Source organism: Gopherus evgoodei, chromosome 7 (assembly GCF_007399415.2).
Source record: "Gopherus evgoodei ecotype Sinaloan lineage chromosome 7, rGopEvg1_v1.p, whole genome shotgun sequence".
NCBI lineage: Eukaryota > Metazoa > Chordata > Testudines > Testudinidae > Gopherus > Gopherus evgoodei.
Window position 1 is genome coordinate 65,655,112 of NC_044328.1, and position 129,570 is coordinate 65,784,681.

The following is a 129,570-nucleotide window of genomic DNA, read 5'->3' on the forward strand; positions in this document are numbered from 1 at the left end:
GTCAAGCTGACCTATCAAACCATTTTTTTTGGCTGGGTCTACCCAGTCAAACTCAATTTATAGATTTCAGTCCTTGATAGTTGTAGGTTGGTTTCAGAGGATCCATTTGTTTATTTTGCACTGGGAATTATTCTGGTTGGCTGTAGCTCTCTTCCCCCTCCTATACCTGCACATCCAAAGTGGAAACCAAGTCTTGTAATGAGATGGCATAAAGTACTCTCATATATTCAAAATGTTGGCCTCTAAACCTGTAATACCTGGAAATATGTAACCATATGTCAAAATGCTTCTAGCTGAAAACCATTTCTAAAGCATTCACAGTTTGCAAGTTTAATGGCTTAAAGCGTATGGGCTCATGAATCACCAGCTTTCTTAGCAAGCAACTTTTGAAATGTTGATACCTTAGCCTTGAAATGGATGTGAAAGTACAACACCCTTTACATGTTGTTAGGGAAAGAAAGACATATTTTAAAAGCTCCTCCAGAAGTGTGAATGCAAGGGAAGTGGCTGGACCAGGTGGAAGTAACAGAACCAGCTTAAGTTAGGTCATTGTTCACATCCAAGTTCTGTGTTAGGAATGACACTTTGTCTGGGTCAGGAAACATATTAAAGGAAGCACTGATACTTAGAGTTTGTCTGATAACTCCAGATGCCTTTGTGAGTGATGATAAGCATTTGAGGAAGCTATCAGGACTTAATTCAAATTAGTGAATTCTGCTATCAGATGAATACTCTCTCAGTAATTCTTTTCAGTACCGATTGGGAAGATCATAACACTCTTACCACTGTTAAGTATTCAGATGGCAAAATGTGGACCCTCCAATGAACAGCCATTGCTAAAAATTTACATGACAGAGAAAATGTGGAGTATTTAAGAGGAAGGTCATTGTATGTAGACACCAGTAAGTGGTACACACTGCATCACAAAGTAAAATACATGTGCACAGCAACCACCATTGATCCAGAAGAACTGTTGAGCGTACTTCATGTGGCAAATGATTGTGCAGCTGGAACTGTCAAATACTATGACAACACAAACTGGAATGGAAATATAATACAGGCTCTGTCATCGTAAGTCGTTTTTATGTTAAAAAATATAGACTTCATATACTGTCTTTTAACATACCCTGCTATCCCTAAACTCTTATCTAAGCTTTCCAGAGAAGTGTAAGAATTGTTATACTATACATGTATAGTAGTATACCAACAGTACTTGAATACTGATAAACACACAAACAATATTCAACCAACCAGATTCTTCTATGAAAATCCATCTTAGTAAAGATAACAGAACAGGTAACGTCTTCTAGCATATATATTGAGTTTTATTGATGCATTAGATTGTGTGTGAATTTATTATAATTTTCTGAAGGGAACAGGTATCTATCCTTGATCTCCTTCTCTTTTTCCTCTGCACCCACAAACACAATTCAACCACTATTTCTATGCTGACAACTCACAAATCTATTTCTTTACTCCAGGCCTGTCTCCCTCTGTCCAAACTAAAACCTTGTCCTGTCTCTCTGATATCTAAAATAGACTCCTAACCACCACCATCTCCCACCCCCGCCCTTGCCCCGTCCGATCACTGGGGACACCACTGCTACCCTACCTGTCACTAAGGCCTGTAAACTGGACACCATCTTTGGGTACATCCAGACTACACGCCATATCGGCGTGTAGCCATCGATTTATTGGGGATCTATATATTGCATGTCATCTAGACACGATATATCGATCCCCGAATGCGCTCCCTGTCGACTCCGGAACTCCACCAGAGCGAGCGGCGGTAGTGGAGTCGACAGGGGAGCTGCAACCGTCGATCCCACACCATGAGGACGGGAGGTAAGTCGGAATAAGATACACAACTTCAGCTATGGGAATACTGTAGCTGAAGTCGACGTATCTTACATCGACACCCCTCCCTCCCTCCAGTGTAGACCAGGCCTAAGACTGGGACTTCTCTCTAGGTTCTCACATCCAGGTTATTTTTTCTGCAGCACAGGTCCAGGATATGGCCTTTCCTATCTAGCCACACAGCTAAAATTCTTGTTCAGGCTCTCACCATCCTGTGTCTCAGTTACTGCAACATCCTTTTCTCTGGCCAGGGAAAATGCAATTTTGTCCCGTTCAGATCTATTTAGGATGCTGCTGCAAAGATCACTTCCGTAGCCCATCGTTTTGGCCACATCACCCTTCTCTGTGAACCCCTCCACTAGCTCTCCCTCTCGCTTCTCTATTGTGCCAAACATAAGCCATTAGCCTGCACTTTATCTCTGATTCACTACCATGACGCCAGCTCTCACATCCAACTGGAAGCTGGCCTCTGGCTACTGATTTTCAAACCAACACCTATCACGCCTGGGAGGAGCTTGTAAACATCCACAAAGCTACCTTCTTATCCTCCTACAAATCCCCAGTTAGAACTTTCCTCTTCCGTCATGCCTATGGAAAAGCTTGACCACACTTAGGCTGCTGGTTTGTTAGATCACTGCCTATCAAGCTGACAAATATTGTCTCATTGTCTCCTTGTGCTCCATCAGTCCTTCTGTATCCACCTATTGTCTCTAGTCTCATACTTAGCCGAGTTAGTCAGAAAACTTTTGCAGAAGCAGGTTTCTATTGGAAAATGATGTTTCAGCGATGTTTGTAAAATCTTGATTGCGATGACATGTCCTGGGGGGGGGGGGGGAATCCAAAATGATTTTTTATTTTTATTGGAAAAAATTCACAGTTTTGTTTCAGGATGAAATTTGTGCTTGTCATTTTTATAGTTTCTCCATTGTTTCATGACATGGAAGTAGTAATGGTGCATAATACAACATAAACTGACAAGTCCAGTCATGTTATGCACTACTGATATCATATCATGCTGGTTAAAACATTCTATATGTTTATTTTATTTTTAAAATCATTAAGGGCAGCTGCTACCTAGTACTGGTTGAGATCTCTTATTTTCTGGATTAGAAGGCCTTCTGTTTGTAATGACCACCCTAGAAAAATCATTCCAGGCTAACACAAGGATACTGAGCAGAGCTACTCCTCTGATCAGAACACTGCGTACTTATCTTTTCTTGTTCAAAATGCAAACTGTTTCACTACGACATAAATAGGAGACATTTGATTTAGAAAAGACAAGATGTTACAATCAGTACTAACTAGTAGGTCTCATTAATGATTTTTAAAATAAAACAAGTTAATAGGCTATTTCACTTCTATCATAATTTGACATGAGAGAGACAAGGTGGGTGAGGTAATATATTTTATTGGACCAAATTCTGTTGGTGGAAGGGACAAGCTTGCAAGCGTCACAGAAGTTTTCTTCAGGTCTGGAGAAGGAAACTAGAGTGTCCATGCTAAATAGAAGGTGGGATAGATTGTTAAGCATAAGGGGTTCACACATGGGACAAAATCGGACGGCCCAGACAATCTTCATCCAAGAATATTAAAGGAACTGGTGCATGAAATTGCAAGCTCGTTAGCGAGAATTTTTAATGAATCGGTAAACTCAGGGGTTGTACCGTACGACTGGAGAATTGCTAACATAGTTCCTATCTTTAAGAAAGGGAAAAAAGTGATCCAAGTAACTATAGGCCTGTTAGTTTGACATCTGTAGTATGTAAGGTCTTGGAAAAAATTTTGAAGGAGAAAGTAGTTAAGGACATTGAGGTCAATGGTAATTGGGACAAATTACAACATGGTTTTACTAAAGGTAGATCGTGCCAAACCAACCTGATCTCCTTCTTTGAGAAGGTGACAGATTATTTAGACAAAGGAAATGCAGTAGACCTAATTTATCTCGATTTCAGTAAGGCATTTGACACGGTTCCACATGGGGAATTATTAGTCAAATTGGAAAAGATGGGGATCAATATGAAAATTGAAAGGTGGATAAGGAACTGGTTAAAGGGGAGACTCCAACGGGTCGTACTGAAGGGTGAACTGTCAGGCTGGAAGGAGGTTACTAGTGGAGTTCCTCAAGGATCGGTTTTGGGACCAATCTTATTTAACTTTTTTATTACTGACCTTGGCACAAAAAGCGGGAATGTGCTAATAAAGTTTGCGGATGACACAAAGCTGGGGGATATTGCTAACACAGAGAAGGACTGGGATATCATACAGGAAGATCTCGATGACCTTGTAAATTGGAATAATAGTAATAGGATGAAATTTAATAGTGAAAAGTGCAAGGTCATGCACTTAGGGATTAATAATAAGAATTTTAGATATACAGTGGGGACACATCAGTTGGAAGCAACAGAGGAGGAGAAGGACCTTGGAGTATTGGTTGATCACAGGATGATTATGAGCCGCCAATGTGATATGGCCGTTAAAAAAGCTAATGTGGTTTTAGGATGCATCAGGTGAGGTATTTCCAGCAAAGATAAGGAGGTGTTAGTACCATTATATAAGGCGCTGGTGAGACCTCACCTGGAATACTGTGTGCAGTTCTGGTCTCCCATGTTTAAGAAGGATGAATTTAAACTGGAACAGGTTCAGAGACGGGCAACTAGGATGATCCGAGGAATGGAAAACTTGTCATATGAAAGGAGACTCAAAGAGCTTGGCTTGTTTAGTCTAGCCAAAAGAAGGCTGAGGGGGGATATGCTTGTTCTTTATAAATATATCAGAGGGATTAATATTAGGGAGGGAGAGGAATATTTTAAGCTTAGTACCAATGTAGACACAAGAACGAATGGGTATAAACTGGACACTAGAAAGTTTAGACTTGAAATTAGACGAAGGTTTCTAACCATTAGAGGAGTGAAGTTTTGGAACAGCCTTCCAAGGGGAGTAGTGGGGGCAAAAGACATATCTGGCTTTAAGATTAAGCTTGATAAGTTTATGGAAGGGATGGTATGATGGGATAGCTTAATTTTGGCAATTGATCTTTGATTACCAGCAGATAAGTATGCCCAGTGGTCGGAGATGGGATGGGATCTGAATTACTGCAGAGAAGTCTTTCCCAAGTGCTGGGTGGTGAGTCTTGCCCACATGCTCAGGTTTAGCTGAATGCCATATTTGGGGTCGGGAAGGAATTTTCCTCGGGGCAGATTGGCAGAGGCCCTGGAGGTTTTTCGCCTTCCTCTGCAGCGTGGGGCATGGGTCACTTGCTGGTGGATTCTCTGCAGCTTGAGGTCTTCAAACCACAATTTGAAGACTTCAATAACTCGGACATAGGTTAGAGGTTTGTTATAGAAGTGGATGGGTAGGGTTCTGTGGCCTGCTTTGTGCAGGAGGTCAGACTAGATGATCACATTGGTCCCTTCTGGCCCTAAAGTGTATGAGTCTATGAATCTATGTTGAAGGAAACCACTTAAAATTAAATGAGTAATTTACATTTCTACAGTCATAAGACAATGGAGTGTTAAAGCTCTGTGGAGCTCAGTAGATTGTCCCTTCCACCAACAGAAGTTGGTACAATAAAAGATATTACCTCACCCACCTTGTCTCTCTCCTATCCTGAGACCAACACAGCTACACCACCGCTGCAAATAGTGTGAAATTATGCACTACTACTACTGGCATAACAGGATGTAACAAATTTTTTAAAAGATTTTAAAAAATTGAAACAAATTGTTGTTGTTTGAAACAACAAATTGTTGGGAAAAACCAAAATGACAGACTTTTTAAAACAAAAATTCAGAGTTTCCATTTCATTGGAGATTTTGAAAATATTTGGTTTTGTTCTGATTCAGAATGAAAACAAATTTCACACATGCTAGCATCAAACACTATAGGTAGTCCCACTGGAATCTTTGCAGGATCAAGACCCTAGTTAGCCTTGAAGAGTGTGCACAAAGATTATTTTCTATGAGCCATGCTATCCGAGCTGTGCTACATAGGACCCCTCAAGGATGTCAATGGTATGTAATGATACTGAAATACAGTAACAATCCCATTCTCCGAAGAGTCATCCACACCCACCCTGGTCTGGGAAAACCATGCTAGCAACAACTATATTTAAAATATGATTGTTGCTGGCATGCTTTCAGTCATAGCATGGACTGGTCCTTACTGCGCAGACAACTAAGGTCTTGCATCTCTAAGCTACAGAAATAAGAGAACTGAGATGGTGACAATCTTACCCTTTAGCAACACCTAGAACAAGTGTATAAGTGTCTCAGAAAGGGCTGATTGCACTCTGGGATTCAGTTCATGCAACTGATACACGGAAGAATAATAAAATGAAAAAGAGCTGGAAGCGAATCCCATTGCACTCCTCTTAACATTCTCTGCTGGTGGCTCAGTGACCAAGTAACATTGCGTCATGCTGGAAATCCAGGTTAAGGGGCAGCCACAGGAATCCCATTGCTCAAGAGTGTGAAACCCCGGAAGATCAGATGTGATGCCTTGGATCTTTATCACTGGGCATATGCTTCCCCAATCCTAGCTGCAGGGGTGCATGGATGGTGGTCTCTGAAGTGGTCAAGCAGCCCACTCTTCCACACACATGGATTGTTGTATTCACTACAGGTGCAGGATTTCCTGTCTAACAAAGAAATGATCAGATATCCCAGACAAAGCAGTCCTATGGCTAACTAACAAGAGAAGCAAAAAAGACGTACAAACTCTACTACTGTCCCATGATTGGCCAGCCCTGAACTCAAACCCCACCTGCTCTCTATGCTCCAGGAATGTGGAATCTTCGTGGCTTCCAGTCTCCCCAGACTACCTTGTGCTTCAGGAACCGAGTCCCAGGGAAAAAGTCCTTCCTGGACAGCTGTTACATGCATTGAAATACTATATCCACTGAACTAAATACATGGGGGAACAACTTGCTTACAACCTGCGTAACCCTATGTCCCTCGTGGGGCAGTCAGTTGACTGCAGCAGTATTGCACGTAAACGAGGGCAGATTTTGCTTTCAAGTCTAGTTCAGACTAGCTAGTGTATTTATCTGAACATAACAACCAACCTTTGTTCAGTACCTACTTCCTACACTCTTTTCCTGCTAGACTTCTACCAAAACATTTTAGTGCTCAGATAATTGCAGGCACATTGCATGCCTGCATCTGAATTAATTCAGTGGACAGCCAGCATTTCCTGTTCAGTTAGCATATCACTGTGCTACGTAAAATGGAAATTATGTTGTCTCAGAAAAGTGGCTGGTTGCCTTCTATTCAGTTTAGAAACTAACTCTTTAGCAATTGCGCTATACCTCAAACTTCTATAATTCAGTGACTGCCAAGAATAGTTTAGATGCATGTAAGTTAGATACCTAAATCAAAGGAAAAACTACTATACCCAGTAGATTGGCAAATCACAATACTCTCCCACCTGGGGGAATAATTACTGCTTAGAACATTCAGGATCCAGTTCAGCAAGGTACTGAATCGCATGCCTAACTTAAAGCAGATAAGTAATCCCTTTCCATGTATAGTCCCTCTGACTTCAATAAAACTACTACCAAGCTTAAAGTTAGACACATGACTAAGTACCCTGCTGAAATGGGGCCTGAAAGCACAACGCAGTGTGCTCACATACAGAAAGTGTTGAAATTTACAGACTGTTCTATGTAAACACACGTATTTCCGGTAGTAAATCTCTCCCCCGAGTTATTCAGAATCACCACTAGGTGGAGCTACACAGTCACAAATCTGATTTATAGCCCATAGAGGAGTTTGTTGCACTGTGATTGCTTGCCTTGAAAATGATGTCTTCCAGCTGCTTCTTTGATAATGCCTTCAGTTCCAAAAGCAAATGAACACAGAGAAAGTGGTGAGATCCCAAATCAAATATGCACTCGTGTAGTCTTCGAAAATCAAGTACATTTTAAGAGTGAGCTGAAAGATATTTTGTTTGCCAGGACCTTAGATTACATTTCTCAAGTTACTCCTACAAGTGGTGAAGCAGAGCAGATTATGTTAAACACCTGAACAATCAGCTGTTGCAAGAGAAACACAGAGCTCTGAACTAAAGTCTTTGTCAAGTAAAGTCTAGTCTACGCTAGAAAACATTTACTATCCACATAGCTATACCAGCAAATGCTCCTAGTGACGACAGCTTCCACTGGCAAAAATGTGCTTTTGCTGGCATAGCTTATACTAGATCCTTGAATGAAATGAGCTGTACTAGCAAAAGCACTCTTTTGCCAGTATAAAAATCTCAAAAAAAAATCTCACATCCTTAACTGATACTATACTGCCAAAGTTTCTAGGCCAGGTCTACACTAAGGAACTGACTGAGTTATTTTGTTCCCATGAGGTAGGGATGTGCAAAAACTGAAACCTTTTACCAACTTCCATCCCATCCCATGCCATCCCTCCCCCACATTGTAGGGCCCCATCCTGCAGCAGGCTCTGTATGAGCAAACCCTTGTCCTGACTTGCCACAGACTTCAGCCTTTGCAGTGCTTATCTGGATAACATCACACACCCGAGCCGTCATTGCTTTGGGTTTCCAAATCCCAAAGCCTGGACTCCTGGGCCCATCTCTAATGTGCACTGCTGTGTGCCAGAAGCCTACGTGTGCATCCTACAATGAAATGGGAGCACAGTCAGGTTTTTTAATTATTTCCCCTTTAAAGAAAAATTCCATTCTCCTCTTGGGGGGCAAGGCATAATACAGGATTAGATTCATGCAGGCTCTTTCTTGTGCCAGTGAGGCCTACTGCACCCTGGTGGGAGCAACTCCCCCTAACAGGGAAGGGTAGGTAGCATTCCCCGTGTGGCTCTCTCTCAAGGGCTATGACAGGGAGGACTGGGAGGGGGAGGGAGAGGGGTGCATTGGGAGAGCACCTCCACAGAGCCAGCACCAGGCTACACTGAAAACAGCCACCACCCAAACCTGGTCAAAGCAAACCACTCCTCTGCACACCCAGGCCTCGCCCGGGGAGGGGATGAGAGAGAATGAACCACACGTGACAGAAGTTATTCATGACACTTTATGCACTAGCGGCAGGTGCTCGGGTAGCATCAGGGCCAGTGCTTCCATTTAGGTGACCTAGGCGGTCGCCTCGGGCATCAGGATTTGGGGGGGGGCGGCATTTTGTCACCCTCAGTGGCAATTCGGTGGTGGGGGGTCCTTCCGCGCGCCGGGTCTTTGGGGACAATTCTGCAGCAGGTCCTTCACTCGCTCCGGGACCTGCCGCCGAAGTGCCCGGAAGACCGGGAGCACGGAAGGATCCCCGCCTAGGGCACCAAAATCCCTGTCACCGCTCCTGGGTAGCATGGTGAAGCGGGTGGGTAAGAACCTGATCAGAACATTATCAGTGCATGTCTCTAGCACCGTGACCAACCCTGCCGCCTCCCCAGTCCTGGCCATTCCTCAGGTAGTGGGCAGCCCCGCCCTGAGGAAGGAAGCTGAGGTTGTCATACACCATTGTAACCTCTCCCAAGTGGCATACACCATAGCGTCTGCTAGCACAAACCAGGAGTGACTGTGGCCCTTGGGCACTCACTGACTCCTTTTCCTTCCCTTTCCGGTTTGGTCCCCTTCCCTGCTCCCGTTGATGTCTGCTCCCAGGAGCAGAACCCTGCATGCAGACCTGTGCTTTTGCTTATAAGGGGCAGTACCTTTGTTAAACAGTGGGATGGGACTAGCCTTTATCCTCCACTGCATGTCTCAGAGAGAAAGTCACCTCCCCTCTCTTTCTATGAGGGATAAGAACAGTTGGTCCCTTCCACCTCCCCCATCCCTTTATATATTATTATTTGCCTTCAGGTGATGGCACCTATAGCTCTATGCCCAGCAGGGCAGAAGACAGAGAACCTAACAGAACTAGGGGTTTTAAGATCACATTGGTCGGACTGGGAATCAGCAGACCCAAATGTCTGTTCCTGACTCAGGCTGACTCATCCTGTGACTTTGGACAAATCACACCACTTCTCTGTGTGTTAATTTCCCCACCTGTAAAATGGGATCAGAAGGATATGTAATAGGGGATACCTGCCCTGGAGCACCCCCTACTGGCCAATCATGACACTCCCTGCCTCAATTTCCCCTCACCGGGGTTTTCTGTCTTTCCAGGGGATTCATATGGGCTCTGGCTGGGTTACTCTGAGAGTTTAATCCCCTTCCAGGGGAACTGATGTCCCATACAAACAAAAGGTTCTTCCACCCTACTTGAGCTCATTTTCAGATTCAGTTCCCAGCCCCTCCTGGGTTACCTTTAAGTCTCCAGGATGAAGGCCCAGTTTCCAGGTTACCTCCCTGGAGCCTTCTCCCCCTTCACAGGCTCAGCCTCTCTGGGACAAAGCCCTGACTTGCAAGCTTCTTCCCTGGAGTCCTCCCAGACTCAACTTCCAGGCTTTCCACAAGAGCCTAACTTGTTTACTGTAGTGCTACAGACTCTTCTGTGCCCTTTTATGAAGACCCAGAGTTTCAGGCTGTCACCTGGCCCCAATTAGTCCAGCCCCCTTAGAATGGCAGGAAACTAAGAATAGCACAGGTTGGGCTGACTGAAGAGGGCTAGCCAGAACCTGGCCTCTTGGCCTTAACAAAGCAGGTCACCCTATTACGGAGTACTTCTTGATACAGTTGGGGTTCAGATGGAAGGTGCTGCATTATTTATTATTTGTATATATACTACAGTAGCACCTGCAGCTTCTGTCTGAGCCCCACTGGACTAGATGCAAGTAGCGTGAGACTCCCTGCCCCAAACAGCTTACAATCAAAGCAAAGGAGAAGCAAGGACAAAGAGAAATGTCCCTCGTGCAAGGTCACAAAGCAGGTCAGTGTAGAGCTGGAAATAAACCCAAATCTCCCAGTCCCATGCCCCGACTGCACTGCCCCTCATAGCTGCACGCTATCTTGCAGACCCTGAAAATATTTTACACCATCTTCTTTAATTTTGAGAACCTCCAGGTGCAAAGTTATGTATTCATCTTAACAGAAACAAACACCCTGCCTATAAAACAATAAATATTGCAGACCTTTATAGACCCACTGCTAACTATTTTTACACTTCCCAGAGCCTGAGGCTGTTGTAATCCAAAATAGAGATTTCCCAGTAATTAGATTCCACTATTGCAGCAGAGATTTCTTTGGATTCCCTTAGAACATTTAAATGCTAATTTTGCAAAACACTGACTTGTAACCTGAGTTTATGCCTCTTTCAGAGTGCCTGGCTTCTCCACTGTAAGATGCCACTGCTCATACATAAAACGAATGACAGCAAGCCCTGTTTGTTCTTGCCTGTAGATGTTGCTCTTCTCCCACGGTTGTTTGTGATCATCACGTGGCTGCAATGCTTGCTCAGGCTCTGCAAACACGTGATGCTCATTAGATAAGGAACCCTAGTGCCCTCCGTGAGTTAGTCATTATTTTTAAAGCTGCAGCACTCAAGAACATCCATTTTGAATCTTGCTGCTATTTCCTTCTTCTCTTCCGTTACCCCAAATGCCCTTTTTCAGTATAACTAAAGAAATGGTCATTGGGACCACAGTCCTTGGGGTTGCTTTTGCTACCGGAGTTTTAGCAGGTAAGCGCTGCTTTCTTCTCTGATCTATAAAATCCATACACCCTCCCACTTCCCAAGCCCGTGGCCAGAAGTGACCTCTCCTTGAGCAGAAGGAAGCAGCAGTCCGCTTCAAAGCACAGTCACCAACTGTGCTCAATCCACTTTACCACCCATTTAAAAAAAAGTGTCTGTGTGTAGGTTAGAAAGTAATTTACTAGATGTTGGGGGAAGCGGGGAAGGTGCTGGAATTAAAACTGCTGGCTTCTAGAATGTTAGCCAAGTGAAGGTGAAAAATAGTGTATAGGGAGTGAGCGAAGGGGGGAGAGAGAGAGAGCTTTCTATAGACTTAAAGGTTGTGGTTACATTTTTTAAAAGGCCTGGAGAATAACAATATTCTTTTTAATGAGGATAATGGAATCTTATGCTTCAGGTCACTTGCTGACGGCTCCCAGGTGGGGCATGGGCTCTGGAGGGAATTCCCCTTGCTCCTGACCCCAGGCACTGGTCAGGGGCATGCTAGCTGGTTCACCTTCCTGTGTCAGAAGCTGGCCACTGTCTGAGGTGGGAGACCAAATAAAATCCTGATCTTGCAATGGGAGTGGCTCTTGTGGACTCCTCTGCCTGTCTTAGAACTCTGCATGGGTTTGTACTAGCGGATCTCATTGTAGGATGAGCACTTATAGGAATCCATAGCAAACCCTGTGCACATTGGGCAAGATTGCATGCTGCACATTCTGCAGTATAGCTAGCCCCAAGCATTTGAAATTGTGAGATTTGGCTTACAAATCATGAGATTTGTAGAAAAATAACACTTGGCTTCTATTTGCCTTCTGAGTTCTGATCCTTTAGGAATTCTGTGTTCAAGTTTTTTTCTCTGCAAACATAAGGGCTAAATTTTTTTTTTTTTAAATGAAAGTTCAGATTCTCTTGGAATCATCTGATTGCAGCTCGGAATGAGACCAAATATTGTGAAACTCACAAGAGTTGTCAATAATTTGCAACTAGCGCCTATTTTCATCATAGTGCAAGCCAAAGTCCAGGCTCCAAACAGACCCAGTATAGGAAAATCAGGGTCTGGGCTTTAGCTTCGCCGTTTGTACTTCTGTCTGGTATACATGGTACCAAGTATCAGGGGTAGCTGTGTTCGTCTGTATCCACAGAAACAACAAGGAGTCCAGCAGCACCTTAAAGACTAACAGATTTATTTGGATATAAGCTTTTGTGGGTAAAAAACCCAGCTCTTCACCCACGAAAGCTTATGCCCAAATAAATCTGTTAGTCTTTAACATGCCACCGGACTCCTCGTTGTTTTTATGTATACATGGGAACCTACTCCGAGCGAATAGCAAAATGGAGTATCCTCTCCAAAAGACCATTTCTAGCAAGAACTGAACACAAGGAATGGGATATAGGCCAGGATTTGACTGGAGCTCTGGCAGTAAATATACAGCGCTGTTAAGGGCCCAGTCTGTCTGTATAATCCACTATGCCACTGTTCTGCAATAGGCTGGAAAGCACACTTACCAATAGCTCTGCTCAGGATTAAAAGGCCATGGTTTTAGCAAAGCTGCTGTGAGCTGTCTCAGCCCTCCCCTTGCAGGGTAACTGCAGACAGACATGTATCCTCCTAAGCACATTGGAAATTGCCATCTTAGTGTTCTGGTCATGGCTTTTTCTTCTGGTAAGAGGAGCAGGTGCTAGTTTTCTCCCATCAGCTGGGGCGAGAGCAAGCACAGTCTGAGCAGAGAAGCAGGGACTAGGATGCTCGCATTCTGTTCCTTGCCCTGTTACTGACTTGCGGGGTGATCTTGGCAAGTCACCAGACCTCTTTGTGCCTCAGTTTGCCCCTCTGTAAAGCAGGGATATTATTAGAAAAAAATTCTTTGAGATCCTTGAATTAAATATGCCGTCTCATGGCAAAATCAGCCACTGAACAACATCAGTGTCAATTTACAGTCACTGCAGACCTGGACTGGATTTGAACAGATGCTTTAGAGATGAAAAACTTCTAATCCCACTGCCAGTCCCCTGAGCTGTCTAGCCCCTTCACCATCTTTATTTGGGGTTTTGCAGAGCAAGGTGCCTTTAGCCTTTAGTGGCAGTTTTCTTGGTCTTTATTTGCTCAAGGCATAACTGGTCATTGCAAACTTTTTCCATTGAGACACAAAACCTTTTAATATCTTAATTTTTTTATAGGTAAAAAATATCAATTTTTAGCTTTTGGAATTCCCCGATCATCCAAGGCTCTACTTGGAAAAGGGAGCATGCTATGGCAATACATATTGGATCACTCTCTGCGGGAGCATCCAGTCCTAAAGAAGCTGCGACTGGTCAGTGTTTTTCTCAAGATATGTTTTGTGGAGCGTGGTGTGTATACAGTACTACTATTAATGTCCCATGATTCATAGAGTCCATAGCCAGAAGGCACCATTGTGATCACCTAGTCTGACCTCCTGTATAACACAGGCCATAGAACTTCTCCAAAATAATTCCTAGAGTGGCTCTTTTAGAAAAACATCCAATCTTAATTTAAAAATGATCAGTGATAGAAAATCCACCATGACCTGTGGTAAATTGTCCTGATCATTAATTACACTGTTAAAAATGCATGCTTTATTTCCAGTCTGAATTTGTCTAGCTTCAACTTCAAGCCACTGGATCACATTAGACCTTTCTCCCATTATTAAATATTTGTTCCCCACGTAGGTACTTACAGACTGTCAACAAGTAGCCCCTTAACCTTTTCTTTGTGAAGCTAAATAGATTGAGCTCCTTGAGTCCATCACTATAAGGCGTTTAAATATTGTCTGTGCCCATTACATAGATCTGCTAGTCCCTAAAGAATTGCCTTTTCTCTATCCACCTGTATGTTGATTTGTAGTGGTATCTAAGGCCCAGAGTCTCAAAGCTATTTAAGTACCAGATTCCCACTACTGAAGTGGCTTGCCCTATGGCACCCAGAAGGCCAGTGGCAGAATGCCAGACTAGGTAACCCAGTTCCCCTTTGGCAGGGCAGTGCCTTATCCACTGGGCCAAACTATCCCCTCCATAATCATTGCATTGCTCCCTATATAAAATATTTAAATAGAAAACAAATGTGTTGATTTTAAGGCTAGAAAGAACCATTATGATCTAATCATAGAAGGCCGTAGAATTCCAGCCAGCAATTCTGGCATCAAGCCCATAACTTCTTGCTGAGCTAGAACATGACCGGTAGAAAGACCGCAATCTTGATTTCAAGACTTCAAGTGACAGAGAATCCCCGCCCCCCGTAAGTTGCTCCTGTGATTACTTACTCTCACTGTTTAGTTTGCTCAAAACAATGGCAGCTGCTTATACATAGATCTTCTTTGGTGAATGAACAGAAATTGCTTCTTTGAGATCAACAGTAATAATAAACCCCAATGGTGTCCTCATCCTGAGGATCACATTGGGCTCTTGGGAGTCTGCCTGAAAGAACAAATTCAGGGTAATTTTTCTTTTCCTGTTTCCTTTCAATTTTGTACCATTTCCTTTTCTAGCTCACCTTGGACCATCCCTTGAGTGGAATGATGGTGTCTTGTGACCAGGCTCAGCTTATGGCAAACTTGGCCAAACTCATCAAAGCCAAGAAAGCTATTGAAATAGGTAAGAATGCACGTTTCTTAGGGCATGGCTCAACACCAATCATTTGGAAGCTGTCAACATAGTTCCCTGCTTCACCAAACCTACCAAAGAGCACCAAGGGCGATGGGAGGTGGTCAGAGCAGGACTCTTCAGTTAGCTTCTTGCCTCTGACCAAGTCAAATTTTCAATAGTGACCACTGATATTGGGTGCCCAACCTGAGACACCTGTTCCTGATTCTTAGAGGTGCTGCAAATCCCCAGCCCCCACTGACATGAACTTCAGTGGTGAGTGCTCAGCACTTCTGGAAATCAGGCCCCAAGGGTCACAGTTTTGGTACTTAATATCAGTGGCCATTCTGGAAAGTGTTGACCTCCCTGCCTGTTTCCTTATCTATACAATGGGGATAAGACCAACCTCTCAGGGGTGTGGTGAAGCCTAATTCAGGGCTGACGGTACAGCAGCAGGAGTGAATTACATGGAAAGCACCATGGGACAAAAGCAGAAGGAGAGAGCAAAGCCCAAGTGAAAGGGCTTGGCTTGGGTGGACCTAAGGGAAGGGTTCTCAACTTCCTGTTTTTCAGGGTTAGGGCATCCACAGTAGCTGCCAGCTACTGCAGGTGAAGAACAACAGACACGGCCCACAAGGATTCAGTGTGCTACGCTGGCCGTGGCTCCATCCCCTCCTCTTCTTTTTCCCTTAGAGACCTGCTAAAGTCAAATTCATGCCATACAAGTGGTACTCTGCGGCCAGAAGAACCTTGACAGACGTAAGCTATAATTTTAGCTAGAGAACTAACAAGAGTTCACAGCCACTATTCTGTTGGGCTTCAGCAGCTACAAAATGCTACCCTGGTAATGGGACAGATAGCATTAATTCATTAGTGATTTGGTAGCTCTTTTGGGGGGCTTTATTCTTTAACCAAAAAAAAAAAAAAGAAACCACAACCCTTGTCCACAGTTAAATCAGTTTTCATGGTCAAATGAGTCTTACTTCTTTCTCTCATGTCTTTTCTAGGTGTCTTTACAGGCTATAATACCTTAAACATGGCACTAGTCTTGCCAGATGATGGCAAAGTCGTTGCCTGCGATATAAATGAAGATTACGTCAGTATTGGAAAGCCACTGTGGAAAGAGGTAGATAGTCTCTGCCCGTCCCTAAATGCTGCATGCTTTGAATAGCAGTGCTCAGAATTGTAGGAGTATGTTCCAGGAGGGCTTAACTTTGTTTCCCTCCAAGTCTCAGGTGTGCATGTGTGGTAGTTGCAGGTAGTTAGAAGGTTATGCAACTTATCCACCCAAATCCAAGTGCCACAGAATGTGAGCATTCACTTTAGGCACTATAGTATAGGCTGGGTTGATGCAACTTCATAAACTTGGCCTGTTGTTTGACCAAATGTTATATGAATGCTGGAAGTAACAGGGAAAGTAGGTATGGGAGCCTCCAATTTTATGGTGACTTTTCTGAGTGCATCCCACTTTAAGATATTTCACAACTACTTCCATCAAATCCCTTTCCTCTTTTGTTTCAGGCAGGAGTGGAGCATAAAATAGACTTGCGGATTAAACCAGCAATTCAAACACTTGGTAGGTAACATAATAAATATGAAAAGTAGAGGCTGAAGACCTAGACTGGGGAGGAGTCCCTCATGTGAAGTCTGAGATTAGGAGTTGTATAGCAAAGATGAACATGCAGTTTCATCAGTCACAATGGACGGCTTCTCTGTTATATAAAGGAAATTTAGGAAGAGTTCAGCTGTTTCCAGATACTGGTAGAGAGAGGAGAGAGAAAGTGGATAACTGTTCATCCACCATCCATTGTTACATTGGTCACTTAAACACAGCAATGGGCTGCGTGGGTAATATTAAAAGAGGTATTGTCTTGCTGTTTCTATCACAGGGAAAGCTACTTAAGATGGATTTAAATTGGACAAAGCCCAATTTCTCTCCCATGAAGTGTCTATTCTAAGTGATTATATGTTTATTCTAGGCAAAGTCTTCTCTGAGGAGCGAAAGATGCAGAGGGAGTCGAGAAGCTAGTGTACAAGCATCAGAGTCAGAACATTTCTGACCTAGGGAAATGCAGTTTGGTATTCGTGGTCAGGAGGAAGCAAAGCCTTCCAAGACCACGGAAAAGGCAGGTGCAGAACAAGTTCATATAATAGGAAGCACTGTCTCACAGGGCAGCAGCATGAAGGAGGGAAAGTTGCTGTCAGAAAGACTGTTTATTCCCACTGCAAATGCCAGGGATCCATTCTACCAGCCGATGCTGCTTCTTTGCGCACACTCAACTTTTCAGAAGTGCCTTTAAGAGAAAAAACTGCCCAGAAGCAGCCTACCACAGTCACTGTAGTACCCAGGGGGCGGTGTCTCCTTAGTGTGACTGATGCTGCCGTCCTGCCTGGTAGCTAGACTAATGCAGCCTGCTGTCACCCACTCTCTTCTGTCACAAACATTAGCCTTGTCTGGGCTATGTTCTTCCCTACAATGTACCCATACAGACTCTGATAACAACAGGGCTGGCTGCTGACTAACCCCATGCAGAAAAGGCCTCACAAGTTGTTCTCCAAAACAAGAGGGTGCAGAGCAATTTGAGAAGGGCAGATAACTTGCATGAGCTCCTTGCTCCTTCATAGTAGGCCTCTCAAAACCTTACCTCTTTCTCCTTCTCTGTAGAGGTCACTGCTGAGACGGTGCAATGGGGAGTCAGATTCCAAATGGGGTCCGCTCCCAAAACACACACAGTAGTGGTGGGTGGGGCTATAAACAGCCAAGTATTTCTCTCTCACCTTCTAGTGCCCTGGGGAGGACCGGAGCCATTTCTCTGCAGCTGACAGTTCCAGTTTGGAGCTATCAGCCAGAGTGCAGCATAAGAAAGTTTAAGAAAGTTTTAACAGATCCCAGTTGCACTTGTTTTGGCCCAAAAAGGGGAAATGGAATGACAGACTCCTGAGAAAAGCCCAATGGGTGACAATCACTTAGGCCATCTGTGATTACAGAAAGGATGCACATGCTCAGGCAAAGTCCATCAAAGGGCCAAAGAATTCTGCATGACCCAAATTACAGCATTGTGGTCAGCAGTTGATTGATTAGTCAGAAAATTCATTTAACTTCTAGGGCCTTTCTACTGGGGGGGAATTTCTAACCATCTTTAAAACCAGTTTAGCTAACCTGATTTTAAAACTAATGGGAGAAGTAGTGTAAACCCAGTTTAAAGGATCCTGACCTACTCTTACTGAACTAAATTTAGGAGTATCATGTCTACAGTCTACACTATGGCTTTGGCTGCTTCTAAAATTGGATAGTAAGCTTCTCCAGACCCTTGTAGACTCTGAGCCTTGACATACATGGATTGTCTCATTCCTTTATTCAGTGTTAAACCAGGGCATCACAACATGCTTTGTTTCCTGTCTAGATGAACTACTGGCAGATGGTGAAGCTGGGACCTATGACTTTGCTTTCATAGATGCAGATAAACAGAGTTACAATGAGTACTATGAAAAATGTTTACGTCTCATAAGGAAAGGGGGAATCATAGCTATTGATAATGTAAGTATTAACCCACTGTTCTACCCCCACTTTAAATCATATTAAGGTTGTTACTGGAACTATCTAATTCTGACCCAGGGGACATAGATCCCAAACAGAGCATTCAGTTTCCAAGTTATATAAAGGTGATTAAAAAAAAAAGAGAACATGATTGTTCTGTTTACCTGTTAATGACGCACACAGATAATATCTACAGCAACTAAAATGACTTTGCATTAACCTGTATATATGTACACTTCAGCGTCTGCTGTGCCCACACACACACAAAGTGCAGAATACCAACATCTTATCAAGTTCTTCATGCATTACTCAAAAAAGGTTTTATGGGATATTGATATTTAAGAGTTATATCCTTCTATAGGGCATCTTCTACAATTGTAAACTGTTCATAATACCTAAAACTACATTTGCTTTATTCATCATCCTGTTACAAGTGACTTCCAAATATTTTAGAGAAACGATTGAAAAGTATTACTCAGAAAGAGAGGGATTTGTGTTAGTTGTTTTAGGAATGTCTACACATTTTCATATGTCTACCTATTTCTATTAGTTTAACTTACTTATAAGAGCTGGTCTGAGGCTTAATATTTGCAAACAGCTCTGAAATATGTTGCATTTCTATAGAGCCTTCTGCCCAAGGATGTCAAAGCACACTGTGAAAGTAGGTGGTATAGTTGTCTCCAATAAATAGATGTGAAAACTGAGAGAGGCCCAAATTAAGCAAAGTATTTATATATGTACTGGAGTTTGTCCCAATTCAACCTATCACTTAAGCTTAAGTTCCATTGATGCTAATGAGATTCAAGCACATGCCTAAAGTTAAGCATGCGCTTAAGTGATAGGCTGAATAGGGATGGACTGCTGAATCAGGACCAGAAAGATTAAGTGACTTGCCAAAAGTCAACAAGTCAGGGAATAGACTCTGGACTCCCAGCCCCACTGGAGTATGCTGCCTCTGAGTGGTGTGTTATTAGCATCAGTGCAAAATATTATAGTGCTCTTCAACCAGACTCCTGATATGTTAACTACTTTGAGATCAAGGGCTTTTCTACACTACCACAGCCTGGCCTGGGATAGCTCTGCCAGCCAAGCCTCCTAATGGAGACACAGAATATGGCAATAAAAGGAGTTCTGCCAGCATAGCTATACCAACTTCCTGCATAACATTTGTTAAGCCAACAGAAGCACTCTTCTGTTGGCATAGTTACGTCTACACTGGGAGTTTTGCCAGCCTAGTTATATTGGCTGGGGGTGTGCTTTTTCCCCCCACTCTCCTAGCCAACATAGCTATGCTAGCAAAACTTTTGTAGTGTAGACAAGGCCTAACAAAAGGAAGTTAAAGGGATTGTCTGCACATGCTTGTGGAAGGCTGTGTGGACAAACTTACATGAGTTTAAACCAGGCTTATATTAGTTTAGCTCCAACCTCTTTTGAATGGGTTTAAAATCAACTGAAATAAATATGGATTAAACTGCAGTGTATCCACACAACCTTTTGCACTATTCTAATTTAATCAGTTTTAAAATCACACCTTTAGTTAAACACTTACAACTCTGCATGTAGAGAAGCCCATAGTCTTGTAAACTCTAATAAAGTTCTATCTTGACCCTACACTTTCCTTTGGACTGTCAGTGCCATCAACAGCCTGGTCAGATGCAGTGTGTACCTTGCACATGAGGGTGATTTATGTGCATGTGATTCTTTTTTACACTAGGTTTTATGGCACGGGAAAGTATTGAAGCCAAGCAAGAACGATACAGAAACTCAAAGCATCCACCACTTCAATGAGAAGATCTTCCGAGATGTACGAGTCAATATCAGCATGCTCCCAATGGGGGATGGAGTGACACTAGCATTCAAGCTTTAGTGGGAGAAAAATGCTGAGCAATGACAGGGAGACAGAGAAGAACCAATTCATCAGGCCAAACTAAGATGGAACATGAGTAGCATCTGTATTGTGAACCTCTGTCTCAGCTGAATAGCATAAAGCTGGGAAAACAGCCCTTGAAATTACCAGAAAAACTACAGGTATCTAAATACAATGGTAGAAAAAAAGATTTATATTAAAATTTAGTATAATTTTATATCACAATAAAAAGAAGAACCTACAGTAAGTTGTCTTTGTAAGAGACAGTGATAGAGGGAAGGAATCTCCTTAATGACTCACTCCTTTAAGACACTGAATGACTTTATTATTATTTGTATTATGAGATACAGACATTCCTCATCCTAAAGTGCTTACATTTACACACGCAACACAGACAAAGGGTGAGCACTGAAAGATTAAGTGATTTATCCAAGATCCCATAGGGAATCTGTAGCATTGCCAGGAATGGAGCCCTGACGGCTCCAGGCCCAGTTCAGCGTGTTAACCAAAAGACCATCTTTCCTTGGCTTTCACTGCCTTGAAGGGGATTTAACAGTGCTCACCATCTCTTAGGAGTGGCCCTGTAAATCACTCTAGAAACGAAGCCACAAAGTAGCATGAGTAACCAAGAGAGGAAAGCAGCTGTAACCCAGCACAGTGAAACCTGTGCGTCACTGACAGAAGAGCAAAAGGGTCATCATGCTGGCAACAAAGCTGAGAATGAGAGGTAGCATAACGGTAGCGTTGCCAGGAGACTGGTGAGGTCGGAGGACACATAGTCGGGTTAGATGATTGCCAATGTACAGTTGTGTTAGTGTTGCTGATTTAATCCATGCAGAGGACATAGAAAGACGTGTGCTGCTGTTCCTCATTATCTTAGTTACTGAACAAGTGGTGGGGATGTAGTGGGTACAAAATGATATCTGCCAGTGACATTTAAGGTCATGAAGACTTAAGAAAACAAGAGACGGGCCTTGTGTAATCAGGCTATGAGCTCCCTGTAAGATAAATTTCTCAAACAGCAGGGAGCCTGTAGCATTGCTGTTCATGCCCAGCACTGGGTATAGTATCTCCTCGTACACTGCAGTTGTCACCAACCAATCGATTGCCATCTCCGCTGGTGCCACTAAGACAGGCTCCCTGCCTGCCCCAGCCCCGTGCCGCTCCCAGAAATGGCCAGTGTGGCCCCGGGGTGGGCAGGGGTCTCCTTCCATGTGCTGCCCTTCTCTGCAAGCACCGCCCCCACAGCTCCCATTGGCCAGGAATGGGGAACTCTCGCCAGTGAGAGCTGCGGTGACAGTGCTTGCAGAGAAAGACAGCGTGCAGAGCCACATGCCACCCCACCCCCCCAGGGGTCGCAGGGGCACATTGGCCCCTTCCAGGAGTGGCATGGGGCTGGGGTAAACAGGGAGCCTGCCTTAGCAGCAGCCACACTACACCAGAGACTGGGAGCTGTCGGAGGTAAGAGCTGCCCAGCAGGAGGCCACACACCAGCCCTGAGCCCTCTCTGAGCCAGCACCTCATACCCTTTCCTGCACCCTGAACTGCCTCCTGCACCCTGAATCCTAGCCCTGATCCTCCCAAAGCCAGCACCCTGTACCCCCTCTTGCACCCCAACCCAGATCCCCATCCTGCACCCAAACTCCCTCCCAGAGCCCACGCCCCCTCCTGCACCCCAACCCCCTGCCCCAGTCTGGTGAAAGTGCATGAGGATGGGGGAGAGTGGGTGGGGCTTTGGGGAAGGGGTGGGGGTAGATCCTGGGTTGCCCTTAAATTCAAAAAATGATCTTGGACGTAAAAAGGTTGGAGACCACTGTTGTATAGCTTGTGCTTTCTGGCCTTCTAAGAACTCAGGCAGGCAAGGGTGTTTGTATCATGCATATTGTGATAGAAACTATGTCCTCAGTACCCATCTGGTCCAGAACATCCAGAATATCACAACATTGTGACTATGGATACGGATAAGACTTTCCCCCCCTTTACTGTGAGGATCCTACATCTTTCGAGCAAAACTGGTCTAGTGACTTTCTAGCTATCTAGGTACTTATTGTTATTGGCTGCATCTGTCATTTGATTTTGTCACACACTACTCAAAAGAGACTTGTAGATGATGAACCTTCCTCAAGAGACTGTCTACTATTCCAGCAGAAAACAAAGCAAATACTGCTTGACAAGTATTGGGGTTTTGCAGTGTTGAAATTGAAGTCCTCCTCTAAAAGACATTACAAGCTGTTATAATTATTGCCAGGCAGTGTGAAGCACTTTACAGCTGCTTTGGATCTAGCCATGAATGACAGTTCAGAAAGGAAAACTGTACAGTTTCCAGTGCAATTAGAAAATAACTTACAGAAACTCACTCTGCTTATTCACAGCATTCAACAGGTTTAGGAGTCTGAGCTCTCAGAACCCACAACTCTGTGGCTGGTTCATCCCAGCTGTTGATCAGATGGCTTGTGTACTGTTCATTGGAACTCTCAATTCCACCTTTGTAAGAAGTGGAGGGGGGGAGGTGTTCTTTTACTGACCAGAAAAGAAAAAAAAAAACTGGATTTTTAGCAAGGTATTTGGACCAAGAAGGAGCTGCACATCTTCCCAGCAACAAGATTTTCAGAAGGGAGTTAGAAATTCCAGATGCTGACGTGAGAACCTTAACAGGGCCTGATTTTTCAGAAAGCATGGAGCACCTGCCCTCTGCAAAACAGGCCCCTTTAAGAAACAGAAAATCACTACGCACTGTTGAAAATCTTGGCTCAGGTTTCTTTCTGCTTTTCAGTGTGGCTGATGACCCAACTGGCAAGGACTCTATGATCTGAATCTATAAATATGTACATTTTGTGAAGGGGGACTATTTCATAGGTTTTACTATAGAATCATAGAAATGTAGGGCTGGAAGGAGCCTCAAGAAGTCATCTTGTCCAACCCCCTGCACTGAGGCAGGACCAAGTAAACTTAGACAAACACCTATCAGGGATGGGCTAACCTTTTCTGGAAAACCTCCAGAGATGGGGATTCAACAGCCTCCCCCCATGAATGCATATTCCAGAGTTTTACTACCTTAGAGTTAGAAAGCTTTTCCTAATATCTAACCTAAATCTCCCTTGCTGCAGATTACTTCTTGTCCTACCTTCAGTAGCCATGGAAAACAATTGATCCCCATCCTCTCTCTAACAGCCCTTACCATATTTATAGTTGTACATTTGATTTTCACATCATAAGTGCAGTACTTTGCACTTGTCTTTACTGAATTTCATCTCACTGAATTCAGACCAGTTCTCCAATTTGTCAAGATTGTTGTGAATTCTCATCCTGTCCTCCAAAGTCCTTGCAACAGTTGCCAGCTGAGTTTCATCCATAAACCTTATAAGCATTGTTAGAGAGCTTATTCCTTACTTTTACACTTCCCTGATCCATCTTGCATGAACAGAGAGCAACAATACCGGAAGTGCGAAGGTGCAAACAATTTGATGTTTATTGGGGTGAACTTTTAACAAGCTTAAATTTAAGTTCCTTTTCCTTGTTTTCGAATCCCAACTTACTTCCTGTTTGCCTCTAATTTATATAGTAATAGTTTAGCTATACCTTAACCAATCATTGTACTAAAATTTACCTAACCAATCCCAACATATTGTAACATGATTAGCTAACCAATTGTATCCCACCACCTTAATTAGTTTACACCCAGCAAAATTAATTATACAGGCGACAGAAACAATTACAGAACCAGACAGAGACTGTGCAAATAAACATACAAAACAATACAGAAGTGAGGATTTTACAACTACATTTATACAGACATAAGGGTTTCTCCAGCTGTGTCCTATTGATAAGTGAGTTCTTACCAGATAGAAAAAAGACGGTTACTCATCTTTGTAACTTGTTCTTCGAGATGTGTTGCTCATAACCATTCCAGTTAGGTGTGCGCGCCGTGCGTGCACGTTCGTCGGAAACTTTTACCCTAGCAACTCCAGTGGGCCGGCAGGTCACCCCCTAGAGTGGCGCCGCCATGGCGCCTGATATATACCCCTGCCAGCCCACCCGCTCCTCAGTTCCTTCTTGCTGGCTACTCCGACAGTGGGGAAGGAGGGCGGGTGTGGAATGGATATGAGCAACACATCTCGAAGAACAACAGTTATAAAGGTGAGTAACCGACTTTTCTTTTTTGAGTGATTGCTCATATCCATTCCAGTTAGGTGAATCCCAAGCCATACCTAGGCGGTGGGGTCGGAGTGAGAAGTAGCGGCATGGAGCACTGCAGACCAGAAGGCCGCGTCCTCTCTGGACTGCTGGACCAGGGTGTAGTGGGAAGCAAAGGTGTGGACCGATGACCAGGTTGCTGCCCAACAGATTTCCTGGATGGGCACACAGGCGAGGAAAGCCAGCGACGACGCCTGCGCCCTGGTAGAGTGCGCAGTCACGCAGCCCGTAGGAACGTGAGCCAAGTCATAGCAGGTCCTGATACAGGACGTTACCCACGAGGATAACATCTGCGAGGAAATGGGAAGCCCCTTAATGCGGTCCGCTATTGCCACGAAAAGCTGGGGGGATTTGCGGAACAGTTTGGTCCTCTCCACATAAAACGCGAGAGCCCGACGGACATCAAGCAAGTGGAGTTGTTGTTCCCTGCGTGAAGAATGAGATTTCGGGAAAAAAACTGGGAGGAAGATCTCCTGGTTGACGTGAAAGGCTGAGACCACCTTGGGGAGAAAAGCAGGGCGGTCTCAGCTGCACCTTATCTTTATGGAAGACCGTATACGGGGGATCTACCGTGAGAGCCCCGAGTTCCGACACCCATCTAGCTGAGGTAATAGCTACTAAAAAGGCAGTCTTCCAAGAAAGATAGAGCAGGGAGCAAGTTGCTAACGGCTCAAAGGGGGGCCCCATGAGCCGAGTCAAAACCAGGTTAAGATCCCAGGTAGGGGCAGGGGGTCGGACGTTAGGGTATAGACGTTCCAGCCCCTTAAGGAATCTAGTCACCGTCGGGTGAGAGAAAACGGAGCGGCCATCCCCACCCGGGTGAAAGGTGGAGATAGCCGCCAGGTGGACCCGAAGGGACGATATCGCCAGGCCCTGTTGCTTGAGGGACCAAATATAGTCCAAAATATTGGCTACCGAAACTTCCATCGGGAGGAAACCCCTCTCCGTGCACCAACAGGAGAAACACTTCCACTTGGCCGAGTACGTCGCTCTGGTGGAAGGCTTCCTGCTGCCCAAGAGAACCTCACGTACCGGGGTGGAGCAGCGTAACTCGGATCTGGTCAGCCACGCAGGAGCCATGCTGCTAGGTGCAGCGACTGGAGGTCCGGGTGACAGAGAGTACCATGGTCCTGGGTGATCAGGTCCGGTGTGAAGAGGCAGGGGAACTGGGTTGGCTATGGCCAGGTCCAGCAACATGGGGTACCAATGTTGCCTGGGCCAGCTGGGGCTACCATGATCACGCGGGCCCTGTCCCTGCGCACCTTCAGAAGGATCTTGTGGACCAGCAGGAACGGGGGTAACGCGTAGAACAAGTGGGTCGTCCACGGAATAAGGAAGGCGTCCGCTATAGACCCGGGTTCCCGGCCCTGAAAGGAGCAGAACACCTGGCATTTCCTGTTCCCTCTGGACGCGAAGAGGTCCACGCGGGGACAGCCCCACCTCTGGAAGATCGAGAGGGCGACGTCCGGGCAGAGGGACCACTCGTGCGCGAGGAAGGATCTGCTCAGGCGGTCCGCCAGCGTGTTCCGTACTCTGGGGAGGAAGGAAGCCGTGAGGTGAATGGAGTGGGCTATACAAAAGTCCCAGAGTTGCATCACCTCGTGACATAGGGGAGAGGATCTGGTGCCGCCCTGCTTGTTGATATAGTACATGGTTGTCGTGTTGTCGGTAAATACCGTGACACAACAACCTCGAAGCTGGTGACAGAACGTTTGACAAGCAAGGCGGACCGCTCTCAGCTCCCGCATGTTGATGTGTAGATCCACCTCCTGTGGGGACCACAGGCCCTGTATTCTCATGGTTCCCAGGTGGGCCCCCCAGCTGAGATCTGAGGCATCCGTTGTTAGGGACACCGAGGGCTGGGGTGGGTGGAATGGGAGCCCCGCACACACAACAGACCGGTCTAGCCACCAACCGAGGGAATCCAACACCCCCTGGGGGATTGTGACAAGCATGTCTAGTGACTGTCTGGCCGGCCGGTATTGTGCGATGAGCCAAGATTGGAGGGGCCTCATGCGGAGCCGTGCATACTCTGTCACAAAAGTGCAGGCCGCCATGTGGCCTAACAGGGTTAGGCATGTCCTTATCGAGGTCAGGGGGGCTGCCAGCAAGCGCTGAAGGATCGTCGACAGCGACTGGAACCTGGGCAACGGTAGAAGGGCCCTGGCCAAGGTGGAGTCCAGGACGGCCCCAATGAACTCCACCCTCTGCGAGGGGAGCAGAGTGGACTTGTCCACATTGATCATGAGGCCCAAGGTAGCAAACAGGCCAGTGATCCTGCGGACGTGGCTGCGGACCTGCAGCTCTGACGTGCCCCGAATTAGCCAATCGTCAAGGTAAGGGAACACGTGAATGCGACTGCGTCGAAGATGTGCCACAACGACAGCCATGCATTTGGTGAATACCCTCGGGGCCGTACAGAGGCCAAACGGGAGGACCGCGAATTGGTAGTGATGGCGGTTCGACACGAACGAAGGAAACGTCTGTGGTGTGGCCATATGGCAATATGAAAATAAGCGTCCTGCATGTCGAGGGCGGCATACCAGTCTCCAGGATCCAGGGATGGGATAATGGTCCCCAGGGATACCATGCGGAACTTCCACTTCACTAGATATTTGTTGAGCCCTCGCAGGTCGAGGATGGGTCTGAGGCCTCCCTTGGCCTTGGGGATCAGAAAGTAGCGGGAATAAAATCCCTTGCCCTTCTCGTTCTCCGGAACCGCCTCTATAGCTCCTTTGTCGAGGAGCGTCTGCACCTCCTGGCGGAGGAATTGCTCGTGAGAGGGGTCCCTGAAGAGGGACAAGGGTGGGGGGCGGGAAGGAGGAAAAGATATAAACTGCAGACGGTATCCCGTCTGCACCGTGCGTAAGACCCAGCGGTCGGATGTTATTTGGGTCCACGCCTGGAGGAAAAACGAAAGGCGGTTGGAAAACGGGGGAGAAGGATCCATGGGGGACACTGGTACTATGCCCTCGGGCGCACCTTGAAAACGAAGGTTTGGGTCCAGGTGGGGCTTTAGAGGAGCTTTGGTTCTGCCCCCCTTGATTCCCCGACTGCCTGCACCTGCCATTTCTGCCGTGGCGCCTATTAAGGACCTGCCACTGGCGGAACTGGGGGTACGGCCGGCGCTGCTGCTGTTGTTGCGGCCAGAAGGGTCTGCGTTGCATCCCGGGCGTGTGCATCCCAAGGGAGCGCATAATGACCCGATTGTCCTTCAGACTTTTTAGTCTGGGTTCTGTCTTCTCCGAGAACAGGCCTGGCCTTCGAACGGGAGGTCCCTGGATGATGTATTGGAGCTCTGGTGGAAGGCCAGAAACCTGAAGCCAGGGGATGCGGCGCATCATCACCCCCGAGGCGAGGGTACAGGCAGCCGAGTCCGCAGCGTCAAGGAGGCCTGCAACGAGGTTCTTGCGACCTTCTTGCCCTAGTCAAGAATTGCCGCAAATTCTTGACGCGCCTCCTGTGGCAACAGCTCTTTAAACTATCCGCTGCCACCCAAGAGTTAAAGGCGTAGCGGCTAAGAAGGGCTTGCTGGTTGGAAACCCTGAGCTGAAGGGCCCCGCCGAATAGACCTTGCGGCCGAGGAGGTCCATACGCCTGGCCTCCTTGGATTTGGGAGCTGGGCTTCTTGTCCTGACGCTCCTCTCATTCACCGACTGCACCACGAGGGAGACCGGTGTTGGGTGAACTTGGAGGTACTCATAGCCCTTGGAGGGGGCCATGTACTTCCTTTCGACGCCCGCGTCGTGCAGTAGGGGGGATGGAGGCCGGCAATGCCAGATCGTATTGGCGTTGGCCTGGATCGTCCGAATAAAGGGCAGGGCGACCCTAGTGGAGCATCAGAGGAGAGGATGCTGACGACGGGATCCTCAATCTCAGAGACCTCCTCAGCTTGCAGGCTCAATTCTGCGCTACGCGCCTGAGGAGGTCCTGATGTGCCCTGAGATCTAGCGGAGGAGGGCTATTGGAAGAGGTGCCTGCCACTGCCTCATCGAGAGAAGACGATGAGGAGACCCCTGGCAAGAGAGTGTCCAGCGGGGGGTCTGCCTGAGCCCTCGCCTCTGACTCCGGAGGGAGCTCAGGGTCTTGTTGTTTTGACCCGTCAGGGGAGGGGGGTGGCGCGAGACAACTACGCCTCTGGCGCCTGTGCTCCGTTGTCGCAGGCCTAGGAGGAAGCTGTTGGGCTTGGTCATACGCCCAGGGTGTCCAGAACCCCCCACTGCTGCGGTCCCTGGTCCTGTTGCGGAGGGTCTTGGAAAAGGGCCGCCTGCCTGTCTGTGCCCAGCGCATACACACTGTCCACCTGCGACGACACTGACGGCTGTCTGGAAGGCATGGAGGGGCCGACCGCAGCTGGTAAGAATCTACGCGTCCTGGTGCCGAAGATGTTCTCCGGTGCCAGGGACAGGTACCGGGAGTCATACCGGTGCCGGGATCGGGACCGGGGTCTGTCTTGGACTCGGTGCCGGGATCGGGACCAGTACCGGCCGCTGACTCGGTGCTTGGGATCGGGACTCGGGACTGCCACCAACGTGGTGCCGGGAGGTTCGACCGGGACCGGGACCTACCACCAGCTCGGTGCCGGGAGGTCAACCGGGGAGCCGATCGACGGCGGGAACAGCTCCTAGAGTCCGGTGCTGGTATCGGTGGCTGGAACCAGACTGGGACTGTCTGGAGGCCGATCGGTGCCGCGAGTTGCGACCGGTACCGCCGAGGGGGAGTGGTGCCGGGACTGCGAGCGGCGGCGGGATCTGGAGCGACCACGGTGCCGGGACCTCGACAGCGAGCGTGCGTCCGAGACGGCGCTCTCATCATCGGTTTGCCTCTGGACACAACCCGCACCAGAGGTACCGGGGGTGGAGGCTGAGTTGGCTCCGTCAGGGCAATTAGGTCCCGTGCCGAGGCAAAGGTCTCTGGCGTCGATGGGACCAATAGCTCAACACAGATCTTATGGGGGAGCTCGGTGGGACCGGACTCGACGGAACCTCCGGGCCGGAAGTCGACGGGATTCCATGTCAGGTAGCGCCGCGGCAGATGCAGGTGCCGGGCGCTACACTCGAGTCTGCCTGGAGGAGTTGCAGACTTGAGGGCCTTGCTTCTGGACCGGCGCCGGGGAAGGTCGGTGCCGGGGAGGTCTTCCGGTGCGGCGCGGTCCGGTGCCGGTGTCGAGGTGCCGGTCTGCGAAGCTGCCGGGTGCGAGTGCCTGCTCTCCATGAGGAGAGAGTCCTAAGTCTCTGGTCTCTCTCCTTCTTTTGTTCTAGGCTTAAAAGCCTACAACTGCGGCAATTGTCGAGATGTGTGATTCCCCCAGGCACTTTAGGCACGCGTCGTGGGGGTCGCTGGTCGGCATCGGCTTCTTACAGGCCGCACATTGCTTGAAGCCCGGTGAACCAGGCATGGGCCCGGTGCCGGGTGCTGGGAAGGGCTACGGCCCAAACCGGCCAGCAAATATTTACAACTATTATTTACACTATTTACTATAGTACTACTTAACTAACCACACGTAACTACTAACTACAACTATAAACAGTACAACAAGGAGAGCTAGGGACGTGGAGGACAGCTATGCCGCGCTCCACAGTTCCAACGACCGACACGGCGGTAAGAAGGAACTGAGGAGCGGGTGGGCCGGCAGGGGTATATATCAGGCGCCATGGCGGCGCCACTCTAGGGGGCGACCTGCCGGCCCATTGGAGTTGCTAGGGTAAAAAGTTTCCGACGAACATGCACGCGCGGCGCGCACACCTAACTGGAATGGATATAAGCAATCACTCGAAGAAGAACTATTAAATTAAATTTTCTTTTACATGTTCTAGGCTCTTTCCTTTCTCTGGAGGTGATAGATCGAATCACCTTCCTAACAGCCCCAGACTGCCTTATTTCAGTATGACTAGTTTGGGATGTGACCATACATTTCCCAGTTTATGGCTGGCCTCTGCTGCTTAGCTGAAGAACCAGGCCTCAGACTGTCACAGTAAGAGAAGGCCATTACACAGACAGACAGTGATTTTTTTATTCTTTCTTTTATACCTCTATAACTAGCAAAGTGATAAGAAGACACCTAAATTCTTAAAGTATAGGCCTTTGCAGACAGGCCTGAATATCTATATCCTAACACTCCACCCCTTTAATTCTCAACCTGTCCTCCAAAGTCCTTGCAACACTTCCCAGCCTTGTTTCATCCATTAACCTTATAAGCATCATCTTCACTTCCTTAGCCAAGTCATTAATGAAAATATTGAATAGTATCAGACCAAGGACAAACCCTGTCAGGATCTCACTAGAATATCGTACATCCTACGTGTTTGACAACAAACAATTGATAACTACTTTTAGTACATTTTTTAACTAGTTATGCACCCAGCTAATAATAAAGTCATCTAGGCCACAGTCCCCTCGTTTGTTTATAAGAATGTCACACGGGACTGTGTCAAAGACCCCACTAAAAATCAAGATATCTTACATCTATTGCTTCCCACCTATCTAGGCCAGTAAGCTTGTCAAAGAAGGAAATTAGTTTGGTTAGCATGATTTGTTCTTGACAAATCCACATTGGCTATTACATGTCACCCTGTTACCCTCTAGTTCAGTGGTCTCCAAACTGTGGGATACTCCCCTTAGGAGGGTGTGGAGGAACATCCAGGGGGCACAGCAGGGCTTTGGCCCACCCCCCCCATGGGGGGTAGGGAGGGAGCGCCACCCAGCCCTGCTCTGCCTCCAACTCCACTCCAGCCCAGCCCCCATGCTACAGTCCTGTTCTCGCCCATCTCGAGAGGTTCACAGAGAATGCCTGGCTTTGAGGAGTAAGGTGTACAGAAAGTGGGGGGAGAAGGGGAAACAAGATTTTCTTTGCTTTGGATTGCACTAACATCTCTGAAGTGTCACAATCCTTCTGACTGCCTTTTGCGATCCCCTGGGGGTTGTGACCTACTGACTGAGAAACTCTGATGTGAGGAACATCCTGTAACTGGGGCTTTAGGCGCTGGGGAGATAAACACTGTGGGAATTAGAATCCAGCTGTAGACAATTTACATAATGTTTAAGCGCATTTTGTAATTTTGCAGTACGAGTTACTTTTTTTTCTAATAATAGTGATACAGTAATAGCTTCTTTATACTGCTCTCTATTCCTGTCTAAAGGCCTTTGGAAGAGGTGGGGTGGAGGCAGAGCAGAGGTGGAGGAGTCGCAGCTTTCCTGGCCAGCTCACCCAGCCGCGGGATCAGGCTGGCCGGGGCCCCTTCTGACTCTGGGCCTAGTGCCATGGTAAATCCAGTACTGCACCCACCAACTGAACTACCAGGGTCACTAATACTTGACCCTCAGCTGGAAGGATGTCCCAGATGTTTATTGAGGGAGGCGGTCAATCCAGATGTGCAGACCCTCAGCAGAGAGGTCACATCAGTGCAACAGAATCTCAGTTCTACTGTGTGCTGAAATTTTCCCATGCACTCGAATCCTGGCGATAGCACTTTAAAAACAAACAAACAAAAACAATCAACTATTGAGTGACTGACGGTAGAAGTGCAAAAGTCAACAACACTGCTCTGATTGCCAAACTTTTAGAAGCAATTATGCGGTTGGGGCCTGAAAAGGGACAATTATTCAAAACATGGGTCTTCTCTTAGCCAGTTTCCCCAGTCCCTACTGTTTGCTCACAAGATAGTAAGTCTGTTTAAAGACCAGGAAGTATTGTCTGGTAATTGGAGCGTGGGCCTGTGAATCAGGAGGTCTGGGTTCTGTACCTCGCTGTGCTCTGAAAGCCCTGATTCAGCCAAGCACTCACGTAAGTGCTTTCCTGAATTGGGGACTGTTATGAGTGAAACTCAGGCCTGGAAGATAAGTTGTGACAAGATGTATACACAACTTAAGTGGGATGTAAATTGGGTATAGACTTAAGTCCTAGCCCTCTCCCATGTGTGTTCGTCACAAGGCCTTTCCGCATGCTATGCCACAGATTCCCCATCTGCATCCAGGAAATACTGATACTGTTACCACTTTCCTCACAGGTGTGTTGTGAGGATTAACTCCTTACTATCTGTAAAGCCCTTTAAAACTCCCATCTGGAAGATGCTAAATGAATGCCAACAATGATTATATAGCTGCATGCTGTTCTCTCCATACTCTGCATTATGGATTTTATTTATTTAAAAAATTAATCAAAGCAAAACATTTTTTAAAAGAGGAAGTTTGCAGCCGCCCACTTGAAACTGAGAGCCAGGACATGCTAGCACATAGCCTTGCTGCAAGTGACTGAAGGAAAAGCGCTTTAGGAGAAATTAATTATCTTGTTTTCTTGTGGACGATGCTTCACGGCCTGCTTACCCCGTGTATAGTTTATTTCAATGAAGGACGGCTGTTAGGTTTTTGACACTTCTGAGTCATATTGCTTTGTCTGGTGAAAATACCCATTCCTCTTCAGTGGGACTGTCAACATTAATGCCTCCAGGTCACCCCCTTGGGGGAGAAGCAGGCAGCCCGATTACCTTCCATGTCTCTCTCTCTGGGGTGTCGCAACCCTGTGGTCTGGTTTTGGGGTACATCCCTCCAGCTGTGCCTTTGTGAGTCCATCCCTTTCACAGGGAGAAAACAGTCCAAACCAGAGGAAATGTCTTCTCTGCCCATGTATGGAGAGAGAAGCAGCAGTCTCAGTTCCCACTCCTCAATGCGAATGAAGGTCTGGCCTTGATCTTGGGGGCATTTCAACAAAGAAAACCAGCCCAGCCCATCTTCTTCCTCAGAGAGCTCAAACTGGCAGGCAGCATTTGCAAGCTCTAGTGTCAGTTAATGCCATGGGCCCCAGAGTGGGAGCTCTGGCCCCCGGCTTTGCTCGCCTCTGGGTACCACCCCTATCGTAACAGGGCCAACTGCCTGGTAGCCAGAAGCCACTCTGTGGAGCCCATTGCTGCCAATTTCTCCCACCTTCACAGTCCCTTAGCGATTCTCAGTCCACAGGTAATTAAACCACTCTCCTCCCGGGGGGCCTATTTACTGAGTCCTTGCGCAGTGGCCCTCCAGGCCCCACTGCCAGAGCTATGTCCCAGTTGAAAGTCTCTAAGGGCTTGTCTACATCAGAAAGTTGCAGCGCTGGTGAGGGAGTTACAGCGCTGCAACTTTGAAGGTGTACACATCTGCAGGGCACCACCAGCGCTGCAACTCCCTGTTTGCAGCGCTGGCCGTACTCCCGTTTTGTCTCGGGTGTAGAGGATCCAGCGCTGGTGATCCAGCGCTGGTAATCCAATGTAGACAGTTACCAGCGCTTTTCTTGACCTCCGTGGAAGGAGGAAGCCTCTGGTAATCAAGCTGGTTTCCTTTCCCGGTTTGCTCTCTCGGTCCCGGAGCCACCCAGCAAACCGCAGGGAAGGAGACCTGCTTGCTCGGGGTTCCGGGACCGAGAGAGCAAACCGGGAAAGGAGACCAGCTTCGCCGCGGTTTGCTCTCGCGTTCCCGGAGCCACCCAGCAAACCGCAGGGAAGGAGACCTGCTTGCTCGGGGTTCCGGGACCGAGAGAGCAAACCGGGAACGCCGCGGTTTGCTCTCTCGGTCCCGGAGCCACCCAGCAAACCGCAGGGAAGGAGACCTGCTTGCTCGGGGTTCCGGGACCGAGAGAGCAAACCGGGAAAGGAAACCAGCTTCGCCGCGGTTTGCTCTCTCGGTCCCGGAACCCCGAGCAAGCAGGTCTCCTTCCCTGCGGTTTGCTGGGTGGCTCCGGGACCGAGAGAGCAAACCGCGGCGTTCCCGGTTTGCTCTCTCGGTCCCGGAACCCCGAGCAAGCAGGTCTCCTTCCCTGCGGTTTGCTGGCTGGCTCCGGGACCGAGAGAGCAAACCGCGGCGTTCCCGGTTTGCTCTCTCGGTCCGGAACCCCGAGCAAGCAGGTCTCCTTCCCTGCGGTTTGCTGGCTGGCTCCGGGACCGAGAGAGCAAACCGCGGCGTTCCCGGTTTGCTCTCTCGGTCCCGGAACCCCGAGCAAGCAGGTCTCCTTCCCTGCGGTTTGCTGGCTGGCTCCGGGACCGAGAGAGCAAACCGCGGGGAAGCTGGTTTCCTTTCCCGGTTTGCTCTCTCGTCCCGGAACCCCCCTTGAAGCCGCCCAACAGCGCTGCAGTGTGGCCACATCTAACACCACTTGCAGCGCTGGTTGCTGTAAGTGTGGCCACTCTGCAGCGCTGGCCCTATACAGCTGTACTAATACAGCTGTAACAACCAGCGCTGCAAAATTTTAGATGTAGACATGGCCTAAGGCTCTACGTGGCTGGCGTTCAACCTCCTTCAGTCGTCTGTCTTGTAGACGCCCAAACCCTTCCCTCAGTCAGGAGCCTCCAGCTCACTGCAGCTCCTCTTTGCCACAGCTCCCTCACTTTCCCGTAAAGTCCTTGTCTCTGACCAGTAACATTCATCGTCACATCTTCCTCTGTGTTCTCCCTTTACACTTGATCTTCAACTATAAATTCTGTTTTTCAATTGCTCGTGCGGTAGGGATTCGAAGTGTGAACAGTTAGAAACAAACTTTCAGATGAAGATTTTCTAAAGGAGCTAATGGTTTTGAATGACCAACCTGAGACACCTTAAAGAGGCCCAATTTTCATTCAGTGCAGAACACCCATGCTCGGAGAATCAGGAACTTTTAAGATGTCATGAGTTGGGCACCCAAAACACTAAATAATTGTGACAATCTTGACTCAAAACAGTTACACGACGTGGCCTTGACCAGCTATCGGACAAGTCAATTTCCCCAGACTGGAAGTAAGGTCTCAGATACAGCCTGTAGCCTTAGTATTACTAATGCTGATGATAATTCTAGTAATGCTTGCATGGTAAGCACTGTCAGTATACTTGTCTCTGTAGAAAATCCAAAGGATGGACGACTGCCTGCCTTAAGAAGCTTGCAACTTAAGGTCCCAAACATGCAATAGGGCCCGTGTGGCTGCAGCCCTGCTGCTGATAAAGCCCCAGTGACTTCATCTGGGCTCTGCATGGGTGAAGGCACTCCCACATGAGCCTCCTGGGGGCCTAAACAATTTGGGGCTTTTTTAATCTGCACATTCCCTGAATTGGGGCCTGTGCTAGTTGGAAGGCACATTATTGTGTGTTAATCACTTGCATTAGGGTAGCACCTCAAAGCCCAAACTGAGCCTGGGCAGCATTGTGCAAACATAGTGAGAGACAATCCCTGCCCCAAAGAGCCCACAGTCTAGACCAGGGGTGGACAAACTTTGTGACCCGAAGGCCACATTGGGTTTCTGAAATTGTATGGAGGGCCGGTTAGGGGAGGTTATGCCTCCCCAAACAGCCAGCATGGCCCAGGCCTTGCCCCTCACCCCCTGATGGCCCCCCCAGGACTCCTACCCCATTCAACCCCCTGTTCCCTGATGGTCCCCCTGGGATCCCTGCTCCATCCGTGCCCCCCTGGTCCCTGTCCCCTGATGGCCCCTGGACCCCCTGCTCCAGACTGCCCCCACCACCTCCCCATCCAACTTCCTCCTCCTTCCTGCCCCCTGGGACTCCTGCCCCCATTCAACCCCCCTGTTTCCCACCTTCTGACCACCCTGACCCTTACCCACACCCCCCCCCCCGACCACCACCCCGAACTCCCCTGCCCGCTATCCAACCCACCCTGCTCCCTGCCCCCTTACTGCACTGCCTGGAGCACCGACGGCATTACAGCTGCGCCCAGAGCACCAGGACAGGCAGCAGCGCTGCCCGATTGGAGCCAGCCACGCCACCACAAAGCACAGAGCACCAGGTCAGGCCGCAGCTTTGCAGCTGCACTGCTCGGCAAGAGCTCGCAGCCCAGAGCACTGAGCCGGCGGCATGGCGAGCTGAGGCTGCGGGGGAGGGGGGCCAGAAAGGACGGTCCCATGAGCCGAATGTGGCCCGCAGGCTGTAGTTTGCCCACCTCTGGGCTAGACTGATCCATCCTTTCTCTCAGGGTCTTTCTCCTTGTGTTACAGATAGGGGGAGCTAATGCACAGAAAGACTAAGGCCAAGATCCTCAAATAACCTTGGTCATGTAACCGAACCCAGATCTTCGGAGTCCCAGGCTAACTCCTTAGCCACAGAGCTGGCTTTCCTCCCAGAGATGATATGTTTCCTTCTCTTCCCTTCACACACTTGCATATCATTTGTGGAAAAAAAAAATTTTTGCTAACCAGCTATTTAAAAAAATAATTTCAAGTGAAATTTTTTCACTAGCTCTACTTTTCAGCAGTCCCCATAGTTCATCTTTAGAGACTAGGAACCACCTCATTTCACCCACAAAGGCCCCTCCCCCCGGTGCTAGAGACTCATTTTGCTCAGATGGGGTCTACTGAGTGAATGAGGCTAAATCTGCATGCACAAGGCCAGCGTATTGCCTCTGCTCTGGACGCTGCTCCATTTAAAATATGCAGAACATCATGCAAGTGTTTAATCAAACCTGTCTCCATCCTGATCACATAATTACCATTAGAAAGAACAGCGGTGTGTCCCTGAACTGTAGATTGATGAGCCATCTGTAAACTGAAACAAAGAGCAGAAGGAAGCTTAATTGAATCAAATATTTAGAATACATTACACTCTATCTTCCAGTTATTCAGAGCCTGGCCTTCTCTTCAGACTTCTGTCCTGTGTGTCTGGAATTCATCACAGTTAACTGCATTTAATCCTGCAACCTTACTATAAAGTGACTGCTGATAACATATAATTATAGTTTAATTCAAGTGGTAAATCAGCTTGGGGGAATTGTGGGAGCAATGGGGATTTACACTTGGATTAGGAGATAAAAAGCATAGTTCTTTTGTCCCCCTCCAGTGGGAGCATAGAGCCTGCTACTGCCTGTAAGGCAACAACCCCGATCCTCTAGCTCAGGCAGCTGAAGCACGTTTTGGGGTCACAACGTCCGGAGTTCACTTGACCAGGGGCATCATTGCACAAGCAAAGAGCCCAGTGCTGTCGAGGGAGTTATGTCTTTGGCATTGGTGGGGACAAGAGCAGACTGTGGTTTTAGCAGTGTGGCACCCAAGAGTAAAAAGTGATGCAAAAACAAAGCTGTGTCTGCAATCCTTACTCAGCTGAGTTGGGGCAGCAGGATATGCCCAAAGAAAGAGCCACAATGTCTATATTACTGCTCTTTATTACTTGTATTGCAGTAACCCCCAGAGGGCCCAACAGGGTCAGAGCCCCTCTGTGCTAGGTGCTGTACAAATGGAAAGAGAATGGCAAAGTCTTATCGATTTTACCTAATGAGCTAATGAATTAAGGTGAAGTAATCTGTCTCACCAGCACAGCTGTGGTCCCCTTTGTGGGACACTATGGCTCCCTCTGAAGTGCCCAGACACAGGACACTACGAACTCAATTATCTGCAGCTTGGAAAAGACAAAGAACTGAACCAACAGTTCCAAATCTTAGAGGAAAACTCTCCTCTCCAGACCACGCTGGGCATCTCTCATTCTCAGGACCCGTTCCTAAGCCAGTCACAATCCAGCCCATGCACTGATATCCTTGAACCAAGTGCAGCATACAGGACAGAGAATAATGGTGCATATCAGAGGTGGAATTTGCTCTTTGGGTAGAGATCTTAGAAGCAATATAGTTCTCATTTGCTTGCGGTTGCTAGGTTAGGGTAGGGTAGGGCAGGGCAGGTTGCTGTGTTCTCTTTATTCAATTAACCCCTGCCATGTTCTTCTCCCGTCTGATGGCTGCACATGTTTATCATGTGACTTTCCACTTTGTTGTATTTGGGCTACTGCTCATAGAAGCTGATAGAGTGGGAAAGCTTATAATGAGAGAGCCCCTAATGATGCAGTGAATGGAGTACTGTCTAATAGAAACCTGCTGCTGGAGTCCCTAGTCATCAAGATCCTCCAGGGCAGGGAGAGAGGAGATACACAGGGGGGTAGTCTTTACTGCTAGGCTAAAAGGAGCTTGACTGCTGGTCATAATATCCATAGGAATGAGTTAATGGCCCATGCCAAGCTAACCAGCAGTTTGCTCCAGCTTGGGGATATGACATGTAGGTCAGGACATTGCTAGCTGGGGGTGCCTCTTGCATTCTCTCCAGTGCTGGGAAGAAATCCAGCCCTATTGCCTGCAGCAGCAATGGGCGGGTGGGGTAATCCAGGGTGTATTTTAGAACACCACTCCCTTCTTAATCTAGACAAACCCAGTACAAGTCTCATCCAATGCCCCAAACTCACATTGACTTCCCTGGCTCTTGACTCTGGCTCTAGGTTCCTCATGTTCTCTTCCATAACACCCGAGTCACAGAGGGCAGGGTTGGACCCTTACTATTGTACAATTTAAGGAAGCAGCCTCAGCATGACTGAAGTAAAAACCTCAACTAATATGAAGACCCCCTACATGTCCCAAGCTCAGAACTCCAGGCGTGGGCCCCCAAAATAAATGCTTTTCTTTACCCTGCATGCTCTTCACCCCAACACTCTAGCTACATAAATAAACAGCAGCATCCGGGTTAGATTAGATGAAGTTAGAACTCGCACCCCAAAGCACTAACCCAGTCTCAGAAAGATTCAGTGGACTTTGCTTTCACTGTTTTTCATTCTCTTTGTGGCTGCTGTGGGAGGACTGGCCTGCTACCAGTTCCTCTGATTTTTATGAGATTTCCAAGCAGGAAGGATCAGAGAGTAGCTGACAAAGTCTGTGCTCACTGGATTTTCAGACACAAGAGCAGTGGACATGGCTGAGATTCCCATCAGGGAGCCGTGGATTTTGATGGAATTAGTCATGCTGACGTAAATCTGAGATCGCAACCTGGACCATGTTAATAAAACAGGGAGATGGGGAATAGATCAAAGCACTGGTGGAAAGATTTATTCTGTCTTGTCTCTGAGCAATCAGACAACATCAAATACGCAGTGAATTCACTTCCATCAAATGCTATGCTGGATTTGTTCCAGATCATCTAATTCTCAGCAGGTTAAATGCAGGAGTTAGGGTAAAATATTATCTGCTGCATTTTCACATTATCCATGGCACAGTATCTTGCTTATGTCATAAGTACAAGAAGGTGCATCCCTGACACTGTAAAAACACACACTTCTGTAGAGCTGTTTGGCTGATTTCCACTACAACAGTATAGGAACTAAAGGTGGAAATTCCCTTTCTTTTCTTGTTGTGCATAGCTGTTCCCTAGCCTGCTGTGTGCCACCCTAGAGGTAGCTGCATTTAGTAGTGCTGTTCTACACTTTACATTCTTTGTGATATGACTCAGGATGAAAGTTGCTGTATAACTACAAAGCATTCCCCCTGAATAACTCCAGTCACACAGAAATTGGTCCCATGCATTTGCAGCTACTCATGGGTTCTAAATAACCTGTTTTATCATAATAATTTTAAAGGTGTCACTTTGAAAGAGGAAATGAACAAACATATAACATGTAAAAGATGGAAATTAATGCATGATTTCAAACAAGTTATTTATCTACCTCTTTGCCTCAGCACAATACTGTAGGGAAAAGCACATAACTAGCCACTTTAATATTTATTCCTATTATATGAAAAGTAAACATTGCTGATAAGTCACTGCTTTCCAGGCTAAGATTTCATATTGTAGACTGCTTTAAATTAATGCAGAAGCAAACATTATCTTTTCCTGTTATTCATCTAGTTCCCTAATGAGTTCCAAGTAAATTGTGCCTACTTATATTTTATGATTTTAAATAATTAAAACATTTTATGAAAACAACTAAAATTCTCCCCAGCGTTAGCAGAAAAATTATTAATTGAGCGGGTCTCAGGCTACATGAAAAAAACTTATTGTTTTTGTTTAAAGGCTCATAATTTTACTTCTACTTACCTATTAAATCAAAGAAACTCACTGCTTTTCTTACAGCAGTGTTATGTTGCGTAGGGATTTTTTTACCATCAGAAGAAAACTTGCAACATAGTTTGACATTGCAACATTAGATTTGCAGAAGACAGTTAATGTGTCTTTTCACCGATGTTACCAGTAAATAGTATGTCTAAGTGGAGCGTATACTTACAATAATGTGGTGTTCCTTAATCAGAATAACAACCTGCAACATGTTAAAAGTGTTAAGAGTTTGAATGAAATGCACAGGCAGAAAGATACCCACACAAGGAGCCCAGCTTTCAAATGGGAGCTCCTTTACCGGACACCAAAATCCTACCTCTTGGGTCTGAGTCTCTAGCCATTAAAATCGCCAGGCACATTGTCCGTGACATCAGTAGGAACAGCATTGGGCCCAAATATCAGCACTTAGGTATGTACATGCCTGACAGTGTGCTCCAATGGCTAGGGCACTGGGTTGGGAATCAGGAGACCTAGCTCTGTTCCCAGCTCTGTCACTGACTTGCTGGGTAACCTTGCGCAAGTCACTTCACCACTATTCCCTCTCCCACTTTTTTCTGTCTTATTTAGATTATAAGCTTTTAAGACTAGTGACTGTCCCTTACTAGGTCTCTATACAGCACATAACGTCCTGATCTCGGTGGGGCTTGGCCGAGGTGCCACTGTAATGCAAATAAATACATAGTAATAATAATACTGCATCATTTGTATTACAATAGCACCTAAAGGCCCCAGCAGCGATCAGGACCAAACAGTGTCAGGCGCTGGTGATCCCTGCTTCATAGAATTTACAGTATGGCTGAAATTCTCCTCTCCCAAACTCCCAGAAGTTTAGAGGCGAGACTCCTCCAAGCCCAACCGGGGAAGGCCACTGAGCTGCAGGAGACCCCAGTTTGAGGTCTCTGCCCTCCTCTCCTATGGAAAAGCCCAGTAGCGTTTGATTAGAATCTTTCTATAGGCCTTTGCTTTAACCACTTCCAGTCTGAATTTGTCTAGCTTCAGCCTCCAGCCACTGGATCATGCTATATCCTTGTCTGCTAGATTGATGAGCTCATTATCAAATATTGATATTTGTTCCCTGAATAGATACATATGGACTCTGATGGAGTCAGCCCTTAGCCTTCCTCTTTGTTAAGCTAAATAGATTGACCTCCTTGAGTCTATTGCTGTTAGGCAGGTTTTCTAATCCTTTAATTATTCTTGGGGCTCTTCCCTGAACTCTCTCCAGTTTATCAACATCCCTCTTGAACTATGAATGTCACAGCTGGACACAGCATTCCAGCAGCCAAATACAGAGGTAAAATAACCTCTCTGCTCCTATTCAAGATTCCTCCGTTTCTGCATCCCATTATTATTGGATCAGCTTGCCCTTTTGGCCACACTGTTGCACTGGGAGCTCATGTTCGGCTGACTATCCACCACAACCCCAGATCTTTTTTAGCGTCCCCCATCCTGGAGTGGGGTCCAGCAGAGAGCCTCCTTCCGTGGGATGTTTCCCTCCATGTCCACTTTGTCCATAATTCATTCCACAGAGGACATGGATTTTGAACACTTGTCCTGGAAAATACAGACAGGACCATCGGCCTTAACTTTCTCATTCTGGCTCGGGCATTGGAAAAGGGCTGTCTCCCCTACCTGTTGCCATCCAATGGCATCCCTTGTGGCAGGGACAGCCACTGCCTATATTAGGGAAGTGCATAACGTATGCTGAGTTTTCTTTTCATGCAATTTAGCAGCTCTGTGTAAGGAGAAGAAGCCAGTACCATGCAGCCACCCAGCTCTGCAGATCAGTGGTGATTCATGGCTTTGCATTGGACCAGACGTTAGGAAACAGTGGTCAAAGGTCCTGATCAAAAGCCCATTGAAGTCAATTTAAAGACTCCTAGTGACTTCAGTGGGCTTTAAACAATAGGACCACTGTTTTTCTGCTGTCTCCTGGAACCTGCTTGCCTCCGCAAAGACATCTTTTAATTCCTTACTCTCTAGCATCACAGAGCAGTGATGCCCCCAGGAGGTTGTCTGGAAAGGCTGGGGGAGAATTGCCCTGAGTCCTTGTCTCTAGGAAACTTTCTAGCTGGTTGAGAATCAACAGTTAGCTGGAGCAAAGGCTGGGCACAAATCTGCTCTCTGGTGTTCTCTAGTAAGTAAGAGCTCTACCGCTGCGCTTTACGACAGGCTTTGCACGATCAAACAGGCCACTTCTTTGCTGTAAAGATAACTAGGAATAGCCCCTAGGTTGAACCCCCAAACTATTCATCTGAAGCCTGGTGAAGGCTTTGTGCTTTGGTGAGAGGGCTTTGCGATCAAACATGGGCTGCTGCTGTCATGGATCTCCCACCTAGCTTTCACCTTAGCTTTATCATCCCTACTTTTGAATTGCATTGAGGTGGGAGGAATTAAGGTCTGTCCAAAGTGCTGGAATAAGAATTTAAAATGGATTTTTTTAGTGGCTCTGGGCTTCCATTTGGCTGACTTCTTGGTAAGTAATTAGTTCTTGGAATTAAGCCATTCCACTTTAAATGCTTCCTTGTTTGTGGAAAGGAAGACTTGGGCTTCCACTAGGGGGAGGAAGAAAACCAACCACATTCCAGACACAATGAAATCTCTTCCTTAGATACAAATCAGAGGCTCAAGTGTCTAAAAACCAGGGGGATCTTCTAAAAGCATTGAGTGGATATGTATATTTTAAGTGCTGTAACACTGTTTCCAATTGCATTTTTCTCTCTCGCACTTTTGAAACAGAAGAAGACCCATGACTCTGATAAACATGACCTCAGTTAGTTTCATCAGACTAAGATTGACATCTCTTAATATACCCAAGATTTATATGGCTGCTTCCTACAGGTCCTTAAATCAAAGCTTCCACTCCACAAGTGAGGTATGGAACTGCGCACTTGACTCATTTTATCCTTTGATTTTTAAAAAAATCAAATCCCAAACTCCCCCCTGCTCTACTAGAGCAGATGACATGAGTGGGTTCTGGACAGCACATACTGTGACAGTGATTTGAAAGGAAATCTTAAACATTAGCAGTGTGGCATCCAGAACGATTGTATTGTATCTGCTGGCTAAAGTGGATGATGTGCTGCATTTATGATCTCACTCAGATTCTGTGCTTGAAACAGAAATTCTGGCAGCATGAGCAGAGACCACAGTGGAAGGGGGGAGGGGGACAGGAGGGAAGAATGTTGGAAGAAAAATTACACTGGCTGCCCTCTGGTGGCTAAAATCTTAAATGGCACGTTTCATGTATGCTTTTAATAGGCCCGACTTTCCCTAGGACTCAGCATGCTCGTGGCATTTTTGCCAGACTTTCAAAATTTTCATCCAATGGCTTGGACTTCTTAGAAAACCTGGCCATGTGTTTTGGTGCCTCATTGGAGAGGAGCAATTCTGAGAATTCAGTCCTTACTGTGGGTTCAGAGCTCATTTGAAGATCTTGCCCCATATGGCAAACTTAGCGTTAGTATATGGAGAAGCTGTGTGACCCTCTGTCTTTCAGTGCAGCATGCTCACTTCTCATCTAGCATGCACTGCTTACAGTTAGCCAGAACGTGATACTTAGCTTGATACATACATTGGGGTATGAAGAGAAATTACAAGATCCCATCAACACCTTAGTGCACATCCCCATGTTATTCTGCCAGTCAGGCCAGGCTGTGATGCTAGTGCTCAAACCAGCACCACATTTAGAATTATCTGCCAAGGGAGAATGAGCTCACTCTTGCTTGAAATGTTTCCCTATGTAAAGGTCTAGCAGAAGAAGGCTGCATTAGGAGAAGATCTGAACCAGAATTGCCCCAGTGAGGGATGTGAGTTTGAGAAAGGGGATGCAATCGTTATGGCTGCAATGTAGCAATAGATAAGCCAGCTTAGTTCCCAAGACCCCAGGTGTTGAGCACTCCTATGAACTAGCACTAGGAAGAAGAATAAACGGGTAAGGATAAAACATACACACTCCAGCCAAACTATATGTAAAAACCAGGTGCAAACCAGTTGGAATGCAAAACTGGAGAGGACCTTGTGCTGCAAAAGCTTAAGCCTCACTTCAAAGTGAAAGGTACTGCACTTCTTGCAAGACAAAATGCTCCACCAGATTTCCCTTGGCCTCTCTCAAACACACAGAAAGGACCCAGTTGCAAATACTAGGTCAAGAGAATACAGCCAGTTAGAACCACAGCAGTACTGTGTTTATTGCTTGTTATTAGTTAAATACACTATCCTAAAAGCTTACTCAGTCACATTGGAAACACTAATGACCCATCTGGACACCCAGCACCCTTACCTGGTGTTGTCTTCTACCATGGAAGGATCAGTGACTTGCCACCTCCTATATGTACAGCCAACAGTCCAGCTCACTATTTTCATGGTGATAAGGCTGAACTACTACTCCCTAAAATACTGAATGTCCTTTATAGGGTACAATATTAAATTGTCCCCTCACAATCAATGGCCCAATGACCAGCCACAAGCTATTCCCTGCTGCAGACAGTTTTTGTCTGACACAAAGAAAACACAACCACTCCTGCTGAGAAAGAAAATCAGAATGGCTTCTGCTAAATTTAACTGCCCCTTGACCCCTGGGTAATCTCAGCCAACCAGAGATGACACCATGTGATTTTCATGGCCAATTGTAACCTACCTAATGTGCTCAAAATTCAAAAAAGCAATGCTAAAATGGTCAAATTTGAAAATTTGACCTTAACACCAAATAGGCTATGGGAAATTTTATTGCAAATTTTTGAAAACTTTGTGTAATCACTTCCATTTTATGAATGTAAAGAGTGGTTTTAATGACAATATTTATGCCTGTGGAGCTAGTTGCTATTACTAGCCCATTTCCCAAAGAAGTAGGCCCATGACATTTAAAACTCAAGACACATTTGAGTGATGGAGGAGTGAGCACACACTGCTACCTAATCAAAAATCCCAGTTTATGCAGGCAGACTCTTGCACCTCTGAGGAGCTGATTGCTGGATTAGGATGTAAACTGGTCACTGTTGAGAATTTTTCCAGACAAGGTACAGCTGTGTTGTGATGAAAGTCTGTTGCTATGCTGCAATGCCATGCCAGACCTGGATAATGCAACAGTAAAGTGCCATTGCAATGCCATCATGTTGTGATGCAAGGCCACACTTTTGAGGTAATGCCACCACCAGCTGCACTTAGATTGGAGCGTGAGAGAGCTTTCCATCATGAAGTAGTGCCAACCTCAAGCATTCAAAACTGAAGTGTCAGGCTGTACCCATCAGGAGATTGGCTTAAAAATCTTTTTAAAGCAATGAATGTTGCATTCTGGTTTCTGAGTCTTTCGGGTGCACTTGCTTCACATTTGCAAGTTTTTTCACTGCACCCCGGAGGACTAGCACTTCCTTTTTCTGAATGAAAGATGAGCTGCTTGTGCAATCTCTTGATTTCAGCATCTGGAGTGTAAAAAAAACCCCACCAAGTATCACAGAGCTCGCAATTAAATATAAGAGACAGCAACAAGGCTGCATGCTGCAATGCAGTGTCACAACAAGATGTCTTCACGGTGCCCAAGACATTTTAGCATACTCCAAACTAGAACCCTAGTTCTTCAATGAGCTCTGTGTGGGCAGGGTCCCCTTACGCACAGGGATCCAATCACATACATGGAGCTTCCTGCAAGAGCCAGACCTTATGTTTGCAGGGTGAAGTAACAGCATCAAGCCCAGAACTATTGGGTTGGATAGTGTCATTGAGCTCCATGGTCTCCTGCATTATCCAAGAAAGACTATGAGGTAATGTGAAAGCCTGGGGAAATGGGCACTGAAAGAAAACCTCCCCAGACTAAAGCTGCAGGAAGTGTTTGTTCGCTAGGGTAATATTTTTTCCCCTGCTGTATTAAAAACTGATGCCACTGGCTCAAGATCTGTCTTAACTGTGTTGAAAAATTTTGTTTAAAAATAACTCAAGAAGCTCACATACTATAGGCTGACCAGACAGCAAATGTAAACAATTGGGCTGGGGGGTAATAGGAGCCTATATAAGAAAAAGACCCAAAAATCGGGACTGTCCCTATAAAATTGAGACATCTGGTCACCCTAAGCGCCACAGAAAGAAAGAATCTGCTTTAGCATTTTAGCATATTCCTGAGAGTCAAAAGGGAAAACAGAACGCCCACCAGATGGCACAATTGCTCCATACAGCCAAGCTGGAAAGCTGTGTGTGCACCTTGTAGCAACCAGCTTTATTCCCCAAAAAAGAAGGGCCCGTTCCCAAGCCTTGAAAGTGTGTCACATTCCCAGGAGTGCACAGCTAGGCCCTGCACCTGCAATTGGTTCTGTGCAAGTGACAGCTCATGCCCACATCAGGTATGGCTACTCTGCAATTAAAAACACACAGCTGGCCCGTGCCAGCTGACTTGGGCTTGGCTAAGGGGACTTGACTAAGGGACTGTTTAATCACAGTGTAGATGTCTGAGGTGAAAGAGTCTCAGAGCTCGGGCTAAAGCTCTAGCACAGAAATCTACACTACAATTAAACAGCCCCTTAGCCTGAATCAGCTGGACAGACCAGCCATGAATGTCTAATTGTAGTGTAGACCTATCAACCGTTCCGGTATCACAACCCCAGGAGTGTGCAGTTGGGCTCAGTTCCTGCAATTGGATCTGTGCAAGTGCCCATTCATGCCCCCAGACACCTATCAACCTCAATGGGGGAGGGGGCTCCCAGCCATGGAGTCACTTGCAAGACACAGGCATCAGCAATCACTGACTAGTCCACTCAAAAAATGCTGCTTTAGCAGAGGCAGATGAAAGGTGTCTTAATGCCTTCACCAAAAACAACAACCCCCCCCCACCAATGTAATATCTATTCCTTAAGCACAGCATGTAGCCTTCAATATGATTCTGACAGCAAAAATACACATATCAAATAAAGATGTGATTATGGCTGGTTTTTAATAACACTACTATGGAAACCTGCAGCAGTAAAGTTCATTAGCTACTTGCAAGTTGCTGTCTTCACTCAACTCATGTGAACAGTCTTGGCTGCAGATGCAACATTTGTAAGCAGCAGAATGCCACATGCCTAGATTCCTTCAGTGAAACACACCCAGTCATGTCACTGAGCTTTTATAAGAGAATTGATATAGTACTGTATTGTTTTACAGGCTTGAATATACTCATTAGCTGTAAAATAATCACCCGATGGCAAACTACCACAGGAACTCAGCAATGAACCACCACCTGAGCCTGTTGGTCCTGCCCACAGATCCAGGGCTGGGTGCACCTTTTAAAACTGATGAATTCAGGGCTTTGGAGTATTTATGCTAGGATCATTAGCCCACAAATTTTTAGAGCAATGTTCTCTGTTGGTATCAGTGGAAAATTTTGCTTTTAAAAAAAATGGATGGGTAGATATGGTCCATAAAGAACAGTGGTGTTCAAATGTTTGATGGGGAGACAAATTCTAATGACATAGAATATCAGGGTTGGAAGGGACCTCAGGTCATTTAGTCCAAGCTCCTGCTCAAGGCAGGACTAATCCTCACAGATTTTTGCTCCAGATCCCTAAATGGCTCCCTCAAGGACTGAGCTCACAACCATGGGTTTAGTAGGCCAATGCTCAAACCACCGAGCTATCCCTCCCCCCAGCCCTTTTCATAAGGCAAACAGCTAAGGGGACAGGTGTAACCAAATTTTAATTTATGTAACTATATCCTGTCCACCTAATATTTCTTTATAGTTTTAATTGGGTTGTATTCTTCATCTCTTTATGCGCTGGGGACGGCCTTAGTGTGTGCAGTTCGTTTCCAGCGCAGACATGGCTGCATTTCAGTGATAAGTAGTATGAGTGTCTTAAACAGCAGGTGCAGTAATTGCTTTAGCCTCTAGAAAGCACTTTGGCACTTTTCAGGATGACAGCAATTCTCCAAAGTGCAATTCCCAGATCATGCAAGTCACACATCTGTGCCTAACTTTATGCCCTGTCGAGTAGGGCCATTGTTAGCTAACTGACATCAGTAGGGCCACCCATAGCACATGCAGTAAGGTTCTACTTCTGCAAAGCTTAAGTCAATATTTCTAGAACTGCCCCCCTTGTCCAAGATGAAATTGCAGCTGTATTGCAGCTGCAGTCTCTTGCCAGTAGTTTCACCCGCCGTGCTCCTTGAGTGGCTATTGACTGAAGCCCTGCACATCCTAGATCTCTAGCTCAGCATGATATAGTCATACAGACAAGACCATGAAACCTATTACTTTTCAATCCCTGGCGAGCCTGTGCCAAAGGGTTGCCAATCCTGCTCTAGATACATGTGCACAAATCCCATTCACAGCATGATGAGTTGCACCGGTACTCTTGAGGGTAGTATTGATCCTGGAGTGTCAGTGGATTTTGTATATTAAAACATAAAAAGAATAAGACCCTATCCAGCAGAGGACTGTACTCCCAAGAGCTAGTCTGTTTTCCCTAAGCCCATGTGTGGAGCAGGGAACCCAATGCACACTGAGGTGGGAAACTCTTCACTTCCTAGATATTAAGCTAGCTTTTTGAGAAGTGCCTCAGATTTGGGCATGGTACATTTTGGCATTTAGGTCTCTCTGTACACTGGTCTATACTAAAAGAATTACTGCAAAGTCAGTCTTTAAACCAGTTTAATGAAAATACAAGGCTTACGTGTATCAGCTTGAAGTCACCAAGGTAATTAGGGGAAGAGTGTAACAAGTCATATGCCTTAGTTCAGCTCTAATCTGATGTTTTATCATCTCCCCTTCCCACCTTTCATACCAGGTAATACTCAACGTAAAATACTCTTATCACAAGAGTAAACTTTGCCATTAAAAAAAAAAAAAAAAAGGAAGCCACCCTATTGACTATGGTGAATAGTAGGAAATGCTAGTAAATATTAAATAGCTTAGTCTACCACATTGCTCTTTAGTACCCCAGAACACATGCTGTCTTCCAGGCTGTTCCTCCCATCTAGTAGTGTAAACTCAGATGTACACCAATGTGACTATATAGTGCAAAACATGTAAAATGTATGCAAGGGGAAGAATTTCCCTGAGACAGCCCCCTGAATGGAGGAGGGCTCTTTAGCAGCATGTGACTGCATTTTCTAAATATATGTATATATAATTTACCTTATTTATAAGTTCCCAGATTCAGAACTAGAATTGTGGACCTTAAAGTCAGTCTTTGCATCTCCACATGAGGAGGATAACTGCACATGCATTCCAGTATCCTTTCTAGCAAGGTTCTCTTCCCACTGGAGCTTATTCTAATACCTAGGAAAATCTTTTAGCACTTGCATTACTGCAACAACTTCAGGACTTATCACATTTAATCACTGATACTTGCAAAGAACTGTAACATCAAGGAAAAATGCAAACTTTAATCCTTAGAGTAGAAATAGAAGAAAAGTAAATCACTATCTTTCACACATTCTAAACAGAAGCTTAGCATAGTCCCTGCTCACATGGCCTGTTGATTGTACTGAGTGGGCCTCCACTCTACAGCAAGACACTAGTGGGAGATGTAGGCAACATTTTTCCAAGTCAGACAGTGCAGTGAGTGTATTGTACTCTCCAGACCAGTAGGCACAGAGTACTGGACAAAATGCACTTTGTCCATGGAGAGACAGGAGAACTGGAGAATACGGAAAGGGGCCTTGTCATACCACAGCAATAGATCAGGGATGAGGTTCACTGGCTCCTAAAGGAGTTCCCATTCACATCGTCCTCAGCAGAAACCTGCTTGCTTCAACATGTGGTCAAAAGGACTGGGGCCATAACGGAAGCTCACGATCACTAATGTATGTGGCACTACAATGATTTTATAAGTAAACTAAAGCTCACTGAGCTCTAGCAATAGCTAAACTCTTAAAATATTTGGAGGCACAATGTGTGTGTGTATTATTTTATTCATAATTTGAGTTGTCTTGGGATACCAAAAGTATTTCTAGTTAAGGTGATTTAACAAAATTGCTGACCTCATTTCAAACATCCACTGATCCATTCTCATTCAATGGCATATCAAAATGTTAAAAGGAACATAAAAAACAAACATGCACACAATTGTACAGTTTTCATAAAGGTCTATTTCATTATTGTGTGGTAGCGCATTAAACAGTTAAATACATTTAAATAATGTATAAGTGACTGCACTAATGCAGAATTGATAACTAGATAGGTAACCAATTTAACTAGAAACCAGCTAACAAGTAACTGTCTAAAATACTTTGAATACAGCTCTTGTTCTAGGTCTCCCTCTGGGAAAAAAAGCCTGCTGATCACATTGGAAATACATTTTTAAGGCCAAATTCTTCTGATATCCCTTCCTTGCAGCAGTTTCTTCGGCTGTTTCAAGCTTCCAACTCCAGGACCAAGACCAAGTTTATGACCTCCAGAATTGATGCTCTTCCCATCTACCAGGGCGGAAAGTGTAAGCTTCACACCTGTAAGATTAAAACATCCCGTGTCAACAACATGGAATCTGAAAGTGCTAGCCATTGTATCAACCAACAAGTCTTCGTTTCATCACAAGTCCAAGTTAAATTATAATTATTTTCCAAGGTAGTAATTCAATAGTAAAGCAATATTCTAAAGCAATTTCTACTTACATACATCAACTCCATTTAGCTTTTAAAAGAAAAGTTGTACAAAACTAAGTTGAACAATTGTAGGTACCAAATAACGATCTAGGGGGCATATAAAATGCAACTGCTTCACACAGAACTAAAAAAAAAAACATGCAAATTCTATATAAGGTATCACAGTTTATATATTGGATTATGAGACTTATTTACTCAAACTAATATGGAAAAAGCAACAGAGTCCTGTGGCAACCTTATAGAACAACAAATGTATTGGAGCATAAGCTTTTGTGGGTGAATATTCACTTCGGTCAGACGCTGACGAAGTAGGTAGTCACCCACGAAAGCTTATGCTCCAATAAGGTGCCACAGGACTCTGTTGCTTTTTACAGATCCAGACTAACACGGCTACACCTCTGATACTTAATATGGAAATTAGCCCTTTCACGCATTATAGGTCACACAGAGGAAATATGTTAAGTATATGAGACAGCCGTTTGGGAAAAGTGTGATGATGGCTTCCCCCCATCCTTAGAGGGAAGATTAGAGATACTGCACAAGATGTATTTTTGCCAGACAGAACAACAACTTCCATAAACATGAGGAAAAAGAGTGCAATTTTGAGAATGAAGCTACCTTAATCCTAGGCTGTTTAGAGAGCTATCAGCAATTGGTAAAATCAGATATAAGTCCTTTGGAGGAAGAACAGTGAAGAATGAAAGAGACCATCTTATTTTCATTTGCATCTACTAAAAACTATCCCCCTAACAGAGAGAAAGAATCTAGAAGTATTCTTTTGTCTGAGCCCACAAGGATCTCAGCAGGGAGAGAGACTAGATTCAGTAAGCTACTGAGTCCATTCTGACTACCCTAATAAAATCAAATTAAGATCCTGTATACTGAAAGTTATTTAGATTCCACTCACCTGCCCAAAACCTTGATCAGAACAAAGGAATGCTAACACAAATGGGTGGATTTATAACTCTCACTAATCTGAGATCCAGAGAGCATTTGAAGCAACCAGAAAAAAAAAATACATTAAAACCAAAAACTTCTCAGGCCTTCTTAACGTATCAGAAAGCAGCACACAGGAAAAAAACAAAACAAAACTTCTTTTCCAGTTGATTGCAAGTCACCTGTAAGGTTAAAAATCTACAAGAAACCCAAATATTTGGAAATACAGAACAATTAAATACTAAGTTATGTCAACTCTGTCCCCCACTTAACAATTCCAACTTCCTTGGCATACTCCTTTTTTCCCCCAAGACATAGTGGTGTTTTGAATCACAGATTTAGAAAAAGATCCTCCAGCCCATGCATGCAGTACGAACAGCCAATGTACTTACAAAGCTTTCCATTTATAAGTGTGCCCTACACAGCCTTGGTTTATAATTGGTTTGAGGTCTCCATTGTACACATGCTGTATCTGTCACCTGGATCATGCACTTGCACATAGAGCTATAAGGATCCCTCCATATTAGACAGAATCAGGCCCTTACTTAGGAGCAGAGGAGTGACTACCAGTTCCTGATTAGGAAAACAGGACGAATGTAGTCAAATAGTTTGCTGAGTAAGAAAGCACAACCCGGAGGCAATTAGGAATAAGCATTCTATTTTTAGTAGTGTCTGATAACACAGTGTTTGTAATGGATAGATAAAAGCAGGCTGAGTTTCTCAGATATGGAGCAGACTAAGCAGTTCAGCTACCTTTAACTGCATGCATGAAGCATTTGGAATTTCTCATTAGTTTTTAACCTTAACTCTAAATTTTCTTGTGCGTTTTGCAACCGCAACCTTCCTGAAAGGATTTTTTATCTTAAGTTATGGATATAATTTTTTTTCTGGGAATTTCCTTAGTTTTTAACAACAGAAAGAGCCTCTTCCTCCTTCTGCCCATGTGCTTGTCTTAGGATTTCATCCTCCTCCCCCACAAAGCAGCAGCTGCAATCATCCAAGGTACGCAACGGAAATTTTGAGAGGCATTATCTCTTCTTGTCAACCACAAAGATGAGTCCCCATATGTTTTAATACACTAGCAGTTAACTGTCTTCTAAACCAGAAGTTGCTTCATTTCTGAAACAAAACTACGCTGAATGAGTTTGCTCCACAAGACAGCCCCATTGTGTATATGGTGTTAATGCTATTTGGACAGAACCCGTTCAACACAAGACCAAAAACAGGTCAGTTTTTTCTCACATAAGTCTGGTGTCTTAATGGTTTATTCACTATCATGTTTTATAACCAGAAGTGATTTAAACAAACAGCACAAATGGACAATCACTGAGGGCACTGTTACCAAGGTATTAACTGAACACAGATAAACTGTTAGCTGGTGATCAAAGGATGCGTATATTACTGCACTTGCTTAATATCTTCATAATAGTTTTAATGTGAATTAGGTATTCAAAAAACAAAACCAAACAGCAGTTCTTTCACTCTGCTGTAAGAAGCTGATTAATGGTTACCAGCCAGATGACAGCTGGACATTTTCTATGAATGATGGTTAGACCTTCCAGGATACTACCAACAAAAATGTTCTGGTTAAATTAAGATTATTAGACTTGCTTGTTGTCACTGCAGCATAACACTGCATTGAGTTTGGAACGCATTTGAAATCCATCCTACTGGAAAAAAAATGGAGGACATACTTAGCCCTAAATATTCAGAAATGCTATTGGATTTAGCTAAACAGAACTCAAACTCAGTAGGAGTTTTAGTTTATGGTATATGAAACTGTCCAAGTACGAGTTAGCCTCCAATATAGATTGAAAGGGAGAACGACTGCAGAGATAGTCATTCTGAAGAGAGGAAAGAGAAGCCATCTACTGTAACTGCCATGAGTGTATAGATAATAATTTCAACAGCAGTTCCATGCATAATACCAAGGAATGCATGATTGCAGTGAAGTGATTTATTTATAAAACAACATTTACCTGGCCTCAAGGTCTGGGTGTAACCCACTCCAACTAAACTAGAGTTGTTCACTTTTGCCTGCAACAAAATGAAAAGCGGAGTAAGAAACAGCAATTCAAAAGAAAATTATGAAAGAACGTTCTTTGCTATAACCCTGTAGTGACTATAACAGCTGTCACCAAGAACAGACATCACAAATTTAAAGTCAGTTTATATTTTGCAGTATCTTTGTATTTACTGGATACACTACTCCCCTCCCCTGCAAAAAAAACAAAAACAAAGACACACACACACACATACACACCAGTCTTATCCCAGAGGGAAAATATATAGTTTGAGTGGGCAGGAAGAAATTTACCTTTCAAACCACATTTCAACACAATCTCTGTTACCTGAAATGTTTGCTTAGGACTTCTCTAGGAAGAAAGCCAATTCACCCTTTTATTTTTAATGCTTCCGAGATTAACTCTATCAGAACAAGCCACAACGTCTAATAGTATTCGCTGAAGAAACACAATGTCATTGATTCACTCAAATCAAGGAATGGCCATTTAGTTTTACTGGGCTGGTACATTTCTATGCTAACCATCATTGTAATGCTCTCAATCAATAGTATGTGCATCAGCACTAGAAGTTCAGGCTTGCAAGACTTATTCTAGACTCAATGACATTTGTTGCACGGACACTACCCTCTTCAAAACGGAAGTTAAACTAGAGCAAGCCAAGCTCTATTGTAGATAGGGTGCTGACTGGTACAGAAGAGTTCTCAGCATGGGAACCCAGTGCAGTAATCTGAAAAAGTGTCTGAACCACCTCTCTAGAGTGACTGAATGTGTAAGGCACTGAATTGTGTTACTATAGGCACAGTAAGATGATTTCCTGTAGAAAAAGTAAATCAGTTACTTTGTTGTACGTAACTAAAGTCACATACTTTACAAGATTTAGTTGTTAACATCTGGGCTATCACAGACCTTTACATTAGAGATACAGAAGAGTAACTGGCATACTTCTTAACCATTCCATATCAATATAGAAATTTATACTACTATAAAATATATCCAGTTGTATATTTACACAGAGCGAGAGGAAGCTTAAAGCCATACTTACAGAGATGGAAGCAGTGGAATCCAGTTGGTATTTAGCTGCAATACCAAAACGAGTGCTGTTGCTGCCTGCTGTCCAAGCTAGATTTACAGCAGTATCAAGACTGTCACTCACTTTCTGGTAAATTGAGCCACCAAATTCTGACCCGTCATTGCTGCAAGATATTTGCAAGTGAAATTAAATTACAGGTTTATGTGTATAAAATATAAAGTCCTACACTTATATTTAGCTTTTAAAGTTTTACTCACCTGGGGATTTTTTTGTATTTTAAACATGACACTAATTTATTTTTCCATTATAAGACATTAAAAAGGAGAGCAGATAAATGTAGTTTGCAAGGAAGAATAAGCTATTTTAGCAGAGTCCATGAAGAAGCTTACTCCGATAATTATATTGCTAAGGGTGATACTAATGTGTCATTTGCACAATTAAGCTCATAAATACTCTAGGTAAAAATTCCTCCTTCATAGAATATCAGGATTGGAAGAGACCTCAGGAGGTCATCTAGTCCAACCTCCTGCTCAAAGCAGGACCAATTGCCAGGCAGATTTTTGCTCCAGATCCCTAAATGGCCCCCTCAAGGACTGAACTCACAAACCATGGGTTTAGCAAGCCAATGCTCAAACCACTAAGCTATCCCTCCCACAAAATCCTGGCTCCATTGAGTTCATGGCAAAAACCTCTGTTTAGTGCTGAAACTAAGGAAGAGTATGAAATGTTTGATAAAGACATGCAAGTTATAAATCAGAGGCAAATATTCAGAATAATCTTGTGGTTACTGGAACGATGTTTCTAAGTAGCATTATAGGATTACTGTTAAGAAAAAAAAGTCAAAGGACGTTTATTCTAGAAAAGCAATACCATTTTCAAATCTTTAATAAACTTTGAAAGCTGTTCACTGCAAGTCTGAACAATCCTGGTTAAAATTTATATTGTCTTAATTCCCCCTCTTCCCCTTCTTTTTTAGAAGGGGAGGTGCGCAAGTGTGTGATCTGACTCCAGTGAATACCAGTAAGTTGCTTCCTACCTTAACACCATGCAGATTTAAGTTAACATCACTGAGACATCAGTAACGCACTATTATCACAATCATTCAGCCTGAGAAGTCAGCAGGAAGGTGAGAAAACCCACAAAAACTATAATGCTTTGCCATGTATGGTTAGATTTCATAAACTTGAGGGCGTCCTATGTTAAAGTACCCTTTCAGGGCAAAAGGAAAGGGCCTAAGAATTAAAAGCACTGGCAAAGCATATTTATTTTAACTATATCATGCCAACTGTAACTGCTAATAACGATTTCCTGTAAGAGATCACAGGGAACAAGTGTATTATTGTAATGCAGGTCTTCCAATCGCAAGGAGGGGGACAGATACTTCAGTCTACTTTGTAAACATAACACCACTTTCAGTATTGCTTTCTATATTTTGCAGACTACAATGCATATATTACAGAAATTACTTCATGTACGTACAAAGTAGTTAGAAACAAGCTATAAACACTAAACTGAAAAAGAGGTACAGAAGTAATTACTGATCAGTAAAGAAAAATCTCATGTGTTACCCTAGTTAATTCTGTACGAGGCTCTCTCACACAGAGCATGTTTGACACTTTCACAAACAAGTGCTATTAATTCAGAATTTGAAGCTTATGAATACTCTTACTACAAGCTTCTCAAATACAGTTTGTTTGTTTTTTTTAATACTCACACGTTAGTGTGCAGTTGGAAGTCTCCAGTTTTGTAACCCACAGAGAAGTTATTCCTTGTCAGCTTCGATTTGGCACTATCAAAAGTCATCTGATAACCAGCAAGCCAGCCCTCATAACCAACGACTGCCGAGCCATGGATCGCAGGTCCAGCAAAATCAAAGTCAACATCACAACCAAGATTTACGCATTCACGTTTATAAGATGACTTATTTTGCCACTTTTCTTCCTGAAGCAAAGAAATTATTTTTAAAAAGGCTTCATCCTCTTCTATCAGTCTAATTTTTTACTACTTAACCTGCAGTAGGCACACAAAGGCCATTAGAGAATAGGTGTCAAGTTGGGGCAAGACATAACTGACCAGTCATGGAACCAAAATGCAACAGCCCATGAGAAAGTTTCAGGAAAACACAAGGATATACATTTGAAGACTAAGGAATGAAGAAACTCCTTTACTTCCTTATCCCGCCCAAAACTCCCATTAAAGTATCATCTTATATTTGTGCTAGCAGAGCCTTGAGTACTATTCTAACAAATCTAATACTCTCATTAGGGTGCCAACTATCCTGTTAAGGAGCAAAACATTTTCATCAGTGCCACAAGGAGCCACATTCAAATATAACAGCCTGGATTAACAGCAGTAGTTTTGAGCCACCAATTTCAAGCCATATACATACCTTCATTCATAGTTATATTAACCTATTAAATATTCATTTGACCTTTACATGCAAAGTTATTCCCCTTAACATGCCAAAAAATACTATCTTAACAAAACAAAACTCTTACCCCGTGTTTGGTGAGAAGGTGTGTCAAACGTTAGCTTCAAACCTTTGGCAATCTAATGAGGGGAACAAAAGCTATTAGCTCAGATCTGCTGGCTAAGTGAAAAAACTTAAATAAAAGTAGTTTGTCAATCTGTTACCTGATCTTCAATCGCAATTTCTGTTCCCAGAGTGTTATCTGTGTTCCATTTTTCTGTGAAGTCAGACCATACTCAGCCCATTTGTATTTGGTCTCCAAGCTTCCATTCACTTTCCCTGTATCTGTGTTTGATGAACCAGCTGTTGTGAATTCCTAGTAAGGCAGTATAGGTTATTCCTGAGTTGCACACATCCCAGAAAGTCTCACATGGTAAAGGTATCTTTTTTAAAACTTAAAAAACTAACCATGTAAACAGTAAGGTAGCATTGTCCTGGTCAACCAGTTTGAATTATACCCACCCCCTTCTTTAACAATTTGCTAAAAAGGATCTTCCAGATTTTCAAACTCAACCAGGAGATAGCAGTGTATATGCTGATACTACACAGTTCAAAAATGTAAACCCAATTCCAAAGCAAGGAAGTCCATTGTGCTATAAGCAATTGAACTATATTATTCAGTGTAGTTCATGCTTTACACTTCTTTCTGAAGCAATTTGTTCAAGTCATTGTTTCCTTAAAAAGCAGAAAAAATGTTATTACAAGTACAGAGGTGAGTTTGGCGCTCATATTATTGAAGGGACTAATATCACTGATCAGAGCCAGGCCCAGTGCAGACATCATCCCAGACAACTCTGCCAACATGCTGCAATCCTCATATAATACTACTGCTATTCCAATCTTTAGTGCCCAAAGAGAGACTATATCATGCTACAATTGTGAGATGGCCCTACATATACATTTTAAAATAAACATTCAGGGATTAGAAGAAATTTTACAGTTGCAATCGAAAAATGATTTAAACCTAAGTCTCTAGACTGAAGGGCAGCACTTTGGTTCTTAACTAGGGATTTTAAAATAGCCACACAAGTGAGTCAGGACTCCCAAGTAAAAATATAATTACATAGGGAGACTGTGACATTAACTGATAGTAAGTTTATTAACAGATTTCTATTCCTTACATAGAATTATAATTTTTTAGATTCAGGACTCTCAATGGATAACTGTTACGCTAAGTTATTTTAAAATAAACATTGCAGTTATTTATTACAAACAACACCTTAGTTATTAAAACTGAAAGTTATAACACTAGTTGCTTCTCGCTACTTATCATCTTTACTTTTTGCATCTCTTTTCTTAATGGAAAGACTAGTCAATATCTACCTAATATCTATCTAATTTTGAAAATCTAAAAATAAACATGGGCACAATGCTGAAGTGTTTGGCTAGCAAGTGCTGCAGGGGATACTTGTTAAACAGTCTTTCCATTCCATTTTATTAATGATATGGAAAAATTTCTGATGGTCTTTAAATAAATAAATATATATATAAGTAAATTTTAACCCAAGATATGCCTGGCTGTGGGTTTGTCTACATGGTGTAGCAGTGCACATTACATGGGTGTGAATTCAAAAGCACACCAACATGTTGCACACTAACTGGCCCAGGTAGATCGTGCTTGGGCATACGTATTAGGGAACTTTTATTTGATGCCAGCAGGGTCTATTTGGTCCAGTTAATATGCAACACATTGGTGTGCTTTAGAATTCACACCCCTTTGATGTGCACTGATGCACCATGTAGACAAGCCCTGTTTTCCCTTACGCCCAGCAGAATTAGCTACCTGCTCCTTAAGGTAGTATATGCATTTACTACTACTACTATGTGAAGAGTATGTTTAAACCAAACATTTCTGGAGTATTGTATCAATCTCACCATACACTGAAGGAATATCTAGATTTCCTGTAGACAAAAGAGGTATACGAATACCAGAATGTGTTGCTAAAGATTTACCTTAGTTAAGACAACAAACTTTAAATTTATTAAATGAGGTAGCTTTATATGAAAAAATAACTTTGACTAAGTGATGTTTACTTGCAGCATATTATTTAGCCACTAGATGTCTGTGCAAAATACAGCATTCCAGACATGGTAGCAGTCCCTAGTAAACAAGGGAAGAAAAAACTGGAACTCAAGTTGTGCAGAAGCCTGTTTGCCTGTAGCAGTCACCTTTTTCTTTAAGGAATACCTACTATTTAAGGCAGGCTGTGATTTCACAAATCAAGATAGCAACTAAAGGCTGAAAACTATTAGTGATAAATAGCTTATGCCTTATCTACACTAGAGCATTGGCCTGCTAAACCTAGGGTTGAGAGTTCAATCCTTGAGGGGCCACTTCGGGATCTGGGGCAAAATCAGTACTTGGTCCTGCTAGTGAAGGAAAGGGGCTGGACTCGATGACCCTTTGGGGTCCCTTCCAGCTCTATGAGATATATCTCCATATATTATTATTATTATTATAGATTATAAGAGGATTTGCCAATATAGCTATACCAGGAGAGCACTAGTGGAGAGAGAGCGAGAGCGCTTCTTTTTTTGGCACAGCTTGAACCTGTTCCCCCAGAAAGAATAATCTGTACCAGACAAAGGAAAGGACTTTTTCTGCTGATATAGCTATCTATCCTAAGGTTTTTGCCGCATAGCCATGTTAATCAAGAATGTGATTTTCCCACACATCGGCACACACCCCTAATCAACAAAGCTATGTCAGAAAAACTTTTTGGTGTAGATCAGGCTTTAGAAAGATGTTTAAAAGGTTAGACGTTTTCATGAAATATAATTAGTATGACACTACAATGGCCATCAACCTTCATTCTTCAGTTTGTAAACTATTCTGCCGATTCAGACAGAAATATCCCCCAGGGCAAAATACTGAACAATTTGTCTCCTGCTCAAGAATCCAGCACTGGTTAGTGTCAGGGGTCAAAGTGACTGGTGAAACTCTTGTTTCAGTGTTCAATAGCATGGAATCAGATTTATAGAAATGTAGGGCTGGAAGGGACCTCAGGAAGTCAACAAGTCCAGCCGCCTGGACTGTGGCAGGACCAAGTAATTACAGACTATCCCTGATAGGTGTTTGTGGAATCTCCATCACTGGAGATTTTGAAAATCTCCCTTGGAAGCCTATTCTAGAAGTCCAACTACCCTTATAATTAGAAAATTCTTCCTAATATCTAACCTAAATCTTTCTTGCTGCAGATTCAGCCCATTACTTCTTGTCCTACCTTCAGTGGACATGGAGAACAATTGATCGCCATCCTCTTTACAACAGTCATTAACATATTTGAAGATTTATCAGGTCTCCCAGATCCCACCCCAGCCTTCCTTTTCAAGACTTAACATATCCAGGTTTTTTAAAACCTTTCTTCATAGGTCAGGTTCTCTTAACCTTTTCATCATTTTTGTTGCTCTTTTCTGGACTCTCTCCAATTTGTCCGTATCTTTCTTAAAATGTGGCACCCAGAACTGAACACAATACTCCACTGATGTCTTGCCAATGACGAATAGAGGAGGACAGTTACTTGTATATTTTACATACAACACTGTTAATAGACCCCAGAATGGTATTAGCCTTTTTCACAGTTGCATCTCATTGTTGACTCAATTTGCAATCCACTACAACTCCCAGATCCTTTTCAGCAGTACTACAAGGGTCTTGAGAGATTTACACTGAGCACAAAACAGAACCAAGAATATTCAGAGAAAACTAAATTAAATTTCTATATATATAGTCCGATATCAGTTTTACCTTTAAAAATGGTTCTACTATTAATTCATTTTTACACACAAAATGAGTGACAGCCAAAATATACCCTGCTTAGCAACTTTACAAAGACAAAGAACAACTACTTCTGACTACTGCATGTGAGCATACATGGCAATGTGATTTATGTTTGGAGCTGCAGATCTCTATGGCCTGCTGAAATGTACTGTACAGCAAACACTTATCAAAGGATTCTGTCAACTAGCTAACTTTGTCCATAAAAAATTCCTTTGATAAGCAGGAAAATTAGAGCACATTAATCAAAAATACTGTGAATTTAAAACTCACCACCCCACTTGCAGACTTTGTTTTCACGTCCAGTTTCACCAGCCCAAAACCTTAAGATAAAAAGTACACTGTAATAAAACTTTAAAGTGTGCGCATTTTGTTAAGCAAAAAATTTAAAAAAAATACTTCAGCCATTGACGAGAGCAGTATAAATCCTATGACCATTGAAACATTTGTAGTCAGTGTTGAACTGAGTAGTGTTCTCTCAAACTTTAAAGTGAAAAAAAGGAATAGCGAAGGCCTGTTTATTGTACACCAATGACTACTAGGGGAGATTTTCTCAGTTAACTAAATGAAAGTTTTTTGTTTCTGTCTACTCCACAAATTCAACTCTGCCTCTCAAAGACAAGCTGTCTCCTTTCTGGCTTTTATGCTGCCACCAGTAAAAGATTCTGAAGTCTGAATTTAGCTTGAAGTTAGCTGATGTGGTGAACGAGAATAGAATACAGTTTATTCTACAGCACTACTGAGTCAACAGAGCTAACAAAGGTTAGGACTCAAACTAGGAAATACAGTTCCAAATACACAAAGGGAGTAAATTTAAGAAGGTGCCATTTTTATGTTGTCACCCTTCTGACAATTAGCTGTACTTCATATTATACTATGCAAATTATTAGATTTAGGGTTGTGGTTTTTTCCCCCAGAAATGTCACTCTTATATTGACAGGGTGAGATTTACACACTCTCACTCCCATGAAGCCTCCTGAAGGATGCTCAGTACAAAAGCCCACACCACACAAGTTGATTTATTCAGCTTTAAAATAATCAGAAGTTATACACACACAAGAATCAGTCATACCCTCTACTTCTTTGCCACTATAAGGTTGCTTCCTATCATAGTTATCTAGTCAAGTCCAATTACGTGTCCCAAGCAACAGGTTTCTAAGCTACAGTTTAACAGACCTCGAAGTTTTTATATTTGATATTACAGTAGCACCTAGAAGCCCTAGCCAGTTATATGTTGTCCAAATACACAGTAAAAGACAGTCTCTACCCTGAAGAAATCAGTTTAAATAAATAAGAGAGTGTGAGGAAAGAGAGATAGATGATATAAGCAGAAGATTGGGAACTGAAACACAGATTATGGCCCCAATCCTGCAATAAACTCTGGCAGACTACTGTGCTCTGCAGAGCCCCAGTAAAGTCCATGAGATTCCAGGGGTCTTGCCTAGCAGGAACTCATTGCAGGATTCTGACCTACAATGTGATCCCCAAGGCCACAGAGGCATTTTAATACCAGAAAGTCATGTTGCTTTAACTATACCTGCTTAAAGCAGCATAACCCCACAAGTGTGAATGCAGTTATACAAGTACAAAAAGAGCTTTGCACTGGTATAGCTATTCCAATACAGCACAGGAAACAACCACCAGCATATGGCACCTTTACGTCTAACAACTGTGTCCACTCTAGGGGGTTCATCAATATAATGTGGTTTTTTTTTTAAACAGATATAATTAAAGTCCCATACCTAACCAACAATTATTATACAATAACTTTCAAGTGTAGACCAGGCCATAGGAGCTGGGACTTGAAACTCAGTTCTTGATTGCTAGTCAGCTGTCTTAACTACAAGACCACACCTTCCTCCCTAGAGTACTACTATAAAACCCATTCCTTCCTCGTTGTTTACATCAGATATTTACATACTTCTTTCCCACCTATTAACTTCTAAATTAGCCAATGTGTGCATGTCTAATTTTTCTTCAAGTAAGTCCCACAAGGTCTCTAACCATTTTGCTGCTCTTGTATGAACTCCCTCCAATTTAATTAAATCCATGAGTTTATCCCAGTGTATACAAGCACACACAAATTAATATTCCAGAACATGTGCAAATTAAAAATGTTAACTTCATGTCGCTCAGCAAAGTGACATTTCTTTATATTGCATTTTTCTTAAAGTATTATTCCTACCATAGCCTTTGTTGAAGATATCTCTGGCAGATTTGCCAAGATCTGCATATGATGGAGGGATTGCCATTGGAGCTGGAAAGAGAGATAACAGGTATATTAATATTGAAACATATCATCTAAAGATAAACTATCTTTAGTTCTAAACCCACTGTGTCTTCCAACAAGAATGCATATACAGGACAATTAACAACAGATGGCTCAAACTAAAGCAGTACATGAAACACCTACAGATTTCATAGAATGAATACTGACTATTCAAAAGTGGCATGGGTTTACCAAAGTTCCTCCCCATGTAGATTCCAATATGGATTTCCCAATGTTTAGTTAAAAACGTAAAATGCTCCATATTTCAAGAAATTTCAACAGCTTTCAGAGGAGAAAGATGCCATTCCAAACTGGGGCACTGGAAAGTTGTAGGAAATTGTGATGAAATCAACAGACTCTATACTCATCAGGATTCCCATGAGATATTTTTGGGAAGACCCCACAGGATTTTTTCCCTTTTTTTTTTTTTTTTTTGTTGGAAAGGACACATGCAGGATTGTGTATCTAGTTTGCATCTATTTTTGGCCCTGTGTTTTAATACCAGATATCTAACTCAAGGAGAGAGATTCAAAAACACTAATAAGGTTATTAAATTCAACAACGGTTCTGATAAACTTTATAGAAACTCTACACACCCACCTGCTGTGAAGAAGCCAAATATTTTATAGCTAACACCATGTCACTAGTTTTAGTGACATTAGCAGATCTGTTATTTTAATATTTTAAAAAGTATTTAATGACCAATCTAGTTAGTCTAGTTAATGCATCCCCTTAATATAAGAGAGAGATGGATCTATTCTGTGGTCCAACCTCTTGCTTTCTCATGCTGGCAAGAGCTGGGAGCAGGGCAGAGGGAATGTGATCAGATCTTGCTGAAGAAGGAACACACCATGTTGCTCTGAAGCAACTTCTATAACAGAAGCTAGGTTGATGGGATCTAAGTGGAGATCCTCCAAACCAATGAGAGCTATCAGAAAAGTGAAAGAGTCAAATAAAGGCTTTTCTTGGGAAATGCAAGAAAGCTTAAGCCTTTATAAGCCAATGGAGGACAGACTAAGGTGAGGCCAAATGGGTGGAGAAGCACAAAGTTTTGGCAAGACTTCCCTCAGCATGGGGCCTTCGGCAGGTTAGGGGCACCTAGAACACTTTTTACTCTAATGTGATTACTACTCACCCCTTTCAAACACCCACCACCACCCAACTCCTCATGTTGGCCTTCAGGATTATCTATCACAGCTCATTCAACAACTCATCACAATGCAAGGCTGTTATCTCCTTCAGTGGGAGCTTTCCCATAGACTTCAACCGGAAAAGAACCAGGACCTTAAAAAGGGCCATTGTCAATTTGAACTCTGCGGTCACATTTTCATATGTGAAGTGTCTATATAACCCCATCTCCCACGTGAAAGCGCCAAAAATAAAAAAGGAATTATAAAGGGGAAACAGTGAAACTGACTAGACAAGGAGTGTTGTCAAAAGTACAAAGTATGCAAACAAAGAGAAAAGTTCTCTAATCTCCTTCAGCTGTAGTGATCTTGTGTTACAAGTTAATAGATAAAAGTTACATTTGTTTAAAATTTTACATTCATAGTGTCTCTAATGAGGAACTAACACACAGTTGCCTCCAATATGCCACCTGTTTGCCTCCTCATTGAAGGAAGTGTACAAAGGATTTACATTTTTACTAATCTGTATGTCAGAACATTCAATGCCTCCATTTTGTTTTGTAGAGGAGGCACTAAATTGTCATCCAATACGTTTCAAAAACTGACATCCTATTGAGATGAAAAGGGCAGCTCACACTTCATTTTTTTAAAAGGGGTAAATCAAGTCCTGCAGAAGACAATGGAAATTCCACAGTGCTGATTTTTGGAAATCTCTGTGAGCCTTAAAGCACACGGGATCAAAGCAAGGTTCAAGAACTCACACTTTTTCAGAATGTTTCTCTGTAATTTTTAAGTACCAGAAACAGCTATTGTAAAGAGAAAATTCAATATTCAGGAACAAGTAACAGTCACAATAATACTTTGTTCTGGGACTTAACATTACCTTTCTATGGTGCTAGTACATATGCCAAGTGTACCTGTGTAACTAAATCTCATTTTAATGGGTTCACATATAGTCCAGCTATCCCTTAGGTAAGTGTTCTAGGCTCTAGGCCAGCTCATTATTCTGAAAAATAGTTGTATGTCCTTAAGAGTGGAATAACCTCGGCATTACAATGAAGCAGTTTCTCCCTGCCCTTTTAAAAAGGGTGATTAATATTTATAGATTAAACAGAAGATTATATATATTACAGGTTTTAACAGCTTGTTTGTAACTTGTTAATCAAAGCAATTTTAAATTATAATACACAATTTAAATAATTTTAAAAATAATTTTAAGTTACCACCTTAAAGTGAGAAAATGTTTCAATTGTTTAGAAATGAACAGCTGTTTGGATTGAGCTAGACAAACAATAAAGGGAACTTTGCTATTTTCCATCCTACCGCCTACTGTGCAGTCAGACTTAAAACAACAGCTCTAACATTAGCATTTTAAAATAAAGTGTTAAGCCACATATTTTGAGGCTTTCTTCCAAACCACCACCAGCCCCCAAGAAAAAGCTATGTCTGATTTCGTTTTTATAGTAGTCTTCAGCATCACAAAATTTTGGCAGTGATAAAGTAAATAAGCCTTTTGTTTTTGTGTAGTAAAACAAATTCAAAAGGATAATCTCATACCATGGCATCAGATTAACGCTAAACAATGCAGATGCCATGAAAAGTTATTAGAGGAGGTAGCAAACAATTTATAATAAAATTGCAGATTAGAAAGATACTATGAAAATTATGCTAATTCAATTATAGTAACAAACATTTGGGCTGGTACATTTAAGTTGCTAAATATTTGTTACATGTCCTTCCTGCAAATAAATGGTGACTATAACTGCGTAAATATCACCATAAATATTGTCGTTATGTCTTAAAATGCAATCTAACCTGCAGGCCTGTAATTTTTAATCTTATGTTAGTATAGATTAAGTGAGGGACCAATGGTTAACATGTGTCCTTGATGCTTTTATAACGATCTTTCCTGTAATATAGGGTGACCAGATAGCAGGTGTGAAATATCGGCAACAAGGGGTGGTGGGTAATAGGAGCTCATATAAAAAAAGCTCCAAATCTCGGGAGTGTCCCTATAAAATCAGGACATCTAGTCACCCTACTGTAATGCTACATTCAATGAAAGAATAATGCTAAGCCCTGTCTGTCATCAACCCTGTACTTCCCCGCCCTCCATTTCAATTAACAAAACCAACCCAAGTGAAGTCAGATGCAGTTCTTTTTCAATCCAGTCTCAAATTTTCAGTTTCTTTTTCTAAAAATTAATATTAACCAGGTAGATTTTAAACGTTATACTTATAAATCCTAGACACTTATGAACTGTAAATTTATGAAGAAAAATCAACTATTTCAGCAATCTTGTTCCCGATTGTGACTGATGCAAATAGCAGCTCCACTTTTATCTGTGGCTTCAAGCTATCCCTTTTTCCTTGTGCATTCCTGGAAACATGGGGGTCACAATTGTTGCTCCCAAGAAGGCCAAATTAAGTTTTCCCCTTTACCAAAGAAGGAAGACAACTGGTGATTTAACCACAAGATAAGAAAATACTATTAACCTACCCTAAAGAAATACAATTAGTGTATAGTGTTACCACAGTACACCTTTCCCTCAAGGTATTCTGTCTAACTCCTTCACACCCTCATATTAAAGACACCTTGAGGAACTCTTGGAGGACTGATGTAAATTTTAAAACGTCAGAAGGTGGATCGCATTTTTAGGCAGATTGAAACTGTCTTGACACCAACTTTAGGAAGAAGCCTGTCGAGGATGGATGCCTTTCGGAGGAGAATGATGGGCTGATGTTAGCCCTCTGAGTTCAGTATTTATCGGTCCTTTCCGATCTTATACAGCTACTAATCTTACAACAATTATATTTAGCCATAGTCTTGCTTAAACTCCTTCCCTACTTACGTCTCGGAGGCGGAGGGGAACATGGTGGAGGATAAGTCATAGCTAGGCCAATCTAATGAATCTACAAAGAGGGGGGGAAAATCAACATTCAAGGATGAGTGAGTGAGTGAGTGAGGTCTCTCTAAGCATGGACCAGGGGCCAAGCCCGCCCCACTACGGCCCTGGCAGGGAACGGGCTCCCCGCGCAAAGGCCCAGCCAGACACGCCGCGGCTGCAAGGTGAACGCGGCCATCTTAGGACTCTGGCCGGCCGGGCTCTCTCGCCACTCTGCTCTGAGCGAGCAGGGCAGCCGCCCCCTCGCCCCACGTACCCAGCCGCGGCCCCAGCCCGAGCTCCCAGGACAGTGGCCCACTACCCAGCAGGGCAACGCGGGACGGGGCTCGATCCCGGGGAGGGGCGCGGGCTGCCCCACCTCCCCCCACTCACACAGCCCCGCGACCCCAGCCCCGAGGCGGGGCCGCCCCGTCACCTGGCCGGCGGGGCTGTCCGAGGGGAGCCGGGAGGGCCGCGCCGTGAGGAGGCCGCGCTGGCTGCGGCCACTCGAACTGGAGGACGAAGTGAAGGAGACACCGACTGACTAGTCGACCCGCCCGCCGCCGCCGCGCAGGACCCCAACGAGCCGGGGCCGCCCCACCAACCGCCTGCCCCGCCGCGGTCCCCGCCTCGGACAACACCTCGCCCTCAGCTGGCACACACCGACCTCACCCCGGGGGTAAAGCGGGAAGCCCGGCGGCGGCGGAGAGCTAAGGGACGAGGAGACTGACGCCGAGCAGGCGCTGCAGAGGGCAGCCCCAGGCGACAGAGGGGTCCTCTGAGCCCCGAGAGAGAAGGGAGGGGCATGCAGGAGCAGAGGAGAGAAGGAGGGGCGGGGCGAGACGAGGCTTTAGAGGGCAGGTGCTGGGGGCAAGCTGTGTGGGAGAGGCTGGGGCAGGAGGAGAAGGAGGGGGCTGTAGGTGAGAATGGATACTGAATACTGTGCGATCATATCCCCATCTTCTCTCTCACGCTCTTGAGATGGGGAAACTTTTTGGTAGAAATGAGAATTTGGGGGTGGAATGGGGGTAGTTGAACAACCCTTGCTAATGTGCATCACAGCTGCAAGGGTGAGGAGAAATAAGACACGGGCTTTTGAAAGCATGCATCTGCCCTGTTGTGTCCCCAGTATTTGATGTGGTGTTGGGAAGTGTTTTTTCTTTTTTAAATCCACGATGTTTCCTAAGGCTGTCTACACTACCACTTATGTTGCTCAGAGGTGTGAATATTCAACCCCGAGTGACATAAGTGCTAGCGTGTGCACAGTGCTTTCCCCCAACATAGCTACTGCTGCTCCTTGGTAGTGGATTAATTTTGTCGACGGGACAGCTCTCTCTAATCACCATAGATCTTACAGTGTCACATATGCATCAGTACAGCTGAGCTGCTGTAAGCTCTCTAGTTTATACATAGCCTTAGGCCTGGTCTAGACTACGCATTTAAACCGATTTTAGCAGCGTTAAACCGATTTAATGCCGCACCCATCCACACTACGAGGCCCTTTATATCGATATAAAGGATCTTTAAATCGGTTTCTGTACTCCTCCCCAACGAGAAGAGTAGCGCTAAAATCGGTATTACCATATCGGATTAGGGTTAGTGTGGCTGCAAATCGACAGTTTTGGCCTCTGGGCAGTATCACACAGTGCACCACTGTGACCGCTCTGGACAGCAATCTGAACTCAGATGCAGTGGCCAGGTAAACAGGAAAAGCCCTGTGAACTTTTGAATTACATTTCCTGTTTGCCCAGCATGGAGCTCTGATCAGCACAAGTGGCGATGCAGTCCCAAATCCAAAAAGAGCTCCAGCATGGGCCGTACGGGAGATACTGGATCTGATCGCTGTATAGGGAGACAAATCTGTTCTATCAGAGCTCCGTTACAGAAGACGAAATGCCAAAGCGCTTGAAAAAAAATCTCCAGGCTACACAGTGCTGCGTGACAAGCGTAACGGAAAGCCAAAGAATCAAATGGACGCTCATGGAGGGAGGAGGTACTGAGGACTCCAGCTATCCCAGAGTCCACAGCAGTCTCCGAAAACTATTTGCATTCTTGGCTGAGTTCCCAGTGCCTGTAGGTTCAAACACATTGTCCAGCATGGTTCAGGGTGTAGCTCGTCAATTTACTCCCTCCCCCCACCACATGAAAGAAAAGGGAAAAATCGTTTCTTGACTTTTTTCAATGTCACCCTATGTCTACTGAATGCTGGTGGTAGACGCGATGCTGCAGCAGTGAAGAGCAGTATCTGGTCCTCTCCCCTCCCCGGTGGCTGATGGTACAATATGACTGATATCTGTTGTCACCATCAGCCTATGAGTGCTCCTGGCTTACCTCAGGTGAGGTCGGCCGGGGGCGCCTGGGTAAAAATAGGAATGATTCCTGGTCATTCCCAGTAGATGGTACAGAATGGCTGGTAACTGTTCTCATCATAGCAACTAGGGGCTGAGCTCCATCAGCCCCCTCCCTTTCCTTTGTAAAGAAAAGATTCTGTCCTGCCTGGACTATCATAGCAGTGGGATGCTGGGCTCCTCTCCTCCGCACCACTTAATGTCCTACCTGGACTGTCATAGCAGCGGGAGGCTGCCTCCCCCTCATTTTATCTCACTAACAAGTCAGTGTTTCTTATTCCTGCATTCTTTATAACTTCATGACACAAATGGGGGGGACACTGCCACAGTAGCCCAGGAAGGTTGGGGGAGGAGGGAAGCAACGGGTGGGGTTGTTGCAGGGGCACCCCCCGTGAATGGCATGTAGCTCATCATTTCTGCGGGATCTGACACCGAGCAGCTGTGCTCTCTGATACACTGCTTCTCTAGCACACTTGCCCCGTATTCTAGGCAGGACTGACTATTTTTATAAACCATAAAGGAGGGATTGACTTGGGGAGTCATTCCCAGTTTTACCTTTGCGCCCCCGGCCGACCTCAGCCAGGGGTACCCATGATAGCAGCAGACAGTACAGAATGACAGATAACCATCATCTTACTGCCAATTTACAATGGCAGCAGACAGTTCAGAACAACTGATAACCATCTCTGCTATCATGCAAAAGCAAACAAATGCTGCTGTGTAGCGCTGCAGTAACGCCTCTGTTAGCGGCATCCAGTAGACATACGGTGACAGTAAAAAAAAAGCTGAATGGGCTCCATGGTTGCCATGCTATGGCATCTGCCAGGGCAATCAAGGGAAAAAGGGCGCGAAATGCTTGTCTGCCATTGTTTTCCCTGAGGAAGGAATGAGTGACGACATTTACCCAGAACCACCCGCGTCAATGATTTTTGCCCCATCAGGCACTGGGATCTCAACCCAGAATTCCAAGGTCCGGGGGAGACTGCGGGAACTATGGGATAGCTACAGAATAGCTACCCACAGTGAAACGCTCCAAAAATCGACGCTAGCCTCGGACCATGGACGCACACCGCCGAATTAATGTGCTTAGTGTGGCCGCACTCGACTTTATACAATCTGTTTTATAAAACCGGTTTATGTAAAATCGGAATAATCCCTTAGTGTAGTCGTACCCTTAGTCTCCAGTTCCTTTGTTTCTGATAAGTCAGTTTGCAGTAATGCAGCAGTAAAGACATAGCAGAAAACGTCATTTGGTGGAAAGAAAGTGTGGGTATAATGTGAGGGTTGTACTGATTCAGAGGTGATTGTATGCATGGTGGAGAAAACATCAGAGGGCACATGAAAAATGCAAGAGATGCCTGCCCACACTCAGCAAATATCTATATTGGGGAAATAATCCCCATTCAAAATTCTGTTATACACTAGAAATGGTGCAGCTGTGCTGCTGTAGTATAGACACTACGGAGATGGAAGAGGTTCTTTTATCACTGTAGTAAATTCATATCCAAGAGGCTAGGTCAATGGAAAAATTCTTCTGTCGATTAGTGCTGTCTATACTGGGGCTTAGGGCAACTTAACTAAGTTTCTCTAGAGTGAATTTTTTCTTTCCCCTGAGCTACATAGCCAGATCAACCTAACTTTGTAGTGTAGACCAGCCCTGAGTAGGGAATCTAAAGTCAGTTTTAACTAACCAAAACAAGAGGCCTTTGCTGTGTCTGGCATGCTACAGACCATAGGACCGTATGATGCAAGTTTAAGACATTCATGGTGACAAACATATTACTATTTAAATAAAGATTCAAATGAAGTCAGCATCCAGCCCCCTGCTATGCAGTTTGGGGGGATGGGAATAAAGGTAATTGTGCCATTATGGTGCTATTATTGGAAGGGTATATGATCAAATTGGCTACTTGTCTCTGAAAAAGAGGAAATTGTTGCACTTGGTTTCAGGGTCTGTCCTTGTTTCCAATTTACTACATACATAAAAAAGCCACTGCGTTTTATGCCGTTTTCCTAATTCCTGCATATGGTAGCAACATAAAGGTACCACCAGACAGCTAAGCAAATGAAACTGCCACATGCCTCAAGAATTGCACTACTCTCACCCCACACCTGGTGATTGCCACCCTTTTGTTTCCCCTGACCCTGGTGAACAAATTCTCCCCACCACAGTTTCCAAAGCCTTTTTGTGCACCTCTCCCTAACCCTGAACACCCCACCAAAACCATCCCATGCTGCCCTACTTCCCTGCTACTGTGGTCCTGGCTTTTCCACTTTGAAAATGTGGGCACCCTATACATAATGTGTGAACACAAAAATAACAAAGCAACTGTCCTTTAATTGTTTCTGGAATACATATTGACTAGGATTCCTCCCCTACAACTAGTGCTCCTGAATACTGTGGTCTAAGCTGCTAAAAAGCACCAGTCAGGTCACTGGCACTAATAGCCAGAAAACTTCCCTTTTTACAGTGCTCATCTGACCACAGAAGAGGTTCCTTTCTAAGAATGGAAAGCGAAGCTAGACTGAGTGTCACATGATTGTTCTGCAGCAGTCAGTCATGCCCTATGACAAACCCCACAGCAGAAATTGCTTAGTCACCAGTGCAATTTTTGTGCTGGGCCAAGGAACAATCTGTATGGCACAGCTGGTTCTAAAGTTCCTAGTCCCCTCTAATAGTATTGCCTTTTTAATTTTTTTGGGACACAAAATGAGATGCCACAAGAGAATATAATTAATTCACTATTATATGATAGAGTGGTTCATAATTTATCAGAATATATGGCACTAAAATAATATTATGGAAAAGAAAGCCGTTTAGGAGCCGGGTCCAATATATTCCTGTTTGGTATCCATAAACGATGTGCAGAGTTGAACAACTGAATACAGTTTTCAGGTCCCGCAGAAATACATTCATGCTGGAGGACCCAGTAAGCTAATACATTTAAATAAGAAGAGGAGCACATTACAGGAGACAATGTATTAGTGAGTGAATACCAAATACACAGATCAAAGGAGTGAACAACAATTGGAGAGAGAGATAGAGGGATGGGAGGAGGAAATCAACGTTTTGAAATATTCATTAGATATGAATAGATGTCTTGTTAAATACAAAATGGATTGTGGCATAAATTGTATAATAGTTCATTATTTACAACCATAAGTCCACTACTTAAAGAAACAATCACCCATTATGAACAAACCTAATCCACCTACCTGAAATCAGGCTTTAAAAAAAAAAAAGTTTTAGTTATGACTTGGTTTAATTTTTAGAAATTAGAGACTGCAAGAAATAACCGCCCCACCCATAGGAAATGGTGGTGAATCACTGCTCTTTCAGGAACAACATAAAGACCAAAGCTGAAGCAAGACTGCATCCTCTTCCCTTTTGTGTCAGCATTCTATTAAGGGTATAAAAACCATGCATCCATCCCTCAGTTCCTCTCTAGCTACAGACACATCCCTTATGCCTTCAAAGTATTGTGGCAGCAGGGTCAATGTGGATCTGCAGAGATGATGTATCTGGAAAACAAAGCTTACTTTGGTAGGTATCTTCCTATGCCTTCATAACATTGTCTCCTCGAGATTTTAGCTGTTGTCACAACCACCCCTCCCCATTCCCTTCTCTCTAAATTGGCTTTCCTCCACTGTCTGCACCATTCAGCCAGCTCCTCCAGCCATATTTCTAAACTAACGCCACTTTGTGGGGATCCAGGCACTAGTCTCTGTCAGAATGCACTTGTCTGTGTCAATGCATGGGGTTGGTTGAGAGTGATTGTAAAGTTGTTATGCAAATTTACCAGCTCTTGGAAAAACTGTATTGACCCGTTACTATGATGATCTAGAAAAATACTAAGTGAGGTACTTGCCCATTAAAAAAAAAGAAAGCAAGTGGGTAGAATTCATATGTATTTCCACCAAACAGCTTGGCTAAGCTGGAGATAGGGCTGAACACACATATCAATAATTTATGGCTAAAAAATGTAAGAACTTTGCCGATACCACTTACTGAGAGTTAGAAACCCAGGAAATGCAGACTTGAGGACAAACTAAAAAGAAAGCCAAGCATAACACTGCAGCTAGGGTACTCAAACTTCCAGAACTCTGCTAAGGACATGCTGAATTGTCCCAGTTTAACTAACTGTGATTTTAAACCAATTTCATGAAACTGGTGCAAAAAGTATCCATTCCTATTTCAGTTTAATCCAGGCTTCTTTCATTTTTTGTTTAAATCAATTAGGAACAGGATTAAATTAAACCAAAAAAAGTCACTCCTAAAACTAAAGCAGAATGTCCACCACACAGGGCATTGCACCAGTTTAAATAAACTTGCACCAATGCACATGTAGGGAAAGGTTGTACTCACAATAGCACCAGTGGGTGGTAATTGTGGGACCAGGAGAAAGATAGTTCAGGGATTCCAGCTGGGGAGCCAGAATGGCTGCAGGAGTCACCAGTGCTAAGGGAGCCCTGTAGCACTTTGAAATTGTATAGGAAACCTGAGCTGGAGGAAGCTTAGGTGCCCTTAGCACTGTAGGATCATTGGGGGCCGAAGGAAGCTGGACTCCCTCTGCTTATACTAGACTTTATAAAGGGCAGCATCACTTCTGGTGGTGGCTTCAGGATCCCAATTATTCACACATATAAAGTCAATCCCAAAGCTCCTTAGTCTTTCACAAACAATAAGAAAATAAAAGGGGGAGGGGGGGAAATTCCATTATGAGAGAGAGCTTCAGAACCTAAGGGAAGGGGACGGTAGCCAACCTAGGACACATGAGTGAGCTTGTACTTACTTTTACTTTTGTATTTTTCTTTGCTTGATGAATCCTTTCTCTTCTTTTTCCTTTTTGGTGGGGTTTCCATCTCCCTTGAGGTTTTTCTCTGTGCCTCAGGGAATAAGTCCTGGTCTAACATAGGTAAACACTGCTATGCTTTAACTCCTGCACCAGTCTGTTTTACTAAGGCTTTAGGGTGGCTAAATTGGTGGGACTTTATCCCTTGTAGGAGGAGCTACTGTAGAGCCTTTTATGGGGAGGGGTATTTTGCGTTTTCTGCTTTAAAAGGGAGTAAGAGGTTCTGATAAAAGCACAATCTAAAAACATTCAAATTACTGACTGTTAATAAAAATATAACTGCCCTTGCAAATCTAAGGCTCATAGGAAAGTTGGTTCAGATAAAGAGCCCAGTTTCCCTAATTCACTGAAATGAAGTAATGAAATCTGAGTGATGTAAAAAATGTGTATAGCAGTTTGCACCTGAAATGGCAGTCAGTAAACATGAATACAAGTATTAACTCCTGCTGTATTGTTGGTGTTTTTCTGTCTCTCATTTCTATTTGAATTCTATGCAGCTCTAATCGTACTCAGGGCTTTACAAACATTCACTAATTAATCCTCACATCACCCTCTTGAGATAATATATTCCCATTTTACAGACAGGGAAAACTGAAGAAGAGAGCTTAAGTAGCTTCCTTAAGGTTACAGAGAGGATTGTTATAAAAGGCAGGGCTGGAACTTGGGATTTCCAGACTTCCAGTCTTGTGTTTAGACCACATCTAATCATCTGTTACTATTTTTTCTATTATATTTTCGGATACTATTTATAAGGTATTTATTTTCAGTGCCAATGGATCCAAGTACACATAGGATAGCAGTTAGATTTATATCAGGTAGAGTTGCTAATGGCCTCTAATTGAGGTGTAACTAACATTTAAGAGCAAGGTACTAGAATATGTCCCCCAGTTAACAAATGAGGAAAAATGTGGCATGAGTACACTTTTGGGACTGAGACCACTGAAGGAGATATAGTCTTCTAGCCTACTGAGGCAAGGCCTTCATAAACTTCCTAGCATGTGAGGGAGGGCAGCATTTTCTGTTTGGTAGGATTACTGATTATGCTGGGAGGGTTAACACTTCCTTTTCCCTACTACATGCCTCTGCAGGGTGCTGCTTTAAAGGGATTGAAACTTCAGCAAGCCTTGCCCCTACTTTGTACTATGCTAAGGGCCTGTAAAGGGTTAATTCTGAGGTGGCTCCCCTACATGGAATAGTATTTGAATGAATGGCTTTCACTTAACTATATTCATCCCAGCTGCCCACCCAGTTACTACACTTATTCTCCTACTAGCCAGTGGTTTCCACCTGAAAGACTACTAGGGCACTTTGGCCCCAGCCAACAAACACTGAGGCATGTAATTGTACTCATGTGAGTTCTATTGGTTTTGATGAGACTCTTCCCACGAGTAGAGTTATATGTGTGCATCAGTGTTTGCAGGGTTGAGGCACTGGACTCTAAAGGGGTTAGGAAGGGCTCTCTCCAAATCCTATGGTATTCTGAGGAGAAAAATGAGGCTTTTCAGATCATCTCTTGCATTTTTATTTGATTCAGCTGTGTTGCTATGGATGTCTTTTACAACAGGGGGAAGTCTATACACAACCCCTAGACTAGAGACTCTAATGAAACCTGCAGACAGATCAGAGAAGGTGGCGATTATGATTCCAGTTCAAAACATTTCCTTTTAATCAATAGGGTTAAGTCCCTGGCATTGTGTGAAAAATAGGGGGTGTATAACAAAAATTAAAGGGAGACAGGTGACCTTTGAAGATTTACGTCCTGATCATGAAAACACTTACATATGCAGAGTTACACATGAGAGAGGCCCCACTGAATTGTGTGTTGCCAGATGAGTGCTGTTGATTGTAAGCTTCTGGGGGTGCCTTAAATACATCACCCTTAAATCAGGCTACCAAGTATTGTATCGAAACAAAGGATGCTGTGTCACAGCACTCCACGCAGGAGCCATTAAGTTGGTCTCAAAAGTTTCAGACTTTTCATGTCTAAAGTTTTTTCAGGAAGTTGTAAGAGGGTCACGTGCCTCAGACAAACTCCATGGGCTAAATGAATCTGTAATACAACTCCAATGAAATTCCACCATAGCTGAATAAGCCTCCACAGGTTTTACTTACTGTTTTACTTACTGAGGTGATCTGCATCATAGTAGCATACAATACGATTGTCCCTGCCAAATGGATTTCTAGTCCCTTGTCTTGGAGCTTGATCCTGCCAGATCAGTGGTCCTCAATCTTTTCATCCGACGGGCGCCAGACAAAGGACCGTGGCATTTTGGCAGATGCTCAACTGCCAGCCAGGATGTGGGTGCATTTAGATGCCCCCATAGGCACCATATTGGGGACCCCAGTGCCAGATGCATAGTCCTGCAAGATGTTGTATGTTCTTGTGATAAACACTCCCACTGAAATTAGGAGATGTTGAGGGTGCTTAGCACCTTGCGGAACTAAGATGAGGTTCCCCGGACCTACATCAGGGCTTGTCATGGCTGGAAATGCTGCAAGAAAGCTTTATGTGAGAAACTGCTTTAGCCAAGGATTTTAGCCTGTTAAACTCTAAGAAGCATGTTATACTTGTATTTATATGTAATAATTTGTTTCCATTGTTATCCTTACTCAGTAGCTCTTAAATCTTAATCTTCTACAGTAAATTTATGATTGTTTTCCTATAACTCCATAGTGGGGTGGTATAAAGGACCTGATTCTGAGTTGTACCAGTCAAACTGTGTGTATACTGGGATTAGCGAACCTGATAGTTACTGTGAGTGTGTAGTGACAGAGGCTGGACACTACAGGACGTCTGTTCAGAGTTGCTCAGGAACTGCAGGACACCAAATGTCAACCTGCAAGGCAAAGTAAAGGAAAGCAGAATGCTGAGGAGATTGTTTGGGTGGCTAAGAGACTGGGAGTTTCAGGGGGTTGACTCCTAGTTTAGCACCAGCAAGTCTTGGTCGTGCTGAGGCAGGAAGTAACACAGTCACTCACAGTCCTGGGCACTCCAAGAACGTGACCACTAGGACAATACAATTTATAAGTACAGGAAATCAAGGACCATCAGATAAGAATAAATAATGTTTTATTTCCAGAAAGGCAGGGCTGAAAGAGAGAGAGAGAGAGAGAGAGAGAGAGAAACTGGCAGAAAACAGGGACAAAAGTAAAAAAGCAGGGGAATCAGGGAACAAATTAAATGAGTAACTACCCAATAACCCAGCAATAGTTAAACACTTCCTCCCTTCATTACTCAAAATCCCACAACTCAGGAATGACAAGAATGGCCCCAGAGCATCTCACAAGCCGTAGCTGAAGAGTGGAGGTGTAGGTCAATGAGCTGGCTGGTGCTGTTACTTTGCTTTGTCCCAGGGTAAGGTTAGGGACTGCAGATGTTAGTGTGGATGCTGACCAAGGGGAGTTCCGGGTTCGATGACTGGAAGTGATGTTAGAGAGATCAGACACATGTCCAGGATGAAGAACAAACTAGTTATTATTGTTTACAGCTGTCTTATGCCTCTGGAAGGGTCCTGGAACCAGCTTCACAACAACAGAAACAACAACAACAAAAGCTCACCCACAGTTACAGCTGCCATCTGACTCTACCAAAACCTGTGGCCAGCCTCCTTGAGAGCCTTTCCCTCCTGGTTACCACTGCCAACCACCACCAGCTCCCTTCTGCCACCCTGCAGAGTCTTGGAGCTAGCAATTCAAAAACCCTTCAGTTCGGCCAACCAGGGCCATGGCTTCTGGAAGGGGAAACCCTCCCACTTTGATTGCTGAGTCCGCTCTGGGTCTTTTTACATATAAGCAGGAGACTTCCTGCAAAGTCCATCTCCATACCCCAGGAGTCAGGCTGTGCTTATTACTGCATGGGACTGGGACCTAGCTGTCCCCTTTCTCCCAAACAAAATTTTAGGTATCTGCACCCGGTTCCGATGCTAAGAATTATGCTGTACCAATCGGCACCTACAGCTAATATGCAGCTGCACATTTCCACAATGGTGTGTGGCTTGATCCAATTTAACTCCAGGTTTGAAGTGGGCTGTGTCAGTGTAACAGATGTCATGCGGTCTGGAATAAGGGTTTTTTAAACCTTCTAATGCACATACTACTGACTGAGGCTTAGTTTACACTACAACATTTTGCTGTCATAGCTATATTGAGTAGGAGTGTAAAAAAATCCCCACACCTGCTAGCCAACATAGGTATGCTGGCAAAACACCTGGTGTAGATGCAACTATGCTGACAAAAGGAGCGCGTCTGTTGGTTTAGTTAAGGTCATTCGAGGAGGCAGCATAACTATTCCAGCAGAACTCCTGTTGACTTATTCTGTCTCTCCACTGGGGGGCTCTGCCAGCATAGCTATACCAGCAAAGGCTGTGTAGTGTAGACCAGCGTTTTTCAAACTTTGGGTCGCAACCCAGTACTGGGTCGTGGCATGTCAGGCACTGGGTTGCTCTGGTCAGCACCGCTGACCGGGACGTTAAAAGTCCCATCAACAGTGCTGCCCAGCTAAGTCAGGCTAGTGCCTACCTGCTCCAACACCGCGCTGAGCCCCGGAAGCGGCCAGTAATGGGTCTAGCTTCTAGGCAGGGGGGCCACAGGCCTCCCTGTGCTGCCCCACGCCCTAAGCACTGGGAACTGGCCAATGGAAACAGGGAGAGTGGGGGGCAGTGCCTGCAGGCGAGAGTCACGTGCCGCTACCTAGGAGCCGGACCTGCTGCTGGCTGCTTCTGGGGCGCCGCATCGTCCGTGGTGCCAGGACAGGCGGGAAGCCCACCTCTGCACCCCGGCTGCACTGCTATCTGGGAGGCACAGGAGGTAAGTCTGTGCCCCAACCCCACGCCCCAATCCCCTGCCCCAGCCCTGAGCCCTCCCAAACCTAGAACTCCTTCCTGCACCCCAAACCCCTTATCCCCAGCCCCACCTCAGAGCCCACCTAGAGCCCTGACCCCCTCCCAGACCCCAGACCCCTGCCCAAGCCCTGAGTCCCCCTCCAAACCCAGAACACCTTCCTGCACCCCAAACCTCTCATCCCTGGCCCAGAGCCTGCACTCCAAGCCCAGAGCCCTGACCCCCCTGCACCCCAGCCCCTTACTCCAGCCCAGAACCCTCTCCCATACCCTGAACCCCTCATTCCTGGCCCCACCCCACAGCCCTCAACCCCATACTCCAACCCTCTGCCCCAGCCCTGAGCCCCTCTCCTGCCCAAACACTTCATACCCAGCTCCGTTGGGTCACAATCATCAACAATTTTATTTAACTGGATCCCCAGAAAAAAAGTTTTAAAACCACTGGTGTAGACAAGCCCTAGACTGTTATGATGGTGGTCAATATAGAAATGTAGATCCCAGTAACTGAAAATGGTTACTTCTCGATTGAAGGAATTGATAAATTACTGTTTCTTTAACAAATGCAGTTACATGTTGTGGCTTGTTCTGACAGTTCATCTCAGAAGTAGCAAAAATGTTGAATTGGCTGCCTTCCTAGAAAAGGCCAGAACAAACGCCTCAGGTAATGGGGATTAGGGTGGAATGCGGTTTGGAAGGAGAATTTCTACTCATCCACTCAAAAGGATATTCTTTTCCCTCTCACGTAAGAAGTGTGTTGTTGTAATGGTTGGGAAAGAAATGAAAGATGTACAAGTACAAAGATACTGAAACTAGCAAGTATAAACTTTGGCTTAAGTTTGTGATGGCTGTTCTCAGTGACTGCTAGTCTAGTCATTACAGGATTATAGCAAATAACATTGCTTGCTAGTTTTCTTTCAACTGCAGCTTTACTCAGCTTTTCACTTTGTTGTAGGCACAAGTGAACAACTCTTGTATAGTTGGAGTGGGCTACATCCTTTTTGACAATTGCACAGACTAGTAACCCTAAAACTCCTGCTGCATTTTAGAGTTTTGTTTGGTTAAATCCAGTGACACTTCTGGAATATCTACGGGTAAGTGCATCCTTAATTCATTTTCCAGTAGGATGGATTTCAAATCTGTGTTACAAACTTGCAGTGCAGTGTTGTGCTGCTATGACACACAGACAAGCTTAATGCTCTAGTAATTTTAATTTATCAAGAATATTTCTGTTGGCAGGATTCTGGAAGTTCTTGTCATCATTCATAGAAAACGCACACCTGTTGTCTAGCTGGAATCCATTAATCAGCTTCTAATAGCAGAGTAAAATATCTGTCTTTCAAACTTTAGTTCTTACATTTACCAATATTTTAAAGCATCCGAATGAATCATGGCAAAACATCAGGCTTATATTTTTGCACATAGCTACCATTTCGTACATCCAACATTTTGACCAGGGTTCATTCAGGGTAAATGGCAGAATACCAAAGAGTAATGCATATTCTACACCTCCTCTAGATCTTAAGATGCTCGTAGATTTTAAAGGCCAGAAGACCTGATTATGACCATCTAGTCTTACCTTCTGCATAACAGGACCTATGTCATCTGTCTGACCTGGGCACATAGGAGGAATTGTGGGACAGCAGTGGATGACTATCAACACTCAAGTGACCTAGGGTTTGGCTACACTTGCAGGTGTGCAGCGCTGGGAGTTAAAGCTGTCTTCATACAGCTGTGTACGGAAAGTGCTGCAGTGTGGCCACATTTGCAGCATTTGCAGTGGTGTTGGGAGTGGTGCATTATGGGCAGCTATCCCACAGAGCACCTCTTCCCATTCTGGCGCCGCGGGAAGGGGGTGGGTCATTCTGCTTCCTGTCCCAATGTCCCATAATGCATCGCTTCACATCCCAGCAATCCCTGTGTTTCTGTCCACGTTTGGCGCCATCTTGACTCTCTCAACGGTTTCTGTGCAGCACGATTTCTGTGAGAAATGGAGCCCGAACTGCCGAGGAGTATGCTGATGAGTGTCGCTAGCACATCACGTTTGGCAGTTGAGCTATTCCTTAAGATCCAAAGTGATGAGGAGTCCGACGATGATAGCGAGTCGTATGACGCGTACGACACGAAATTGCTTGTGGCATTCACGGAAATGCTCAGCACCATGGAACGCCGCTTTGGGGCTTGAGAAACAAGCACTGAGTGGTGGGAATCACATCGTCATGGAAGTCTGGGATGATGGGCAGTGGCTGCAGAACTTTCGGATGAGAAAAGCCACTTCCATGGGATTGTGTGAGGAGCTTGCCCCCACCCTGCGGCACAAGGACACGAGATTGAGAGCTGCCCTGCCGGTGGAGAAGTGAGTGGCTATTGCAGTCTGGAAGCTGGCAACTCCAGACAGCTACCGATCGGTCAGGAACCAGTTTGGAGTGGGAAAGTTGACCGTTGGAATCTTGTTGATGCAAGTTTGCAGGGCCATTAATCACATCCTGCTAAGAAGAACCATGACTCTGGGGAACCTGCAAGACATTGTGGATGGCTTTGCACAAATGGGTTTTCCAACTGTGGAGGGGCAATAGATGGGACGCATATTCCTATTCTGTCACCACCCCACCTAGCATCCGAGTACATTAATTGGAAGGGGTATTTCTCCATGGTTCTCCAGGCACTTGTGGGCGTTTCATTGACATTAACACAGGCTGGCCCAGAAAGGTGCATGATGCATGCATCTTTCTGAACACTGGCCTCTTCAGGAAGCTGCAGGCTGGGACTCTTTTCCCAGACCAGATCACAGCAGGGGATGTCGAAATGCCCATTGTGATCCTTGGAGACCCCCGCTTACCCGTTAATGCCGTGGCTCATAAAACCGTATACAGGGAACCTTGACAGGAGCAAGGACCGGTTCAACTACAGGCTGAGTCGGTGCCGAATGACCGTGGAGTGTGCTTTTGGCCATTTAAAGGGGCACTGGCAATCTCTGTATGGGAAGCTAGACTTGGGGGAAAGTAGCATCCCCATAGTTATATCCGCGTGCTGTACCCTCCATAATATTTGTGAAGGGAAGGGTGAAAGATTCAGTCAGGCATGGACCCCTGAGATTCAATGCCTAGAGGCTGAATTTGCACAGCCAGAGAGCAGGGCTACTAGAGAGGCCCAGCACAGGGCTGCAAGGAGGGAGGAATTTGAGGCTGAAAACCAACAGTAATGTTTGGTGCCTTGCACGGGAGTGAAGTGCAGTGGTTACAATGTTAGTAGGAATCTGTGTTTCCTAAGCTGATTTGCAGTGCCTGTTTCTTTCCTAGGCTAAGGTATCTTTGACTTTCTGTAATAGACTGTAAAGACTGTTTTCAAAGCCAAGAATTCATTCATTGAAAAGAAAATTACCTTATTGACAGACACAAAACTTTTTGGGAACCTAAAAGGGCAGGGGGGTGAGTGGGGAACTGTACAGTCACAGGTTTGAATATGTCCTGTCTGGAGTGCTGTGCAATGACTGCTGCACTTCAGGATGGCTATACTGCATGGTGACGGGGGTTCAGTGCAGAGGGTAAGGGTCGTAGTTCTCAGGGCTGGTTGGTGAACGTACAGGTGTTGGGGGCAGCTGGTGGTGGTAAGAACCTGGATGCTGTGGAAGGGGGTTTTGAGCTGACATTGGGGCACAAGGGAAAGAGCTTTGGGATGGCGGGTGCGGGTGCACGGCAGTGCTCTGCCTGCATGGCTACGAGCGCCTGGATAGAGTCCGCTTGGCGCGCCAGGATGCTTATCAGCTGCTTTGTGCTTTTCTTCCTGTCCGCTGCGTTTCTCTGGTGGACCCTGCTTTCCCTTTCCCTCCAGTCCTGCACTTTTTGATTCTCTGTGACAGAGTGATCCATAACTGCTTGCAGCATGTCTTCTTTGCTTTTTCGCAGCTTCTTCCGGAGGTTTTGTAGTCTTTGAGGCATTGATAACACGGGCAGCCAAGATCTCAAGGTTGCTTCTGTAAAGGCAAAAAATGCAACACTTGACAGAGGCAGCATTGTTTATACCAGACAGTTATTCCCACACAGTTAAGGAGTGTAACAGTCTTCACAATAGCATAATTTTCCCATCCCAAAGAGTGCACATAACCCACGGGAGCCCCAAAATGGTGAGTAAGGGGGGACTGATTGTTTCAGGGCTCTACTGTCCTCAGGGTTTCTGTGCGTTGGGGAAAGCAAACAGCTGCAGGGGGCACCTACACTGAATACTATCCCAACATTTTCCACAGGAGTTGATCCTGGAAGATATCTTGCTGCTGCGGGTCACCTGGGAAGGGGGAATGATTGGTTCAGGGCTGTACTGGGGTTTCTGTGCATTGGGGAAAGCAAACAGCTGCTGGGGGCACCTACACTGAACACTATCCCAAAATTTTTCACAGGAGTTGATCCTGGAAGATATCTCGCTGCTGCGGGTCACCTGGGAAGCACGGGTGGGTCTTCTACAGCAATGCGGATTCCGCCCAGGCCCCTATGCAGCTTGCCTGTGTGCAGCAATGGTCCCCCCACCCCTCGCGGCACAGTGGCGTGAATGTGTTAGCCTGACTGGGACAAGGACCACAGTGGCTCTCCCAATAAACTTGCGCAAGTGCATTGCCCACGCTCTGGCAGAAACTTTTGAAGAGATTACCGAGGCCAATTACCGCATCAATGGGCTATTCCACATCTAGGCATGCATGCATGCAGTCCTAACCCTCCCTTCTCTCCTAAAAATTTACATCATGAAAATAAAAGCCGCTTACCGGGAACCCGCTCCTCTGTTTGTCCTCCACCAAGTACTGGATGCTGCGACTGGCTACTTTCCTCTTGGCTTGAGAAGAGCTCCTGGCTGCATGCCTCCAGGGACTCCAGGGTGTCTCCCCCCAACACAGTACCCTCACTCTTGCTTTCCTCCTCCTCCTGCTCTAAAGTGTCCATTGTGGTCCTTGGAGTGGTGGTGGGGTCACCCCCAAGTATCGCGTCCAGCTCTTTGTAAAAATGGCAGGTCGTGGGGCAGTGCCAGAGTGGCAGTTTCCCTCGCGGGCTTTGCAATAGGCACTCTGCAACTCCTTCACTTTAACCCTGCACTGCAGCTCCTCCCGGTCATGGTCCCTTTCCAGCATGGCCCTTGATATCTGCCCATAGGTATCGTAATTCCTACGGCTGGAGCGCAGCTAGGACTGCACAGCTTCCTCCCCACAAACACTGATGAGGTCCAGCAACTTGCCATTGCTCCATGCTGGGGCTTGTTTGCCACATGGAGCCATGGTCACCTGGAAAGATTCACTGATTGCACTCCACACCTGGCTGAGCAAACAGGAAGCGGATTTTTAAAATTCTTGGGGCATTTAAAGGGCCAGTCACCTGAGGCCAGGGCAATAGAGTTCGAACTGATGAGCAGAGTGGCTGAACAGGTATTCTGGGATACCTCCGAATACCTCTGGAGGCCAACAACTGTCTACATATGGGAGTTATACTGGTATAGCTGTAGGGGAAAGTTAATTCACTATAACTATGCCAGTCATTTCCCTTTGTAGACAACCTAACTCTGCAGTGAAGACATGCCCTAAGAGAAGCAGAGTATGCCTACCCTGGAGTGGGAAGATATAATTTCCAGCTTGAATAGACATAATTTCCAGCTTGAATAGACATACTTGCATAGCTCTGATCCAGCTAGTGCACTAAAAATAACAGCAAGCTGCCCCAGCATCCAACATTGGATCTAAACACAGATATAAAGGTTTTATAGTTAGCAACTGAGATCAAGAGGGGCCAGCCCACATTCAAATGAATGAAAAATCTAGCAACGCAAAGTAATATTTTACTGCTTTTTTTATTCAAGATGAATGGCCAATGCATTCTTCTTTGAAAGAAGTCTATTCTGTATGCACAGTAACTGCATTTCAAAAGACTTCATAAGGATATTATATATAATGTCACCGCTTTTGGGGAGCCCCCCAGGTAAGCACTGCTCAGAGCCTGCCTCTCCCTGTCCTGCGCCCCAACCCCCTGCGCCCTCCCCCAACCAAACTCTGCTGCTGGGAGGTGGTGGTGGGGGGAAATGTGTACAAGAGACTGCAAAAGCTGGTAGAAATCATGCCATTCAATAGTATGATTTTTAAGCACCTCTGTATTTATAATATAGGCACTCCTAATTAGAGGTAGCTGATTGATTGGTGAAGATTTTACACAAGTCAAGATTAATACAAACTGTCCACTGAATATCCCAGAGGAGTTGCTGTTTCCAATCCAGCCTTATAAAGGAGGGAGAGGAGAGCAGAGACACCCCAAGCTCTCTGCTCCCTCTTCTCATCCAGCTTTGGCTCTTCCCTCCCCCACTGCTGTTTCCTACAGCGGTTCTGATTGGCTTCTCTTTCCCAGGAGGCAGGGAAGCAGGAGAAAGGGAGAGGGGAAGTCTGGAAACCCAGAGCCTTTCAGCAGTGGCCAAAATCCACCTTACTTGTGGTAAGTTCATGAGAGTGGGCAGTACTGGAGCAGATGTGTTCCCCTGCTAAGGGCCTAATGATTGCTGCATTTTAGTCACGGGTATTTTTAGTTAAAGTCACAGGCAGTAAACAAAAATTCATGGCCAGTGACCTGTCCATGACGTTTACTAAAAATACCAGTGAAGAAAAACCTGTGTGGGGTGCTGCCCAGGGGCCCCGCAGGTGCTAGGGGAGGGCAGCCCAGTTGCTTGGGGGCAGGGGTGGCAGGTGGCAGTGCATGGCCCAGGGCCCCCACTGGTCTGGGGGTGGTGGTGGCAGGGCTAGCTCCCTACCTGGCTCCTGCCCCCACCCCCCAAGCAGCAGAGTTTGGGTGTGGGAGGGTGCAGGGGGTTGGGGCGAGGCAGGCTCTGAGCAGCGCTTACCTAGGGGGCTCCCCAAAAGAGGTGACATCCCCCTCTCGGCTAGGCAGAGGCATGGCCACTCAGCTCTGCAGCTGACTTGCTGGATCAAGCGGTACCTGCTCAGTTTTATTTTCGACCAGACCTTACGCAGTGCACAACACATGGAGCCCAGTTACAGGGGGAGCTAAGAGCAACCATCTCATTGAGAAGCTCTAGTGCCATGCTACCATGCTTTGGCACATGGGCTTGAAATTTGGTGTCTGGGGAGGGGGCTCACCTGCCATGGATGTACCTTTTTCCTGACCCTGTGAAAATTCACCCAAATTTGACAAGTCATAACTCTGTAAAATCTGAGTTTGCTCATGCTCAGTAGAAACTTTTGCAGGTAAATTCTCCAAAGATTCTGTTTGCACCAAGCATGGTCCACCCTATGACTTCAGGAATGAGCAGGAATTACCTGGCAATTGCTCCTCTCTGCTACTACTAGGTGGGGGGCACTGTGGTAGCAGGTACAGGAAGTGAGGGCAGAGAGACTGGCTCTCCTGTGCTCTCAATGTCTACCCATCCCCACTTGTATCCAGGCAGCAAGTATTTGGTGGAAGCAGCTACACTGGAATGCAAAGGAATTAGGAATTGGGGGTAGGGATGAGGGAAAACAGAGGAAGAGGAGGTTGCAGGAGCCAGAGACGGGAGTAAGCAGAGGAGGATGGGAACAAAGTGTGTGTGTGTGTGTGTGGTTTGATATGAGTAAGTAGACAGAGGTCAAGTGACTCAAATGTCATAAAGGAAGTCTGACCGTAGTGGGGCTAGGTGTTGAGTCCTGACACCCAGGCCCCTGTTCTACCACTATTTTCCATGTTTACAAATGTAATGTACAGCTTTGGTGCCCCGTCACCAATACCTCACTAGATACTTGACCAGTCACTTAAATTTAAAATACAAAGCAGTCTTCAGCCGTCTTCTAAAGATTTTATTTTTAATGCTTTTAAATATTTGTTCTAATACAAGATAAAAAATATATTAATTAAATCTGGGTTTAATTTTAGAGTCAAAACAATATTTACTTATTTACATTACTGTGCTTCAAACTTCATGGCCACAGGAACTTTCAAACCTTCAAGTAACACTAGAGAGAGAGTGTGTGTGAATACTTAACTAAAAAGATCCATGTTTAGTGCAAAGAAACATTTTCCCCAAAAACCTTTAAGTACTAGTTTTTATACATCTTGTTACGCTAAGCACTATACATTAGTGTAGTCTGTAATTCCTCTGTATAAATAAGTCACTTACAGTTGAATGAAAGAGGACATTAAGTTTAAAGTAAAGTAACTATTTAAATCATGGGGTTAATACATGAATTCAATATGCTCCACTTTTAAAAAGTATTTTAAATTCTTACACAACTACCACAACTCTGTTCTGAAAATGTATATCACGTAGAACTATGTACATTCCATTTATTGTAGCACACTTGTGGCTCAATCTGTGAACATTACCAGAAACTACAAAATGGATGACTCAGAACAGATGTAATATAGTACTGTGCCTTTTACTGTTCAGAAAGACATTTACAATAAAGGAGAACTATTTTGTAGGTTAATTCCATGTCAACTTTGCCCACAACAAAAGACTGTTTCAGTCAAATCATAAAAATCAGACAATGTCTCAAAGGAAAACACCAGAAAAAGACATATATATATGGATTATTAGTGGTCTACCAATTAATCCTTGACACAAAAAGGCCTTTAGGCAGGCGAGGTAATTCACAGTTCACATTAGATCATTGCTGGGGTATCTACTAATTATAAACTGCCAACCCTACAAAGCCACATCGGCTTTATAATTACCATAGGTGAATTTTGTTTAAAGAAGCCTAAATTGTTTTGAATAAAGCAACATAAATTATGGCAAAATCCTTCTTCACAAAAATATCTTAATCTTCTCAAATAGAACAAACAATACAGAAAGGAAATAATAAAAATAATGAATTAGTCATGTGGTACTTGAAGTCTACAAAAGAACTTCCATTAAATTCAGACACTTCCAAGCAACTTGATTTTGTTGTACTAATAAGAAATTATGTAACTAGTAATGAAACAGTGTAGCACTGTAGTGTGTAAGTATCTAACACTGCTGTGCTAATAAAACGTTATGCAGACTTTAGGAATGCTGTTTTAAATATTGATTTTTGTTCCAAACACCACAGTAAATTTCACTGGGAAAACAGGTCAAGAATTGCTACATTGAACAATCTACACATTTATAAATTAGCCAAGTTTTGTGGCTTGTGGGGTTAGAAACTTGTAAAAAGGTTTTATTTACCATATTAGCACTGGCAGTTGGGATTTCCAGCTCATTTTCACTGAGCTCTGCATCTTGTAATATCAAAACACTAATACAAATCGTCCTAGATTTGATGTCATCTCTACAGAAGTGACTTTACTTCGAATATTCATTTATCTTAGATATTCTATTGGAACATGTTTTCCATATGGTGCATGGAGATTTAATGTGACCTAAAATAGAAAACAAAACCATGTGCCCACTTATTTATCATATAAGGGCTCAGTTCTACATGGTGCTGAACACACTGGCCCAGATCCAGAAAAGCACTTAAAGCACAAGTAATCTCACTGAAGCTAATGGGTCTACTCGTGTGCTTAAAGTTAAGCATATGCTTAACACCTTGCAAGATCTGGCTCTAAGTCAGTCTGAAAGTCTGAGGACTTGGGGGCCTATTGAAGTGTTTCTGCTTATTTGATTTTCTTAGAAATATCAGAACTATTGAGTTGTCCTGTTTTTGCTGGAAGACTCCATAAAAGAAATAGAGAAGTGGAGTGGAAGCTTTGAGTCCTCAGTTGAAAAGCAGAGGTGTTGAATCTTTGATAAAAAGGATTCTCTCCCAAGTCTTTGTCAGGAGTTTGCGTTAAATGGATTTTAAAAAGTACTTTTTATTCAGGTTCACTCTCTGGTAGTGTCAGTTAATTTTCCAGGCCTCAGAGGAATCCTCCAGCAAGGAGAATCAAGACCAGATATTTTGAACACAAAAAATTTGCATGTAGCTTTCAGTCTTCTTATGTCACGAGACCAAGAAAGGGCACTTTCCCCTTTCATCATCACTACAGACGCCAAAATCTAAGCCTGAATTTACACTTTTGCCTTAAGTATTGAGGTCCTGAGGGACTCTGTGGCTTAACTATTTCAGCCAAGTTAAAAGGGACATAATCAGGTTTTTTGTTTGGTTTTTTTTGGGGGGAGTGGAGGGGGAGGGGGAATCTGTAAATTTGACCCTACTGTTCCAATAATCTCAGGTATTCCTTGTAACTGAAAGATTAGAGAAATGTTTTTCTATTTTATTCAGTTTATTTACTTTGTGTGTTTGAAAGTCCATTTCTTGGGTTTGCTCATCATTTGCACTTCCTGTATAAAGCACTAACCTGATGACATCACACATGTCCCGTTTTGAGGGTGAACTCATGTATGGTTTTACCCCAGGCTTTGCAACAGGGCATCTGCCAGAAAGAGCTGCAGGTAAGATGGCATAGAGGAGGCAGCATGCAGGTGTGTGAGGTCATAAAAAGGGAGGCACAGCAAGATAGAGCACGTTTAGCATTATTCAGGCCCAACCTTTCTGCTGCAAAACAAACACCAAGACTTGTTAAAAGCAGCGGCAAAAAACCTGTATAAAAACATTTTAAAATTCTGTACCTTGCTTGACTTTGAAACAAATTGTGGGGGAAAAGTCTAATCAAGTTGCCAATATTGCTTTAAGGGCCAACCCTTGTTTTGAAACTCTGAATAAAAGAACCTGAAATATTTTGTTTTCTCTTTATAGTCAGAAAGTTGTTACGAGCTACTGGATTTGTGTCTATTGGCAGAGATGCCTAACCTCCAAGAAATAGAAGGATTGACAGTCTTAATACCCTGCCCAGTTCCCAGGAAATCAGTCCTGCATGTTACAAGTATCGGAAACAGATTCTTAGCAGCAAGAGGATCAGTGTGTGAATACATAAAGCAATTGTGTTGATAGCAAATATCCTATTTTCATAAAAATATTCAAAACAAACCACAATACTGACTTGACAATACTTTAGATGTAAACAGCACTTGAGAAATAAATAAAGCTGGAGGCAAAATAAAAACCCAAGAATGTTTATGCTTTCAAAAACAAAGATTTGAACTTTAAGTATTACACCTAAAAATCTTGAGATGTCGTTTTAGGTTATGTAAACACTTCTGTGATAAGTTATAGAACTTTTTGCTTTACTAGACACGAGTAAATAAGACTGAAAAAATTCTACAATTGAGACACAGCAAAGCTGGTCAGCAGTCTGGAGTTACAGTCAGAGTCAACAGCTTTGCAAATTTAGCTGCATTTTTTATTCCTGTTTTCCCTAAAGTATCAAAAACCTCAGAGAATATAAATCTTTAACACTTTAATGCGTGTCCAAAATGTGTAAAGAAATAACACTGTTAAACAATGGCCCAATTAATTACTGGGCACTACAGAAGCAAGTGTCCCCCCATAACTGGGAACTTTTTATTCCAGAGTACTAAGAGGAATGTTCAGACTGCCTGTTCGTATCAGGAAGACTGGGGTAGCAAACAAATATTTAATTATAAAAACATAAATCCTTGGAGATTAAAGATTCTGTTTTGCAAAGTGTCAGTGCATTTCCCTAGTTTAGGTGCTGGGAGCACTCAGCAGGTTTGGATGCTTTACCATTAGCAGCAGGTTTGTTAAAGAACAGGAATGTTACAGGTATCAAAGTGTGCAGAGCAATGCAACTTACACTAGGTGTGCTCCTGCATTTGGTACAGATGCTCTGGGATATGGAATTCGTCCCAGGAACAGGAACTAAATAAACTTCAGACTTTTAAAATAAACATTCTGAAGAGCTGGTAATATATTCTCTCCTTAATTACTGTTTCTAATTCCAAGTTTAAAGTATCTTTGTTATGGCCGATAAATGTAGAGATGGGAGACCATACTAGACTGAGCTTCAAATACCTAATTAAGTCTTGCAAAATTTTACTTGCCGGGGTAAATTTGTTGTTGTTGACAGGCAAGTACTGCATGTATTTCAGTTTTCCTATAGTCACTATAAAGTGGGAGTGAACAGTTTGTATCGGGATGGCAAACTGTCATGGAAATTTTTTTAAGGCTGACATTGCACTACCTCTTCTCACACATTAGTTATTCTGAAATTATGGGATAGTGAATTAACATGATAATAACCAACATTTATGTGTTTGTTGCTATTTGCAACTCAAATTGAACTACTATTCCCCATTAAATCTGAGTAACTATAGTTAAAGCTACCTTCCTGCACACAAAAAATATATGGATAACGGTTTGTAAGATCACTAACAAGTATGGGCCCTGCTTGCACGCACTACTTCAGGCTCCAGTTCTAACCACTAGTCTTTCACAAGCAAAATCAGGCTCTCTCAAAAAAAGTGATAAAAGTTAAACCGCTTAAGATACTGTAACTACTAGTGTCATAAACAAGCAGCTTATTTCTAACAACCAGTCTATTTTCATAATTTCTAAGACTAAGTATAAAGTATTTTACTGTATATACAATTCATCAAAAACCCTTACGCATTCAAATATGTTCAACATTTGCTGATACCAGATGGATTGGGACAAAAAAAAAATAAAATAAAGATCAACATTTTTGAAACTTGCTTTTAAAACTTTTCCTGAAGGGGATGGAGGGATATCACTACATGCATTTCCCCATCTATTTACGAGGCACTATGTTACTTCAAGATAAATTTAACTATTCTATTATTCTAGTGATTGAAGAGTTGCTCATAAAAAGCATGCATAGGTTTAGGTGAAGTATTTGATAAACCATACAGAAGAGAGAGTAACTATATGACTCTAAAGCACTTAAGCTACCTCATCTTCATTTTCAACAGATGTAGCTTTCCTTTCTAAACCAACAAGAAACTGTCAAAGCAGTAGGACAATGGCATAAACCGTTTACTCTGACCAAATAAGCCCTGTTCAAACATCATCTTAATAGCTGACAACTCCCAAATCAAAAAAGCAGGCAGTTTCATCTTTGGCCTTCTGTATATACACAACACGTATTGTCCATTATACCTTTTTCAGAATTCTTATTTAAGATTTCTGGGAAACCATTTAGTAAAGAGCTACACTACTTTCCTTATTGTGACAAGCTACTCTTCAGAATCTCATTTTCTAAGTGTACACGCCTCAACAGAAAAAGTTACTTTTAAAAATAATATTAAATATAAGTCAGTGGCTAACAAATTAGTATTTAGCTTTACTTGAACAGGTAAATATTCAAGTTACCAGAGATCATCTGGACTTCAAAACAGCAAGTCTGGTAAAGCATACATTAAAGGTGTAAGTTATTCTCTACCCTAAAGCATTTTTGTAGAATCATGCCAATGGTAATGACGACGTCTCTATTTCAGATTCATAATGATCTATGGGCAGCCTCTACCTATCCTCCTAGCGTTAGATTCTACTACTACCTTATGAAGTATGGAAATCCCAACTTTGTGACTGAGAATCTAAGAAGTGGGGCATGAGGAGACCACAGGGATGGAAACAGTTATCTTCTTTTTCCAGCTAGTTCTGTAGAGATTTGTTACGAATACTTCTTACTAACTTAGATTAAACTAGGTACTCTTCATCCAATTAACTCTCTCATTATTGTAGGTTTTGAAAAGGGCCAGCAATACTCATTAGGAACTGTACCATTAACGTTGCATTCAAAAAAAGAAAACATTGGAAACCAGATTCTCGCTCTCCTACTCTGCTGATATGCTCTGGTATTAGCCAATGTGTGGTAGTACAAAAAGAGTCTTGTGGTGATGTAGAAGGCAATGAAGACATCTATAGAGTAATGTTCATGTGCAGCCAAAATGAAGAAGATTCCAAAGAGATTCAGGACCCAGGATAAAGTATGCAAGAAGTTCCAGCTTCTTGGTGTATCTAGCAAACGACAAAGTATCAAGTTAAAAGATTCACCTAGAATGTTTCACAAACCAAGGTTCTTAGCAAGTTGACTACACCCACTCCCATCAGACACTTGACATGATCTTACATTTACACAGCAATCCAAAGGACTGAACAAATTAGGGGACTGATCCGGTATTCATATACACAGCCCAATTAACTTACTTCAGAATTCTTCATTAAGAAGTATGACTATGAATCACTTCACCCATCACTGAAGTGCAACAACCACATGGGCGAAAGGGAGCACTTAACAGTACTTAGAAATAATGCACAGTAGAGGCCCGTGCGGGACTATTCTTTACTCCTGGCTCCTGTCATTATGGCAGCGGGTCCTGCAGAATCCCAGTCCCGCTGCAGGGCTCTATTACACAACAACATATGGCATGACTACAAATAGAATACCTTCTCCAGTGGCAGCTATACAGATATAGGTAGGTCTAGCATTCTCTTTAAGAAAAAAAAAAAAAAAAAAGTAAGAAGTTTCCAGGTGTGCATGTATAACTGATTTTGAGGTAATTCAGTTCCTAGTCGAGCTAGCTCTCTTAATTTGCTGTTTAATGCATTAAAAAAAAGTCACATTTTGAATTACTAACAATAAGTGATGGATAATTAATATCAGCATCAAGTACCATGTAAAGACCAGTCAAAAAAACTTGTATCTTTGTAAAGTTTTATTTTCTAAGTACTAGACTCATGTTAAGAAGCTTATTGTATCCATTACATAACCACAGTTTAAGAATCTATTAATTTTAATACTAAATCGTGAATTACTGTGATATAGCTCTGCTATTCAGAACTACTACTCACTGAGGTATTTGTAAAATGCCTACCAAAGTGATAACTAAAGCACCATAGTAAATTTAGAGAGCTATACTCTCAGTCTCCCTTGAACAAGTAGCATGTGGGAGTTTCTTTAGTTGTAGACAAGGCTTAATACTTTTTACTCACCCTGAGGTATTGACATACCAAAGTATTTTTAACTACTTTGCATTTTCATGACAACTCACTTGGGTATATCTTTTATCAATCCTCTTTATAGGTCTTTAGCACTAATAATGTGCCTTTTACTTGTATATTACATGATTTTAATAGTCACATACAGGAAGTTTGATTAGCCTATTCTAAACTTTATTCTAATTTAAAGGTTTAATACAGATGCAACTAAACTGAAGAGAGTGAGAAAGATCATTTAAAGGGGTTCCACAGCACAAAGCAGTGTCATACAGCTAGATTACAGTGTACTCTTCCAAAATCATACGTTAAGAAAATCCCAAGAGATACTGGTCCACAGTTGGAGAGTTGCCATTCATACACATCTTGTAAGAATAGAATCAAAGCCATGTACCTGACATGCTGTTTCTCAATATGCTCTTATTCCTGTCTGGCTCTGAAGTTGCTCTCCACTGCCTTTCCGCTCAATCTGTGTGCCTTAGCAGCACAACAAATGTAACTAGAATCCCAATCACTGAGAGCATGCCACTGCTTTAAAGATCAGGATTCTAGTCGATTCCAATCTACTGCTGGTGCACACAGAGCAGGGATGCAAGAAAAGACAGTGCAGGAAAAAGGGATGAAACACAAAAAGAGTGGGGATCAGATAAGGATAACGCAATGTAAAGGCAACTTCTCAATTTTATTTGAGAACTGAGAAAAGTAATAGAGAAAGGGAAAATATGAGCATGGGTACGCACAGTTGAAGAAGAATGGAAGGCCACTGCTGTACAAGAAAGCAACTTGAACAGCATGATCACATCTCTGTTTAGTTTATTTAAGATTTAAAAAACATGGCAGTGACACTGTAGTTGAAACTGATATGGCACTTCCATTTTCCACACCCAATCTTCACTTGTTAAAATCTTTTTAGAAAGTTGCCTTTGGGGCTGGGGTTACCAAAACCCCATCCAAATGCTTCTGAGCCTGAAGGTGCTAAAAAAATCCATTTCATCAGCTTCTATATGGAATGTATGTCCTAGAACTGCTCAGGCTCCCCCCGTAAGCACTTTTACAAGGCAGGCAGGAAGTCTGGCAAGAAATCTGTTTTGGGGCCATGAAAAGTAGCTAGGTGCATTCTGAAAACCACTTACCCTTCACTTTCCAGTTATTACAGGTCGGATCTTCATTAACTATCAAACTGCAGTTTTTTCATTTATAGCACCCAAAATGTGCTAGGTACATTAGATGTTCGTGACTGTACGGAAAAAAGTCTAGGCAAATCTTATCAAGCACATGCCATGCTAATCTTTTAGGACACCCAGATTCTACAGTGATTGGCACATTAGAAATAGCTAAGATTGGTCAAAATACTCAGGGACTTTGTTCTTTTTAAGTAATTTCCATCTCCAGCTCAACACTAATCATGAAAGCTTTCAGTCATAAAAGGAGGAGATTTTGAGAATGGAAGAAATAAAAATAGGGAAGGAGTATGCCTCTTAATTACAATAATTGCAATATCTCCATAATACTTATACATGTTTCGACACTGGCATTGTGTACTTACATTCAGTGACAAAGAAGTTCAGCATAGTCAGTACAACAGTATGGCCACTGAACATGTAGTCTCCACATGTATGTACTCCAGTGAGTGTCATTCCAAAACCACTCCATATTGCAAATGCTCGCTGAAGTTTTGCCCACACATTGCCATACAACTAAAATTAAAAACAGGAGCATTAATATTTAAAACCATTGCTAAGAATACTTTTTACTATAGTCCAAACATGTCTAATAGAAATTTAGTTGCTGCCTAGCACCATGTATATTTAATTCACACACTCAGTTTCCATTTTTAACTTTTACTGCAAATACAGATTATCAGAACAGCCCATGGATTCTATTTTGGCATAACTAGGATCTATAACTATAATTATAGAGGTACACAAAGTACCTGTGATAAGTACTCTCTCTAAATTCTGTGGTTTATTTAATCCATAGCTATAAATGATTCACATAATGGAGCTTCCACACATTCTCTTGAGGATTTATTCCACAGCCTAGTGAGTCAGTCAAAAAAGTTTTTCCTGCTATTCAGCCTAATATTTTCATAATTTCATCCCTTTATTTTTAGTTATAGTCTTACACCTTATATAAGCCTTCTCTCTTCTTAGTGTTTCCATCCTCCAAATACCTGGCAGCTGTGTGTCATTTTAGCAGGCTAGATGAGGTATAAATATTTACTTTTCAGTCATTCCTCATAAATCATCCCCTTCAGTCACTCAAATGTGTTCCTCTGATGAATCCTCTCATTTGCATAGAGTACTACGCTGGAAGCCCCAATATGAATGCAATATTTTAAGAGCTTTCTATCAAAAATGCTGTAGAAGTGACTACCAAATTAATGATCCTTGATTTGCACGAGTCGGTATTTAACAAGCAGAAGTTTGCAGCTAATTACATATGTGCTTACACTATCACTATCCTTATCACAATAATTTTCATCTGAGAAGGTTAAACCAAAACCAGCAAACGTTTAAGAATATTCCTTTACCTTTCCGGAACACTGCAGATGCTGGCCTGGCACAGAGAGTGAGGTAACAAACATTGTAAAGCAACGCAACAAGAACACTGTCCCCATTAAGCTACACAATCTGCGTAAGAGTATAGACCTGGGAAAATAAAAAGGGATGCAAGAGTCGTGCAAGAATTCAAATACTTTTGCACATTTGATTATGAAAATTAAGAGAATGATGAGAGATTTACAGCATTCTTCTCTAACTTATCCCCATGACATGATTTTTAATGGGACAGGGATTTCTTGAACTACAACAATTTAGCTTAACACAGTATTAAATTTTATTTCTATTATCTTTCTTTCAAATAGTAACGCTGTTTTATGTACTGGCATCTTACTGAAATACTGACATTTTTGAATGAGCCGTGTGTCACGGTGAAAGTGACTGACATATTCAGATCACTGCATACAAGGATTCAGAAGCCAACATGTCTCTGAATACAGTATTTACACCCACAATTTCTCCATAATAAAGTGACAAAAGCCAAGTCTCAGGAATGCCAGCCCTCATTTCCCAAGCATATTTAAAAAAAAAAAAAAAAGTGATTCTTCATCCATGTCTGCTATGCTCTTGGGGTTTTCCCCTCAGACTGAGGTGACATACTATCTCCTATTCAGCAAAGGGACAATATGGATGCTGTATACAAGTGCGCTCTGAACAACAAATTCTTCTCCTCTGGAACTACAGTCTTAAATGAGGTCCTACACACAAACAGGTCCTTCAGCCACAAGCTGTCCAATGAACTCTTTAGTGTTGAGATGAAAATGTTTCAAAGCATTAACAGAAAATGCACCAATACTAAAATTAATCAGACCCTCCCAAATTTACAATCATTTAATATTGATCTTAAGATGGGCAAGTCAATGATTCCCTTGTTCGGCTCACGATACAAAAAGGAGTAAAGATGGTTTTTGTCTGCCTTGTCTCTTGGGCACTAGTTAATGTTATGCTTCTCTAGAAGAGAAAAAAAAAAATCAACTCAAATTGTCAGTTCTGACCCAACTACAAAGATATTGTTTATTCTAAGTGTAAGGTGTGTAAAACTATTTTTCTTGGTTCTCTCATTAGAACTAAGTTGCTAGTCATTCAGAGAAGTTTACAAGCTTCTGGAGAAAGCCCTGGAAGAGGACACACTGGAATCCCTGGACTAAAGAGAACAGAACAGTTGGAAGAAATGTTGTGGAACTAGTCATGACTGACACGTCACTCACCTCCCAGTCTGGGGACATACACACCCAGTTCCTATGAACAGACTGGTCATTTAGAAAGGATGGACATTCACAGGGTGGGACAGAGAGAGATATACACAAGACTGGTTTTCATGGATTCCCAATTCAACCAGCATTGCAAAACAAAGTGGCAACAACCACCCCGATGGAAGTAAAGTAGCACAAAATAGTGGTATCCCCCAGGAACAAATAAATGAAACAAAGGAATTCTTTATGGGAAGTGGAAGGAAGAATTGTACCATGGCCGCACTGTGCCATCTTAATGATGTAAATAACAATTGTGTTTAAAGGTAAGTCTTGGCTATAGTAATTATGATGGATTTGAGTCACATTCAATCTTTATTAGGTTGCCTACCTGTGTCTGTGAAGGAGGAGAACCAGGAGCCAAATGTAGCAGAGAATCACACCACACACTTCAGTCATGGCAAAGGCCCAAGGTATCCTAGGAACACTAAAGCAGAAGGAAAAAGTTAACCTACATAATAGAGCTAACTTTGATGAATACATGTGTGTTTTAAATTAGGCACCTGAATTAATGGCCTAATTCTCAAAAGGTGTTGAGCATCTGCAGCTCCCACTAAAGTATACGGAAGCTGCAGGTGCGCCGCATTTTTTGAAAAGAAGCCATGTACTTAGGTGACAAAATAAAGATTTAGATGCCTACCAGTGTACAAGTACCTTCACAGGGAGAAGATACCAGGTACTAAAGAGCTCTTTAACCTATCAGAGAAAGGTGTAATAAGAACTGATCACTGGAAATTAAAGGCAGAAATTCAAGATAGAAATTCAGCCGAAATGTATAATAGTGAGTGAAGGTGACTAACCACTGAAAGAAAATACCAACATAAGTGGTAAATTCTCCATTTTTTAAAATCTTCAAATCAAGATGGGATACCTTTCTGGAAGATATGCTTTAGTCAAACAAGTTATTGGGCTCAATGCAGGCATAATTGGGTAAAGTTCTATAGCATATAGGAGGTCTGCTTAGATAATCAAATGGTTCCTTCTGCTCTTAAATATATGAATCTACAGGCACTCAAGTTTGAACGTTTTGGCCATAGTTTCGTTGGTACTACTATCTTGTATTGCATTCTTCTGAAACTGGTAAAAACTAACACTGAAGATTTCCACAGCACAAAACTTTATTTTGACAGACTTAGTAATGCCTTAAGCTCTAGTTCATTTATTTACTCCCCTCGCAACCCATTTTAAAAATGTTTTAGAGGACATTTAAAATGAAATTGATCAAAGTCCAAAACCTATTGTAAAACTCAATGTTTTACATAGATTTCCTCCTGAATTTCCTTATTGCTCTTAAGGTTTTAGTAGTTTCTTTATAATGAATTTCCAAAACAATATCACTCATCTTGACACATTAACTTACATCATGCATCACTTATATTGTAACTGCAATAAAAAACTAGTCAGTACAAAGTTCTTAAAACACTTCCATTTCAAATTTAGTGTTTAAAGCATAATAAATCTCTTCAATGCAGGATGACAGGACCATCAAACTCATTCTGTGATAAAGGCTAAATTAAATTTGTAATTAGGGTTCATATGCCAGAACTGTAAGATTAGGACTTAATACACTAACCATGAGGAAAAATACCCATGCTACCTTCCTCTCAAAACAATGTCCTCTGTAATTTATAAAAGAGGATCTTGTACTGCTTATTGTGCACTCTACTATATTTAAGCACACTGTCAGCTTTTTATTTAATACATGCTACAAAGTCTCTGCTGCTTTCTTTATAACTTCTTTTTTTTAAAAGATCAGTGCTAATACTGTTATGCATTTTTACCTGCAGTATCATCAGTGTATTTCTGCTTTCGCCCTGACAGACTTTTTGGTATTTCCCCACACTGTTTTCTGCCTCATCCTCCCCTTCCCCATAATATCCACCCAATCTCCTATTTCTCCTGTTATTTATTTGCTTGATCTCTCCTCCAGTCCCCATATACTCAACCTATTAGCACCATTTGTGTTCCTCACTCCTTGCAACCCCCTTCTTTTTTAAAAGAAATGATGCAGCAGAGGTGACTAGGTTTTCACGCCCTGACTTGAGTAACAAAAGATCTTCATTGATGGTAATGGGAGTTTTGCTCAAAGATAGTAGGTTAAATATAGCTCTGATTAATTTAACAGTTTAGTTAAAGTTGAATGCTTTGAAAATAATGAACATTTATTAGTCGGGGTGGAGCATGGTGTTTGGTGCATAGTTAGAACCACTGCTCTTTCTGCTCTTCAATTCACCTCTTCCTCTCTTTCTAGTGTTAGGAAGTTCACATTTATAGCACTAATAGAATGTATTTGGTATAGTTTTCTGAGATCTAAGATTTAGATATATACTAGGATTTTCAGAGAAGCTTAAGTGAGTTAGGTGTCCAATTCCCACTGAATTTCAATAGGAATTAGGCAGCTAAATCCTTAAACGCCTTTGAAAATCCCAGTCAAGATGTATGCAGTGGGAGAGAAATATTAGAAAAAGTTCATTTTTGTCTTCATGCATTCTTACACAAGTCCTCACTCAGATGGCAGTCTTGAGTACGATGTTTATATACCTAGAGAAGATAGGAGGGACACACCTATTACTTGCAAAAATGTAATCCCTTGGAAAGGGTAGAGAAGCCTAAAATGCCTAGACATCTCAAAGCTATTCCAGAGTCCTTGCATGATCAAACTTTTTGGTATAGGTTTTAATTTAACATTTAGTAAATCATTACTTTGCACTTATAATACATTGTATATTTACATTAATGAAACATCACCCCCCCCCCACGAGATAGACAAACTGAAGCTTAGAAGCTAAGCAACTTTTTCAAAGTCACAATCAGTGAGCAGAGCATAAAATAAAACCAAAGAATACTACCAGTCCCCTGCTTCAGTAGAAAATATGCTTTTAAAATGTGGTATTTCCTTGTTATTTTACAAGCACTTAAAACATACTTAATGCTATATAACATAAAAGGACCACAGTCCTTTGCTGTAGTATGGTGTTGGAAAATGGGGAGGGTAGAACAGTTTGCATAGTTGGTAAACACCTACCACAATCCCATTTATGTCTCCACAGCGAAAGACTCCGGGCGCTAAAAAGAGCCATGTAGATATTCAAGACTCAGGCTCTGAAGGGCAGGAAAAGGAGTGGATTTCAGAGACTGACCCCAAACATCTACACAACTATTCTTAGTACCGTAATGTGAGCCCACATCTGCAGACCCAGATTCTAGGATGAACTGCCACGTTGTTAGGGGTTTGTTTAGGGATTTTTTTTTTTTGGAGGGGGGGTGAGGAGGCGGGTCATGTAGACATACCCCAAGAGTACTGATTGGAGAATCAGAAAAAAGAAAAATATAGAAAGCTAATGGTATTGCTGGTTGCAGAGAGGCCACTCAAACTTTCAGTTTCTGTCCTCTTAGTGCCTCATCTGTTGTATATATCAGTGAACTGCTGAGAAGCTACAAAGCATTTTTAAAAATTAAATTAGAATTATTGTGTATGAATGTCTTTAGCCTTGTTTGTCGAAGTTCCTTTCCCAGAAAGCTGATACTGCCAGTAATTTGCACTTTGCAATAACAGATTTCAGCTGAAACTGTTTCTCTGTCACATGTCCGCTTTGCTACACAAAAGGTAAACAAGCAATTACTCAGACACTGGCTCTGTTGTAATCCTATGACAATGATTTGGTTGTTTCTGCTAACATTCTCCACCAAAGCCCCTCCCAATGCTGATTACAGCACTTCTGTCCTGGGAACAGACTCTAGTATCCAGTCTTGTCATGACTGTCATTCTCCTTCTTCCATCACTCCCTTTGGTCGTCACTTGCTGAGTAATGTCTAAATTAATGACAGGCTGTGCAGCCTTTATTCACGTGATTAAACTTTGATGAGACGACCTGTAAAGTAGAGACTGCTTTAATGAATAAAGGCTGCAAGACTGAGCCTTTCCTGATACATGTCATGTCTTATTTCTGTGCACTTTATAGTAAGTCTGTAGTATAGTGTGAGAGAACTACTTGGAAGATAGCATTTATTCCACATTAAACTCACATGGTTGAGCAGAAACTAAGGGCTGGTCCACACTACGGGGGGGAAATCGATCTTAGATACACAACTTCAGCTACGTGAATAACGTAGCTGAAGTCGAATATCTAAGATCGGATTACTCACCCGTCCACACCGCGCGGGATCGATGTTCGTGGCTCTCCCTGTCGATTCCGAAACTCCGTTGGGGTTGATGGAGTTCCGGAATCGATATAAGCGCGCTCGGGGATCGATTTTAACCCGCCGATACAGCAGGTAGTCTGGACATGGCCTAAGTAGCTCTTGCAGTTGCTCTCTCTGGATTTAAAGTAAACATTTATAGTATGGCTGTCACTCCCCTATTATTAAGGCTGCGAGTTTGTCATGGAAGTCACGGATTCCGTGACTTTCCATGACCTTCACGACTTCTGCAGCATCCAGTGCGCCTGGTTCAGAGAGCCCTTGTGCCAGGGGCAGTGGCCACTGCTGGGGTAAGTCTCCGGCTACCACACCCCCATCCCCTGCAGCAGAGTTTGGGTGTGAGAGGGGCTCAGGGCACTAGACAGGGTGAGGCAGGCTCTGGGCGGTGCTTACTTGGAAGGGGCTCCCCAGAAGTGGCGGCACCCCCCTCACTCAGCTGCTAGGCAGAGGCGTGGCCAGGTAGCTCTGTGGGCTGCCTTTGCTGGAGTGCTGGCTATGCAGCTCCCATTGGCCAAGAATCTCGGCGAATGGGAGCTGCAGGAACAGTGCCTTCAGGCAGAGGCAGCGTGCAGAGCTGAGCAAGGGGCGTGTGTCGCCGCTTCCAGGGAGGCCCCCCAGGTAAGTGCCGCCCAGAGCCTGCCTCACCCTGTCACTGCGCCCCAACCCCTCCCACCACCACCAAGCACCAGTGAGGGTCCTGGGCTGTGCACTGCAGCCCCCTCCCCAAAGCAGCCAGGCCACTCTTCACCAGCACCTGCAGGCCCCCAGGCAATGCTCCCCCTCTCCCAATTTTATTCACTGGTATTTTTAATAAAAAGTCATGGGTTGTGAATTTGTGTGTACTGCCCATGACCTGTCTGTAACTTTTACTAAAAATACCCATGACTAAAACGTAGCCTTGTCTATAGTTAATGGCTCTCTCACTAGCACTCAGTCCACCAAGTATTACAGATAATCAACTATAACAAACCCCTCTATGCAGCATCTACTCCATACATTCAGCCATAATGGGGATGTTGGGGCTATTAGGAGTATTGAGAGAAATAAAAATTAATAAGCCTTCTCTAAAAACTTCCTATACTATTCAAAACAAGTGGGCTTTTTATGGTAGTATTCATGTTTAGGAAATGTGTGGGCTTACTTACCACAGCCATTTACCAAATGCAGACACATCCAGGCATAGAGCAATTATATCTCTTGGCTAAAGGTGGAAAATGTATGACAGCTGATTGCTACAGTATGTTAATGGAACTCCAGTTAGTGACTTCTACATCAGCAAATCTGACATTCCTCATTACATCTAGCTGAGCAGTTAGCCAAAAAAAAATTAATTTCCAATGTAAACAAATCTCTTTGGACTTCCCTCAGCTTCTTTCAAATTCCCAGCCTAATTGTATTATTATACACGTCTACCCCGATATAACGCGACACAATATAACACGAATTTGGATACAACACAGTAAAGCAGTGCTCCAGGGGGGTGGGGCTGCCCACTCCAGCAGATCAAAGGAAGTTCGATATAATGCGGTTTCATCTATAACCAAGAAAGATTTTTTGGCTCTTGAGGACAGCGTTATATTGGGGTAGAGGTGTACTTCATTATTCTGAAGTACCCCAGTCTCTACCTAGTGATAAAGGGGAGTAAAAACCATTTTGTTTAAACTGGTATAGGACCAAGGAAGTTGGAAAAATAAATTGTATATTAGCAACACAGTTTAAGCACTTTAGCTATCACAGCTCTCTATTTGGTCTTAACTGATGAAGAGATAGATTTCTCCACATTAAAGACTTACAGGCTGCAAGTCTCCAGTTTTAACTACAAACTTTATCCAGTTCAAAGGGTGACTGAGAATAAAATTATTATTTGGTTACAATAAAGCTTTTTCCACTACAGTTGCTCAGTTTCGCAGGAAGCAGTTCAGTTTTTTCATACCCAGGAAGAAAAAAGGGAGCTCTTAGTATCAAATACAAATAAACTGATCGTGGAATTAGCACTTATACTGTTTTATTTCTCCAGCATGCCGGTTCATCAGTTGTCAAGGGCTGTCACATCATTATTCAGCATGCTATACACATTGCATAGTTACTTCAAAGATTATCACAAAGTGACAGAAGATTGCATGGAAGAAAATATTTTAAAAGGCAAAGTGGTGCACTAAAGTAAATGGCAAAAAGTGGTTGTAATCTTGTTCAAGTGCCGCATGCCTCAAAGAACAAGATTCAAAGAGCAAATTCTGCAATTCTAAAAAATGAGTTGCACATATACTGAATGATATCAACTTGTTATCTGTGTCCCTAGAACACTGATAACATTTGGCCAAACCTATTAAAAGAGATTTAAAACAAAAACAAAAAACCTCATCAGGAAGGCTTGTCAGTCCATATCACTGTGTTCCAGTAACACCCACAATATGCTGATACTGTTCAAACACAAAGAAATATACAATTCCTATCTCACAGCACTTACAGTCTAAAATACAATCTCTTCTACTATCCCAGTTCAGTGCCTTGCTTCTTCTATAAACTCTTGCTCTGCTCCCAACTCTGCAACACGAATTTGTCATCAAATGCAATTTATTTACAGTCCTGTTTGGTGAAGCACCAGCACAAACTAAATTAAACGTTACAGCTAGTACACAGAATGGCAGAAAGGGCAGCACAGCAGTAAAAAGCAACACAATAAGTCACCTGAAAGTGAAGCATCCCAAAGGGAATAGGTTTTTAAAACATGACCAAAGCAGCACTCAGGTAGAAGGAGATCTTATACCTCATGTTAATGGAAGCACTATCTGCTATATAAATTACAACAACTAGTGTCACTTATGAGATTTCAATGAACATGTGAGAAGGGAGTTATGATTCTTTAAAATCAATTTACTTGGAGTGTGGGAGGAAGGGACAGTCAAGTCAGGTAGTGTACACACCTTTTAAGTAACCATTTAGCTAAAGAAGGAAAACTGCTGTGATTAGTTCTACTTTAAAAGCCAACTGTATAGTAGTAACAGCAGCACTTTAAGTCAACTGCTCAATTTCTTTCTTCACAAAAGTCTTCTAAAATTATATTTCTTTAATCTCTTGGGAATAGGAGTACATTACAATCTAGACCATGGGTGAACACATTCAGAAATGTGATATCCCAATGCCAGGTGTTAGATATTGAAAGATTATTATGAAATATATTGAAATTCACAATATCATCTATAAAGGTGTAAGAATTTTGTGATAACACCATCATTCTGTTTCTGAACAAGTACTTACCTGTCTAGAAATATGTCTGGTAGCGGAGGATATGTCTGCATGTCTGGTACGCGCTCATGTACTATAACCATGACAAAAGATGTAAAGCCAAACACTATGAAAACATATATACAACTTAAGACTGTTTTCCAGTACTCAGGGTCCAGTCTTCGCATAGGATGTTTGTTTTTCCCATTTGCGTATTGATACTGATCGGCATTCAGGTCAGTGACTGGTCCACAGTCCCGTGGTACTTCACCATTACAAAACCAATCCGTACCTTGAAGGGAGCCAACAGTAGGAGACATTGTGCCAATGGGACTATCGCTGTTGTAACCCAACTCTTCTAAAACCTCAATATGCTGTTTCTGCAATTTGCGTATCGACAACATTAGTCTTTTGATATCGCCCAGGACTTTGATTTCCAGAGGAGGAGATCGCAAATCAAATTCAGTCAGTGTCAATAATGTAATTCCATCCAGCCTGTGTCTATTGCACAAAATGTCCACATACTCGCAGAAGCCTTCTTCCTTTAGCCATTTGGCTACGTTCTTAGTAGTCCAACGTCGGATGCAAAGCTGGTTATTGCCTGCCATTGTCTTACTCTCTACCTGCCAATAAAACACATTAATTATATACTGCAGAGAGATAAGGCTCAAAATGTCCAAAAAAATATTCCCAAAGAATTAATGTACACACATTAACCACACTGTGTGCTCATAATGACTTGAATAAGAAAATATATTAAAATTATTTCCCCTTAGTATTAAGATGTAGATCCAGTATTAAATGAATAGTAAAAGTCTAACACTTATTTAAAATTACTTTATAATAGTCACTGATCCAATTTACTATTTTGGATTCTTAAGGATTTTTTAGATTCATTTCCTGAATCCTTGAGGTATTTTGTAGAATTCTAGCTATTCAAAAAAGTTAGCTAAAAATCACACACAGAATAGACTATACTGAGCTACTGCTAACCAGAACATAATTATTCTTTAATTATATTCCTTTATCCATTCTGTTTTCTAAAGCATAATTTAGTTCTCACGTAAGGGTATCAGTAGGTTTGGTTTGTTCTCCAATGACAAAAACTTTCCTGTTTAGATACAGATTTCATCACTGCACTCTTTTGCAGTGTGCAATTCGCAAGCCAGGTAAAAACATAGGCAGACACCATGAAAACTTCCCTATGCAACTTTACCATCGACTCTTCAGTCCTGACCTATAATACACTGCTATTTCAGACCTAATCTCTCCCCTTAAGACAGTGCTGTGTCTAGTCATGTTCTGCTTGTGATGTATAGAAATAGAAAATAGGATGAGATCAGCTGGTTTTAATGTATGCCCTTTTTAGAGTTCAACATAGATATCCTAAAATATATACTACCGTTAACCCACTGCACTATCTAAGCTACTTTCCTTTTTCATTGTCTGCTACCTACTCCCTATAACTCAGAGTTCCCCCAATGCCTGACATCACCGATTGAGACCCATTCCAGCTCAGTTTCCCCACAGGGATTCCAGAGCACTCCTATTCCACATTATTGTTCTTTGATATTTACTCCTCTCCCTTAAACCTGATTGAAAGAGCAGTCTCATTTCAACATTTTATGGATCAGGAATGGGTATTTTTCCCTGCTGGCAACACAACATCCTGTTCAGAAAACTATTTTCTGTCCAGCTATGAACTGTCATTTCCAAGAAAAAAAAAAACAATCCTTGGAGCCTCCTGTTGCAACAAAAGGAGAGCTTCTGCATCAACATATTTCATTGTTTCATGACAAGATATGTACTGTAATTATATACTATATAGGGCATAAGAGCAACAAGGAGAAGGCTAAATACCTATAATGCCTAAGATGCCTCATGCTAATATTCTGCATGTTCAGAGTGAAAGCATATTTTAATTTATCCATTTTAACTACAGTAACATCAAAGTGACAGATACTTCAAATTGTTTTACATTGCTGCCACAATCTTTTAACCTGTATTTTACTGTGAAACAAGCATTGCATCTAGCTCCAAAAGAATCCAAATCTTCTTTTAAAATATGACGTAATACTAGCATCAATGATATTACATAAAAGAAAAATAAGATTTATGCTGTTGGGAAAATTTCCAGTATTCCCAGACATCTTTTTGGACTGTGGAATATTACTCCAAGGAAGAGATAGATGTCCCAATACTTCAGCTAACAATTTAAAAAAAAAACAACAACACTACCACCAACACCACACACACGGGAAAAAAAAAGCTTATCAAAGACTTAAGAACTCTCAGAATTAGTACCATGCCCTTTTCACCTCAGAACACACTTATACAACCCCCTCCAATGCAAAGTATACACATACTACATAGTCCAATGCTGAACAAAACAGAAGTAACAGGTGCCATTAATGAGTAAGCAAGATCTGTAAAAGTGGGGAAATTAATTTGAATAACTCAGTCACGGAGAAACTTGAGATCTATATTAAGCTATATGAATATTACCATTAATACAACCATATGACCAGAATGACCATTCTTTGACCAAGTGTAGCATCTGAAATTACTCATGTGTTAGGTTACAAGTTGACAGTATCTCTAACACAAACATTTAATATCACAAATAAAACGCTGCATATAGAGCTAATACTTACACAAACCTTATTAAAAACATATTGATTCAAACAATGGCCAAGGCATCCATAATGCATTGCTAGAAGAGTTTTTGCCATGCAATTTGACTCCCTATATGCAGGGGTAGAACAATGGGATTTATGCACTGTATACCTTTTATATACCATTTTGAAGATTGGTATCACCGAATAATGAAGCTGATCTGCATATTGATTAATTCAAACAGGTGAGCTATGATTCTGCTTTCCTTTATCAGTGGTAGATGTGTTAGTTTATCTGATGTTCTTAAACCTACAATTTTTTACAGTAAGAGCTAACTTTACACAGCCTAATGTACATATAACTTTTTCAAATTTAAACTTGAGTAAAGTTATAATACAAAGGTCATTGTAAAAAGGAATCATTCCAGTTGCTGACAATTCCCTTACTGCCTTTGTTCAGTATAAAAAAGAGTTGTAATATTTTCCATTCAAAATAACCTTACTTTTTCTATTCAATACACGACTACTAGCAGTAGGCTGCATTATGCGGATCACTAATTCCAAATGAATTACTACAGGATTTTTTGTTTTGTACCAAAGCATCTTGCCTTAACGCCTACAAATTGTTTTTCTGTGCTTCTGATTTTTCCTGCTCAGAAATAGAGGAAACACAAGGAAGGGGGGGGGAAAAAAAAAAAAAAAAAAGACAAGTAGCTATTTCCTATACCTGTTGTAATGGATATTGTACACTGGCAAAGGCTTTGAGAAACAGTAAATTTAGATTCACCAAGAATTCACTCAAAAATCCACTGATTTTCCTTATCACAAAGCAATTCCTCAGGATGAACTCAGAAAATTTTGCAGAATCTCAGAGAACTCAGTTAACATTTTTTATCAAGAATTATAACACTAGACAGACCTTTCCCTCTGACATTGCAGGGCAAATATCACCCCTCAAACTCCATGTAATAAGAGTGATTTAATAATGCTGAGCAAGCACATACCAATACATCAAAGGTCAGTACTGGCAAGGTTGTGCTTCAGAAAGGTCTACATCTAAAGCACAATGCAACTGAGAGGAGCTGCTTACTAATTTCAAATGCATAGGAGGAGGAGGGAAACTGAGGTAGGGCATAGGTAGATTTAAAAAACGATAAGAGAAACAAATCCTTATATGATGTGCAATAATTCTTCCCCCCCCCTACAGCTTTTACCAGTTTCAACAGTTACAAGTTCATTTTAGTTCAGTTATCTTTCCCAGTTTGAACTAAAAAGGCTCCTTCCCCTCTTTATGTGTAATTCATATAAAGCCATTTTAACCTGAACAATAAAAATAATTCTGCTAATGTAATATAACCTGTGTATTAAACAAATTAAGTAATATGTGTAGTCAACGAAGTCAACTAGTTGAATTCATTAAGTAATTCACTGAAAGTTAATAAGCCGATTGCATGTTAAAAAGCAATCTCTTCCAATCTATGAATAAAAATTAGGTGCAAGAGAACGAGCTCTACTAGTTCTAAAGTCTTGAAGGAATGGCAACCAGAAAAAAAATCTATTCAATTCATTAATTACACATAGTACTTCATCTGTACAACACATTGATTTTAAATGCAAATCATGTATTGATAAACTCTTATATGCCCAGCACACTTACTTTTAGTTTAAAACTTTTATATTAGTTATTTCTGTAGATTTTAATTTAACTCCAAATTCCAAACACAGATTGACACAAATGATGAGTAAAAAAACACAAGAAACGCATCATACACCATTTTCTAACAAAAATGTAAAAAAAATCTGAATAAATTTAAAAGCAACTCTATTGCTTAAATAAATGTGTTGAGATATAGCCTATCCTCCTAGTTAGCATAAAGTACCAGCAAGTTTAGTGTAAAGGCTTTTTTAGTTGCAAATCAACATATTTTAATGGCTACCAAGCAATGAGACTATAAAAATACAAATGCAAGACAAGATTAATATCAGTGATTTAAATCAAGGTTTTCCAGTAGATGATTTAAAATCATTATTAAAATTGATTATTTAAATCTACCCTGTAAAGCTCAAACTCTATTTTAACCCACTCCCATTAATTTTCATAGTTTTACTCCTCTCAAAACAGCAGTTTCTTCATATTCTGATCCATCTGAGTGTTAAATTAACAAGTAACATTTTAAAGTTATTGCAAATATGGAATGATTGTATACGTAAGTATAGTGTAAAAATTAATCCAGGAAAAGCTCCTTGCCCTGATGGACATAGTACTAAAATGCAGTTAAAGTAAGGCAGACTTTCAACTTATGTCTACAGGAAAAGTTGGGAAGCAAACTTTTGAAACTGAAAATTTTAGGATTTTCTCTATTACTCATCACCATGTTATTTGTGTGCTTCCCCCTCCCTCCCCCCCCCCCCCCCCCCCCCCAAAAAAAAAAAAAGGTTTGCATGATGTAATTCTTGAAGGAATTAATGAGTCTTTTACTCTTCTCCCTTCACTGGTAGGAAACAGCTCTGACTGAGAATACACATGGAGGTGTTGGCTTTCCTTCTCTCATTATCCCTTCTTTCCTCCACTATAGTGGATAGTACTCTTCTAATTAAAAGGGAATCCTTCAAGGGAATTCCTTAACAGATTGGCTAGACCATAGGAGGCATCTAAAGAAATTTCTGTTTAACTGCACAGAATATGGATCTCCTCGGCAACTTTTATTCTGATCCTTCTAACTCTAATAAGTGAAATCTGTTTCACTCCAAGTAAATTTTATATTAACAGTGAAAATTCGCATATAAAAGTGACAAACTGGAAAGACTGAAGTCATTTAGATAACTAGACTTGTACTTTGTAGGAAATGGTGCAGAAAGAGCTATTTACTTTCCTTCTGCATTGCCTGATTTATCTCTGAAGCCAAATATCTAAGTCCACGATGAGTAATACCTGGCAAGCAAAGAACTTAAAATGTCAAAGGGTGGAATATGTTTTCCCCTGACATGAGCAACGTCTGCAACTAGCTTCTTAGTTGCTTATGGGCTACAGAAACCTTCCATTGCGTCAGATTATCAACAGTCGTTCTCTCCTTTTGCATGGCATTTCCCCCCTTTCCTCCCAATTAAGGACATGTACAACTGTTGAACTATGACGAAAGCTTAAGGTCTATGTGCAGAAAAACCCCGCCCAAAACAAAAAATGAATCTATTGAGTGTTACCATTATGTGAAAATACACAGTTGTCTTTCACTCCAATACTTTGACCCCTCAAACCACAAATATCCACGGTTCATTTAAAAAGCAAAGTTTCTGTATGAAACAGACCATAACCAGCTTTGTTAAACATAAGTTGTTTTGCTAAGTAAGTGCATATTTAAATATACAAAATTATAGTATCATTGATTATCCAAAGTTAGTAACATGACAGAAGCGCTGTGCTTTTGGAATTACCAGTAGTCAGCCATGAAAACAGACCTGTGCTCCTAACTTCCCAAATGTAAGCATTCATAGGACTTCATAATTCTCAAACTAAAGGTTCTGTGGAAAGATGAACAATAAAATCACTGGTGCCAGGTAACAAGCAGCATGGGTATTATAGGATCAAAGACTGTTGCTGACTGGAGCAGGATGGGCATTACTGTTTTAAATGCTGCCTGCATCCATTCTTTTCCCCCATCCCTCACTTCAAAAGTGAAACAACTATGTCTGGTTTCCCCCTTTGAACTTGGCTCTGAGTACACTGGTAGCTAAACACCCTTAGACAGCAACAGAAGTGGTGGTGTCTAATCCATGAACACATAATAGGGAACAATAGGAATGTGAACTTATCCTGACTGCAGTAGGAAGTCGACCTTCATACACCAGTTAGTAGTACCACACTTGAAGCATGGAGAGCTAGTTACATAGTACTGCCTTTATTTTAGAAGGACTTTTTCCCCCAAGGTGCTTTGCATCTAACTTGCAACACAGGTTGCTATTACAAGCTTTTCTTTAACAAAATAGTACTGTGAAGTTCTCAAACTATATAAAACAAATAAAGCTCTCATGATAATGCAGTATTTTGCTTTGAAGAATGTTCATTAATGCATTGTGCTGACCCTGACTTTGCTTTCAAAATATCACCACGTACGGTATATTGCAAAATCCAAAGTTATTGTGCTTGCACAGTCAATCGCTGATTTTAAGCTTTTCAAGCAATATGTGCGATTGTATGTATGAGTATGATCAAGAATATGGTGGTGGACACAAACTGGAAAGGGGAAATATTGCAAGTTAGACTCTTACTTTCTTAACAAAACCTTGGTTTTTATACAGCTGCTACAAAAACGCTGATCTGACAGCTAGTGGCATGGTCAGCAACACTACATCTTAGGTTACACTAAGCAGGCACTACTTTATGAAGAAAAGCTAAATGATCTTGTATTTAACATAGCACACCCTGTGCCCTAGATTTTGAACTGGAAAAGAAAAATTGCCTCTCTTGCACTCCTCTTCAAGTACTTGCAGTAATGAAAATAAATGAGTGTTCAATAGATTTTACTTCTTAAACTACATGATGTTTTATATAAGATTTATACTGCTAATTCCAAAGTTTAATTATGTTTAAAGTGAATTTAGTTTGTAATGTCTGCACATAAAATGGAGAAAGTATTAAAAAATTACTCAAAGCTATGTAAGTTGGCTTCGCAACCAGCAGAAAGTGATTATGTTTTGCAGTGAGCTGAACATTACACCAACTGCTATTTTATTCTTACACATTGTTAAATCTCATGGGCGACCAGGGCTCACTTGAACACTGAAATGCTCGACCTCTAGCCTAGTAACCAAAAATGCAAACACTTTTCATTCACAGTTATAACTTGAGGCACAAGAAGTGACAAAGGATTTTGAAACCAACTGATTAAGTACCCTACTTCCCATGCCACAGAGTGTAACTTACACGTTTGAATGTTATTGTACCATTCTATTAATATTTGTATAACACTTAGAAATCTGAAGCACTATGTAAGTGCCAAGTATTTATTTTCTTACTTAAATTTTTACATAGCAAATGGAGAAAAGTTACAGAAAGGTAGCTAACTGCTGTTCTTTGAGATGTCCATTCCACTGTAGGAGTTTGAGTGCCTCATGCACAATTGTTGGAGATTTTACCCTCAGCAGTACTGTGGAGACAGCATGGGCACCCTCCAGCAGAGGTGAAAGTAAGCCGGTAGTACGGTACGGCGTACTGGCAAGAGCCACTACACCGTGCTGGACCACACCGGCTTCTGCAGCTAGGATTAAAAGGGCTCTAGGCTCCCCGCAGTGGCGGGGAGCTCCAAGCCCTTTAAATCCTGCCTGCAGATCTGGCCGCAGGGCCGGGACCAGGATTTAAAGGGTGGGGAGCTCCGAGCCCTTTAAATCCCAGCCCCAGCCCAGCAAGGCTCCCGCAGCCTCCCAGTTAGAGCTATTACAAAGAGGATGGATCTAGACTGTTCTCAGTGGTAGCAGATAACAGAACATGGAGTAATGGTCTCAAGTTGCAGTGGGGGAGGTTTAGATTGGATATTAGGAAAAACTTTCACTAGGAGGGTGGTGAAGCACTGGAATGGGTCACCTGGAGAGGTGGTGGAATCTCCTTTTTTAGAGGTTTTTAAGGTCAGACTTGACAAAGCCCTGGCTGGGATGATTTCGTTAGGGATTGGTTCGACTTTGAGCAGGGGGCTGGACTAGATGACCTCGTGAGGTCCCTTCCAACCCTGATATTCTATGATTTAACTATTTTAACAAAAACAAACCTGATTTTAAAAAACTTGAATGTTTAACTAAATTCAAAAATTCATATGCTTATTTTGTTAAAATATTATGTTTGCTGCTGAAGAAAAAAATCCAGAATACGTAACACTGTTGTTTCAGTTAAATAAAAATTTAAATGCCTTTTGGTGATGTTCTCCTCCTAATACAGCATGGCAAGAAAATCCTCCAAATATTAACAATTAACCTGTTGAATTTGGAGATATTTCACCTCCCAATGACTTCATAAATATCTGCTTTAATTACCTTTGGTAAATGAAATAACCAATCATTCATTTTCTGATATAGCTGTAAATCTAATCTGAAAAGTTTTAAAAATAAATCAGTTTAAAAATGAATAGTGTGTACATTCTAAAAATGAATCCTCCATCCATCTCTGAGTTGTGAAGATTATGTATTAAGGTTATAACAACCAACAAAAATGCATATGACTATGCATATGACTTACAAGTAGTGTATTATTAAACACTGACATTGTGTAAGTGCCCAGAAACTTGGGAATCTGTTGCACTGGTTCTGTACACCACACACACACACACGACTGACACTTTAAAATTATACCAGAAAGATTAGAAATATTAGGTTTCCACATTTGTTTTATTATATTAAACCACTGAAAGGCTATCAAGAATAACAGGAAACCTTTCCCACACATAAGTACAAAATAAAGTATTGTCATAAACAGATAGGCATTAACCCTTAACTCTTTTACCTGTAAAGGGTTAAGAAGCTCAGTAAACCTGGCTGATACCTGACCAGAGGACCAATAAGGGGACAAGATACTTTCAAATCTTGGTGGGGTGAAGTCTTTTGTTTGTGCTCTTTGTTTTGGGGGTTGTTCGCTCTTGCGACTAAGAGGGACCAGACATCAATCCAGGCTCTCCAAATCTTTCTGAACCAGTCTCTCATGTTTCAAACTTGTAAGTAACAGCCAGGCAAGGCATGTTAGTCTTACTTTTATTTTCTCAACTTGTAAATGTTCCTTTTTGCCAAGAGGATTTTACCTCTGTTTGCTGTAACTTTGAACCTAAGGCTAGAGGGGATTCCTCTGGGCTATATGAATCTGATTACCCTGTAAAGTATTTTCCATCCTGATTTTACAGAGATGATTTTTACCTCTCTTTTCTTTAATTAAAAGCCTTTTTTTCTTAATATCTGATTGATTTTTCCTTGTTTTTAGATCCAAGGGGTTTGGATCTGGACTCACCAGCGACTGGTGGGGGGAAAAGAAGGGGGCTGGTTAATCTCTCCTTGTTTTAAGATCAAAGGGGTTTGGATCTGTGTTCACCAGGGAATTTAAGTCCCTCAAGGCTACCCAGAGAGGGGAAAGTTTTGGGGGGACAGGGAGTGATCCAGACAATGAAAATTCTGCATGGTGGCAGTGATACCAGATCTAAGCTAGTAATTAAGCTTAGAAGTGTCCATGCAGGTCCCCACATTTGTACCCTAAAGTTCAGAGTGGGGAAGGAACCTTGACAAGTATCTTTTAAGTTCCATATCCTATTAGTTTATCAAGTTTCCCATGGGCGCCTTTTCATTGTAGATAAAATAAATTTGGTCCCAATCTTGCCAGCTAGTCTGTATGAACAGACTTCTGTATGCTTACAGAGCTCTGTTAATATCAGTTGGGCTTTAAGGGATGCAAGGGACCACCTAAACAGATCAATTTGAATATTTTCACTTTTTCTAAACGAAAAAAGTCGCTTCTAGCAGAGCACTGCAACCTCATCATGTCAATTGTTTGGTACTAAGAATGTAAAAAAAACTAAACCAGTAGTCAAGAGTAAGACTATTTGCATTTATAGTATGCCTTGTTTTCAAAGCCCTTTATCAGTTGTGGCCCCAATCTTGAAAAGGTTTACATAACCAAGTCACATTGACATCCATGGAACTACTCAAGTGCATAAAATCAAACATGTGTGTAAATCTTTGCAGAACTGGGGCCTAATGATCAATCTTAATACCCTCATGAGATGAATAGGTCTACTAACAAAAATATTAGCATTAACCACCACCACCAGTATGCCTTCTAATAAAAACTTTTGCAGTTCACATATTTTTTAAATAAAAAACTTATCAGGTGGTAGGGCCACCATGTTCATCACTTATTTCACAATTTTGCTCATACTGCAAGGAAACAGAATGGGAAAAGGCAGAGTAACCTTCAAGATGAGAATGCCATAGGAAGTTTCATTCCTTGTTAAAAGAAAAAAAAACCCACAAAAACTAAGGACTTAATCTTGCAAAGTGATCCAGGGGGTGGGAGGAGCAGGAGACAGACTGCATAGGAATAGGGTCTGCATATGCACATCACTTTGTTGGACTGGGACCTAAATTATTAGGAGCTACAATTAAATACAGCAAAGCTATATTTAAATAAGTGTCAAGATTGTGACACAGAAGGACTTGCTGCTCTTAAGTCAAACCCCACTAAGTGATCCAACAATTTATATTAAGGATCATCAGTATTAACGGACTCCTCACTTCCATTGGTTTGTGTCAAATCCCCAGAAAAATAAAAACCATTAGAGTTACAATTTATGGATATTGACAACTATCTTTAGTTCCCAGAGAGACTATGAAGACTCCAAGCTAATCAAACACGGAGAACAGTTTAGGCAGTTTAAAAAAAACTAAACATATTCTATATTTAGTGGAACGAAGCAATTCCTCTAGAGTTGTTCCTGTTAGTAGGAAAATATATATATTGACTACCATAACTACTTGTGTATCCAAATTGCAGATTTTTAGGACTCAGTTATAACTGTATTTATTCCTGTAAATGTAACTTTGGTGCTTCACTGGGGCTAATTATTTTGTTACATATCATGGTTATCCGGTGCAGGTGCCACCTTGTTTCAGAGAAGTAGAACAGAGATCCTAACCACTTAATGCTAAGGCTAAGATTGTGTCATGGATATTTTAAGTAAAAATCATGAATAGGTCATGGGCAATAAAGAAAAATTCATGAAAGCCCTCCGTGGCCAGTTGGGAGCTCCAGGGCTCTCCCCAACAATAGGTGGTTGGAGCTTCTGGGTCCCCTCCACCCAGGCTGGGAGCTGCTGGGGTCCTCTTGCCACTGCTGGTGGCTGCGGGAAGCTGCTGGGTACCTCCGCCCCTCGTGGTGGCCAGGAGCTGCCAGGTATCCCCATCGCCACAGCTCCCAGGCACCGTGGGAGGCAGCAGGACTCTGCAGCTCCCAGCCACCGTGGGCTGAAGTCACGGAGGTCCAAAGATCACACGACACTTTTGCAAGAACAGAGGTGATTAGTCTCAATATGTGGAAAAAATTCTAGCTTTAGTAGTTACATTTTAGTCTATTTAACTCTCCTGTAAAGTTTAAGTATTTTTCACTTCCTACCCCCAAAAAGTTATGTCATGGAAAACGTGTGCTACCCCAGATTGTATGGCATTATCGTAGCAGGTGAAAGTGCAAGGGTTCTGATGCTCCACTAGCTAATCCAAGAACTAGTTTACAGCATCCATTGACTTTGGTGGGGCTCTATGCAGGTGCATGGGGTTCACTCATGCAGTCCTTACTGCAGGGTCACAGCCTACATACATAAAAGAATTTCAGGATCAGATTAAGATTTATGAATTTCACATAGTACTGTCAATAATAATTATGAATTGAGAAAGGACTGCACATGAAGGAACTCTGATATGAACGCTGGCACGTAAACAAATACACACTGGTCGGTATCAAATACAAAGGATCCTTTAAAAGGCTGGGAAAAAAGTAAATTCAACTGAGTGCATATAAAGGAAAGAACTTGATTAGAAGCCCAGGCAAATGTAGTATTCATTCCGCCAGGACCTAAATGGACAGGCCTAAGAGATTATATATGCTTGTAAGGGTAAATAAAAGATTTACCTGTAACCTAAGGACAAACAGGATCAGAAGTGTTTACATCCTGTTTCTAAATAGGTTTCAAGAAGTTGTCTGAAAGCCAGAAGACTGTTCACTATATATTCTGCGTCTGCATAAGAAAACAGAAATTTACGTTTTTCAGTTTAATTTCCTATGCTTTTTAAAAGAGAACATACACAGAATTCCACCATGTAGAACTACAGTGCGCCGCATGAGGATTATCAGAAGGGTTGGGATCTTTACATTCAGAGCACAAACTTCTAGTACTTGAACTCAAGGAGTAATGGGTACCAGGAACAGGCTGATATCCTCCATGTGAACCGGCCTCTGTAGGGTAATGAGTCTTTGCCAGTGTGTTTCACAGCTATTTGCTAGACCACTGAAGAAATTTTGAGACTCCAGAATCCTGGGTTTAATTTCAGGTTCTGGAAGGGAGTGTGCTCTAGTTACATAACCATGAATCCTCCTTCCCCAGCCCCACCTTCTGTTTCTAGCCTCCCTTTTCACCCTGGCTCCTGTTTCCAGATCATATCCCGAGTTCCTGTCCCCTTCCCTTCACTTCCTGCCTCCATCTCTCCTCTGCTCCTATTCCCCCTTCCCCCTGGGTCCTGCCTCTGTCTCCTCATCCTTTGTTCCTCCCTCCAGCTCTGTATGCTCTTCTCCCTGCTTTGCTCCTGCCCCCAGTACGCCCATCCTCATCTCCTTTCCATGTTCTTCTCCTTGAGTTCAGCTGCTTCCTCCTCTACATTTCTGGGATGGGGGAGAGGGGGAGAGAAGGAGAGAGTTGTATTAATGAAAGCACAGGAGGCGCCTTATTCTCAGTTCTTGTGCTTGGCAGTTCAGCAGGCCCAGGCTACTGTGAGGAACAAGGCTAGGAAAAGCTCTGCTCAGCCCCTGCCACTCTGAGGTGTCCATTGTGGGGTAGTACACATGCCATCCAGCAGTACAAAAGAGCTCTGTGGGGATGGAGTACACTCAGTGCAGATGGAATCATCCAAGATTTTAGTTGACAACCTTAAATAACTCTTGAGTGTGAGTGAACTGCTATTTTTCTGAAGTTTACAGGCAAGAGTCATGCAGAAAACCCTAAGAAAGTGACTTAACATAACTATTTGTAAAACCATATAACAGGGAGATGGAGCACATTAATGCTTCCTCTACCCATTGCCTTCTCTTCCATTTGTTTACAAAGCTGGGGGGTGGGAGGAATAGCCACTTCTAAGATACGATTTCAAGAGTTAGAAGTGAACAGATTAAGATGCTTGTATATTACTTCAAAGGAAAACCAAATCCTCCATTTAATCATCAAACCACAATAGCATAGGCAGCATTAGTGCAAGCTTCTCCAGCGTGCCTCTGCTATTCAAACATGATCTTCAAGTGGAATGAGCAAACTGTTTCAATTTTTGAATTTTCTCCTAAGTACATGAAATGGAACCACAATTGGTATCAACTACCATAGAGTTCTGAACAAAAACTGGAATGCCACGCTGTCACAATAATTATCCATGCTTGTGCAAATAGCGTCATCCTTATGTTACCAAAATTATACTTTATTTTCTTTAGAAATAATTTGATATAAAGAAATCTGGTGACAGAACAAAATCAAATTAAATCAGCTCTCCTTTTAGACTATAAGGGTCCTACTAAGCAGAGTGTCTTAACGGTCAAACATTAGCATAAGTTTGACTGCCTGTATTTAGGACATAGACCAGTTAATTAAAGATTTTGCCACTTCTACAGCATGTATCAAAATTTTCCAGGAAAGACTTTTCCTCTTTACCTTGGTTAATATAAAAAACTTGCACAAAATAATTTAAAATAAAATGAACATGACAAGTCACCAAAACATAGGAACATTTTAAGTTAAGACTGTCACAGCAACTTTCTCCTTGTACCCAGGCAGCATACATTAAAAATAACTTGTGCAAATTTCCTAGAGAGAAATTTAAAAAAAAATTAAAAACTTTAAAAAAGTTTGTGTCAAGACTTCAGTGTTACACCAATGGATAAACTGGCTGTAATTAGTATGCAACGAAATCCTGACCTGGAAACCAAATCTTTTGTGTATATAGCATCTCCTGTACCTTATTCACAATAGAGCAATTATCCATGTGGATCTGCTTGCAAAGGTAGCAACAAAAAGTACAATAGACTGACAAACCTCAACACAATTTTACAGCGTTTCCTAAAATCGGCACATTCCAAAACACAGGTTTCATATAAAAATGATGTGCCATTTTTAAGAAATATATAATATATAGCCATACATGGTAAACAGAGAAATTACTCTTTTTGTCTGAATTTTGTAATTATTTTCCAAGCGTCTCGTTCCCGGGGCCATAGTATTGGGCAATAAGAACTACAACATTACATCACCAAGTCTGTATCATCGCTGTGCTGCTGAGAGGGGAAGTACCAGATGTTAAACGGATACTCTACAATCTCAGCCAGAACAGCACCCAGCCAGCGAACAGTGACCAATCGCCCCCAGGGGTGCAGCTCACACCGAGACCAAGGGGCCAAGCGCAGCGCTGCTAGTGGGGAATGTGGCTTGTACAGACACCTCCCCCAGCACAAAGCGCTGCTGAGCGGCTGGCACCTACCGCACACCGGGCAGGAGATGGGGGGAGAGATCCGCCCCCAAGGGATGGGACAGCCGAGTGGAGAAAGGGGTCTGATACCCCGTTCCCTCCCCCTCCCCGAGCGGAGCACCCCTCCCAGCGGGGCCGCCCCTTGTAGACCGGACCGGACCTCACCTCCCCGCGGGACAGCGCACTACCCGGACACGTAGAGATGCCCCTTCCCTGGCGGCCGGTTGCCCCATCACGCAGGCGGAAGTGCCACCAGGGAAGACCCGACAGCCCCGCCCCCTTCCCGAGCGGAAGGGGCGGGATCTGGCGGGGGGCGGTGCTCGCGTTCTGTGAGAGGCAGGCGGAGCTGTGGTTTCCGCCCTATCAGCAGCGCCGGAGGCGGGGGCGGGGCCGTGCTGGCCTTTAGTCCTGCGTGGGCGGGGCTGTGCCGGGAAGCATCCCCAACGAGACGGAGGGGGCGGGACCGGCGGGGGCGAGCCGGCCCATTGCCCCGCCCCCCATTGCTGGTTACTCCGCAGAGGGTCTTGGGCAGTGCCCCCTCAGGTAGCCATGGCAGCCTGAGGCCCAGGACCCTTCGTGAGCCAGCCCATAGGCAACCCCACCACTGGCACTTACCCCTGGGCCAAGGCAAACCAGGGCACAGTCATACCCCATCCCTACAGACCCCACCCAACTCTGTGCTAGCAAGGCCTGGTCTAGTGCCAAGCTGTGTCCCTGCGCTCTGCCAAACAACTGCCCACAGTGCCCCCGGGTACCAGATTCTTCTTCACTTCCTGTCCTAATAAACCACCCGGTCACATGCCTTTGGACCCTGAGCAGCTCCCCCAGAGGTGGTTGCCTCTGCTGAGGGGGGTTTAGCTGCCTAGCAGTTTGGTATGAAAGGTGCGCTCTAGAAGGACACGTTTATTATTACTTGAAGCGACATCGGCCTGCATTAGAAACTGCTGCCTTATGCTATGGCACCAAAGCTAGGGCGCCAGACGGGAGTTAAAGTAATCCCCATTGGCCCTTTTGTTAAACTTACCCTAGAGGTCTACCTAAACAGAACAACCTTGAAATTAGAGTCCAGTAGTTCAAGAAGGCTGTGGTTCACTACTCATTGTAGAACTGGACCTGTCAAGTAACCCAGACTTCTTCACCCCTTTGATCTGTGAAAGGGCGTGCAAACCCCAGAGATGCAGTAGCAGTATCTTTTCTGCAGGTTGTATGAGGAGAAAGGGCTCTTACAAGTCCTGAACTAGTTCAATGGAAGGGCTAAGTGAGAAGTGTTGATTAGTTTCTCCCTTTCCTGAAGTGGAGGAGCATCAGCAGAGCAGGCCTGTACAGAAAGTGTATGTAAGTAGGGATAAGGGAGTAAAGGAAAAGGATCTGCAGGAAAACATGAAGGGTTTTCATCCTCTTTTACTGTTCAGATTTTCAGTTATAACTAAGTTATCTTAAAGTAGGTTTTAGCATTTAATTATAACAAATACAGCCATTCCAGTTTACTTTTGACAAATCAGTTTTGATAATCCAGTTTGATATTTTTGGCTCTTATACACATCATCTAAAATTGAAAAAAAAACAGACAATGAAAGTGCTGAAGATTTCTGACAAGCATTGAGCAGAATTTTCCTCAGTCCCACAAACCTGCACCTGAATAATCCTATTAAACTCTGTAATACATGCATAAAAAGGGAGAATTTGCTGAAAAGACCTGCTGTCTCATCTAACACTAATGTCTATTTTCATATCATGGAACTAGTACAAAATATTTCTTTATCTTTGAAGTGTGCCATTTTAGCTTCATTACTCTTCCTGGTACTTATATAAGAAAAAATGAGTAAACTGGCAGGTAGCCAAGAGCTTTCAGTCAGGTATTTATTTGAAATGGTTCAAAGAGCAGGGGTGTACAGCTCAGGTAACCTGTGAGACCATAATGAAGTACCAGAACTTTAGGTGCCTCCAGAGTTATAAATAATCTGATAAAGGGGAAACTGAGGCAGGATTACTTAAGGGGGCCAATTTTGGGGGGAGCAGAAGGTGTCCAAGAAAGAAATTACTTTTTCCCATCAGTCTTTTCATTAATATACAGTGTCTTTGCAACATCATAATGTGCTCTGAGGAACTTGCACAACTTACCTTTATTGGTTATATAGCCACCCCCGCACCTAACATAAGCTTAATACATTCTAGCTTCAGTAGTAATAACAAACGTTGGTGCTAATATAAATCCATCAAAGTTAATGGAATGCCACCAGCAGACATATTGGTCTGTATCTTTGTAGCCTTTGTTTTCTGAGACCTCTCATTTATAACAGTGAACCTGATTCTGCAATCCTTATATGTGCACAAATCCCAGTGAAATCAAAGGGAGTTTGGTATTCTGACCCATTTATTGTTCCATGCATAACTTACACCACTGGGTAAGTGTGATGCTCTGTACCTTGGGGGAACACCCTGCACCCCCATGTTCATCCTTATAATATGATTGTGTGGTATCCAATGCAAAGTTTGTCATGTCAGGTGTCTTCGGAAAGCTCAGGATCATAGGCACTGACTTCCTCTCTTTTCCATGGTTGCTCGACTCCCCCCCGGGCTGCCCCCAGCCCTGCCTCCACTCCACCCCTTCCATGAGGCCCCATCCCTGCCCCATCCACATTCCAACCCCTTCTCCAAAGTCCCACCCCACCTCCGCCCCCTCCCTGCCCCTATTCCGACTCCATCCCCAAATCCCCAGCCTGGCCCTGCCCCTTCCCCACCTCCTGCCCTAAGTGCACCGTGGTCCCGCTCCTCCTTCCACTCCCAGAGCATGCTAATGCTGCCAGCTGTTTGGCGGTGGCTGGGCGGGAAGCGCTGGGAGGTAGGTGGAGGAGTGGGAACAGGGCATGCTCAGAGAAGGAGGAAGAAGAAGTGGGGTGAGGGGAGCTTGGCTGCTAGTGGGTGCAGAGCACCCACTAATTTTTCCCCATTGGTGCTCCAAACCCAGAGCACCCACGGTGTCAGCGCCTATGTTCATGGTGCACTGAACATTATTGTTATAGTAATGTTATAGGTTAGAACTTCATATATATAGTTATGAGGCTGAAAATATGTCCTCATGGCTTAAAACAAGCCTGAACAAAAGCTCTCCAGGAGCCGAGGCCCAGGCAAAACTCTCCAAGAGCAGAGGGGCAGTTCACACTTCATCAGACCAGCCACACAGGAACAAAGGACACTGGCCTAGGCAGCAACAAAGGATCTGTTGGACTCGCCAGTAAGTCATCCCCCTTCCCTCAGTCAGTTTGGGACTACGATGAGGTAATGCTCATCTGAATCTGAAGGCAGGGAGCAAAGAAAGGACATGATAAAAGGGAGAGATGTTTGCCATGTTCTCTCTCTCTTTCACCTCCATCTACAGCCACCACAACCACCAAACGACTGAAACACTGATCAAAGGGGAAAGCCTGGCTGAAGGGCAACCAGCCAGCCTGTGGTGAGAAGCATCTATGTTTGTAAGGGCACTGAAAGTGTTAAGATCAGCCTAGAATGTATCTTGCTTTTATTTAATTTGACCAAATCTGGCATCTTGTGCTTTGACTTATAATCACTTAAAATCTATCTTTTGTAGTTAATAACTTTGTTTGTTTATTCTACCTGAAGCAGTGCGTTTGGTTTGAAGCATGTCAGAGACTCCCCTTGGGATAAAAAGCCTAGTACATATCAATCTATTTGTTAAATTGATGAACTCACATAAGCTTGCAGCATCCAGCGGGCATAACTGGACCCTGCAAGATGGCACTTCCTAGGGTTGTGTCTGGGACCGGAGATATTGGCTAGTATCATTCGGTTGCACACTCCAAGCAGCAGCTGGCCAAAAGTGCTCACTCATGTAGCTGGGAGCAGCTTACATGCTAGAGGCTATGCGTGAAAAGCCCGGGAGTGGGGATTCTCACAGCAGAGCTGCGTAAGTTAGGCTCCCAGAGTCAAGGATTAGAGTGATCTGGCAGATCACAGTCCAGATAACACCAGCGGAATGTCACAGTAAGACATCAATTTATTGGGTCTAGAGCCTTCCATAGCTGTTGAACCCACTTAAACCAGGTCTGAATTAGACCAAGTCTGAACTGGCCCACTGAGTCTTGTAGCCTTAAAAGAAAAAGTTGCTGCACTGTATGACCAAAGTACAATTTTTACCTTATTCCCTCTCTCAGCTGATTGATTGTAGTAATAATGTTTCCCCCTCTGTGGTACACCCTGGGACCTTAATTTGTCACAGTCTCCCCCGAACAATTGAGCAGTTGGTGGCCTACAGGCGAGCCAGCAAAGCCAGACATTGTCTTGTAGAAAACTCTCAAGCTAAGCATGCCTCAAACACTTTTCTAGAGCAACTGGCTCTAGAACTGAGAGATTATTTCAGCCTCCAAGTCTGTTCAGACCGGTGACTTCCCCTTAGAATGCTAACAAGGGTTCCTATTAGTTCTAAACATGGTGGTTATTTTTATGATATGGACACTGGAGGGAGACCACCAAACTCTTAATCCAAAACTGTATGAAAACCAGCAACCTGGAACTGAAAGGCTCCATATCCCATTCCAAGGCCTCTGACTTCAAACCCCTTTCATCACTCTCCTAATGTGCATGGACACTGGCAAGCATTGATCGTTGGCCTCTCTGGTAACACTGCCAACCCATTAAAGAGGCCCATTAGTTCCAGTTGTAACTGATTTTTTTGGAAACTGGACTGAAACTACTAATTCACATAAGGCCACTGAACAGCCTTCAGCTACTAATTTCAGTCATCTCATTCACCTTTCAGTTAGTGACATAGGTAGCAAAAAATTCCATCTCCCACGGCCAATCCCCTGAGCCTTCCAGTTCCCTACAGATTTTAAGCACTTTCTGACTATTTTCCAGTGAAGCTGATATTTCATGTGGTTTCCAGAGGTACTTAGGACTTAATTCTATTCATTGTTTTCTCCCCACACTTTTGTATGTCAGCAATGGATTGTTCATACATACATTCCCTGTCCTATGTAATATTGTCTAATATTATATGTTTTCATGCCTATTTTTTTAACAGCTTGTGGGCAAAAGCTTGTAAGGATGGTCCTATGAAAGACTTTGCCATTTTCACTAATTTGAATGTATGAGGTTTCCACATGACCCAAAGAGTATAGTGTAAGCAATAAAGGGAAACCATTTTTTGCAGGACTCGCTTTGTTACCGCATTAGTTATATGCTCATAATATGGTACCAGGAACAGTGCTCAAATCATAGAAAAAAAGTAGGGGACTCCTGAATGTCAAGTGGCTTGCTTTAATGTAACCAGCAGTGAGAAGGGAGTCAAAAGACAGAAGTGAGATAGCCCCTAAATGCAGGAGGAGGGCCCACCTCCCAAATTTCCATACCTGTGAGGATGGGGCTGAAGGTTCTGTGATGAAATTTAGAGAACAGTGTATTAGAGGAAGAACAAATAAGCCCCAACAAGAAGCAAACAACAAAACACAGAGCTGGAGGTGTACCTAAGCCACGCATGTGCCTCCTAGATTCTGGTTCAGCTGTGCACTGTTCTGGTCCAGTTCCTAGCATAATAAGTGAGAGCAAGCTGAAGGTGGTTCCAAATTCTGTTGGCTGCTAGTGACCCTGTATCCCAGTGGGCAGATTCAGCATCTGGGGCAATCGAAAAACCTTCCACATACTCCTGTCCTTATTAATCAAACAGAAGATTAAAAGGCTCAAAAAAATTACAAACCACTAAGCCTAGATCCGTTTCCACTTTCTACCAGCGATGAAGGGAAGAGAATACATGCTCTCAAGATACTATGGAGAGTATCCAAAGACCCTGCCAGGTCTTTCTCTACTATAGGCAAACTGTCTCTAGTTATAGCTGGCATCTCTTGCAACCTGCGGTCACATGACTCCTGTCATGCGCTCTCTGAACTTAGTTCCCTTAATTTAAAGGGAAAAATCTTGGAACAGATGCAGGGATGCATACTGCCTTCACAGCCTGAAAGGTGCCAAAGGGCCATGTCTGGGTTGTGAGTTCAATCCTTGAGGGGGCCATTTAGGGATTTGAGGATTGGTCCTGCTTTGAGCAGGGGGTTGGACTAGATGATCTCCTGAGGTCCCTTCCAACCCTAATATTCTATGATTCTATGCATGTGGCCCAGGACCAGCACCTGATTACAGGCCCCAATGTGCGGTTACAACAGCTGTGGATTTTCAGGGGGCAGAACTGTGGCCATGCGCCTTATACCAGCTATAGGGATAGAGGTAACAGAGAAACATCTATGCTGGCCCTGCCCTAGTTATGCTGGCTGTAGGGCTGTTCTGCACTGCTGGCCTGGCACAAACCACTGGGAAGAACCTTGGTCATTAGGTTTTATTGTGAGTTTTCACTGGTAGTGGTGTTGTTATTCTCCCCTGTTTCATTGTTTAACAGCTATTTTCATAAATTGCCAAATTACTGTATAGAAAAGTGACAAATAGCACAATTCGATACTTTTTTTCCTAAATGTAACTTTAATTTAGTCATTAAATTTCAAAATTAGAGACTGCCTCTGCCTGCTTAAATCTGGTGTATTTTTAAAAGATTGAGCTAAACATTTTGTGCTTTATTTAACAGCAATTTCCAACAAACCTCATTCAGTCACTTCATGTTATGTCACTTCATGCCACATGAAGTGACTTGATTGATAGGACTGAGTTTGACATGTTGTGGCAACGTAGGTGTCTCAGCCTAAGAATTTAAACCAAATGCTATAATACAGCTGTTTAAAACAATTACAAGTTTTAATTATGGGGGTAGAGCTGTACATTAGTAACAAAACCACTGATACTCAGTGTTATATTAGGCCAACGTTAAGAGTTTTAAATCAGAAAATTCAGAGTTAAGGTTCCCATAGCAATCTTAACGCTCCCTGCTTATATTTTACAATAAGGTCACAATATATATGCAATGATACAAAATGGGATATATAAACTTAAAGGGTATTTTTAATACTTCCATAAAATAAGTAATACTATTAAGAGTAGGTACAGTCATTTGAAATGTGTATGTCTCAAAAAAATATATATACAACAATACAGGCCCTAAGTGAATAAAGAGCAAATTGAGGATTATCCTGGCTTGTGAAGACTCTATTCCAGCAAAAAAACTAAACCTGGTAACTATGCATCCAAAACTAGCAGGGCTAACTAACTGAAGATGAATCTACTTGCCTTCTAATTATTTATTTATTTATTTATTTTTGCCAGTAGCACTGTAATCCTACGTGAGAACTGTAATCAACAGTCTGGGGCACAAGAATACATTTGCTCAATACATTCCATTATAATTTTGGTAATCTTTCATCAAAGTATTGACCAGTTTTAGTTTTTTAAATCTCCGTAGTTAATTGCAAGGCACAATACTGCTATTGGTACCAGCCAGCTACTGCCTCTTTTTGACTCCCATAAACAGAAATTACAGGCTAGAAGAAAAGGAGCTGGATGGCTTAGAGCTAATGGGGTTGGTAATGAGAATACAGTGGCTGTTTGTCATGGCAAAAAAATGGTAGGTCATTTGTCACAGCATATGTACTGAACTGAAATCTTTGGAAAATAAAATAAATGGGGAAAAAAGCAAGTTGAATATTTAGTAATAAGTGGCTATTCTGAGGCTTCAGGAGTTTCAGTGTCACCCCTTGTGTTTTCACAGTATTTGGTTTAGATTATTGCCCATAGTATCACCTACACTGTAATCACAAGAGCACAATCCATTGAATTAAACAAATGTGATTTATTAGGTGTTCCCAAATGAGTCATTCCTCTGTTCCAACTGAAAATGAAGCTGTTTTCAGATTTAAAAAAAAAGGCTGCCCTTAAACTTTGCCTACTCTACTATTAGTGTAAGTTTCCACTGTTCTAGCTCTATTTGTTTCATCACATTGGGCCAGGGTTAGAGTTGCCATCCATCCCAGATTTTAAGGGACTGTCCCAAATTCCTGAGCAATGTCCCTTATTCAGAACTGATCTGGGATCTCAAAATGTTCCTAATTCATAGTAAACTACTTTCTCTCTTTATTAGGGCACCATTTCAGAATGATAGCATTTTACACTTACTCTGCAGAGATTTAAAAGGAGTATGTGGGGGGACGGGGTAGAGGGAAGGCAACTTACAAGCAAGCCCATGGTTCCTGCTCCAAAAGCTTAAATTCTGAAAATAGTCCAGAACAAACTTTTAAAACAAACTCAGTTTAATACTTCACACCATTATTTCAACATGTTTTTACTTCTTGAAAGTTGGCAGGACTAGCTAGAGTATGCCTTCTAGGAGCAGTATTTGAAGGAACTCCTTTAGACTGTAGATGCTCCTACCCCTTTAAGAGAGTTCCAAGGGAAGCTGTTGGCAAGGGAAGCTCCACCAAAGCCATATTTACAGACAACAGTAGGGGAGCAGGCGACAGTGCAGAGGGACAGAGTTTCTGTGCAGGTGGCCCTACCCTAGAGTGGATCCCATGGGTCTTTGGGTCTTGGAAATCAAACCCCACCATCATTCAGATCAGGTTCACAGTTTTCTACCCACAGGTTTTTCCACTGGAAGGAGCAGCGTGGCCTTCAGTTCTTACATAAGCAAAGTTGTCATGGAAATCAATGAAAGTTTTATAGCTGAATAAGGAGTTCAGGCTTTTGGACCATTGTGTTTAGACAAAATTCTGTTCTAGAGAGACACTGACTTTTGCAAGGCCACATGCCAAGGACTGCACATGTTTATGTGCAATCACTGCCCCTGATTTTAAGATTACAGTCTAGCCCAGTGGGAGTTACACATGGGAGTCTCCATGCATCCTGATGAGAATATACCCCAGGAGTGGTAAATTTCACCTATGTAACTTTGTATCCCAGTTTATCCCTGGTCTTCTCCTCAACAAAAATGCTGGTCATATAATCCTATGACAGATACGATTTACTGATAAACTAAACTCATAACTAATAGAATATGAAACATGACACAGTTAGATTCAGATTCCCCCCCCAAAGATGAAAAGTCAGTAGTTCATTCAGTGAACCACTCCAAAGCACGAGAGCATGGGTGATAGCTAATGACATCATAATCCACTCAACAGTCTTTATGCTTACCATGTCATTGGAACCTCTTGCGCTGCGTGTATGGCTTTGTAGCAGTTACTTTTGTAATAG

The 129,570-nt window shown here is 43.0% G+C and overlaps 3 protein-coding genes across 6 annotated transcripts; 1 reads left to right on the plus strand and 2 right to left on the minus strand.

Moving 5' to 3' along the window:
- The first annotated feature begins 11,249 nt into the window (after nt 1–11,249).
- Nucleotides 11,250–20,667, plus strand: COMTD1 (catechol-O-methyltransferase domain containing 1). The gene is made up of 7 exons (XM_030570627.1): nt 11,250–11,425; nt 13,601–13,734; nt 14,926–15,031; nt 16,027–16,145; nt 16,541–16,595; nt 18,424–18,557; nt 20,272–20,667. Exons 1-7 carry the CDS (start codon nt 11,344–11,346, stop codon nt 20,422–20,424), a joined length of 783 nt encoding a protein of 260 aa, XP_030426487.1. The 5' UTR covers nt 11,250–11,343; the 3' UTR covers nt 20,425–20,667.
- A 29,938-nt stretch (nt 20,668–50,605) lies between these two features.
- Nucleotides 50,606–68,087, minus strand: VDAC2 (voltage dependent anion channel 2). Its single transcript, XM_030568542.1, is given in 11 exon segments — nt 50,606–50,837; nt 53,909–53,966; nt 54,996–55,146; nt 56,698–56,920; nt 57,476–57,533; nt 57,618–57,679; nt 57,682–57,769; nt 61,505–61,554; nt 63,417–63,488; nt 67,479–67,539; nt 67,948–68,087. Coding segments are annotated over 10 exon segments (948 nt in total). The 5' UTR covers nt 67,519–67,539; nt 67,948–68,087; the 3' UTR covers nt 50,606–50,691.
- Nucleotides 68,088–87,339: 19,252 nt separating this feature from the next.
- On the minus strand, nt 87,340–120,708 carry SAMD8 (sterile alpha motif domain containing 8). 4 transcript variants are annotated; one of them, XM_030569511.1, is made up of 7 exons: nt 120,595–120,708; nt 117,839–117,944; nt 105,608–106,193; nt 98,481–98,576; nt 96,872–96,989; nt 95,885–96,035; nt 87,340–93,360 (listed from the first exon to the last, which is right to left on the minus strand). In XM_030569511.1, exons 3-7 carry the CDS (start codon nt 106,180–106,182, stop codon nt 93,056–93,058), a joined length of 1,245 nt encoding a protein of 414 aa, XP_030425371.1. In that variant the 5' UTR covers nt 106,183–106,193; nt 117,839–117,944; nt 120,595–120,708; the 3' UTR covers nt 87,340–93,055. The 4 variants fall into 4 exon arrangements, with proteins under 4 accessions (XP_030425371.1, XP_030425369.1, XP_030425372.1 ...); XM_030569509.1 differs by having other exon boundaries at nt 105,608–106,197; XM_030569512.1 differs by lacking the exon at nt 117,839–117,944.
- Between the last annotated feature and the right edge of the window lie 8,862 nt (nt 120,709–129,570).

Excerpts from the sequence above, each read along its gene's own strand:
- COMTD1 (XM_030570627.1), top strand. The coding sequence starts at position 11,344 with ATGCCCTTTTTCAGTATAACTAAAGAAATGGTCATTGGGACCACAGTC. Across the intron at positions 11,426-13,600 it reads TGCTACCGGAGTTTTAGCAG|GTAAAAAATATCAATTTTTA; the intron begins GTAAGCGCTGCT and ends ATTTTTTTATAG. Across the intron at positions 16,596-18,423 it reads ACCAGCAATTCAAACACTTG|ATGAACTACTGGCAGATGGT; the intron begins GTAGGTAACATA and ends TTTCCTGTCTAG.
- SAMD8 (XM_030569512.1), bottom strand. The coding sequence starts at position 106,182 with ATGGCAGGCAATAACCAGCTTTGCATCCGACGTTGGACTACTAAGAAC. Across the intron at positions 98,577-105,607 it reads CCAGACATATTTCTAGACAG|TGTTCCTAGGATACCTTGGG; the intron begins GTAAGTACTTGT and ends CTTCTGCTTTAG. Across the intron at positions 93,361-95,884 it reads GAACTTCTTTGTCACTGAAT|ATACACCAAGAAGCTGGAAC; the intron begins GTAAGTACACAA and ends GTCGTTTGCTAG.